Source organism: Salvelinus namaycush, chromosome 37 (genome assembly GCF_016432855.1).
Source record: "Salvelinus namaycush isolate Seneca chromosome 37, SaNama_1.0, whole genome shotgun sequence".
Lineage (NCBI taxonomy): Eukaryota > Metazoa > Chordata > Actinopteri > Salmoniformes > Salmonidae > Salvelinus > Salvelinus namaycush.
Genome location: NC_052343.1, coordinates 18,105,401 through 18,249,579, shown reverse-complemented (window position 1 = coordinate 18,249,579; position 144,179 = coordinate 18,105,401). Strand labels below are relative to the sequence as shown.

Here is a 144,179-nt window from a genome sequence, read left to right as displayed (position 1 = left end):
TGTGACATGTTTTTCAATTAACTAACCAGTTATTTTCATAAAATCTAAAGAAAGGCAAACAAGAAATAGAGCCTTTTGCAGCCAATTTAAATATGACAAAAGCAATAAGACAGTGATATTCACACTGTTTTGATATATTTTAAAAAGTTTTTAAAAAGTATGTTTTTCCCTACAGAATTTACTCAAGTAAAAGTACAGTACACATTCCTAAAAGAAAACCACTCAAGTACTGTAACATGTTACTTGTAGTGTGGTACTACCCACCTCTGTATTTTCATGAATCCCCAGTACTGTAAAATCCATACCTCTGATTGATCATTTATAGATGGGCAACATAGCCTACAGGCTGAACCTATATCTACACAATGGTCTGGTAAACAGTCCAGGAGACTGTTATTGTATTAAGATAAATACAATTGTTGGTTTCTTAAAACATTCATGATGAAATGCATGATTTGGTCACAGATAGGGACCTGGGTGTAGCCTAAGTAACGTCATGTAACAGAACTGTGTAGGTCAGCTTACCGTGTTTTGATAGTCAGGTTTAAAGTGAAGCATCGCCACTCTCAACAAAGCAACCTATTCAAGGAATCCACCCTCTTAATTGACATGAATTACTATTCATGAGAACACAGACAAGAATTCCAGTGCATGCACTGCAGAACAAGCACTGCCAGCGACCAGAAACTTATTTTCCAGCCCAAAGGTTACTGTCTGAAATTATAATATTGTTTTCTCCTCAGACAGAGGCTTGCTAACTAGATAGTGTAGTATTGGGTGACCCCCTGTCGGCTAGGTAATTATCAAAAGCACTGCTATCGCCTTACCAACGTCAACAATGGGGCTTGGGGCTGAATGGGTCATTGTTATACAGTAGAGTAGAGGCTACAGTTACAGACAGTTAGAGTTACAGACATGTCTCCCCTGGACAGGTATAAAAGAGCCCTGTGGTTCAATTACTTGAGGAAGGGATTGACCAACAGAGAATGGATGGTGTTAAAGAGCAATACACAATACTAGGCCTCGACCTATGTTGTGAAACTCATTGTTAGGCTAGGCCTAGTTCAATCCAACCAAGGAACACAATGACTTCTTAATAAAAGCCATTCACCCGTGTGCATGTTGTACGCATGTTGTACTGAAACTAGAAAGGAATAACACTAATGTAAAGTGGTGAAAAGTGGGGTGAGATGAAAGTGCCAGCAGCTGATGATTAATATGACAGAGTCAATCCTTCAAAAATTAGGGAACCAACGAGTGTGGAGAAATGTTGAGTGACAAAACAATCCACCCAAACTTCAAATTCAAAAGGGCAACTAACATTTGGCTACTGCCTGTCCAAAGAGAACAACATACACCAAGAAACAAACACACCAGCCTATTGAATTGAATTGAATTTATTTTGGGTAACAGACACATACAACAAAATGTACAATTTGTACCCAGAGGATATCACTTGAAAGTTTTAATTAAAACGCTTGTTTCCAAAGTGGTCCTCAAAATTAAATTCCATCAGATTACATGAGATTGGCCGAGGACGATCACAGACGAAGCTGCGCCTCATATGGGGTGAGAGAGCGTTTGATACTTGGAAAATTATTGTGCAGCTTTGCATTTAAAAGCAGTTAGATAATGAATATTTCACTAAGGCATGACTGATTTCTAAAGTGAGACATCTCATTTGGAGAAACTGGGTAATTGGAGTCCCCACTGAAATATGTATGATCTGGTGAGAGCTCAGAGGGATCTAAGAGAAGGCCCCCATAACATCACCATAACAAGCACAACATGTCCCCATAACATTACTATAACATCCATAAAATGTCCCCATAACATCACTATAACATCACAAAATGTCCTCATAACATTTAAAATATCTATATATTTAAATGTAACCTTTATTTAACTAGGCAAGTTAGTTAAGAACAAATTCTTATTTACAATGGCGGCCTACCCCCGCCAAACCCTGACAACACTGGGCCAATTGTGTGCCACCCTATGGGACTCCCAAACACATCTGGATGTGATATAGCCTGGATTCGAACCAGGGACAGTAGTGACACCTCTTGCACTTAGATGCAGTGCCTTAGACAGCTGCGCCACTCGGGAGCATCACCATAATCGCCCCATAACATCACCATAAATTCCATATAACATCATCATAATGTCCCCATAACATCACTAGAACATCTCCAAATGTTCCATAACATCACCATAATGTCCCTACAATGCTCCTATAACATCACCTTAACATCCACCTAATTTTCCTATAACATCACCATAATGTCCCCATAACATCATCATAACATTACTAAAATGTATCCATAATGTCCCCAGAACATCATCATACCGTCCCCATAACATCACCGTTGTTTCCTAATATCCAACACCATATGACCTTTTAACATTTTTAATTAATTTAGCTATTTGATTTGGAATTTTAAGACCCCTTTGATTTGGAATTTTAGGACCCCTTAAAAAATATTTTATGAAACATTGAATTTGGCTTTACTAACATTAGCCTATAGAAATGAATTGAATTACAGATTCATAGATGGGGAAAAAAACTCCCTTTTGCCCCCAGAACAGTCTCAATTCGTCGCGGCATGGACACTACAAGGTGTCGAAAGCATTCCACAGGGATGCTGGCCCATGTTGACTCCAATGCTTCCCACGGTTCTGTCAAATTGGCTGGATGTCCTTTGGGTGGTGGACCATTCTTGATTCACACGGGAAACTGCTGAGCGTGAAAAACCCAGCAGCGTGCAGTTCTTGACACAAACTGGTGCACCTAGCACCTACTACCATACCCCATTCAAAGGCAATTAAATATTTTGTCTGGCCCAACCTTACCAACATAATTAAAGCAGTAAAAATACATGTTTTGTCATACCCGTGGTATACTGTCTCATATACCACAGCTGTCAGCCAATAAGCATTCAGGGCTCGAACCAACCAGTTTATAATGCAAATTATAAAAGTTTGAGTCCTGAATGCTGATTGGCTGAAAGCCATACCACAGGTATGACACAATGTTTTATTTGTACTGTTCAAATTACGTTGGTAACCAATTTATAATAGCAATAAGGCCCGAGCAGCTATAACAAGGGCTGTTCTTACGCACGGCTCAAAGCAGAGTGCCTGAATACAGCCATTGCCATGCTTAAATATGCTTAAATTATTGTGAGCTCTTGAGTCTATATATGCATGATCTTCATTACCAGAAAATGCCATAATCTTATTGGCAGGGTTAAAGAAACAGGACCACAACACGATGCAAGCAAGCTATTGGCTACCTTGCCACCTCCACCAGACAAAAACAAAGATATACAGTACAACTAATAGACATTACAATCACATCTACACAAGCGAAATAGCTGATAATACCATCACCAAACCTGCATTTCCTTTATTGACTCCACGGGGACTGAGGGTTGGGACCTGTTTCTCAAGTTGGACTTCGCAGAACGCGAGCTGAGAGACATGTTGTTTCCACACCACCACGAATATGTCTTTGAAGTGTGAATACAGTATCAGAATTCTGGAAACAGTTGCAAGTTTTCCATGTCACGTGGAATTCTTATATTTTAGTCCTTGGTGTCCTGGGCTGGCTCGTGGGGCTCAAGCTGCGGTTCTCAGATAACACTTTCCCACCAATTAAATTGTGTTAGCGGTTTCCTTGGTTACGTAGGACATGTTTTTTTTGTGCATTTGCTAATCGGGATCATTGGGACGTCCATACCCTACACCGTAACCTTAACCCATACCCTAACATTAACCTTAAGTATAACCCTTGCCTAACCCTAACCCCAACCTTAACATTTACCTTAACCCTTTTCAATGTCAACTTCAATGGGGTATGGACGTCCCAAGGATTCCGGATAGCACGGACCGTTTTTATTTCTGATGGGGGCAGCTACAACTACATCCCTGCAGGCTGCACCATGATGACCATAGAAATAGTTCGGCTAGAGACACCACAAATCTACATGATTTGTCACGGTCCACTCATGGGGCCACAAAGCAACTTCTCATTATCTCGTTGAGAAATGTCTGATACAGATTCATTTTTAATCAATGTAGAAAGATACTTTCTAGGATGGCTTTTTGGCCTACACATGTGGTTGTTGTGTAGGCTGCTAGTCTACAGTTTGTCTTCTTTCTGTATTTGTATATTCGCTTTAATTTGTAACGTTACACTAGAGGGAATGGGTCACACAGTTGGGATGCACAAGTATGGAGAGCATACAGGCAGGCCTATACAAGCCTTTATCTTTCAAACATGCGTCTGTGTAATTAATGATTATTCCCAGGAGAGAGGGCCATGAATTGATACATTGGTGCGTGCAGCTGTTGAGTGTATCACAGGATACAATTATATATATTTTCAAGATGCCTCGATGACACTTTGTAATGTAGGCCCTGAGGAGCAGAGACAATTTATTTCCAAATTCACACTATAATCCTCTTCATTACTTGATATTACTAACGGCTTTGTAAACTGCAGAATTTGTGCATCCCAACATAGGCCAATCGGTTTACCAACACTACGAAGAGTACAAAATGCATGTATAAAGGTGCCGTATACTTTTTAAAACCAGTGGGTGGCAGTGTTTGATTGAAGAATGAACCGTCTGGAGACTTTATAGCGGACGCATATCAATCAGTATTGTAGGTACGTCTATACAATCTCCAATGGAAAATAATAACACCAGGCCAGTCATGATCAGATAAATAGTCGAAATGTCTTGATTATTCCCAGTGAAGGAAGTGCTTTTGTGATAAATAACATTTTATGATAAATAACATCTCATAGCTATGTTTTCCTGTTGGCTACCATAGCCTATGATAGGTATATGTCTATATTCCATCATGTCTGGTGGTTAAGTGTAACCTGGTCCCAGATCTGTTTGTGCTTTTGCCAACTCCATGGTCATTGTCATTGTCAAACAAAACAAAACAAAACATGTTTGACATGATAATTCCGTAAGGAGTTGGCAAGAGAGCAGAAACAGACTGGCACTCAGGCTACACCAAGTGGCCTTTATGATTTGGCTCCCCTTTCATCCCATTTGTGGCGCACATTGCCTCAAAATATCAGAGATATTCCTGCAGGGCCAGAGACCCCATACAAGACCTCCCCTTTATCAACGGACTTCCCCCTCTGCCTCTGTGCTCAGGCTCTGGAGCGCCGCCGATCGGTAATAAGAATTTTCATTCTCGCCAAGATGGAGGTCTCTTGCCTATTGAAGATAGAACAGATTGCCTGCGTGTTACAGTAGAATATAATTTCAATGGTGTTGCATTTCCATTTTCTCGGAAAATCTAGAGGAAGTAAATTCTTTGGAGATTATTTTTCCACATCGGTATTCCAGCCATGAGCTCTGGAGAGGGAATAGATGAGGCTGCTAAGGATGCGGCCGACATAGCGGCGTTTTTCAAGTCCGGTAAGTGAAAGAGGGGCGAGCACCTCCGGTAGTCCACTGTATTGATAATGCCGTCTACATTGTTCCCGTATAGATGGTAAACTGATCAACAAATTCATCCAATGGTGGGTGGATGCGTTAGAGAAATACGATTATTATTCTCCTAAACAGGCTCCCTGTCATCCTCTCTGCTTTTATTCCAATATGATAACAGAGTCAACCTCGGATTATAGTAAATTACGCACACTTCAATGTAAAAAAAGAGGAGAGAAAAGAAAACAGGTGTCGTGGATGGTTTATAATCTAGAAATGAAATGTAAGAAATGTATCTCTATCCCGAGATGTGTGTAGACTACATCTTTCGATTATTCTGTACCCTGCGTAGTGGCCAACGAACCTTTTGCAGTGAGCTGCTTGTTAGTCAGAACCACATCCTGTAGATTGTGATAGCCTATCATGTAAACAAACTGTAGCCTATGATGCCGCCCAGGTGAAGAGGCTGCACAACCTATCTGTAACATAACTGAGTTTTAGGCCAGGCTTACGTAGCCTATGGAAACATCTTCCTCTTTACTCTCATACAATGTGTTATGGAATAACCAAGAATAGACTATCACTTTTTTCTATTGCTGTTTTGTTTATTTAGATACCCATTAGTCCATCAGGGCAATACACGAATCCCTATACAATTAATCTTTACAAAATATTCAGATTATTGTGTTATTAGTGTTATTTATTTTAACTTATCTAATACTATTGAGTTTATCTCTGGTATACATTCTAATTATCTCTCTAGTCAATTTAATGACCTAACACAATATATATATTTTTAAGTGCTTCTACACAACACACTGCCATCATTTCCCCCCACATTAATTGGGGTAAGAATGTAGTTCTGTTGAATTAACATTTTGGAAAGTAAAAAAAAAGTACATATAGGTGCCCTGGGAACATCCTATGACCATGATGAGACCACCTCAGATGATCCACAGTCAGAGCAGCTGTTCGTTTGCGCTCAGCTGTTTCTGTAGCACCTGGTCTGGTGCATCTTGGTCAAGAAGTCTGTTTCCCACCATCCCCATTGATGACACACAGACACACAGACGGACGTTTGAGTGGGACAGTTTGGGTCAAGCTGAAGTGAAGAAGGGACTGAGTCTATTGGAAAGATGAGTGATATAGCCTAATGATTTATATAATACATTCTATTCTATTCTTTAGTGAATGCATGTTACACAGCATTGACTTGAGCTTTTAGGTCACTGGAGTCTGGAGGTAAAGGAAGTTAAGGAAGAGCTGTCTGACAATGTTAGGAAATGTGTTTGGCGAAGGAATGTCCCAACATTAATGGAGACAAGGGACCTTGAACTATAAGCTGATGGTAATCTCTAACAAGGTAGAAATATATGAATCGGCCTATGTTCCTTTCTCCCATAGTTACCACAAATATTTTATCTCAGTGTCTCTTTAAGACAGCTTGGAATGCTATAATGGATTGTATTATATTGTTGCAGTCTACTGTTGGTATGTGGCCAGTGTTTTCTGCTGTAGCTGCTATAGACCATGTCCTGGGAGTTAACAATAACAACATGAACCTGAATGATGTGCATGAACAGCATTTTCCTGTAAATGGTCTCTGTCTAGATGCTTTGAGGTTTGAGTAGCCCATTTCACCTGTTACTATTATTGTTAACTGTAAGGACTCAGCTTAGCTTGCTATATTGGCTAATAAGGTTGTATTTTGTGCAGTGTTCAAGCTAGTAAGTCTTTTGCATGGTGATGCATTTAGACTTTCAAATTTCACGCATATTATGTAGATGCTAAAACTGGGATAGCTAGTTATGACGGTGTAAGAGAGAGGCCAGTGAAACACAACGCAAACAACATGACCCATAACTGTGTCCAAGCAAACGAAAGGAGCAATTGATATGTTGGCTGAGTCCCAAAAGGCACTCTATTCCATATAGTTCACTACTTTTGACCAGAACCCTATGCCTTTGAGGTACTATATAGGGAATAGGGAATATATTCACTATAATAGGATGCCATTTGGGATGCACCCACCCACAACACCATTCATCCTGAAGCCACAGTGAAAGGACAGAAAAGGCCATCCCACTTTCTGTAACCTCTCCAGCAGGCTTCCTAATTGCTGCTGGCTTGTTGAGCGTTGAAATCTTGGCACAAAGTTGCTCTTTCTTGTTGCACTGAAACACATTTCTTTAGTTTGGGGAGCTCTGGGTGCACCCACTGTGATGCCCTAGTTAATCTCGAGTAGGACTTCGGTTGTGCACTACTTTTGACCAGGGTAGGAATAGGGTGCCTTTTTGGACTCGTATGGCTGTACTAGACAGCCTGGCTGAAGTTGTTTTTGTCATTTAATTGGGCTAATTTTAGTATTCACCCTTTGAAGAGTATCTAACGCAGTGATATACTAGACAGTCTGTATTGGAAGTTGATACGCATAACATAAGCCATAGCTCGATGATTTAGGGAAGTCAACTATCAAAACAGTATTCTTTTCAGTTTATGGAGACATATTTCTGTTTGGAGTTGTTGTGGTAGTCATGGAGATGTTGTGCTAGTCATAGTCGTCTATTATTCCTCGTCATTATCTTGTGATGAGGTAGACAGATGGACATTATTATGTCATTCCCACAGACATTGTATAGATCCCACATTGTATACTGAGTCATCCTCTTGTGAGCTAATCAGTGAGGTGGTCATAACTTGTAGTCCACTTGACGATGAGGCTCATTACAGCAGCTCAGTAGCATGCCTATGATGTCAGCCCACACAACGTTTTAGGTCTATGTCCCAAGAATTCAAACTATTGCACTGTAAGCTTATATTCACGTTACACTGAGTGTACAAAACATTAGGAACACCTGCTCATAGACTGACATAGACTGACCAGGTGAATCCAGGTGAAAGCTATGATCCCTTATTGATGTCACTTGTTAAATCCACTTCAATCAGTGTAGATGAAGGGGAGGAGACAGATTGAAGACAGATTTTTAAGCCTTGAGACACTTGAGACATTGATTGGGTATGTGTGCCATTCAGAGGGTGAATGGGCAAGACAAAAGATTGAAGTGCCTTTGAATGGGGTATGGTAGTAGGTGTCAGGTGCACCGGTTTGAGTGTCATGAACTGCAAAGCGGCTGGGTTTTTCACGCTCAACAGTTTCCCGTGTGTATCAAGAATGGTCCACCACCCAAAGGACGTCCAGCCAATTTTACACAACTGTTGTAGTCAACATGAGCCAGCATCCGTGTGGGAACGCTTTCAACACCTTGTAGAGTACTTGCCCTGATGAATTGAGTCTGTTCTGAGGGCAAAAGGGAGGGGTGCAACTCAATATTAAGAAGGTGTTCCTTAAGTTTTGTACACTCAGTGTATAGAAATACTATGTATTTACTATTTACCTCGTTATTACATTGGCACTGAGTGTAGTATACAGAGCTTTGGGAAGGCATAAGGTTGTCTTGGCCTGTTTGATGTTAGTTGACTCTTACAGGGATCATCCTGTCCCTCACTGTACAGTAAGCTGTTGTAATGCAGAGCTGCTCGCTGGCTATTCATAGCGTACTGTGGCATTGCCCATTAGCTTTCAATGACCCAAATCAGGAGGTCATTTTCAGTGGCTTTTTAAGGATAGCAGACTGAATGAATTGTGTAATTGAATTATGCTTATTTTTCTTGCTTTTTAAGAACAAGACGAAAAATTTATTACTAACTTTAATGACACAGCATCATGCCATGCTTTCAAATGAGTACGCTGTAGCTCAATCAGGCAGCTCTGATTTACACATTTTTTTATTTAACTAGGCAAGTCAGTTTAGAAACATTCTTATTTACAATGACGGCCTAGGAACTGCCCTGTTCAGGGGTAGAACGACACATTTTTACCTTGTCAGCTCAGGGATTTGATCTAGCAACCTTTCAGTTACTGGCCTAACGCTCTAAACACTAGGCTACCTGCCGCCCCAAGGTAATAAGATACTAGTCATCCACCATACCACCAGTGGTTTAATGAGACCAATGGTTCCAACAAAGATGTAGTGTTTACTATGTCAACGTGCCTTCTATTTCTGTCCTGTAGTCAGGCGCCATTTTCCACCACATAGCTGCCTCGCTTTGCCCATTTACCATATTACACAGTGGGGTTGTTCTTGTGAGAGGACGGCCGTTACATTGGCAACGGTATAAATCAGGATATTTTCTGTGTACATGATTGTTCCACTATCCAGCTCAAAGCAGGCTGAGGTTTGCCAAGTACTTTCATTTGATTGGTTCTTTGGAAAAGCCCCTTTACTAAATTATTATGTCCCCATTCCATTTAAATATTACTTGCTTTCTAGTGGTGATATTATGCCATAGAAAGGTCACAGTTATCATCTATTTACCATCAACTGTTGGACATGAAAATTCAAAATGTCTTTGTCCATTTAGGAATGAAAAATTAGATTATGGCTAGGCCTAATTAGACTGGCCTGTAATGGCCTGTAATGTGAGCCAAATTGTTGTACTGTCTGTGATCCAGCGTTATCACCCAGTGGGATCATGCTTATCGAAGTGGAACCTAAGTGTTATGTAATAAAATGTCTACTGGCTGCTGCTGAGGAACAGACTTGACCCAACTAAAGTCTTCTTAGCTGTGTCATAATAATGGTGTAGTGTAGTAGGGATCAGATGCTCCAGAATCAACTCACATCATGAGAGATGGAGAGGGGAGAGAGAGAGAGGGGGAGAGAGAAAGAGAGCGAGAGAAAGAGAGCGAGCGAAAGGAAGGACAGAAAAACCACCTCTGCAAATGATAGAGTAGTAAAGGCTAAAGTCAGGGTGGAGTAGACCATCATGGCTTGCTTTTATACATATTCTACAGTCAAAAAGAATCCTCTTGCATTCTATTGCAAAGTAATTGGCAGTTGCTTCTAGTGGAGTAGAGGCAATCAGCCCAGAGTGGCATTGCACCATGAGACGGCCTCAGCCCAGCCGCCATCATGCCATCCTCCTCATAATTGGAAAAAGAAGAGCTTTTGACTGGAGCTGTTCTGTTTTTCCCAGACTCACTTTGATGGTTTGGTTTCCCCCTCCTCTCTTCAGCGAGTCTACTGTATGCTTACAATGGAGAGCAGATGTTTTAGTGCTGCTTGACTGTTATGTTTATTGTAGAGCTGTTTAAAAAGCAGCCTGCTGAATGTCTTTTATGAGATCCATGGCATTTATAGTATAGATTAGTTAGAGATACTAGGCTTTTCACTGACCCACAGAACTATATCAGGCCACATCTCACTCAAAGCAGCAATCTGTGCACAATTCTGTAGTATAGATCATGAACTGTAGGCCTATGTGAGTTCTGTGGAAGAAATCTAAAGAAAACTGTTAAAACTGCATGCATGATCAGAAGAATAGCAAAGTATTTACCGGGAAAGATTCTTAAGCAAACAACCCAAGCATGAATTGGTAGTCAGGTGAACTACTGTTCTGTAGTCTGGGGAAATTCATCAGAAAGTGAGATTAGGAGGCTGCAGATTGCACAGAACTAAGCAGCAAGAATTGTTTTATGGTGGAGATATGATTATTCTCTTGTAGTCATGCACAATGTTCTTGGATGGTCATCAATCAACAAGATCAGAGAAAAACACATGCTTATTTTATTTCACAATGTACACCATTTAAAATGGAATTTCTTTTCACACAATGGTTTCAGTTGGTAAGAGATAGACATTCCTCCATTACAATAAATACATTGTCCCCCATCTAAGTCTTATCTTGGCAGAGAAGAGAAATAGGCAAAATAACATTTCGATTCAGAGTAATAAAGAAATTGAATAATGTATCTGAGCAAACCAGAAACCTTTCAATTGATAAATTCATACAATACTTAGAACCACTTAAATATAATAAATTGCAAGGTTGTGCAGGACTATGGTAGATGAAGGAACCAATCTACCTTTTCAGACTGTTAGATTATTTATCTGGTCAATATGGCAGTGTATTATGTCTGTTGTTTGTAACAGTGTGTTAAGTGTGATTGTATTGTAAATTGTATTTTAATGTTTAAAGACTCTTGGAAGATTAGTCCAAGTGAGGATTAAAAGAGATCCTAATAAAATAAAATAAAACACTAAGTCTAACGCTTACAGGGTAAGGAAACCAATATGTCATTTTGTAATTTGGGTGAACTATCCCTTCAAAAATCTACATTTCCCATTTAAATAGTCCAGATTTGCATACAGATAACCGTCAATGTCAATAAATAGGAATTGAGCATGCAGAGTGAAGTCAATAACTAGCCTAAGGGATGGCTTAATTCAGTCAAGGATATAGAGGTATCAATCACAGCAGCCTCAGCCTGCCACCCACGTTGCCTGGGGGCCAGGAAGGAAGGAAAGAAAAAGGTATTGTGGGCCATGAAGAAGAAGAGTGGCTGTGGGCTGAGCCTGCCTGTGTGTCTCCTTGAAATCCCTCATCTGATAAGAGAGGATTTCCTATCCATCAGTCAACCTCAGCCACCCACACCCTACCAGACACACACACCCAGCAGCCCCCTCCTTCCCAGCACTAAGGAGGCGTCTGGAATCAGGGCATCTCATCTCAGAACCCTGGCCTCCTAGGTGTCTGTCTGCCGGCCTGCCTTCCTGTCTGTTTCCCTCTCAGAGACTAGCTGTTATATCAAACAGAGCAGCAGGGTTTTATGTGTTTCTGAGCTTATGTATTAACACCCCTCTTCTCTCTGATGGTAATAATAAACTCAGACGCACACACATACACACGCGCGCATTTGATCCTGCCCGTCGTTCATACAGGACGGCATATTAAAAATCATATACTGTTAAAAGCCTTTGTTATGTTTTGAGAACATGCCTTTCCTCTTTTTAATGAGGTTGAGGCACACACACACACACACACACACACACACACACACACACACACACACACACACACACACACACACACACACACACACACACACACACACACACACACACACACACACACACACACACACACACACACACACACACACACAGGGCTCGGTTTGGGAATCAAAGCAGCATGGCCCATAGTGGGACTGAGCTAGGGGATGTTTGGTGTGGTGTGGTTGCAGCTGTGTGCCCTCCCTGTGCTTGTCTTCAGTGAACAGCTGTGCACAGCCTGTCAAACAGGAACTCCACACGGAGCGAAACATCCTCTCCCCTTTGAAGACACTAACATGTTTAGATTCTCCTCGTGCTGCACTCTGCCAGTGGTCGCCTGGTTTAAATAGATCACGTGCCGCTGCTCAGATTTGTATAAAAACAAGCAAACTAAACTAAAATCCACATAGACAATATTGTATTATCTCATTCACCCTGTTCAAGTTGGTGTTTGTTTGTATGAGAGATATTTTTGCTTCACTTTTAGATGTCATACCCTGGATAGTTAGACATGTGTAATTGACTGTAACTCATAGCCATTTCCATGTTTGAAAGCCCCTAGGTGAATAGGCAAGAGTAGGATGCCAGTGATACAATGCCAGAGCTACAATGTAGGATGCCAGTTACAAAACCTAAGGCTTTGTCTCACAGCAGAGGACCCTCTAGTCTATATTTACATTCCATTTTTTTATTTTTTTTTATTTTTACATTTCAGTCATTTGGCAGACACTCTTATCCAGAGTGACTTACAGTTAGTGCATTCACCTGATGATAGCTAGGTGAGACAAGCACATTATCACAGTAAGTAAATGTAATAAATAAGTGTTAGTTAAAGAAAGGCACGTTTTTTGGGGGGTGAATGTGGGAGGTTTCTGTCGGATCATCATCATGTGAATTCCCCGTCACATGTCTTCAAGACACTTTAATTGTGAGCTTAATATATTTTAACATCAAATCCACAATGCTGTTAACATCGAATAGCCACTGCAGTTCGCCGCCCATTTAATCCCTAGCAGCAGCATATGCTGGTTTGTCTTTTGAGAAGCAGGCAAAGTGGAGCTAAGCTGTAGCTATCCCGTGCCACTGATAGATGAATGACCCAGAAAGAAAACAGGGCTGTACTGCCTGTACTGCCAACAGCCCACAACACCACAGTACTGCCATAGGCATAGAAGTGAGTCAGTCTCAGTCAAAATGAAGAGAAAGCCTCACTTCACCAACTGTAATATGCTACTGTAAAAATCAGAGCAGACGATGACAGACTGTGTTTAACTTGAATGACTCCAGGTGAATTATCCAGCATTCTGCTTCAAATATATCATTTTTTTCAGGCCTGTGGCGGTAGAAAGATCTACAGATTCCCACTCAGGAGTTCTATATCATGATTCATTCCTGTATCAGTTTGTCAGTGTAACCGATGTGAAATGGCGCTAATAGCGTTTCAATCGGTCACGTCACTCGCTCTGAGACCTTGAAGTAGTTGTTCCCCTTGCTCTGCAAGGGCCGCGGCTTTTGTGGAGCGATGGGTAACGATGCTTCGAGGGTGGCTGTTGTCGATGTGTGCATAGGGTCCCTGGTTCGAGCCCAGGTAGGGGCGAGGAGAGGGATGGAAGCTGAACTGTTACATCAGCTGTAAGTCATTTGGTGGCTTCTTGTTCAATTCTGTTTGCATCCCAAATGGTACAATATTCCCTGTATAAGACATTACTGCTGTATTAGGAATAGGGTGTCATTTGTGACACAGCCCATGTCTCATGCTGTTTCATGTCTTTGACTAGCCAGATACTGGGATCAAAGCAGCTCTTCCTTGTCCTCTCCTCCGCAGGCAATAATCACAGGCTCAAGGTCGGAAGAGATTCTCAAAGCCAGGCCACTGCATTCATTCACTGACCATTCTTTTTCATCTGAATTTTTCTAGATTCTCTCCCTCTTTCAAAATGTGAGCCCAAACTGGACGGACCCAGTCAACAAGCAGGTAATTTATTTACTTCATTATTTTTGCTTTGTCTGTGGAATGTATTGTATAATTGTGCTACGCGTATGACGTGACATCTTGCTTTGGGATACCCTCTCAGATATCTGTTTATGCCTGTTTGTGGTCAGGTTTGGGGAAGAAACAGAAACAAATCCTATCATATCTCGTCATGAGAGAGAGAGAGAGAGATGAAATGACCTCTCATTTGAGCTCCCCTTATCTCTCTGCTTGGGTACATGGGTATACTGTACACAGCTACTATATATCGTATATTACATGGCTGCTGTTGCCAGTGACCTGCTCTTAGTGCACCCCAGCTGATTGAGAGTGAAAGTTAAGTACAGAGGGTTTGGCTTAACTAAAGGTCCTCATCACTGACTCAGTGCCATCAGAGCCTTTCGGTGTAATTTTTTCACCATGGATGCTTTCTTGTGTGTAGTCATTTCCTATTAGGCTCTACATGGAGTCTTGAAAGTTAATGTAGTATAGAGTTTTCACCCGTGACGTTCTTCATGGCTAACTGGTCACTGACCTGCTTATTTCTCAACTAGGTGACACAAGGTGATAGAGGCAGACACACACACACACAGACACGGCTACACTTCACCGCACTTGACTAGTTGGCACGTGGTCAACCGAACTCTCACCTGCTTATTAACTGAGTGCCATCACGGTCTCTGTGTTCTTTATGTTCTTTATGTTCAGAAGGCCTAAGTTTTAAAAACACACTGTCCAAACTTCACACCTAGACGGACTGGTTACTGATCGGTAGCATATTCTGATTTCCACATTCTGTTAGGTGAAGTGAAATATTTAACACATTTGTATCTACTATGATGAACCTGTTAGAGGCTACACATTAATTTGCAGGTGTTTCAGGTGCCAAGTTAATTATATAGGGTTAATAATGAGTTTCAATGAGGATATTTGCTGACTCTGCTCTTACTGAAGATGGACTGTGTTGGCCAGAGGGGAAAGCAGTTATGTGTGAATTATTCAATAAAGTTGACCAAACATTTTTCTATCTGCTGAAAATTCCCTTTGGATATTTTGAATGCTACGTAGGTAGAAGAAGTAGGCTATTTTAGCTTACCTTCTGCTGGTGGCCAAAAATCTACCATGTGCACTAGGTGCCATGTTCTTGTGAACAAATTACATTTCTCTTTCCGTATTGATATGCTTGTATCAGTCTAATATAGAACATCAGTATGTCTTTCAGGCAAGCATTATGATCATTCTTTGCCTGTCTTTCTTACTGATAGCAATGCATTTTTTTCTGGAAGATCTTAGCAGAACAGAAAGTGTAAGATTGTGTGTGATTGAAGTGTATAGGCTACACCTTACTATAATCTCCCAGCAGAACACAGAACTGTCTCTCCCTTAATTGGGGCTTGCTGTGGATCAGGATCAGTAGGAGCAGTTCTGCTCTGTTCTGTGTTCCTGTGGGAGAGACAGAGGCACACACACACAAAAAGATCTGCTCTCCAGAGGAGGGCCTGTCTTTGGCCGCTGCCAAACCTCTGCCTGTGCTGTCAGTAGAGATCAGAACTGCTATGGTGACAGGGCTGGGATGGGAGGTATGGGAGGGCTGGGTTAGGAGGGCTGCGAGGGCTGGGCTAGGAGGGCTGGGCTAGGAGGGCTAGGCTAGGAGGGCTAGGCTAGGAGGGCTGGGATAGGAGGGCTGGGATAGGAGGTCTGGGCTAGGAGGGTTGGGCTAGGAGGGCTGAGCTGGGCTAGGAGGTCTGGGCTAGAAGCGCTGGACTAGGAGGGCTAGGCTAGGCTAGGAGGGCTGGGATAGTAGGGCTGGGCTAGGAGGTCTGGGCTAGGAGGGCTAGGATAGGAGGGCTTGGCTAGGAGGGCTGGGATAGGAGGGCTGGGATAGGAGGGCTGGGCTAGGAGGTCTGGGCTAGGAGGTCTGGGCTAGGAGGTCTGGGCTAGGAGGGGTAGGCTAGGAGGGGTAGGCTAGGAGGGGTAGGCTAGGAGGGCTGGGCTAGGAGGGCTAGGCTAGAAGGACTGGGCGTAGGAGGGCTGTGCTAGGAGGGCTGTGCTAGGAGGGCTGGGCTAGGAGGGCTGGGCTAGGACGACTTTGCTAGGAGGGCTAGGATAGGCCATGCATTAAAACATGAGAGCACTCCTTTCATGTCTGTTGAAAGCAGGAGGAGAGGAGAGGCTCGCTAGCTCTCAGACTGTATTACTGAGATGAATACGATCATACGATCATACAGTAGGAAGTGAGTAGCAACAATAGACATTTACTCTGTGAACCATTTGCCCATGGTCTATTGTCATTAAAGATACAGTTGAAGTCGGAAGTTTACATACACTTAGGTTGGAGTCATTCAATCTCGTGTTTCAACCACTCCACAAATTTCTTGATAAACAAACTATAGTTTTGGCAAGTCGGTTAGGACATCTACTTTGTGCATGACACAAGTCATTTTTCCAAAAATTGTTTACAGACAGATTATTTAACTTATAATTCACAACATAGTGGGTCATTTATAATCACAATTCCAGTGGGTCATAAGTTTATATACACTAAGTTGACTGTGCCTTTAAACAGCTTGGAAAATTCCAGAAAATGATGTCATGGCTTTAGAAGCTTCTGATAGACTAATTGGCATCATTTGAGTCAATTGGAGGTGTACCTGTGGATGTATTTCAAGACCTACCTTCAAACTCAGTGCCTCTTTGCTTGACATCATGGGAAAATCGCAAGAAATCAGCCAAGACCTCAGAAAAACAATTGTAGACCTCCACAAGTGTGGTTCATCCTTGGGAGCAATTTCCAAATGCCTGAAGGTACCACGTTCATCTGAACAAACAATAGTACGCAAGTATGAACACTATGGGACCACACAGCTGTCATACTGCTCAGGAAGGAGATGCGTTCTGTCTCCTAGAGATGAAGGTACTTTGGTGCAAAAAGTGCAAATCAATCCCAGAACAACAGCAAAGGACCTTGTGAAGATGCTGGAGGAAACAGGTACAAAAGTATCTAGATCCACCGTAAAATGAGTCCTATATCGACATAAGCTGAAAGGCCGCTCAGCAAGGAAGAAGCCACTGCTCCAAAACCGCAATAAAAAAGCCAGACTACAGTTTGCAACTGCACATGGGGACAAAGATCATATATTTTGGAGAAATGTCCTCTGGTCTGATAAAAACAAAAATAGAACTGTTTGGCCATAATGACCATCATTATGTTTGGAGGAAAAAGGGGGAGGCTTGCAAGCCGAAGAACACCATCCCAACCGTGAAGCACGGGAGATGGCAGCATCATGTTGTGGGGGTGCTTTGCTGCAGGAGGGACTGATGTACTTCACAAAATAGATGGCATCATGAGGTAGGAAAATTATGTGGATATATTGAAGCAACATCAAGGCATCAGTCAGGAAGTTAAAGTTTGGTCGCAAATGGGTCTTCCAAATGGACAATGACCCCAAGCATACTTCCAAAGTTGTGGCAAGATGGCTTAAGGACAACAAAGTCAAGGTTTTGGAGTGGCCATCACAAAGCGTGTGAAAGGAAGGCCTACAAACCCAACTCAGTTACACCAGCTCTGTCAGGAGGAATGGGCCAAAATTCACTCAACTTATTGTGGGAAGCTTGTGGAAGGCTACCCGAAACGTTTGACCCAAATTAAACAATTTAAAGGCAATGCTACCAAATACTAATTGAGTGTATGTAAACTTCTGACCCACTGGGAACGTGATGAAATAAATAAAAGCTGAAATAAATCATTCTCTCTACTATTATTCTGACATTTCACATTCTTAAAATAAAGTGGTGATCCTAACTGACCTAAGACAGGGAATTGTTACTAGGATTAAATGTCAGGATTTGTGAAAAACTGAGTTTAAATGTATTTGGCTAAGGTGTATGTAAACTTCCGACTTCAACTGTACATACAGCCAAATACATCTCAGATGGCGCAGCAGGACTTTAGGATTCCCTAATGTAAGAACAGAGACACGTCTCTGGCTGCCATCTTTATTCTGAGAGCAATTCCAGGAAATCCCTTTGAGGACCATTAAGTCTCGTGTTTACACACAGAATGAGTCCAGAGTGTGTTCACCGTTCTCTGTTACGCGGCAGGGAGCGATGTACAGCAGGTGGAGAACCCTATTTCCATAAATACCTGATTTTATACAGCAGCAGTACAGCTTGGTTCTCTGTTTGCATCCAGCTAAACGTCCTGGACGACAGTTTGTCAGTGTCACCACACTCAGCAAGACATGCTGCAAAAGCTGCATAGATATTTTGCTTACACTTGCCCACAATACACAGAATATGTCATTTAGAAAATGAAAAGCTTTTGTAATATGGAAAATAGCATCAACAAATAACTGATTATAATGCTATATTACATTATAATGCAGAAGAGTCTTTAAATTATTTTCAGCACAAATCACTGAAGGTTATTTTTTGTTTAACTAGGCAAGTCGGAACAAATTCTTATTTACAATGACAGCCTACCCCGGCCAAACCTGGGCCAATTTTGCGCCGCCCTATGGGACTCCCAATCACGGCCGGATGTGATAGTCTCAGACCGCTGCGCCACTCAGGATGACTCCGGTTGGTCAGTAGCACAATAGAAGACCCTTAACAGATTATCATCCCATCTCAATAGGTACCTTGGTAATGCTTCTTTTATTTTTTTACATTTTATTTCACCTTTATTTAACCAGGTAGGCCAGTTGAGAACAAGTTATCATTTACAACTGCGACCTGACCAAGACAAAGCAAAGCAGTGCGACAAAAACAACAACAGAGTTACACATGGAATAAAGCTACCTGTGGTGAAGACATTAACATGACCAGTGCAATATTGCACTGTATAATAATGATATAAACTCAGCAAAAAAGGAAACATCCCTTGGTCAGGACCCTGACTTTCAAAGATAATTCGTAAAAATCCAAATAACTTCACAGATCTTCATTGTAAAGGGTTTAAACACTGTTTCCCATGCTTGTTCAATGAACCATAAACAATTCATGAACATGCACCTGTGGAACGGTCGTTAAGACACTAACAGCTTACAGACTGTATGCAATTAAGGTCACAGTTAAACTTACGACACTAAAGAGGCCTTTCTACTGACTCTGAAAAACACCCAAAGAAAGATGCCCAGGGTCCCTGCTCATCTGCGTGAACGTACCTTAGGCATGCTGCAAGGAGGCATGAGATCTGCAGATGTGGCCAGGGCAATAAATTGCAATGTCCATACTGTGAGACGCCTAAGACAGTGCTACAGGTAGACAGGACGGACAGCTGATCGTCCTCACAGTTGCAGACCACGTGTAGCAACACCTGCACAGGATCGGTACATCCGAACATCACACCTGCGGGACAGGTATAGGATGTACAGTGGGGCAAAAAAGTATTTAGTCAGCCACCAATTGTGCAAGTTCTCCCACTTAAAAAGATGAGAGAGGCCTGTAATTTTCATCATAGGTACACTTCAACTATGACAGACAAAATGAGAAAAAAAAAATCCAGAAAATCACATTGTAGGATTTTTAATGAATTTATTTATTATTCTCTCTCTCTCTCTCTCTCTCTCTCTCTCTCTCTCTCTCTCTCTCTCTCTCTCTCTCTCTCTCTCTCTCTCTCTCTCTCTCTCTCTCTCACTATATATATATATATATATATATACATCTCCCTGTCTCTCTCTCTATATATATATACATCTCCCTGTCTCTCGCTCTCTCTATATATATATATCCCTGTCTCTCTGTAACGGCTGTCTAATGCGAAGAGGAGGAGTAAGGGTCGGACCAAAATGCAGCGTTGAATGCAGACATAATAGATATTTATTAAAGACAAACGAAACACGAAAACTCTTACACAAACTACAAAACAACAAACGACGTAGACAGACCTGAACTTGAGAACTTACATAAAGACACGAAGAACGCACGAACAGGAAAGACTAGCCAAACGAACGAACAAACGAAACAGTCCTGTGTGGTGCAACAGACACAGACACAGGAACAATCACCCACAAACAAACAGTGAGAACAGCCTACCTTAATATGGTTCTCAATCAGAGGAAACGTCAAACACCTGACTCTAATTGAGAACCATATCAGGCAACACATTCAACCCAACATAAAAACACATAACATAGACTACCCACCCAGCTCACATCCTGACCAACTAAACAAAGTAAAACAAAGGCAAATAAGGTCAGGAACGTGACACTCTCTCTCTCTCTCTCTCTCTCTCTCTCTCTCTCTCTCTCTCTCTCTCTCTCTCTCTCTCTCTCCCTCTCTCTCTCTCTCTCTACAAAGTACTGTGAAAGGTGTGTTATGTTGTAACTTGTAACAACTGCAAACCAGTACATTAACTTCAGCTAGATCCAGCTAGCTGAATATATATATCCCTGTCTCTCTCTCTCTCTCTCTCTCTCTCTCTCTCTCTCTCTCTCTCTCTCTCTCTCTCTCTCTCTCTCTCTCTCACTATATATATATATATATATATATACATCTCCCTGTCTCTCTCTCTCTCTCTATATATATATATATATATAACTCCAGCGGTCTTTTTAAATAGCTATTACAATAAAATGGCATTATTATATATTTTTACATTTCACAGTATAGATATATCTTTCTGTCTCCTCTTTTTTAGTATTTTAACATCCATCTCAGTTTTAATCTCACCGTTGCTGTGAGGATCCAAGCTGTACCATTATAAGTCCAGCACATCCTAATGATCCTGTTAGAGGCTGCTCACTGCTCTCACCTTTACTCTCCCTTACTCACCTGACTACATGACCCAGCACAGCTGTCTCCATGTCATACACCACAGGGTCCAACTGGCCCCTAAGAGTAGGAGGTGTGACAACCTGTATGATGCCTCGACCCTGCTCCCCTGTCCCCCCCTGTCTACCTGTTACCCTGTCCCCCTGTGTCTCCTACCCTCAGCACAACACAACAGACCCAGTCCCACAGCCCACCTAATAGTGCTCTTTACTCCATTACAACCAGTCTTAATGCTAATTGTTAAGTTAACATGCCTCCACTCTCCTCCTCTCCTCTTCTGCTTCCGGGCCGCTGCCTGTGAGCAGTTGCTTGCTTGAGTCTCTCCCTTCCCACTCCTTAATTGCCTCCGTGCATCTTCATATGCAAGGGACATGGAAGTAATTCTTGAGCAGTAATGAAAGCTGACGTGTCACCACCTCCCCCCAACTCCCCACCCCTCCCCTCCACTCCCTTAGTTCCTCCCTACCCTGGCCTCTCTCTGTGGAGCAGAGTATAACAGAATATCAAATGAGCTCCAGAAACCACTTCCTTCTCTGGGAATCAGGATCTGTCAGACTGTTTGACCCTAGCAGCCCTGTCCATGGTTATTATTATTTAACCTTGTTTTTTCTCTCCAATTTCATGGTATCCAATTGGTAGTTACAGTCTTGTCTCATCACTGCAACTCCCATACAGACTCGGGAGAGGCAAATGTCAAGAGCCGTGCATCCTCTGAAACACAACCCAACTTGTCAGAGGAAACACCGTGCACCTGGCAACTGTGTCAGTGTGCACTGCACCTGGCCCACCACAGGAGTCACTAGTGCACGATGAAACAAGGACATCCTTGCCGGCCAAACCCTCCCCTAACCCGGACGAATTGTGTGCCGCCCCATGGGTCTCCCGGTCACGGCCAGATGCGACAGAGCCTGGACTCAAACCAGAATCTCTAGTGGCACAGCTAGCACTGAGATGCAGTGCCTTAGACCGCTACGCCACTCGGGAGGCCATGGTTATTATTATTCAGACAGAGAGATCCAACGGGAGGACGAACCACACTGTGTGGTTCGAACAGGACGAAGGATAGTTCTGAGTTTATTCTGCAGAATTAGAATGTGAATAAAAGCCCATGTGGCAAATGGTCAGCGCCAGCTAGCAGAGCCTGTTACAGCATTTAGCTACAGCTAGCTACAGCAGCGAAACTGCAAATCAAAACTGACAGTGAAAGCACAACCACAACCTTGTCATCGAGCTAATGGATTTAGAAAGCTCACATCCATATTACGGACAGCATTAGGCATCACCTAATGTCATAAAGGAATAGGCAGCCTCGACGCAGCAGTCTATTAACTAACTGACCGCCTGGTGATGTCACCAGGCATGCCATAACTCCAGCGGTCTTTTTAAATAGCTATTACAATAAAATGGCATTATTATATATTTTTACATTTCACAGTATTATTCCAACCTCATAGTGTGGAAATATATATAAAACACAGGAAAATCTAGTTTTTGACTCCACTGAGCCTTATATATAATAATATATAAGTAATCAAATGACTTGCAAGAAACCAACAGTCTTTTCATACAGAGAAAACACAGGCCTTGCTGTGGTTCAAACGTCCATTATTGCTGATTGAGACTGTAGTCCTGGTCTGTTGATGAATTGATGAAGACAAACACTGACTGGTCTCAGATCAGACTCAGAGACTCAGCGTCCTGGCAGGGCAACAGAGAGGCAGCATGGTAGTGATCCAGGTTGCCTATTAATACACCCTGCCGCTGAGCCTCTGCTCATTTTCTCACTTTCTCTGTGTTAGCCTGGTTCAACCAGACTGAACAATGCATTATCCACTGTTTCAGTCTGGTTTCACCAGGCTAACCCTGGGTGTCAGGAAAGGCAACTCATCATCACACCTCGTTCCAGCCACAGCAACCTCAACCTGTGTATTATTAGTTTACCCAAAACACATCCATGTTACTAAGTTACCACTTCCTCTGGATTAGCTTGTTACCTGTGGATTTGACTCTTTAGTGCAATGTGGTCAGTATGAAGGGATTACTGTAGATGAGTTAATGTGGTGCGCTACCAAAAGGAACATTGTTACAGGAAAGCTGGATCTAGCTGAAGTTAATGTACTGGTTTGCAGTTGTTACAAGTTACAACATAACACACCTTTCACAGTACTTGAAAGAGAGAGAGAGAGAGAGAGAGAGAGAGAGAGAGAGAGAGAGAGAGAGAGAGAGAGAGAGAGAGAGAGAGAGAGAGAGAGAGAGAGAGAGAGAGAGAGAGAGAGAGAGAGAGAGAGAGAGAGAGAGAGAGAGAGAGAGAGAGAGAGAGAGAGACAGAGACAGAGACAGAGACAGAGACAGAGACAGAGAGACAGAGAGACAGAGAGAGAGAGACAGAGAGAGAGAGAGACAGAGAGAGAATAAAAATGCCATTTGGGACACACAGTGTCTGGCGGTCATTTCTGGGGTGTTTAAGCCACCTGTCCAGATCTCTGCTGCTGTGCCCATGGCCCCAATGTCCCTCACAGAGTCAGTCAGTTCACAGGCAGCAGCACTCAGCCTAGCCTGCCTAGAGAATGACAAAACACAGCCTGACGGCAGGCAGTGCCCTCAAGGGAGAGACGCACCTCCCCTCACACACACACACACACACCTCAGAGGACGGACTAGGGACGGGACACAACCTCAGAGAGAGCACTGCCGGTTCTGTTGCTAGAGAGCACTGATGCATGTGAGAGCGAGGTTCTAGTTCATCACACTCACATCATCAGCCTCTGGAAGGGCCCTCCTCCCCTTCACCAACCAATAACGAGGCAGAGATAGCTTTAATGGTCCAGAGATTGGGTTGGGTGGTGGTGATTCACTGACTGTAATGTAAAGGGAGCTGGATGGGGCTTGGCTGGTTCTATTCCAAAGCTCTTAGCACAGGGGCCTGTTGACATTCTCATACAGAGCACTGGGGAGAACACAGAAGATAGCAGATAGCAAGCACCATCCTTTCTCACTGATGCCCTCGTCCATGGAGCTAAAGCTATTCTAGTGAGAGCCGTTCCTCTCTGCTGCTACCTGACTTGTTCATGAGCTGAATGGTGTGAGAAGGGAAGAGACATGGCCATGCAGATTCTCTGCACAGGACTCTGTAAGTAGCTACCTTGTGGAATGATATTCTCATCCCTGATGGTTGCATGGCTAGTGAGGCACTCTTCTTTCTTCACCAAACATTGGCCTATTTATGGAGTCAGTCGGTGCTGAATCAGGACATTCTCAAATAGCTATTTATTTCTGATATTGTAATGTATTTGTCTATGATTCATCTGTTTAGTTGTACTTGCTTCCCTTGTACCAGTCGTTTTTACAACTGGCTGATTACGACTGTGCTCATCAGAACGGGGTTAGCTCAGTTATCATGAGGCTAATATGATTGTGTCACTTTCCAGTAGGGAGAACATTTTTCAAAACGGAGCGAAGCAGGGGAACAACTACCTGCACTTATACAATAAGAAACACTTATTTTAAAATTCCATTTCAAAATGTTTTGCTACAGTATGCCCTACTGAACATGACCTATGTCATTTAGTTTGGAACATGGATTGGTCTGGTCAGTCTTCATGTTCTACTTGGGTGTTGGGAGTCTTTCTTTCATCCTGACACTTGATACTGTTTGTCCTCCATTGCTCTCCTCTCCTTTCAGAGATCCCTGTAGATAATGGGTCCTTTCATTTCATCCTCTAGTGGCAAATTAGGTCACCGAGCTGAAAGCAAAGCGGGTGGTCATGTGTTGAATGACTAAGAAACTATTTTCGACTATTTTCGAAACATTTTAAATGAATTGCTGCAGACATGATGAGTGCAATGGTGTTGTTTATTGTCGTAGATGTGTTACTTAGGCTATGTTGTTTTTGGGTGGGGGGGGGGGGGGGGGGGGTTAGAGTTGTTATGCTTTATTTATCTCACAGTGCTGTGAGGATTTGGTGTGATGTGGCTTGTTTGTCCCTCTGGGGGAGCGATAGCTGTAGACTGAGCCTGTCCAAAGGGCAGGACAGCGTAACTGAACAGGAAGAGCTCAGCTCCTCTGAGGAGGTCATAATCTCTGACTGTGTCGCCTTGGACCTGCTCCAGTACCATGCCATCACTATTACCATTATCTTGGCTAAGGTAATCCAAAAGCATCCTGGCTGCTAGCTACGACACAAAGCTCTCATCTGGTGTGGACACCACAACCCATGAAGCAGAACTAGTCTGTATAAAGAGGCTTGGAGGGAGTTTTGATTTTGGCCCAGATAACGTACTCAGACCTTAAACGCCCTTCTGCCTGAATCTGAGGGCGCAGAAGTGGGTGCCTGACTCAACAGATTGTAAGAATATTTACTGCCATGGTTTAATTTGTAGCTGACAGATCTGTAAGATAATTGTAATGACTCTTCCAAACAGGAGATACACACAGGCTTGCACCATTATGTTGTCAATTAGATTTAAAAAAAAATTATAGATTGTTTTAGATCTCTGCCACGTAGCCAGGCATGGGTGAAAAGGAAGGAAGTATGATGGACATTTCTATTGAGAAAAAGTGCACTGGCATTAAAACGTTTAATATTTCAAGAGGCTGTCGTATGTATGTGTCTCTAACACAGTGATGACTACAGAAAAAAGGTTGGTAGGTAGAACTTTGGAATGCTTGGGATGCAAGCTGATCCTAACTGTTATAGGCATATTTCTATTTTTCCCTGTTTATCAAAAGTGTTGGAAAAACTTGTCAATAATCAACTGATTGGCTTTCTTGATGTCTATAGTATTCTCTCTGGTATGCAATCTGGTTTCCGCTCAGGTTATGGATGTGTCACTGCAACCTTAAAGGTCCTAAATGACGTCACCATTGCCCTTGATTCAAAGGAATGTTGTGCTACTATTTTTATTGACGGCCAAAGCTTTTGATAAGGTAGACCATTCCATTCTTGTGAGCCGGCTAAGGATTATTGATGTCTCTGAGGGGTCTTTGGCCTGGGTTGCTAACTACCTCTCTCAAAGAGTGCAGTGTATAAACTCAGAACATCTGCTGTCTCAGCCACTGCCTGTCACCAAGGGAGTACCTCAAGGCTCGATCCTAGGCCCCACGTTCTTCTCAATTTACATCAACAACATAGCTCAGGCAGTAGGAAGCTCTCTCATCCATTTATATGCAGATGATACAGTCTTATACTCATCTGGCCCCTCCCAGGATTTTGTGTTAAATGCTCGACAACAAAGCTTTCTTAGTGTCCAACAAGCTTTCTCTGTCCTTAACCTTGTTCTGAACACCTCCAAAACAAAGGTCATTTGGTTTGGTAAGAAGAATGCCCCTCTCCCGACAGGTGTGATTACTACCTCTGAGGGTTTAGAGCTTGAGGTACCTCATAAAAGTACTTGGGAGTATGGCTAGACAGTACACTGTCCTTCTCTCAGCACATATCAAAGCTGCAGGCTAAGGTTAAATCTAGACTTGGTTTCCTCTATCGTAATCGCTCCTCTTTCACTCCAGATGCCAAACTAACCCTGATTGAGATGACCAACCTACCCATGCTAGATCACGGAGACGTAATTTATAGATCGGCAGGTAAGGGTGCTCTCGAGCGGGAAGATGTTCTTTACTATTCGGCCATCTGATTTGACACCAATGTTCCTTATAGGACACATCACATCACTCTATATTCCTCTGTAAACTGGTAATCTCTGAATACCGTCACTGGTTGATGCTTATTCATAAAACCCTTTTAGGCCTCAATCCCCCCTATCTGAGATACCTACTGCAGCCCTCATCCTCAGTCACATTCTGTTAACGGTCCCCAAAGCACACACATCCCTGGGTTGCTCGTCTTTTCAGTTCGCTGCAGCTAGCGAGTGAAACTTACTGACAGTTGTGGCTGCTTAGCGTGATGTATTGTTGTCTCTACCTTCTTGCCTTTTGTGCTGTTGTCTGTGCCCAATAATATTTGTACCATGTTTTGTGCTGCTACCATGTTGTTGTCGTGTTGTGTTGCTACCATGCTGTGTTGTCATGTGTTGCTGCCATGCTATGTTGTTGTCTTAGGTCTCTCTTTATGTAGTGTTGTGGTGTCTATCTTGTCGTGATGTGTGTTTTGTCCTATATTTTTATTTTTATTCCCAGGCCCGTCCCCGCAGGAGGCCTTTTGCCTTTTGGTAGGCCATCATTGTAAATAAGAATTTGTTCTTAACTGACTTGCCGAGTTAAATAAAAAATATATATTAAAAAATGAATATGCTACTCGGGGTGTTTTCGGCTAGATTCTATGGGCTGGTTTCCTGGACAAGTCAAGTTTCCTTGACTGAAAAGCTCAATGTAGAATCCCCATTGAAATAGTTTTTTTGCCCTATGAATACTTGCTCCTCTACTGTAAACCTTGGATTGGGTCAGCTCTTCGCTAGTCTCTCTAAACAGACAGACTGGCATGTGTGTCCCTTTTCCCTGTCAGTTCCCTCAAGTAGCATTAAGGCCCTAGTAGTGAGGATGTGAGTGTGCCTTTCTGCTGTTGATCGTCTAATCTCTGTTATAAAGAAATGACAGTGTGTGGAAGGTTAGGTGTAGGTCTAATGAATAAACCCCCTTTATTCAATCCATGTGGAGAGCCATGGTGGAGGTTTAAGCCAAGTAAGTAAGGAAGAGAAAACACCAGGATAATGAATATGAATTGGAATTGCAGACCTTTACCGTACCACTGAGTATGTTGTAACATTAGTTCACTCGTTATAATAACATTAAGAATCAACGAAAGGTGACCTATCGTCTAAGCTGTGCCCTATTTTCCTTTCTCCCCCCTGGGGGTAGTGGAGACCGGATGGAGGATTTGGGGCTGGTTCCCTCCCTGCCTGGTGTGCCTGTGCCCTCACTGTGACTGACTGGGCAGTGTGCACTGACACCTGCTGGACTGGGAGGGAGGCACCAGGCGCTGGGCTGCATCTGAAATGGCACCCTATTCACTATATAGTGCACTACTTTTGACCCGGTTTTAACACAGTTATAAAATGGTAATGTGGACAGTATTCTTTCTGTCTCACATAAACACATTATTCACATGACGTGTATCCTTGAGATCTCTTTGCCCTGGTTACCCAGATGTTGGTGACAGGCAGCCATATTGAGGAGGACAGTTTGAATTTGTTAGTAAACGCTGGGGAAAGAAAGGGGCACGATCTGCCCTTACACTGCATTTAGCTTCTTAATTCAATGTTTACATGCTTGGCTGTCTAGCACTGTGACTGAGAAGGAGAGGCTTTTTCCAGGCCATGGTACCGTAGTCTTATTTCCATTCAAAGATGGGGTGGAGTCAGAGTACACATTCAGATGTGGTTATGCGCTATTTGAATGGAAACCTAACTCTAAAAGACCTACAATTAGCCAAATAAGAGCAGCAGAACATCCAAAATTAGGAACTACAGCTTCTTTCCCACTGCATGGCCTGTTTTGCAATGTAAAAGATAGTGGAGAGCTCTCAGCTCGACCAAAATAAACAGCTGGCAGATTAGTCCTTGGGATAGGATCTGCAGCAGAACCGAGAAAGAAAATCCAATTGGCAATGATCTAAATAGCTGTGCAATCTTTTACTAATTTTGTGGTGCTTTAAATATGTCCACACTCTCAGTCAAGAGGAGGCTCACTAGTACATACAGATGGCTAATAGTGTGGCTCTAGCTGGCTGTTTTCCGTATTTGTTGTTATGCTGTGGCCATCTGATATTCCACCAGATAGAGGCTGTTGTTGGAAGGCTACTGTTTACAAAATGAGTGTTTAACTTTCTCTACAACAACAGTGTTGGGACATAGGATGTGCCCCTCCATCCAGAGGAAAACACCTGAGATGTATTCTGGTGTCCAGTCTGTGTATTCAGAGGACTGGCTCTTTTTCTGTCAAGTCTAGTGAAAACCTATTCAGTGGTAGAGCTGGAGAGGGCCCAGGTCTGTCTTTGCACAAGGATGTCATGAGCTCATAAACACTAATGCTGGTCTATGCACCACTGGATGTGCAACACACACGTAGGGACATACAGTGTTTTAACCTTTATTTAACTAGGCAAGTCAGTTAAGAAAAACAACTAATTTACAATAACAGCGGGTTAACTGCCTTGTTCAGGGGCAGAAAGACTGATTTTTACCAGCTTGGGGATTTGATCTAGCAACCTTTCGGTTACTGGTTTCTGGCCCAACACTCTAACCACTAGGCTACCTACCAGGACACATACAGTAACACAAGATGTCATATTCATCACTCTCTCACTGTGCTGACTGGACAAGGATAAACAACAGCACTGATTGTATCTGTGAAAGAAAATGCTTCTATAACATGACTCTTTCTGAATGTACTGGTAAATAACACGATTTGGCAGTAACACGCGTTATTGTTTTATGATAGGAGCTGCGTGTTTGTTTCTGTATGTGTGTGTCAGGGTTTTCGTAAGGAAAATGTGGTGCTGGACATTTGACATTTTAATTTAACTGCTAGACAATGAAAGAAAGTTGATTTGAAAACCAATCGAACATGAGAGAAATAGGCTACTGGTCCCACGGCATAAGTCTTTATAAAATAATTGCCACCACGTTTCTATGGTCGGATCTTACTTTGAAGCAATGTAAGACATGCCTCATAATAGGAAGAAAAACGTTCAGGTTTCAAACATTTAAGTTTATATTTTCAAAATGCACCAGCTACTGCCTCCAGCTCATTGCAAAGTGGTGTGTGATGCACTGAAGCCTGCCAACCATTGCCTATACAGTTGTGGCCAAAAGTTTTGAGAATGACACAAATATTAATTTTCACAAAGTTTTCTGCTTCAGTGTCTTTAGATATTTTTGTCAGCTGTTACTATGGAATACTGAAGTATAATTACAAGCATTTCATAAGTGTCAAAGGGTTTTATTGACAATTACAGGAAGTTGATGCAAAGAGTCAATATTTGCAGTGTTGACCCTTTTTTTTTTTTGACCTCTGCAATCCGCCCTGGCATGCTGTCAATTACCTTCTTGGCCACATCCTGACTGATGGCAGCACATTCTTGCATAATCAATGCTTGGAGTTTGTCAGAATTTGTAGGTTTTTGTTTGTCCACCCGCCTCTTGAGAATTGACCACAAGTTCTCAATGGGATTACGGTCTGGGGAGTTTCCTGGCCATGGACCCAACATATCGATGTTTTGTTCCCCGAGCCACTTAGTTATCACTTTTGCCTTATGGCAAGGTGCTCCATGATGCTGGAAAAGGCATTGTTCGTCACCAAACTGTTCCTGGATGGTTAGGAGAAGTTGCTCTCGGAGGATGTGTTGGTACCATTCTTTATTCATGGCTGTGTTCTTAGGCAAAATTGTCTGAGAAGCAACCCCACACATGAATGGTCTCAGGATGCTTTACTGTTGGCATGACACAGGACTGATGGTAGCGCTCACCTTGTCTTCTCCAGACAAGCTTTTTTCCGGATGCCCCAAACAATTGGAAAGGGGATTCATCAGAGAAAATGACTTTACCCCAGTCCTCAGCACCCTGTACCTCTTTTTAATTTTTGTATCCCTTTTTTGTGGTATCCAATTGTTAGTAGTTACTGTCTTGTCTCATCGCTACATCTCCCATACGGGCTCGGGAGAGACGAAGGTCGAGAGCCATGCGTCCTCCGAAACACAAGCCAAGCCGCACTGCTTCTTAACACAGCACGCATCCAATCCGGAAGCCAGCCGCACCAAAGTGTCAGAGTAAACACTGCGCCCGGCCCGCCACAGGAGTCGCTAGTGCGCGATGAGACAAGGATATCCCTACCGGCCAAACCCTCACGACGCTAGGCCAATTGTGCGTCGCCCCATGGACCTCCCGGTCGCGGCCGGCTGCGACAGAGCCTGGGCTCAAACCCAGATTCTCTGGTGGCACAGCTTTAGACCACTGCCTTAGTCCACTGCGCCACCCGGGAGGCCCAATCACTGTACCTTTTGCAGAATATCTGCCCTTCTTGACACCAGGCCATCCTCCAAAAGTATTCGCCTCACTGCCTGGTGCCATTCCTGAGCAAGCTCTGTACTGGTGGTGCCCCGATCCCGCAGCTGAATCAACTTTAGGAGATGGTCCTGGCGCTTGCTGGACTTTCTTGGGCGCCCTGAAGCCGCCTTCACAACAATTGAACCGCTCTCCTTGAAGTTCTTGATGATCCAATAAATGGTTGATTTAGGTGCAATCTCTGGAGTGATCTCCAGCCTTGACCTCGTCAACACTCACACCTGTGTTAACGAGAGAATCCCTGACATGATGCCAGCTGGTCCTGTTGTGGCAGGGCTGAAATGCAGTGGAAATGTTTTTGGGGGATTCAGTTCATTTGCATGGCAAAGAGGGACTTTGCAATTAATTGCAATTCATCTGATCACTCTTCATAACATTCTGGAGTATATGCAAATTGCTATCATACAAACTGAGGCGGCAGACGTTGTGAAAATTTATATTCGTGTCCTTCTCAAAACTTTTGGCCACGACTGTATGCCCTTGAATGGCGAATGGGAAGTGCGCTTCAATTACCAGTTGAGAAATAAAAATGGTCGCTTTTTTTGTGGCCATCAAAACTGTTATTAACACGCAATCTCACTTAGAATTGTTACGCAATGATTGGGCTTATAAGAGCATGTTTAACTCCAGCAGCAACTAATGAGCTGTTTGAGAAGCTGTAGCAGCAGCTCTCACGCTGTCTGACAGATTTCCGCTCATGTTTGCAAGACAGACATCCCAGCTCATAACGTTATACAAGTAACTCTAAAATGCTACTCACAGCTTGCTGCACTCACACAAAACAAATATTACACAGCAAGGTTCTTGATTCAGGAGGGGATTCTCTGCTGTTACCAAGCGAAACATGATTTTGGAAGAAGCTAACCACTAAATTAGAAAACCAAATGCACAACTGCAGAGCATTTCACACATTTTCAAACAGTTAACTTAATAGTTATAAGATATCTAGCTGGCAAACATTTAGTTGTGAATTCCATACTGTAACTAGATCACCTAGATACCAACAGTCACAAGGCTTCGGGCTCTTGTTATTGTATGCGTGTAAATAAACACTACGTGACTGGGGACTAGTACTGGTAAGCTTCATAAAATGAAAAATTATGTGACAGGTGAAATGAAGAACGCAATCTTCTTTATCTCCTAACTCATTGCACATGTTGACTGCAGGTATTTACTTCAATGAAGCTACAAATATTCCCATTTATAAAAACAAACATCAATGAAATAGTTTCAACGGTATTGACAGTATTCAAAAACCATCCCGTGGCTATTTCTAAATTATGCAAATTAACCTATAGACCGATAAGCATGACCGGTCAAATGTATATACATTGACTGGTATTTCCATCAATGAATAGGCTAAAAAGCATTATTTTACAATGGGTTTTTTTTCCCAACGGGCCGGCGGCAGTTTTATTTATTTGGCTTAAAAAAAACAATACTGGCCAAAAGCCGGCTATTGCCACCTGTGTGTGTGTGTGTGTGTGTGTGTGTGTGTGTGTGTGTGTGTGTGTGTGTGTGTGTGTGTGTGTGTGTGTGTGTGTGTGTGTGTGTGTGTGTATAGACTAGTAGACTATTGAAAGCCCTCCATGGTTGTTCCTGTGGGAGCAAGCTGTGACTCCAAAGCTTGTAAACAGGAACCAGCAGGGTTTTAACAGACTCACAGCCCTGCAGGTGTTTGGATTGAACACACACTCTCCTGCTAGCTAGATGTATTTCCTCTTCTTCATGGTTGCATCCCAAATAGCACCCTATTACCTATATAGTGCACCTCTTTTGACCAGGACCTAATGCACTACATGGGCCCTGGTTAAAAGCAGTGCACTACATAGGGAAAAGGGTACCATTTGGGACACTTTATTTTCATTGCTCGGGCAGGAACTAGCATGGAAGTTGACCCTGTGTATCCCCATACACTTTATCTGACATGGAGTGTCAAGTCAAACGATTCTATTGACTGGAAGAGGCTGACAAAACTGTTATCTGTTGGTTTTCAGAATTCATAATTCCATTGACATTGTACAGCTGTCTTGTTGACTTCTAGAATACAGGAATTCAGGCTGTTCCTCTGGTATGCTAGCTAGCTGCTATCCCAAGTCATCTGCTTGGTTTGCAGCTGGTGAGAGAGACAGGATGCATCCCAAATGGCGCCCTATGCCGCATAGGGCTCTGGTCAAAAGTATAAAGGGAAAACACTTCTATTTGGAATGCATCTGGGGTATTTTTCTTGTGTGTGTGGTGGTCTGTGAATGGCTTGTTAGGTCGACTCAGGCCTGCTCTTTAGCCTAGTGTTCTACCGAGCCTGACATGAGTTTGCCCAAGGGTGAGACCTCACCCTGCTGTAAACATTGTCGGGGACAGGGTTACCTTTAGGTGTCTATTACCTGCTGTATGTCTCAATGGTCTGTCATATATCAACTGTCCCTCTGTAGTAACACCTGCAGAGCTTTCTCAGTCATTCCCCTCAGGTAGTTGGGTCCAAATAGGATTTCATATCAAATAAAATAAAAATGTATTTGTCACATGCGCCAAATACAACATTTCACCTTACTAACCAACAAGGCAGTTTAAAAAATACAAAACATTTAAAATACCTTAAAAAAAAAGAAGAATAAGAAATAAAAGTAACAAATAATTAAAGATGTTTTCTTTCAAATACTTAAGCTGCACTTAATTAAGCTTTTCTGGCTCAATGGAACAAATTAAATAGTCCCAAAAGGGCAAACTGCATCCATCTGGAACCCCAGGCAGACACTCAAAGAGGGATTTGAAAGAAAACAGATACTATTTGAACCCAGCTGGTCTGGTAATAAGGTAGGTGAGGGGGGACTGGCCCCGTGTCATATAATTCAATGAAGACATGAATATGGAAGACGTGTCTGTGGGTGTTTCATAGTGATGAGCAGTGGGGTGCTGGGACCGGTCTTTGATCCTGCATTAGAATTGACATTGCATGCTTCCCAAATGGCATCCTATTGCCTACATAGTGCACTACTATTGACCAGGGCTCTGGGAATAGGGTGCCATTTGAGACCCAGTACTAGTCTCTGATGGGAGTATTGGTAGCAGCTTTGTTACAGAGATACTAAAAGCCTGGCTCACATCCTCTCACACCTTTTTATTTCACTATGTTTAGCTGGTGTCAGTATTTTGCAGATGCAGACTGGTGTTTTTATTGTGAGGACTGGAAGGTTTCTCTGTTAGGCAGATAGTGTTTTAGCCAAGTATCTCTACTGCTGTCAATGTTGTAGTCCTCCTCAGTCACAACATTGGGATTTCTCCTGGTCTGTGTTCACATCAAGGATACATCCCAAATGGAACACTATTCCTTATATAGTGCAATATTTTTGACCAGGGCCCATAGGGCTCTAGTGCACTATATAGGGAAAAGGGGGCCATTTGAGACGTGGCCCATGTTGAGCAGTTTATTTTCATTGCTCGGGCAGGAACTAGCACGGAAGTTGACCCTGTTTAGCTCCATGCTCATTATCTGACATGGATTGTCTCGTCAACAGATCCTTTAGACAGAAAACCCAACAATGCAATAATCAATAACAATGTATTATTTGAAGAAAAAAAACACAATAAGAAATATGAAATACACAATAAAGTAAGTAATTAAGCATAGCATATGCAGGAAAAAGTCGGTTCCAGTACCATATTTACAATGTGCAGGGTCTTGTAATAAGGTGGGTGAGGGGTAACTAGCCCAATGTCACATAATTAAATTGAGGCATGACTATGGAAGATGAGTCTGTGGGTGTTTCATAGTGATGAGCAGTGGAGTGGTGGGACCGGTCTTTGATCCTGCATTAGAATAGACCTTGACTGCAAAAATATTGCACTATATAAGGAATAGTGTTCCATTTGGGATGTATCCTTGATGTGAACACAGACCAGGAGAAATCCCAATGTTGTGACTGAGGAGGATTACAACATTGACAGCAGTAGAGAGTATTTTAGCCAAGTATATCTGCCTAACAGAGAAACCTTCCAGTCCTTTATAAAAATGCCAGTCTGCATCTACAAAAACATAGTGAAATGAAAGGTAGCGTGAGAGGATGTGAGCCAGGCTTTTTAGTATCAATGTAAGAAAGCTGCTGCCAATACTCTGATCAGAGACTAGAAATGCATCCCAAATGGCACCCTGTTCCCTATATAGTGCACCACTTTGACCTGAGCCCTGGTCAAACTGTCATCGCAGTGTGAGTCGCAGTGTGAGGTCATCTGTGTCCAGTGGGAAATCACTCCTCTTACTTCTTCTTCTCCTTTTCCTCCCTCTCCCTCCTCCTCCTTAAGTTCACCTCAGGGAACACCACACAAAACGTTATTGGTTCCTCTCAATGGCTGGTGCCTCAAAAGGCAATAGGATGGCTCACACCAAAAAAATGTAGCGTAGCAGGCATAAAAAGAACAGGGAGCAGATCAGATGCATACACTGCCATGCATAAAGGACCGCGATGAGTGTAGCTCATTAGCTAACTGGCACTGTGCAATGCTGTACCAACAATCAACTCTCCCAGGTCTTCCTGCTGGAGACCGCAACAGAAATGCTGCTGAAGTCAGCTGTTAATGGCCCTACTTGTAGAATGTGGTGAAGAATTTAGGCTGGGTCCATAGCGCGAGCGTGTGTGTATAGTTGTGACTTCTACCATCTTTCCTCCCATCTGTCTCTGGCCTGACAACTGCTCATTCAGCACAGCACAGGCCGGCTCACACATCATTAGAAATTAGATAGGCCACAAGGGCCACAACACAAGCTTCTACAACCCATACTGCCCACTCAGACACGCACTAACAAGGCTAACTATACAATGCGCTAAGGTTATGATGTGACATTACCGTTGTATACAGGTAATATTGCTTACTGCATAACCATTTTTAAAAGCATGCGTTCTCTCCTTTTGTATCTACTACATGGTGCACATTGACTCTTAGAAATAAGCTGTTGAAATAGTCTGTTGTTGTGAATTTGTTAGTGTAATACATCAGGAAAGCACCAATGGCTGACCGTTAAAAAGGCACGTTCTCTATTGACCACTGGAGACATTGCATTTGTCTGGAAACCGTCCACAAAAAAATCTCCTTTCTCTCCCCTGTGCTTGGTTGTCGAGTGTTATTTAATTCCGTTTGGTTTATTGAGTTGCTTTTGTTACGGCTTCACAATCGAAGCTACATTTCATAGAATGTCCTCATGAATAGGCTTCTCAGAGCTCACTGAGTTCTGCATTGTCTGACCTCCATCGTTTGGCCTCAGCTGCTGTGCTGTGCTGCCCAGTTTGCAGCACTGTGACTCTGTGAAGGCCTTATACACTCTCTCTCTATCAGCTTGTGTTTTCTCTCTTTCTCTCCCCCTCTCTTCCCTCTCTCCCTCTCTCTTCCTTCTCCATTTCTCTCCTTTCCTCTCCTTCTCTCTCTCTCCTGGCTCTGTGTTCGGCTCTCTGTTGTGAGGGGAGAGGGGGGCAGTGAGAGGAGCTGGGCATGATCTGGGTTGAAACTGGTTTGATTCGCCTCAGTGGAATAGGGCAGACAGGCTAAATCCCACTGTGGTATAATAGGGGTTATAATTAAACAACAGAGGCTGTTTACACCCTGGTCACCTGAATAACTCGGGATGGCAGGAGCGTCTCTGTGGAAACTGTAGAGGTGTTGGCATGTGGGGGTGGGGGTTGGTGAAATGGGTCGGTGAGTTAAGGGGAGGGGGGGGGTTAAGAACAGGAGGGCACAGCTGCTGCTTCCATGTCTTTGCAGCTGCGGGCACCGACCTCACCGTCCCACCCATCTTCCCGCAACCCATCTTTGTCGTGCCACCTCACACACCCCACCAGTACTGCCAGTATTTCCCCCTACCCCCTCTTTGTCTTTCTTTCTCTCTCCCTCTCTTTCTCTCTCTCTGACAGACAGCTGACTCCCCCTCTTCCAGAGGACTGATAAGCCTCCCCAGTTATTTATTCCTGATGGCTCAGTGAAATATACGTGCCTGACCACAAACCGACCGACAGACCACCATGGACAGGCCTCAGAGAAGAGCCTTGTTGTTCCAATGTCGCCACTGAGGGGACTGGAGTTTACAAACTAGACTGTTATCCACTAAGAGAACTGGATTTTACAAACTAGACTGTTATCCATTAAGAGGACTGGAGTTTACAAACTAGACTCACTGAGACGGCTGGAGTGTCCAGACAACCAGCTACTAGATTTTTACTGGGAGCTAACTTTACTTGCCTGGTTTTAGTCATCTCCAGTTGGTAGAGAGTTCACAGATCTGATCTGGTCATGGAAGGACTCACAGTGCTCTTTCGCTTCCTATACATGGGCTTTCTGAGGGACAGGGGGAGACAGCAGGGGAGCCCGCATAGGAGACTGGCGCTAACGGACCAAAGTCAAACTTCTGAAGAGAATGGTATGTCAAACCTAATACCCTTTGCTTTCATTTGCATTGCTTGCTATTTGGGGTTTTAGGCTGGGCTTCTGTATAAGCACTTTGTGACAACTGCTGATGTAAAAAGGGCTCCCGAGTGGTGCAGCGGTCTAAGGCACTGCAAGTGGTGTCACTACAGTCCCTGGTTCGGATCCAGGCTGAATCACATCTGGCCCTGTTTGGGAGTCCCATAGGGCAGCACACAACTGGCCCAGCATTATCTGGATTTGGCTGGGGTAGGCCGTCATTGTAAATAAGAATTAGTTTTTAACTGACTTGCTTGGGTAAATATAAATACATTTGATTGATTCACCTACACTACCGGTCAAAAGTTTTAGAATACCTACTCATTCAAGGGTTTTTCTTTATTTTTACTATTTTCTACATTGTAGAATAATAGTGAAGACATCAAATATATGAAATAACACATATGGAATCATGTAGTAACCAGAAAAGTGGAATATTTTTGTGTTAAACAGTGTTAAACAGATTCTTCAAATAGCCACCCTTTGCCTTGATGACAGCTTTGCACACTCTTGGCATTCTATCATCCAGCTTCATGAGGTAGTGACCTGGAACGCATTTCAATTAACAAATGTTTGCCTTAAAAGTTAATTGGTGGAATTTCTTTCCTTCTTAATGCATTTGAGCCAATCAGTTGTGTTGTGACAAGGTAGGGGGGTATACAGAAGATAGCCCTATTTGGTAAAAGACCAAGTCTATATTATGGCAAGAACAGCTCAAATAAGCAAAGAGAAACGACAGTCCATCATTACTTTGAAACATGTAGGTCAGTCAATACGGAACATTTCAAGAACTTTGAAAGTTTCTTCAAGAGCAGTCGCAAAAAACATCAAGCGCTATGATGAAACTGGCTCTCATGAGGACTGCCACAGGAATGGAAGACCCAGAGTTACCTCTGCTGCAGAGGATACGTTCATTAGAGTTACCAGCCTCAGAAATTGCAGTCCAAATAAATGCTTCACAGAGTTGCTTCACACAAGTAACAGACACATCTTAACATCAACTGTTTAGAGGAGACTGTGTGAATCAGGCCTTCATGGTCGAATTGCTGCAAAGAAACCACTACTAAAGGACACAAATAATAAGAAGAGACTTGCTTGGGCCAAGAAACACGAGCAATGGACATTCGACCAGTGGAAATTGGTTCTTTGGTCTGGAGATGTTTGGTTCCAACCGCTGTGAGACGTGGTGTGGGTGAACCGAGGATCTTCGCATGTGTATTTCCCACCGTAAAGCATGGAAGAGGAGGTGTTAGGGTATGGGGGTGCTTTGCTGGTGACACTGTCTGCAATTTATTTAGAATTCACACTTCACCAGCATGGCTACCACAGCATTCTGCAGCGATATGCCATCCCATCCGGTTTGGGTTTAGTGGGACTATCATTTGTTTTTCAACAGGACAATGACCCAACACACCTCCAGGCTGCGTAAGGGCTATTTGACCAAGAAGCAGAGTGATTGAGTGCTGCATCAGATGACCTGGCCTCCACAATCACCCGACCTCAACCAAATTGAGATGGTTTGGGATGAGTCGGGCCGCAGAGTGAAGTAAAAGCAGCCAACAAGTGCTCAGCATATGTGGGAACTCCTTCAAGACTGTTGGAAAAGCATTCCAGGTGAAGCTGATTGAGAAAATGTCAATTAGTGTGCAAATCTGTCATCAAGGCAAAGGTTGGCTATTTGAAGAATCTTAAATATTCCATATGTGTTATTTCATGATGTTATTTCTACAATGTAGAAAATAGTAAAAATAAGTGTTTTAAAACTTTTGACCGGTAGTGTATGTTATATGCTTTCTGTGTTAGCGCCACGTTACGTCATCAGGTGTTCTGTCTTTGTGTGCTATTGGCTGTAAGTAAAGACCTTTTACAGATCATTTGCCTTTGTGATCCGAGGCTAAATAAACCACCTCCAAGTTAATTCCTCCCCTATTAATAGAAAAAAACAGTACTTCCCCCTCGACTTTCTGTTGAAAAGCTTTAAATTTAGCTACATGGTAATGTGCCTGCTGGACAGCCTCTCTCTGATTGACTAAAGATACTGGCTATAATAAGGGTATCAATGAGTTCTTGGTTCTGGGCATATATTTGAAAAGCCAGTCAGGTAAAAAGCTTATGTCTTAATTAAAAGGGCAGTGTTGTATTTTGAGACGGGCTTGACTAAGCAAATAAGCCAATAGGCAGAGGGGTAGCCTACGTTGTCTAATTCTCTGTATGGTAATAATAATACTTTGCATATTACATCATACAACACAATACAATGCAATGTCAATGTACTGTCTCCTATTTGGCCCATGGTGTTACAGATCAAGTGAAAAATAATAAATTAATGTCAAGCCCTTTATTTATTTTTTTAAGTCTCATGCAATGTAGGCCAGCATTGAACACCACATATACAGTTGAAGTCGGAAGTTTACATACACTAAGTTGACTGTGCCTTTAAACAGCTTGGAAAAGTCTGGAAAATGATGTCATGGCTTTAGAAGCTTCTGATAGGCTAATTGACATCATTTGAGTCAATTGGAGGTGTACCTGTGGATGTATTTCAAGGCCTACCTTCAAACTCAGTACCTCTTTGCTTGACATCATGGGAAAATCAAAAGAAATCGGCCAAGACCTCAGCAAAACAATTGTAGACTTCCACAAGTTTGATTCATTCTTGGGAGCAATTTCCAAACACCTAAAGGTACCACGTTCATCTGTACAAACAATAGTACGCAAGTATAAACACCATGGGACCATGCAGCCGTCATACCGCTCAGGATGGAGACGCGTTCTGTCTCCTAGAGATGAACGTACTTTGGTGCGAAAAGTGCAAATCAATCCCAGAACAACCGCAAAGGACCTTGTGAAGATGCTGGAGGAAACAGATACAAAAGTATCTATATCTGTCACGCCCTGACCGTAGAGAGCGTTTTATGTCTCTATTTTGGTTTGGTCAGGGTGTGATTTGGGTGGGCAGTGTATGTTCTATGTTCTATGATTTTCTATTTCTATGTGTTTGGCCAGGTGTGGTTCTCAGAGGCAGCTGTCTATCGTTGTCTCTGATTGAGGACCATACTTAAGTAGCCTTTTCCCACCTGTGTTTTGTGGGTAATTATTTTCCGTGTGTGTTTGTGTGCACCTCGGTTGCGTCACGTTCTTTGCTGTTTGTTTTTTGGTTGTTTCGGTTTCACTTTCATTAAAAGATGTGGAACTACATGCACGCTGCGCCTTGGTCGATTTATGACAGGGAGTTTGAGGATAGCGAGCGTGACAATATCCACAGTAAAACGAGTCCTATAACGACATAACCTGAAAGGCCGCTCAGCAAGGAAGAAGCCACTGCTCCAAAACGCCATAAAAAAGCCAGACTACGGTTTGCAACTGCACATGGGGACAAAGATCGTACTTTTTGGACAAATGTCCTCTGGTCTGATGAAACAAAAATAGAACTGTTTGGCCATAATGACCATTGTTATGTTTGGAGGAAAAAGGGGGAGTCTTGCAAGCCGAAGAACACCATCCCAACCGTGAAGCACGGGGGTGGCAGCATCATGTTGTGGGGGTGCTTTGCTGCAAGAGGGACTGGTGCACTTCACAAAATAGATGGCATCATGAGGTAGGAAAATGATGTGGATATATTGAAGCAACATCACAAGACATCAGTCAGGAAGTTAAAACTTGGTCGCAAATGGGTCTTCTAAATGAACAATGACCCCAAGCATACTTCCAAAGTTGTGGTAAGATGGCTGAAGGACAACAAAGTCAAGGTATTGGAGTGGCCATCACAAATCCCTGACCTCAATCCTATAGAAAATGTGTGGGCAAAACTGAAAAAGCGTGTGTGAGCAAGGAGGCCTACAAACCTGACTCAGTTACACCAGCTCTGTCAGGAGGAATGGGCCAAAATTCACCCAACTTATTGTGGGAAGCTTGTGGAAGGCTCCCCGAAACATTTGACCTAAGTTAAACAATTTAAAGGCAATGCTACCAAATGCTAATTGAGTGTATGTAAACTTCTGACCCACTGGGAATGTGATGAAAGAAATAAAAGCTGAAATAAATCATTCTCTCTACTATTATTCTGACATTTCACATTCTTAAAATAAAGTGGTGATCCTAACTGACCTAAGACAGGGAATTTTTACTTGGATTAAATGTCAGGAATTGTGAAAAATTTAGTTTAAATGTATTTGGCTAAGGTGTATGTAAACTTCCGACTTCAACTGTTGGTTCCTGTAGGCTATTTAAAAGAAATCTAAAGCTATTTCCATGTGACAATGTTATGGGATTTGCGCCATTGGTTTTGTTGGTAGGCCTACATTATTCTCAAATGGCCACAATAAAAAGGGCACGGCCTCATTGTTCACTACAAATGTGCGCCGGAAGTTGCACAACATTTTCACAACGTTCAAGTTTCTGCTCACAATACCTCAAATTTGCTCAGTGCCCCCAAAAATATGAGGGAACATTGTTTGTAAGTAGTGCTGGGCTATATGGCCAAAATATCATATGATATTTTTCAAATTTTTGACAGTATGACAGTATTTTATGGTATTTTATGTTTTTTAATAATAAAAGTTCTAAATATGCTTTATGAATAGTTCATGACCCTAGGGTGGAAACACATATTATAAGTGATTGCAATGGGTCTTTCTCCATTCTGAATGTTTTGTACTGTTCAATCCAACTTCAAACAATTTCTGCATTTCCATACTATGCCCCACAGAGCTGCATAATATGGGAAAACATCTTGGCCTAGTTAAATGGTTAACTGTTGGAATCATGGAAATAGAATGATTCATCTAATTATATAGTTGGAATATAGTGGGCAGCACCTTGAATAAATTATTTGATATGACAACACAGGAATAAACCAGGGAGGAATTATCAACAGGGTAGGAACCAAAGTGTTGGTCAGTGTTTCCAGGGGACCCTAATTAGATGTTACATAACGTGTTTTCTTACCTCATGTAGCTTGCTAGCTAACATAGTCATGCTTCGCCTTTTCCTCTCTGATTTGGAAGGTACCGTTGCACAAACAACATGCTTATCTAGGCCTACATCAGCACAAGTTGTATTAGCTGTATTAGCTACCAAAGTTTGCTCTGACTTAGTACATTTATCAAGCTAGGTAGCCAGCTAACTAGCGATTAGCATTAGCAGCTAACACGATTTATTTTAGCTAGAACTTGGCAATAAAATAAATACTAGTAGACAGCATGATACACAAACTAATAGTGTAATTATAGAACGCTTGCAGAAAGCAGCATCATTGTCACCAGAATGAACGGCAAGAAACGGCAAGAAAGTGCTCTCATGAGTGACGGGGCGTGTGGGAAGCAGCATTCAGCAGGAGGAGCGGGAGCGAGAGATGACTCATGTAGCAAACTGAGTAAACCATAAAAAAGGACATTACATGAGTTGCATATCACATTTAACAAAATAAACATTGAATAATGGTTATAGAAGGTAAAGTTAAACCCAAACCGGTTCCCGTATCAATACCGGTATATAGTAAAATAAGGTATATGGATGGATTTTGGATGCATTTTGCTGTGTAGTGGACAGGGGTCCAGTATTTAGAGAGGGGATTAAAATAAATCATAAATAAAGCCTATTCCACCGCAAATCCATGTACGACAACTGTTTGGTCCGGCTTAACTTTTCCATGGAGTCGAGAGTGAGGCAGGCGGCCAGCGAGAACTGCTTAATTCAAAGCAACACTCCTCGTCAGTAAATCTTATTTGGGGGGCAACGGGGGACAAGAAAGAAAAGCTCCAATTGGTCAAAAGACCTGGCATTGCCTTCGTAGTAAAGCTTGGTTCCCGGGAGGCTGAGAGGCAGGTTGTTCGATTTCCTCCTGACGTACGGGGCCTGCCTACCCAGACCTACAGGCACGGTCGGCTGCCCACTTATGATTTCTCTACGACCTAGGATTTCACTAGCTTCCTTTGTTAAACGGAGCAAGGTCAAATCAGGAGTTAAGAGGTACCTGTGATGATGGCGGTGTTGGATAACCACAGCTGGCAGTATGCACAGGCAGGGAGTACCCTCATCCAACTGTCAGGTAACATTACAGTGGTCATCTCAGATACTAGTATTCACCCTGTTGTTGCTCTCTGTGTCTGTCTTGGTGCATGATTAGGGAAGCTAGTTGATTCTCCTGTTTTGGTAAATACAATGTAATTTGTGTGAATGGTTTGTGTTTGTCTATTTCTGTGCATTACTGTATTGCTAAGGTACATTAGTCTCTACTTGTGTGGTTTGCTGTTCAGATTCCCTCTGCAGAATTAGGTGCTATCAGCTTTCAGAGAAGAGGGGAAGAGGGTAGAGTGTCCTTGGCTTATGAAGCTCTGTGGCTCCAGCCACCTAATCTACCAGAGCCCCTATGCTGTAGTTTCCTTATGTATTAGCTATAGGCTATGTCTGTGTACCAAATGGCACCCTATTCCCTATATAGTGAACTACTACCATGCCGGGCTCTGATCAAAACTAGTTCATTATATTGGGAATAGGGTGCCATTTAGGGCTCAATATATCTATCTGAAAACAACGAATTGAACAATGACCATCAAGGCTTCAATGTGGACTGGCTAAGCAAGCCCATGCACTGACTCTCTTTTTGATCACAGAAGACACAGACCGGTGTGAGTTAAAATGGGGGGAATTGCTTGTTTACTCAGAAAAATCCCATTATGGTTTATTGTCCAGCCTAGAGACTGTAACTGCATCCCAAATGGCACCCTATTCCCTACATAGTGCACTACTTTTGACCAGAGCCCTGTAAAGTGTACTGTATAGGAATAGGAGGTGCCATTTGGGATGCACCTGTGACCAGTGGTGAGATAATAAATGCAGAAGAATCTGTGGCGCTCCTGGCTCTGCCCTCCGAGGGGACAGGAGAAAATGAAAGCCATTTGTCATGAAGATAGCTGAGAGAGAGCTACGGAATGAGATCAGGGTCTACTTTAAATCTCCACCATCTCAACCTGTCAGTTCTTCTTCCGGGGGCTTCTCATTAGAGCCCTGGGCTGCTTCCCAAATGGCACCCTATTCCCTATGGGCCCTGGTCAAAAGTAGTGCACTTTATAGGGAATAGGGTGCAATTTGGGACAGTGCCCTGTTCTCCTGTCTGTCTCATATCACCTTGGCATGTCTCTGTCTCATCATAACACTCCTCTCTGAGAGGGCTTGTTGTCTGGTGGAGGTGGGATACTAGAGAAGATGGGTGAACAGATGTAAGGTATAATCTAGTATTGGCCTTGCCCTGTATAGAATGGAGAACGGACACATGAAACATTCTGCGTTCTGTACAGGCCAAGTGTTAGCCTGTAGACTAAATCAAATCAAATCTATATATAAAGCCCTTCTTACATCAGCTGATATCTCAAAGTGCTGTACAGAAACCCAGCCTAAAACCCCAAACAGCAAGCAATGCAGGTGGAGAAGCACGGTGGCTAGGAAAAACTCCCATAGAAAGGCCAGAACCTAGGAAGAAACCTAGGAGGGGTGGCCAGTCCTCTTCTGGCTGTGACTATAGCTTATAGAGACTATAGCTTAGTGTTCACTATTACACATTGTCTTTGGATTGCACTTGTGATTTGTGAACCATGCTCATAGAAGATATATAGAGGGATGGATCAAAGGGTGAACACACAACATAGAGAGGGTTGCCCATGGAGAGGCCAATGGTAAAGTTAACAATGCCCTAGTCGATAGAGGGAGAGGGTGCAGTAAAATAAACGAAGTGAGGACAGTATTGGAAGTGTCTGTGTAAGAGAGGGATCAGTCAACAGATGGCCACAACGCTACCTTTAAAAGCAGGGAGGGAGAAAAGGGTAATTTCACTAGTTTATAGGCTTTTTGGGGTGATGCATGGAAAACTACATTAACATACTCATTTCAATTATATTTTAAATGACAGAGTGGTGTTTTAATAAAAAACGGTAAGAACACAGCTGTGAATATCTCTACGTAGTACAACACAGTATTGAAGAAGCCTAGCCTAGTATTTTTCATTTAGTAACATTGTTTTAAAGAAGCTGCAACAGCACAATGAAAGAGATTGTGAAACTGTTGAACTGGGAAAGGCTGGGTCTCTTCTAACTGACTGTGAAGGTCGTACAGCTCTTTAGTTGTTTGTGGTCTCATCGCTCCCCCTGGTACTAATGGAACATGAGACTGTTGTACTAATGGAACATGAGACTGTTGTTATTATAGTGTAGGTTGTCACACTGGAGAGATGGAAAAACAACATATCAACAGCACCATATAATTGGTCTTTAATCGTCTATGACTGATCCAACAATATTCAGAAAGCACAGCATAGACACCTGGATTTAAGAATTTATCAGTTTATATACATCAGGTTTCACCATAAATGCAAACCCTGCCCAGTGCCCACCCTGCGTGTCTGGCAAGCTCAATCAAGCGCACCTAAAATATAATATAAAATAAAATGTTCAACCCAGGTCTGCTATGTATTAACGGCAGAACCGGATCAGAAAACCGCAGTGACACATTCTGTAGCGCTGAGAGACCTGGTCACTCAGGACTGTGTCCTGTTTCTGTTCTGCCTTCTGCTTATTTAGGGTCTCAAAAACTGGCAAAAGAAAGTGGCACATCGTTACCTCAGAGGAAATGCTATACTTAAACCTCCAGAAAAAGGGTGTCGGTGCTGCGCAGAGCAGAGCCAGGCCAAAGCACACAGCATACAGGCAAAGTTTCCCTCCCCATCTAAATGAGATTAGAGTGTCTGAGGCCTCTGTGACTGGACCTGCAGGGTGAAGAGAAACACCCACACTTCCTCTGGATTTAATGCGCTCCCGAGTCAAGCTGAGCTGAGCGCACGACACAGCTGTGAAGGATAGCTCCCATCACAGCCCCAGCCATGGCTTTCTTTGCATCCCAAATTGCAGCCTATTCCTTATACAGTGCACTCATTTACATGGCTCTGGTCAACAATGTGCACTATGTAGGGAATAGGGTGCCATTTGGGAAACAAACAAGCTCTATATCCTGGTCTTGTGGCTGGGGCCAGCAACACTGGGTCTGATTCGCCCCATCAGAAATCATCCCCATACATTTGTACCAGGGCTTGGATTACTTGTCCTGTGCTTGGCTTTCAAGCTACTTACTTACTTAAAGCCTTTTGCTCCTTGTAGCAGCATAGGTCATCCACAAAGGTCGTCCACAAAGGTCGTCCACAAAAAGTCCTAATCGGGGCAGAGCACTATGATGAACATGTGTGACTGGGGAGGGTGAGGACTTGTGTACTAACACACTGGTGTGGAAGTCCTCTGAGAGGCTAAAAGTCTCTGGCAGAAATGGCACCCTATTCCCTATATAGTGCACTGCATGGGCCCTGGTCAAAGTAGTGCACTATGAAGGAGATAGGTTGCCATTTGGGGACAGACCATGTGAAGCAGCTGGTCTTGCTGTCTGTCTGTGGTCCTTGTCAGTAAAATGCTGTTAAACTGACTGAAGAGGGGATTGACATACTTTCCTTACACCATGCCTGGTGCCTGGTGAGAGAGAGAGGTTACTGTGAGGCTACAGGCTTTAGACTAGAGAGAGCTGCTGGCCTAGCTCTATGTTTGCTTCAGTAGATCAGACCAGGCACAGCACAGGGCAACTTCCCGTTCTGAGGGTCAAAAGTAGTGCATTATGAAGGGAATGGGTTGCCATTTGGGAGGCAGACATGGACAACTTAGTGTAGTAGCATACGCAGTGCTGTGGGTCCAAAACCTCTTTAAATTCATCTTTTATTTATGCATGTTTTCTCAAAGAGCTGGAGTGGTGGAGTTTATTTCCTCTTCAATCTACTGTTGTTCCATTTGTCCATACACCCGGTCATACTGTTGGTGTGAGAGATCTACTTTTTCAATTTCTCCAAGAGCTCCCAAAGTGATATATATCCACATAAAAAATAATAATAGAGGAACTTGTAGACAGGATGCTGAGGTATTGGTGGAGTGTGTCTGTATTCTGCACAATGCTGTTTTCATCAGACTGTGTGGCCATAAGGATTTTTGTTTTATTCATTCAGTAAATCTGTCGGCAGTGGCACTCCTTCTGCTCCCTCATAATTTACATTGTAATTCCATCTACGGGAGGGAGGGAGGGAGCACTGTTTTTTTACATGATAATGTACCCAGAATCCGGTAGCATATTTTTCAGCTTGTGCAATACTTCCACTGCTGCGATGTGGGGGTGGGGGGAATGAACCCTAGCTGAGACAAAGGAAGGAATGTATATCCTTCAAACCATGACTCAAGTCACGATTTACCTGCCTCACATGACGTTTAGTGACTTGAGGACAACACTATTATTACCTACATCAGCCAACTTTACACCATAGCTCAAATGAACATTGTGTGTGCATTGTTGTCACGTTCTGACCTTAGTTCCTTTTTTATGTTTTTGTGTTAGGTTGGTCAGGGCGTGAGTTGGGGTGGGTAGTCTATGTTCTTTTTTCTATGTTATATTTCTATGTGTTTGGCCTAGTATGGTTCTCAATCAGAGGCAGGTGTCGTTCGTTGTCTCTGATTGAGAATCATACTTAGGTAGCCTGTTTTCCCCATTTTGGTTGTGGGTGTTTAATTTCTGTGTAGTGTCTGTTCACCTGGCAGAACTGTTTCGTTTTCTCTTCGTTGTTATTTTGTGTAGTGTTCAGTTTTTCATTAAAATATGACGAACACTTTTACCACGCTGCATTTTGGTCCTCCTCTCCATCCACCAACGAGAATCGTTACAATTGTGAAACATCGTCTATTGTAACACATCGACAGCTTCAAATGCTGCACCGCCTCCCTATCATCACCATCATGGTTCTGTTGAGCCATTCATTTCCTGCCAATGAATGGTTGATGTCAATATGATGCAGCAGCTGTCATCTCCTGAAGTAGATCAGACTCCATGAATAAGTCATATGATTAAGTTGTACTTGTCATTGTTTGAACAGAATATTTCTGATCTGATTGCATCACCGCCTGGTATAGCAACTGCTTGGCATCTGACCGTAAGGCGCTACAGAGGGTAGTGCGAACGGCCCAGTACATCACTGGGGCCAAGCTTCCTGCCATCCAGGACCTATATAATAGGCGGTGTCAGAGGAAAGCCCAAAAAATTGTCAGAGACTCCAGTCACCCAAGTCATAGACTGTTTTCTCTGCTACCGCAGGGCAAGCGGTACCGGAGCGCCAAGTCTGGGACCAAAAGGCCCCTAAACAGCTTCTACCACCAAGCCTTAAGACTACTTATTTTGTACACTGCTGCTACTCGCTGTTTATTATCTATGCATAGTCACTTCACCCCTACCAACATGTACAAAGTACCTCGACTAACCTGTAACCCCCCCGCCCATTTACTCGGTACCAGTACCCCCTGTATATAGCCTCGTTATTGTTATTTGATTGTGTTACTATTTATTATTTTTTACTTTAGTTTAATTTGGTAAATATTTTCTGAACTCTTCTTAAACTGCACTGTTGGTTAAGAACTTGTAAGTAAGCATTTCACGGTAAGGTCTACACTTGTTGTATTCGGCACAAGTGACAAATAAAGTTTGATTTGATAACACAAGCAGTGTTTCCTTCTCTTCTCTCCAGTGAGGCACAGTAGTAGGACTATATTGTAGAAAGCCATTTCTATGCAGTTTGTTTTCAAAGGGCACCCGACAGCACACTGAGTGAGTAGAATGGATTACCCTCATTATTAATGCATTATCAAGGCTGAGTGATTGACAACCTTCATTTCATGCTTGGCAGACTTGTAAATGTTGTTCACCAATTACTGTATGGAGGGATATTGCAGTAAAGGCGCTGGGATATTGGTGTTTGTACTCATGTAAAGCAGGCTGAACATGTAGGCCTAGCAGTGAAAATCCTATATGAGCTTATATGCTTGCATTGCTTGGGCTAATTTGATGATTCTACATGTTCTGGTTCAGAAGTTACTTATTTCACCACACTGTGTGTGTGTGTGTGTGTGTGTGTGTGTGTGTGTGTGTGTGTGTGTGTGTGTGTGTGTGTGTGTGTGTGTGTGTGTGTGTGTGTGTGTGTGTGTGTGTGTGTGTGAACCTGGGGATGCCAGCGAGGTAGGCTATGAGTCTGCGGAGGGACTCTGTTCATATTCACGATTACTTCTGGCCACCTGGATAACACAGGAACCAGCATGAGAAACACACTACAACCACTAACAAGGTGTGTCTGGCCTGTCTTCTAGACAGAGCATTGTCTGAGACTGAAAACATAGTGGAACTCTGCCTCTCCCTGCTGACCCTGATCTGTACTTCTAGCAGTGTGTGTGTGTGTGTGTGTTGTGTGGTGTTGACCCTTCTTGGTGCCTCTAGCAGTGCAGTGGAGATCAGTGTTGGATGTGGGCCATTATCAGACTGTTACATAAAAACACCAAAGAGAGAGAGAGAGAAAGGGGGATGGGGGGTGTGGGCACACTTGACAGGAAACAGAGGAGTTGTGTTTCCAGTGGGGCCCATGCCCTGTGTTACTGTACCACACACACACACATCTACGCTTCCACATGCTGCTGCAGGAATGTTTAGACTGGGCTGACATACGTGTGTCAGATCATGAAAGGGAGTTGGACGAAAGGCGGGGGGAGGGAGGGAGACAGCTGAACAGCTATGGTGGTATTGTTGTCATGCTCACACCTCTCCTCCTTAGTTTGATTCTGAACTTGACTGGAATGAGACATGGGGGTACACACATGCATACAGATACACACAGACATGCAGGCATGCATGCAGGGATTCATGTGCACACACACACACACACACACACACACACACACACACACACACACACACACACACACACACACACACACACACACACACACACACACACACACACACACACACACACACACACAGCCCTGAAGTTCACCCACCTATGGTGTCTGCTCTTTGGATGAGGGTACACACAGACACGCTACTACAATAGAACTATTATAGAAGCATTTTACCTCCCCTGTCCCTCTCAAACCTGTCCCTGTCCCTCTCAAACCTTTCCCTGTCCCTCTCGAACCTGTCCCTGTCCCCCTCGAACCTGTCCCTGTCCCTCTCGAACCTGTCCCTGTCCCTCTCGAACCTGTCCCTGTCCCTCTCGAACCTGTCCCTGTCCCTCTCGAACCTGTCTCTGTCCCTCTCGAACCTGTCCCTGTCCCTCTCGAACCTGTCCCTGTCCCTCTCGAACCTGTCCCTGTCCCTCTCGAACCTGTCCCTGTCCCTCTCGAACCTGTCCCTGTCCCTCTCGAACCTGTCTCTGTCCCAGCTGGTTACCTGAAGCAATAGATGATCCTCTTTAGGGCCCAGCACTGCTCTGCAATCTCCCTTAATGACATAATGTGTTATGATGTCTAGTCAGGCCTGACTAGTGCTGACTGGGTCAGATGTGGGATAGAATCAATATCGAAGTAGCCATGTTGTATCGGTTGGCCTCTCCTTTCCCTGAGCACGACTCACTCAGACTTCCCCGCTCGAAGTTATTGGCATCAGATATTAAAACTGACTGATAGGCTACTCGTTGAATCATCTTATCATCCTATTACCTTGGTCTAATCTACGCAGTTCGTCTGTGACAACCGTTTTTAGCCTCTCCAAATAAAATCATATTTTTATCAGCAGCAACAAACTAGTAGAATCATCATTAACACTTTATTTTACTGATGGGGAAAGCTACAAGCCTACTTTCCTGGTAATCTATTTATGATATTATTATTACTCTGGATACTTTCAGGTACTTACAGTAGACCTGTGTTAGGATGGAGGACCCAGCAGTCTATCTTGTTGCTGTGGCGCAGCAACAGTTACAACAGAGTCAGTAGATCAGGTGTAGTTGGTTGTATACTCTTAATATACTTCTAGATAGCACCTTTTTTCTAAGAGTGTAGCCTACAGTGTAGGTGACAGAGAGGACTGGATCCATTTTTATATTGACAAAATATACAACAGATAGTTGAGGAAAATGGTAACACTGGTTAGGGGAAAATACGTTTTAATACGTAAAATACGCAACATTAATACATAACGTATTTGGCCAATAGCAATAGATTAAATCAACTCAATAGCCCACAAAGGCAAACGAGCCTCAAACACAGGGAAAAATGCCCAGAAACTAACGCATCTGAGTGTAAACTGCAGTTCTCAGTGCTACATGTTACCTCAAGACCAGATCTTACAGAATGATGAGAGCGGCATCCTAAAAGGACCTTGGCCTCACCTGGCATTAACCATTCCCGTTTAAACAGGTACATTTTCTCTCCAGCGAGGCACAGAATAAAATTGTATGAAGCCGTTTCTATGCAGTTTGTTTTCAAAGAGCACACGGCAGCACACTGAGTGATTATTAATACAATATCAAGGCAGAGTGATTCACAACCTTTATTTCACTCTTTTCTGTCCGTCTCTGGCAACTGTTTTAACCTCATCTCAGAATGAACTAATACTTTTAATCGGCAATCACAACTGTTGAGTCGGCCATCTTTTTTTGATAGGATGCTATTAATCATATCATGCAATGCCTTGTGAAAGTCGGATTTTGTGTTACAGTCAAATGAATAATCAATTTTTGATAATTGCAACAACAACAAATCCATTGAGCAGGGACAAAGTGGGTTGGGGACAGGGGACTGCAGTTTGAGACTACGAGGAGTGGTTTGATATGGTAATATGACCATGAATGCATCCAAAATGCGTCCCTATCCCCTATTTATTGCACTACTTTTGACCAGACCCCATGTAGAATAGAGTGCCATTTGGGACACAAACCAGCTCTCCCCATGAGGTGGAACAGTGAGTGGGAAATATATTACGTTGCAGGTTTGCAGGAGATAAAGCCTAGCTACTGCCTATTAGCATGTCCATAAAATATTCAGAGTGAGAGCATTGGCCTCGGAGCTTCCTTTCCCTGCACCACACACACACACAAACACAAACACACACAAACACACACACACACACACACACACACACACACACACACACACACACACAGACACACACACACACACACACATAGACATAGACACACACACACAGTATTAACTCTGAAAGTTGGATAATGAAAACCAGCTTGTTGACTCTCCTCCGTGTCACATTCTATTGGAGTCCAGCATGAACGAGGCAACCCTCCCCAGACTACCACCTGTGTATCGTTGTGTGTTTTCAAATTCGACTCCTCCCCAACTGATTAACTTCTCTGCTTTATTTGAAATAGACCCCTCTCTCTCTCCCTCCCTCTCGCTTTCTCTCTTTCCCTCTCTTGCTCGCTCTCTCTTTCTCTCTCTCTCACTCGCTCTTTCTCTCTCCCTCTCTCTGTCTCTGTTTCTGTTTCCTCTCTCCAGTTTAGTAGTTAAGGAAACTGCAGCTCTACCAGGTCTAACACATTAAGCTGCTGCTCTACCAGGTCTAACACAGTAAACTGCTGCTCTACCAGGTCTAACACAGTAAACTGCTGCTCTACCAGGTGGTCTAACACAGTCAACTGCTGCTCTACCAGGTCTAACACAGTAAGCTGCTGCTCTACCAGGTGGTCTAACACAGTAAGCTGCTGCTCTACCAGGTGGTCTAACACAGTAAACTGCAGCTCTACCAGGTCTAACACAGTAAACTGCTGCTCTACCAGGTCTAACACAGTAAACTGCTACTCTACCAGGTCTAACACAGTAAGCTGCTGCTCTACCAGGTCTAACACAGTAAACTGCTGCTCTACCAGGTCTAACACAGTAAGCTGCTGCTCTACCAGGTCTAACACAGTAAGCTGCTGCTCTACCAGGTCTAACACAGTAAACTGCTGCTCTACCAGGTCTAACAAAGTAAGCTGCTGCTCTACCAGGTCTAACACAGTAAGCTGCTGCTCTACCAGGTCTAACACAGTAAGCTGCTGCTCTACCAGGTCTAACACAGTAAACTGCAGCTCTACCAGGTCTAACACAGTAAACTGCTGCTCTACCAGGTCTAACACAGTAAGCTGCTGCTCTACCAGGTGTAACAAAGTAAGCTGCTGCTCTACCAGGTCTAACACAGTAAGCTGCTGCTCTACCAGGTTTAACACAGTAAGCTGCTGCTCTACCAGGTCTAACACAGTAAGCTGCTGCTCTACCAGGTCTAACACAGTAAACTGCTGCTCTACCAGGTCTAACACAGTAAACTGCTGCTCTACCAGGTCTAACACAGTAAACTGCTGCTCTACCAGGTCTAACAAAGTAAACTGCTGCTCTACCAGGTCTAACACAGTAAACTGCTACTCTACCAGGTCTAACACAGTAAACTGCTGCTCTACCAGGTCTAACAAAGTAAACTGCTGCTCTACCAGGTCTAACAAAGTAAACTGCTGCTCTACCAGGTCTAACACAGTAAACTGCTACTCTACCAGGTCTAACACAGTAAGCTGCTGCTTTACCAGGTCTAACAAAGTAAGCTGCTGCTCTACCAGGTCTAACACAGTAAACTGCTGCTCTACCAGGTCTAACAAAGTAAACTGCTGCTCTACCAGGTCTAACAAATTAAACTGCTGCTCTACCAGGTCTAACAAAGTAAACTGCTGCTCTACCAGGTCTAACACAGTAAACTGCTGCTCTACCAGGTCTAACAAAGTAAACTGCTGCTCTACCAGGTCTAACAAAGTAAACTGCTGCTCTACCAGGTCTAACACAGTAAACTGCTGCTCTACCAGGTCTAACAAAGTAAGCTGCTGCTCTACCAGGTCTAACAAAGTAAACTGCTACTCTACCAGGTCTAACACAGTAAACTGCAGCTCTACCAGGTCTAACAAAGTAAACTGCTGCTCTACCAGGTCTAACACAGTAAACTGCTACTCTACCAGGTCTAACACAGTAAGCTGCAGCTCTAGTCAGTGCAGTAGACATCAACCTACTACTACTACACTGTATGACTACAGGATCTACTCAGGTCTTATCTACAGGCTGTGCTATGATGCTATGACACAATGTAAAGGTGTGTGTGTGTGTGTGGTCGTACATACACATGTGTGTGTGTGGGGGGGGGGGGGGGGGGGGGTTGCTCTCTATATTGAGTGTAAGCCATCTGGTGAGTAGGTGAGGATATGAATTAAGACCAGAGTACGGCGCTATAGCTATGATGCTATCTATCTAGTCACTACTGTGTCTCTTTGACTGCTTGGTTGTACAATAAGGATTTAACCTCTCTGTTCACGATAATACTCATAACTTCTATGGTCTATTTTTGTTCTTCTTAGTGGTTGTCACCATCCTGAACTCTTATTAGGCCTTCTCAAGAGTTCAACCTGTCATAGGGTTGTAATGACAAAGAGATGGCTGATTTAATCTCATGTCAGGGTTCTGCTTCTGGAACTGGGTCAACTTCAGAGACTGATTTTCAACAGACTGGTGCCCTCTGTGGCTCTGAACTTTTTCAGTCCTAACCCAAAGCAGGTTGTGTATTAGTGGTAATGAGAACATGACTGATTGACTGACATCATGTTATCAAGTCAACTTCAATACAGAACTGAACCTTGATGGTCTGATTTGCTGTTCTGACTGACTGCATTTCCCTGTTGATTTCAGGGTTTCATCGAAATGAGGAGATGAAGGCCGTAGACGTTCTGCCCATCCTTAAAGAAAAGGTTGCCTTCATATCAGGTGAGAAACACAATATCTCTGATCCATGGTGTTTACCATTCTATATGGTCTGTATAATGTCATGGGAATACACACACACACACACACACACACACACACACACACACACACACACACACACACACACACACACACACACACACAAACAGCCTCACATGATTCACTGCAGCTCTACATTTACAGCAGAGCACTGGGAATAGGCAGCACATTATGGTGGGAACAACAGCCTACAACACAACACAGGGAAACATCAGGCAGGCAAGGCTTCCTCTGCAGGGAGATGTAGCTTCAGCTAAGCTGTGAGTGGAGCTGTCTGTGTGAACCGTGCCATGACCCTGACCTGCTGTGACTTACTGCTGACATGAGTTAGTCATGTCAAGACTCATGACTTAGTCTTGCCACTAACTATAAGCTATAAAGTATTTTATTTTTATTTATTTTTTATTTCACCTTAATTTAAATAGGCCATAGTGACGAAATAATTACAATTTAGCAATTAAACACTGGAGGGATATACAGTATGTGCAGAAGATGAATGTGCAAGTAGAGATACTGAGGTGCAAAGGAGCAAAACAAAGACTAAAAGCTGGTGCTTAAAGTTAGTGAGGGAGATATGAGTCTCCAGCTTCAGTGATTTTTGCAATATGTATGCTGTAAACAGCTATAAATATGATGAGTGATTTTACCTCAAAGTACTCCTATTATTGTAAAATAGTAATGCATTCTTCAGTTGCCGGTATTACGATAAGAGTCCACAAGGTGAGGACAACTAGCAGGATTTGTAAATCCCTATTTAGTGGTTGTCGTGTGTTTCTCATCGTCCTGGTTCATGTGTTTCCCAGGTGGCCGAGATAAACGTGGGGGTCCTGTCCTTACCTTCCCAGCCAGGAGTAACCATGACAGAATACGAACAGAGGACCTCCGCAGACTCATAGCCTACCTCGCTGGTATTCCCAGGTACTGTTTCTTATATATAAATGATAACTGAACACACTTTTGAACCCAGCCCGGCCTCCTTTCCCTACACTACACACACACACACACACACACACACACACACACACACACACACACACACACACACACACACACACACACACACACACACACACACACACACACACATAGACATAGACACACACACACAGTATTAACTCTGAAAGTTGGATAATGAAAACCAGCTTGTTGACTCTCCTCCGTGTCACATTCTATTGGAGTCCAGCATGAACGAGGCAACCCTCCCCAGACTACCACCTGTGTATCGTTGTGTGTTTTCAAATTCAACTACTCCCCAACTGTGATTTCCCTCTCTGCTTTATTTGAAATAGACTCTTCCTTTTTATACTCCAGCCCTCAGCCCGGTGCAGTACTGTTACTACTGACTGTTGATATAGTTTACTCAGTATACATTATGTGTGCGCATGTGTGTCTGTATGCGTTTGCATGTGTCTGTCTGTATGCGTGTGTGTGTGTGTGTGTGTGCGCGTGCGTGCGTGCGTGTTTGTAGTGTAGTGTAGTGCAGTGCAGTGCAGTCCAGGGCTGTATGTAGGTTAGACTCCCCCTGGGCCTCTCTCTGTAGGGGCTGATGACGCCAGGCAGGCAGGCAGAGCAGAGCAGAGGAGAGGAGAGCACAGCAGAGTGGGTCACTTACTAATAACTAACTGCAGATAGATATTCTCAGGCCAGATCTCCTTTTCGCTCTCTCTCTGTGCTGTTTAGCTGCAGGCAAGCTTTTCCTCTTCTCTGTCTGTTTTCAGTGTTATTGGATACTAGCCTAGAGGCTGACTAGTGGTTAGGAAAACAGTGTAGGGGATCTGGTGCGGGCTGCATCCGGAGGGAAGGGGCGTCGGTCTGGACTAGGACGTGGGAGGCGTGGGCGGTTGGCTAGCAGAGTTGCTAGTGGAACGTTACCTCGGAAAGACTGTCTGTGCTGTCCACTCAGCGGGAGGGAAGTTTTACTCTCTCTTTTATACACACAAACAAACTCTCGCTCTCACTTTATCTCTCTCCCACTTTGTATTTGTCTCTCTCTGCGGTTCACTCGTTCTCTCCCACTGGTTTCTTATTGTTTCTCTCTGGGAGACGGCTGAGCTGGTCTTTTCAGAGAGTGAAGTCATAGTGATTTAGTTCAGAGCACAGGGCCTCCTGCGCAGTGAGACACTCAGGTTAAGCCTTAAACACTGGGGATATCCTTTTATGGTGCTTTTGCAGCGGGACACTTTTGGTAAGCGAGTCATTGAACATCTCAACGGTTACATTTTATAAAAAAAATTCTGAGGCACCTGGTGAAAGAAATTTTCACCACCCATTTCATTTTCATTTGAATATTAACAGTAGTTTTTTGTCATGGAAGTAAACAAAATATTTGAGTGGTGATTTGTGAATTTCATGGCTACTTGTGGTTGTTGTCTTGGTTTGTCTCAGTGAGGAGGTGAGCAGACATGGCTTCACGGTCATCGTTGACATGCGAGGCTCTAAGTGGGACAGCATCAAGCCTCTGCTGAAGATCCTGCAGGAGTCCTTCCCTTCCTGCATCCACGTCGCCCTCATCATCAAACCAGACAACTTCTGGCAGAAACAGAGGACCAATTTTGGGAGCTCCAAGTTTGAATTTGAGGTAGGTCCACCCTGCATAGTCTCTTGTGATGACATTCATACAGAATAATTTGAGCAAGCAAGCTACCTAGCTCGAGATTGCCTTATGGGTTCTGAGAATGGTACTATAGCAATATGACTCAACCGCTTTGAATCGATCCTCAGATGTGGATCTTTTCCCAAAAGTGTCTGAGGAGATTGTATGTCTTAATCATCTGTAGGCTATACTGAGAATATGTTTGTAGTCTCTGGAGTTGTAAGACATGAGGAAATTAGTTTGCAATGTAAATGTTTTTCTTCAAATGAATTGTTTGACTTCAAATTAAATTAAAGTTGTGTATAAGTGTTCCAAGATGTCGTTATGAGCCCTAGGAAGTGTTGTGTGGAATTGGAAAGTGATATTAAAGCTGTGACAGCGAGAGTCCCGTGTGGGTAGGAAGCTGGAGCTGTTAAATTTAGTTCTGACCTATTTAGTGTGGAACAAGGATATATGGGCCTCAGAGAGAGCAGAGTCTCAATAAAGAGGGCAGTCTGATTAGGGACATCCAGATTGGCGTTAACCTGAGCCCACTGCTAAAGAATACACAACATACACATGAATGGGCTTTAAAGAGCTGTGGATACTGCATGTGTTGATGTTATCTCATAGGGATTTTATGTGTTATGACTGGTAACATGGCTGCAGCTACAATTCCTGGAATGTTTTTGCCCACCTTTTCAAGTGAACATTGGACGTAATAGATCTGTTGTTGATCACTCCTCATAATCCATGTTTAATTATGTTGGTTATAGAATTTTGACATAATCTATTTAGTTGGTTTATTAACATGATAGTCATTAATAATGATATCTGAATCTCGGGCGTCTCATGCATCAGGGTGTAATTTCATTGGGCCTTTCCCATAGAATAAGAATGACGTCTAAGTGTCATAAGATGACATTCTACTTCTCGGATCTCCTTCCATATACCTTCCTCACAGACTGCTGTTTATATTAGTGTCTGAACCCCCCCTCTTCCTCACAGACCTCTGTTTATATTAGTGTCTGAACCCCCCCTCTTCCTCACAGACTGCTGTTTATATTAGTGTCTGAACCCCCCCCTCTTCCTCACAGACTGCTGTTTATATTAGTGTCTGAACCCCCCCTCTTCCTCACAGACTGCTGTTTATATTAGTGTCTGAACCCTCCCTCTTCCTCACAGACTGCTGTTTATATTAGTGTCTGAACCCTCCCTCTTCCTCACAGACTGCTGTTTATATTAGTGTCTGAACCCTCCCTCTTCCTCACAGACTGCGGTTTATATTAGTGTCTGAACCCCCCCTCTTCCTCACAGACTGCGGTTTATATTAGTGTCTGAACCCTCCCTCTTCCTCACAGACTGCGGTTTATATTAGTGTCTGAATCCTCCCTCTTCCTCACAGACTGCTGTTTATATTAGTGTCTGAATCCTCCCTCTTCCTCACCGACTGCTGTTTATATTAGTGTCTGAACCCTCCCTCTTCCTCACAGACTGCTGTTTATATTAGTGTCTGAACCCTCCCTCTTCCTCACAGACTGCTGTTTATATTAGTGTCTGAACCCTCCCTCTTCCTCACAGACTGCTGTTTATATTCGTGTCTGAACCCTTCCTCTTCCTCACAGACTGCGGTTTATATTAGTGTCTGAACCATCCCTCTTCCTCACAGACTGCTGTTTATATTAGTGTCTGGATCCTCCCCCCCCTTCCTCAAAGACTGCATTTATATTAGTGTCTGAATCATCCCCCCCTCTTCCTCACAGACTGCGGTTTATATTAGTGTCTGAATCCTCCCCCCCCTCTTCCTCACAGACTGCAGTTTAAATTAGTGTCTGAACCCTCCCACGTCCGCACAGACTGCTGTTTATATTAGTGTCTGAATCCTCCCCCCCTCTTCCTCACAGACTGCAGTTTATATTAGTGTCTGAATCCTCCCCCCCTCTTCCTCACAGACTGCGGTTTATATTAGTGTCTGAATCATCCCCCCCTCTTCCTCACAGACTGCGGTTTATATTAGTGTCTGAATCCTCCCCTCCCTCTTCCTCACAGACTGCAGTTTATATTAGTGTCTGAATCCTCCCCCCCTCTTCCTCACAGACTGCTGTTTATATTAGTGTCTGAACCCTTCCTCTTCCTCACAGACTGCTGTTTATATTTGTGTCTGAACCCTCCCTCTTCCTCACAGACTGCTGTTTATATTAGTGTCTGAACCCTCCCTCTTCCTCACAGACTGCTGTTTATATTAGTGTCTGAACCCTTCCTCTTCCTCACAGACTGCGGTTTATATTAGTGTCTGAACCCTCCCTCTTCCTCACAGACTGCGGTTTATATTAGTGTCTGAACCCTCCCTCTTCCTCACAGACTGCGGTTTATATTAGTGTCTGAATCCTCCCTCTTCCTCACAGACTGCTGTTTATATTAGTGTCTGAATCCTCCCTCTTCCTCACAGACTGCTGTTTATATTAATGTCTGAACCATCCCTCTTCCTCACCGACTGCTGTTTATATTAGTGTCTGAACCCTCCCTCTTCCTCACAGACTGCTGTTTATATTAGTGTCTGAACCCTCCCTCTTCCTCACAGACTGCTGTTTATATTCGTGTCTGAACCCTTCCTCTTCCTCACAGACTGCGGTTTATATTAGTGTCTGGACCATCCCTCTTCCTCACAGACTGCTGTTTATATTAGTGTCTGGATCCTCCCCCCCCTTCCTCAAAGACTGCATTTATATTAGTGTCTGAATCATCCCCCCCTCTTCCTCACAGACTGCGGTTTATATTAGTGTCTGAATCCTCCCCCCCTCTTCCTCACAGACTGCAGTTTAAATTAGTGTCTGAACCCTCCCACGTCCGCACAGACTGCTGTTTATATTAGTGTCTGAATCCTCCCCCCCTCTTCCTCACAGACTGCAGTTTATATTAGTGTCTGAATCCTCCCCCCCTCTTCCTCACAGACTGCGGTTTATATTAGTGTCTGAATCATCCCCCCCTCTTCCTCACAGACTGCGGTTTATATTAGTGTCTGAATCCTCCCCTCCCTCTTCCTCACAGACTGCAGTTTATATTAGTGTCTGAATCCTCCCCCCCTCTTCCTCACAGACTGCTGTTTATATTAGTGTCTGAACCCTTCCTCTTCCTCACAGACTGCTGTTTATATTTGTGTCTGAACCCTCCCTCTTCCTCACAGACTGCGGTTTATATTAGTGTCTGAACCCTCCCTCTTCCTCACAGACTGCGGTTTATATTAGTGTCTGAACCCCCCCTCTTCCTCACAGACTGCGGTTTATATTAGTGTCTGAACCCTCCCTCTTCCTCACAGACTGCTGTTTATATTAGTGTCTGAGTCCTCCCTCTTCCTCACAGACTGCTGTTTATATTAATGTCTGAACCCTCCCTCTTCCTCACAGACTGCTGTTTATATTAGTGTCTGAACCCTCCCTCTTCCTCACCGACTGCTGTTTATATTAGTGTCTGAACCCTCCCTCTTCCTCACCGACTGCTGTTTATATTAGTGTCTGGATCCTCCCTCTTCCTCACAGACTGCTGTTTATATTAGTGTCTGAACCCTCCCTCTTCCTCACAGACTGCTGTTTATATTCGTGTCTGAACCCTTCCTCTTCCTCACAGACTGCGGTTTATATTAGTGTCTGAACCCTCCCTCTTCCTCACAGACTGCTGTTTATATTCGTGTCTGAACCCTTCCTCTTCCTCACAGACTGCGGTTTATATTAGTGTCTGAACCCTCCCTCTTCCTCACAGACTGCTGTTTATATTAGTGTCTGGATCCTCCCCCCCCCTTCCTCAAAGACTGCATTTATATTAGTGTCTGAATCATCCCCCCCTCTTCCTCACAGACTGCGGTTTATATTCGTGTCTGAATCCTCCCCCCCATCTTCCTCACAGACTGCTGTTTATATTAGTGTCTGAGTCCTCCCTCTTCCTCACAGACTGCTGTTTATATTAATGTCTGAACCCTCCCTCTTCCTCACCGACTGCTGTTTATATTAGTGTCTGACCCCTCCCTCTTCCTCACAGACTGCTGTTTATATTAGTGTCTGAACCCTCCCTCTTCCTCACAGACTGCTGTTTATATTCGTGTCTGAACCCTTCCTCTTCCTCACAGACTGCGGTTTATATTAGTGTCTGAACCATCCCTCTTCCTCACAGACTGCATTTATATTCGTGTCTGAACCCTCCCTCTTCCTCACAGACTGCTGTTTATATTAGTGTCTGAACCATCCCTCTTTCTCACAGACTGCTGTTTATATTAGTGTCTGGATCCTCCCCCCCCTTCCTCAAAGACTGCATTTATATTAGTGTCTGAATCATCCCCCCCTCTTCCTCACAGACTGCGGTTTATATTCGTGTCTGAATCCCCCCCCCCCTCTTCCTCACAGACTGCAGTTTAAATTAGTGTCTGAACCCTCCCACTTCCGCACAGACTGCTGTTTATATTAGTGTCTGAATCCTCCCCCCCTTTTCCTCACAGACTGCAGTTTATATTAGTGTCTGAACCCTTCCTCTTCCTCACAGACTGCGGTTTATATTAGTGTCTGAACCATCCCTCTTCCTCACAGACTGCTGTTTATATTAGTGTCTGAACCCTCCCTCTTCCTCACAGACTGCTGTTTATATTAGTGTCTGAACCCTCCCTCTTCCTCACAGACTGCTGTTTATATTAGTGTCTGAACCCCCCCTCTTCCTCACAGACTGCTGTTTATATTAGTGTCTGAACCCTCCCTCTTCCTCACAGACTGCTGTTTATATTAGTGTCTGGATCCTCCCCCCCTCTTCCTCAAAGACTGCATTTATATTAGTGTCTGAATCCCCCCCCCTCTCTTCCTCACAGACTGCTGTTTATATTAGTGTCTGGATCCTCCCCCCCTCTTCCTCACAGACTGCATTTATATTAGTGTCTGAATCCTCCCCCTCTCTTCCTCAAAGACTGCATTTATATTAGTGTCTGAATCCTCCCCCTCTCTTCCTCACAGACTGCTGTTTATATTAGTGTCTGAATCATCCCCCCCTCTTCCTCACAGACTGCGGTTTATATTAGTGTCTGAATCCTCCCCTCCCTCTTCCTCACAGACTGCAGTTTATATTAGTGTCTGAATCCTACCCCCCTCTTCCTCACAGACTGCGGTTTATATTAGTGTCTGAATCCTCCTCCCCTCTTCCTCACAGACTGCTGTTTATATTAGTGTCTTAACCCTTCCTCTTCCTCACAGACTGCGGTTTATATTAGTGTCTGAACCATCCCTCTTCCTCACAGACTGCTGTTTATATTAGTGTCTGAACCCTCCCTCTGCCTCACAGACTGCTGTTTATATTAGTGTCTGAATCCTCCCCCCCTCTTCCTCACAGACTGCAGTTTAAATTAGTGTCTGAACCCTCCCACTTCCGCACAGACTGCTGTTTATATTAGTGTCTGAATCATCCCCCCCTCTTCCTCACAGACTGCGGTTTATATTAGTGTCTGAATCCTCCCCTCCCTCTTCCTCACAGACTGCAGTTTATATTAGTGTCTGAGTCCTCCCTCTTCCTCACAGACTGCTGTTTATATTAATGTCTGAACCCTCCCTCTTCCTCACCGACTGCTGTTTATATTAGTGTCTGAGTCCTCCCTCTTCCTCACAGACTGCTGTTTATATTAGTGTCTGAATCCTCCCTCTTCCTCACAGACTGCTGTTTATATTAGTGTCTGAGTCCTCCCTCTTCCTCACAGACTGCTGTTTATATTAATGTCTGAACCCTCCCTCTTCCTCACCGACTGCTGTTTATATTAGTGTCTGAACCCTCCCTCTTCCTCACAGACTGCTGTTTATATTAGTGTCTGAACCCTCCCTCTTCCTCACAGACTGCTGTTTATATTCGTGTCTGAACCCTTCCTCTTCCTCACAGACTGCGGTTTATATTAGTGTCTGAACCCTCCCTCTTCCTCACAGACTGCTGTTTATATTCGTGTCTGAACCCTTCCTCTTCCTCACAGACTGCGGTTTATATTAGTGTCTGAACCCTCCCTCTTCCTCACAGACTGCTGTTTATATTAGTGTCTGGATCCCCCCCCCCCTTCCTCAAAGACTGCATTTATATTAGTGTCTGAATCATCCCCCCCTCTTCCTCACAGACTGCGGTTTATATTCGTGTCTGAATCCTCCCCCCCATCTTCCTCACAGACTGCTGTTTATATTAGTGTCTGAACCCTCCCTCTTCCTCACAGACTGCTGTTTATATTCGTGTCTGAACCCTTCCTCTTCCTCACAGACTGCGGTTTATATTAGTGTCTGAACCATCCCTCTTCCTCACAGACTGCTGTTTATATTAGTGTCTGAACCCTCCCTCTTCCTCACAGACTGCTGTTTATATTAGTGTCTGAACCATCCCTCTTTCTCACAGACTGCTGTTTATATTAGTGTCTGGATCCTCCCCCCCCTTCCTCAAAGACTGCATTTATATTAGTGTCTGAATCATCCCCCCCTCTTCCTCACAGACTGCGGTTTATATTCGTGTCTGAATCCCCCCCCCCTCTTCCTCACAGACTGCAGTTTAAATTAGTGTCTGAACCCTCCCACTTCCGCACAGACTGCTGTTCATATTAGTGTCTGAATCCTCCCCCCCTTTTCCTCACAGACTGCAGTTTATATTAGTATCTGAACCCTCCCTCTTCCTCACAGACTGCTGTTTATATTAGTGTCTGAACCCTCCCTCTTCCTCACAGACTGCTGTTTATATTAGTGTCTGAACCCTCCCTCTTCCTCACAGACTGCTGTTTATATTAGTGTCTGAACCCTCCCTCTTCCTCACAGACTGCTGTTTATATTTGTGTCTGAACCCTCCCTCTTCCTCACAGACTGCTGTTTATATTAGTGTCTGAACACTCCCTCTTCCTCACAGACTGCTGTTTATATTAGTGTCTGAACCCTTCCTCTTCCTCACAGACTTCGGTTTATATTAGTGTCTGAACCATCCCTCTTCCTCACAGACTGCTGTTTATATTAGTGTCTGAACCCTCCCTCTTCCTCACAGACTGCTGTTTATATTAGTGTCTGAACCCTCCCTCTTCCTCACAGACTGCTGTTTATATTAGTGTCTGAACCCCCCCTCTTCCTCACAGACTGCTGTTTATATTAGTGTCTGAACCCTCCCTCTTCCTCACAGACTGCTGTTTATATTAGTGTCTGGATCCTCCCCCCCTCTTCCTCAAAGACTGCATTTATATTAGTGTCTGAATCCCCCCCCCTCTCTTCCTCACAGACTGCTGTTTATATTAGTGTCTGAATCCTCCCCCCCTCTTCCTCACAGACTGCTGTTTATATTAGTGTCTGGATCCTCCCCCCCTCTTCCTCACAGACTGCTGTTTATATTAGTGTCTGGATCCTCCCCCCCTCTTCCGCACAGACTGCTGTTTATATTAGTGTCTGGATCCTCCCCCCCTCTTCCTCACAGACTGCTGTTTATATTAGTGTCTGGATCCTCCCCCTCTCTTCCGCACAGACTGCTGTTTATATTAGTGTCTGAATCCTCCCCCCCTCTTCCTCACAGACTGCTGTTTATATTAGTGTCTGGATCCTCCCCCCCTCTTCCTCACAGACTGCATTTATATTAGTTTCTGAATCCTCCCCCTCTCTTCCTCAAAGACTGCATTTATATTAGTGTCTGAATCCTCCCCCTCTCTTCCTCACAGACTGCTGTTTATATTAGTGTCTGAATCATCCCCCCCTCTTCCTCACAGACTGCGGTTTATATTAGTGTCTGAATCCTCCCCCCCTCTTCCTCACAGACTGCTGTTTATATTAGTGTCTGAACCCCCCCTCTTCCCCACAGACTGCTGTTTATATTAGTGTCTGAACCCCCCCTCTTCCTCACAGACTGCGGTTTATATTAGTGTCTGAACCCTCCCTCTTCCTCACAGACTGCTGTTTATATTAGTGTCTGAACCCTCCCTTTTCCTCACAGACTGCTGTTTATATTTGTGTCTGAACCCTTCCTCTTCCTCACAGACTGCTGTTTATATTAGTGTCTGAACCCTCCCTCTTCCTCACAGACTGCTGTTTATATTAGTGTCTGAACCCTCCCTTTTCCTCACAGACTGCTGTTTATATTCGTGTCTGAACCCTTCCTCTTCCTCACAGACTGCTGTTTATATTAGTGTCTGAACCCTCCCTCTTCCTCACAGACTGCTGTTTATATTAGTGTCTGAACCCTACCTCTTCCTCACAGACTGCTGTTTATATTAGTGTCTGAACCCTTCCTCTTCCTCACAGACTGCTGTTTATATTAGTGTCTGAATCCTCCCCCCCTCTTCCTCACAGACTGCTGTTTATATTAGTGTCTGAACCCTCCCTCTTCCTCACAGACTGCTGTTTATATTAGTGTCTGAACCCTCCCTCTTCCTCACAGACTGCTGTTTATATTAGTGTCTGAACCCTTCCTCTTCCTCACAGACTGCATTTATATTAGTTTCTGAATCCTCCCCCTCTCTTCCTCAAAGACTGCATTTATATTAGTGTCTGAATCCTCCCCCTCTCTTCCTCACAGACTGCTGTTTATATTAGTGTCTGAATCATCCCCCCCTCTTCCTCACAGACTGCGGTTTATATTAGTGTCTGAATCCTCCCCTCCCTCTTCCTCACAGACTGCAGTTTATATTAGTGTCTGAATCCTCCCCCCCTCTTCCTCACAGACTGCTGTTTATATTAGTGTCTGAACCCCCCCTCTTCCCCACAGACTGCTGTTTATATTAGTGTCTGAACCCCCCCTCTTCCTCACAGACTGCGGTTTATATTAGTGTCTGAACCCTCCCTCTTCCTCACAGACTGCTGTTTATATTAGTGTCTGAACCCTCCCTTTTCCTCACAGACTGCTGTTTATATTCGTGTCTGAACCCTTCCTCTTCCTCACAGACTGCTGTTTATATTAGTGTCTGAACCCTCCCTCTTCCTCACAGACTGCTGTTTATATTAGTGTCTGAACCCTACCTCTTCCTCACAGACTGCTGTTTATATTAGTGTCTGAACCCTTCCTCTTCCTCACAGACTGCTGTTTATATTAGTGTCTGAATCCTCCCCCCCTCTTCCTCACAGACTGCTGTTTATATTAGTGTCTGAACCCTCCCTCTTCCTCACAGACTGCTGTTTATATTAGTGTCTGAACCCTCCCTCTTCCTCACAGACTGCTGTTTATATTAGTGTCTGAACCCTTCCTCTTCCTCACAGACTGCGGTTTATATTAGTGTCTGAACCATCCCTCTTCCTCACAGACTGCTGTTTATATTAGTGTCTGGATCCTCCCTCTTCCTCACAGACTGCTGTTTATATTAGTGTCTGAACCCTCCCTCTTCCTCACAGACTGCTGTTTATATTAGTGTCTGAACCATCCCTCTTCCTCACAGACTGCTGTTTATATTAGTGTCTGAACCCCCCCTCTTCCCCACAGACTGCTGTTTATATTAGTGTCTGAACCCCCCCTCTTCCTCACAGACTGCGGTTTATATTAGTGTCTGAACCCTCCCTCTTCCTCACAGACTGCTGTTTATATTAGTGTCTGAACCCTCCCTCTTCCTCACAGACTGCTGTTTATATTAGTGTCTGAACCCTTCCTCTTCCTCACAGACTGCTGTTTATATTAGTGTCTGAACCCTTCCTCTTCCTCACAGACTGCTGTTTATATTTGTGTCTGAACCCTCCCTCTTCCTCACAGACTGCTGTTTATATTAGTGTTTCTGAACCCTCCCTCTTCCTCACAGACTGCTGTTTATATTAGTGTCTGAACCCTTCCTCTTCCTCACAGACTGCTGTTTATATTAGTGTCTGAATCCTCCCCCCCTCTTCCTCACAGACTGCTGTTTATATTAGTGTCTGAACCCTCCCTCTTCCTCACAGACTGCTGTTTATATTAGTGTCTGAACCCTCCCTCTTCCTCACAGACTGCTGTTTATATTAGTGTCTGAACCCTCCCTCTTCCTCACAGACTGCTGTTTATATTAGTGTCTGAACCCTCCCTCTTCCTCACAGACTGCTGTTTATATTAGTGTCTGAACCCTTCCTCTTCCTCACAGACTGCGGTTTATATTAGTGTCTGAACCATCCCTCTTCCTCACAGACTGCTGTTTATATTAGTGTCTGAACCCTCCCTCTTCCTCACAGACTGCTGTTTATATTAGTGTCTGAACCCTCCCTCTTCCTCACAGACTGCTGTTTATATTTGTGTCTGAACCCTCCCTCTTCCTCACAGACTGCTGTTTATATTAGTGTCTGAACCCTTCCTCTTCCTCACAGACTGCGGTTTATATTAGTGTCTGAACCATCCCTCTTCCTCACAGACTGCTGTTTATATTAGTGTCTGAACCATCCCTCTTCCTCACAGACTGCTGTTTATATTAGTGTCTGAACCATCCCTCTTCCTCACAGACTGCTGTTTATATTAGTGTCTGGATCCTCCCTCTTCCTCACAGACTGCTGTTTATATTAGTGTCTGAACCCTCCCTCTTCCTCACAGACTGCTGTTTATATTAGTGTCTGAACCCTCCCTCTTCCTCACAGACTGCTGTTTATATTAGTGTCTGAACCATCCCTCTTCCTCACAGACTGCTGTTTATATTAGTGTCTGGATCTTCCCCCCCTCATCCTCAAAGACTGCATTTATATTAGTGTCTGAATCATCCCCCCCTCTTCCTCACAGACTGTGATTTATATTAGTGTCTGAATCCTCCCCCCCTCTTCCTCACAGACTGCAGTTTAAATTAGTGTCTGAACCCTCCCACTTCCGCACAGACTGCTGTTTATATTAGTGTCTGAATCATCCCCCCCTCTTCCTCACAGACTGCGGTTTATATTAGTGTCTGAATCCTCCCCTCCCTCTTCGTCACAGACTGCAGTTTATATTAGTGTCTGAATCCTCCCCCCCTCTTCCTCACAGACTGCTGTTTATATTAGTGTCTGAACCCCCCCTCTTCCCCACAGACTGCTGTTTATATTAGTGTCTGAACCCCCCCTCTTCCTCACAGACTGCAGTTTATATTAGTGTCTGAACCCTCCCTCTTCCTCACAGACTGCTGTTTATATTTGTGTCTGAACCCTCCCTCTTCCTCACAGACTGCTGTTTATATTAGTGTCTGAACCCTCCCTCTTCCTCACAGACTGCTGTTTATATTAGTGTCTGAACCCTTCCTCTTCCTCACAGACTGCTGTTTATATTAGTGTCTGAATCCTCCCCCCCTCTTCCTCACAGACTGCGGTTTATATTAGTGTCTGAATCCTCCCCACCTCTTCCTCACAGACTGCGGTTGATATTAATGTCTGAATTTTCCCCCCTCTTCCTCCAGACGGTCATGGTGTCTCTCGAGGGCCTGACCAAGGTGGTGGACCCTTCCCAGCTGACGTCAGACTTCGAGGGCAGCCTGGAGTACGACCACGACGAGTGGATCGATGTGCGCGTGGCCTTCGAGGACTTCGCCGGCGATGCCGCCCGGGCTTTGGCACGGCTGGAGGAGCTGCAGGAGACCCTGGCGCAGCGTGACCTTCCGCGCGACCTGGAGGGAGCACGACGCCTTATGGAGGAACACGCCTCGCTCAAGAAGAGGGCCACCAAGGCCTCGGTGGAGGAGTTGGACACACAGGGACGCAGGCTGCTTCAGAGGCTGCAGCAGGGCAGTGTCACCCCTGGAGGCTACACTAACCGTGGCGGTGGGGGAACGGATGCTAACGATGGGCTCACAGGCCACCCAGATGCCCACAACCTGGTGCCCAAAGTGAGTGCTCTGCTGGACAAGTTGCATGGCACACGCCAGCACCTGCAGCAGCTGTGGCACATGCGCAAGCTGAAACTGGACCAGTGCTTCCAGCTGCGGCTGTTTGAGCAGGATGCAGAGAAGGTATGTTATGAACTAACTACACACTACTTTCACTTTTGTGTTTATAGAACAAGGCTTGTTTCTATTCAAAGGAATCACATTCTAGTCCATATCTCTCATCCTAGCATTAATAACTAGAAAAAAAGCATCCCGAGCTCACCAGTGAAGTCTGGATTTGCACTGAGAATATTACTTCATAACAAACAGAATGGGATAAGTAGCTGCAGGAGTAATGGTGCTTGTTTGCAGTATACTGTAATGGCCCATAGCCTGTCAGTGTGCATAGATCCAGCTACAGTTATATGGATGTCATGCAGCTATCAGCCAGATGGTGATGTGATGCCTCCCTGCTGTGGAAACAGACGTGTTTGTCAGTTAGTCAGAGCAAAGCATTAATTACATCTCCCCACCACCTCATCCTCTTCCTCTTCCTCCCCAGGCATGTCATTATTGTCCCCGGTTATTAAAGCATGTCTCAGAGGTCAAGTTGAAATGGTAGCTGTCACGCTGAGGTTTCTTGTCATGCTAGCTAGAGGTCAATCCAGGGTGATACGAACCTCGACCAGCTGTCTGGCGTTCCCAGTGGCAACATCACGAGTCTAGGCAGTATGACAACATGACACTAGGGTCAGGCTGACACACAGTTCAATACAGTGGATTGGAGTCATTCCATCTGCCTTCCTGAGAGTCCAAACATCCATGTCATCAGCCTTTAGCCCAGCCCAGCCCCACCCACCCACCCACCTCTCTCTCTCTCTCTCTCTCTCTCTCTCTCTCTCTCTCTCTCTCTCTCTCTCTCTCTCTCTCTCTCTCTCTCTCTCTCTCTCTCTCTCTCTCTCTCTCTCTCTCTCTCTCGCTCTCTCTCTCTCTCTCTCTCTCTCTCTCTCTCTCGCTCTCTCTCTCTCTCTCTCTCTCTCTCTCTCTCTCTCTCTCTCCCTCTCTCTCTCTCTCTCTCTCTCTCTCTCTCTCTCACTCTCTCTCTCTCACTCTCTCTCACTCTCTCTCACTCTCTCTCGCTCTCTCTCTCTCCCTCTCGCTCTCTCGCTCTCTCTCTCTCTCTCTCCCCCCCCCCCCCCCCCAGAGCTGTAAGATACCGTACCTGCTAATAGAGATCTTCTTCTGCCTGCCTGCGTGTTTGTGTGCCTGCCTGCGTGTTTGTGTGCCTGCCTGCCTGCCTGCCTGCCTGCCTGCCTGCCTGCCTGCCTGCCTGCCTGCCTGCCTGCCTGCGTGTTTGTGTGCCTGCCTGTCTGCCTGCCAGCCTGCCTGCGTGTTTGTGTGCTCATGGCTGTGTGTGTGTCGCACCGTCCACAGATGTTTGACTGGATCGTGCACAACAAGGGCCTGTTCCTGACCAGCTACACAGAGATAGGAGGGAACCACCAGCATGCCGGGGAGCTGCAGACCCAGCACAACCACTTTGCCATGAACTGTATGGTAAGAATACACTCTTCTACTTTACTGATTGACTCAATGGTGTAACACAATGACCATAAACTACTGTACCCCTCAGCTTTGTGTTAAAATACATTGAACCTTATTGATAGTCATCTATAGCGTATTTATAGTCAACTATACCTTATTTATAGTCATCTATAGCTTAATTATAGTCACCCCCCCTTAAAAGGGCCACATAATGATGGGTTAAACTTAACAGTCCGCCCAGTACCTACCACATGCAGTGTGAGGTTGAGACAAGCCGTCCATCTCCTGCCTGGGTGTGTTTGTGTGTTTGTGTTTGTCTGTCTGTGTGTGTCTGTCTGTATGTGTGTGTCTGTCTGTGTGTGTCTGTCTGTATGTGTGTGCGTGTGTGTCTGTGTGTGTCTGTCTGTATGTGTGTGTGTGTGTGTGTGTGTGTGTGTGTGTGTGTGTGTGTGTGTGTGTGTGTGTGTGTGTGTGTGTGTGTGTGTGTGTGTGTGTGTGTGTGTGTGTGTGTGTGTGTGTGTGTGTGTGTGTGTGCTAACTGTCCTGACCCTCCCTGGCTGCCTGCAGGGTTAAAGGCCCTAGCTGTGTTCTGTAGGGGAAGATGATAAATCACTTGGTCTCTCTGCCCTCTCTCTCTCCCTCCCTCCCTCCCTCCCTCCCTCCCTCCCTCCCTCCCTCCCCTCTCTCCCTCCCTCCCTCCACTCGTCCTTGCCCTCTCCAGCCCTGCCCTTTGCCTTGCCCTGGCTGTCAGTAGTCAAGTACAGGCCCCTAATCCGGCCCCCATCTACTCTCTGCTGCTCATGGGGCTAACCAGGGAAATGAGGGCATGAATTGAAGCCCTGACTTTTTGTTGTACTGTATTTTTGGGATTCTCTAGATTTTCTTGAGCGGATGGTCTTGGGGCCGGAACATAAATACAAATAATTTCTAGACTACAAATTGACCGCAAGAAGCCCAAACAGATATCATTTTTGACGAAAACATAAACATTTCAAACCTTGCTTACATTTGTATATGATCACATCTCTCTATTATGCATGGAAATACTTGGGAACCGATTTCCTAAATTACATTCACTTGGAACAAATTTCCTGGTGTTTTTACAGTTTTTTATGTCTAACAATGAATTCAGGTTGCAGGGCGCCAGTTGGAGAACCTAGCTCTAGATTGTATGGTGGTCTAATACTGTAAAGTACACTTACACTAAGTACACTTACACTAAGTACACTTACACTCTATGACATTGTTTCCTTGGACATATTCCTCTATACCACCCCCCCATCCAACATTGGGGAACATCCTGTACCGACCCCCTGTGCGCGCACCACATCTATTTCTATGCTGGAGGGAATTTTGCAGTTTTAAAGCAAATTTTCTTGCAATTCTATACATTTTGCCATGTCTAATGTGTATTCATGTGATATTTGAGTGACAAAAAAATTACAACAATATCTATGGGTTAAAAAAACGAAATTCTAAAAACGTTGTCATGGGCTAGTTGATCTGGACATTTCTGACAAGTTATAAATAGCTCTAAGCTATGCACTGACTGACAAGACAAGAGGAACTGATGATGCACTACCCAATTTCCAAATTGCACCTTTTGCATTCTACTATTACAACTTTCAAGTGTAATTTTAAATCCGGACTGAGTTCCTCAAAAAAATATTTGTATTTATTTTTTCTGCTGACCCCTCGCCCAACAGTTTGGGAACCACTGCTCTATACAATTAAATGATCCTCTTATCATTTAGTATGATCTTGCTTGTAGAGGTTTATCGAGTTATTTTGTGCTGAGCCAGCCTAGCTTGTTTTGAGAAGCTGACAGACAGCCCCATTGAGGCAGGGGGATCACCCAGACCTAGACCCAGCCCTGGTCACAGTCACACAGGCATTATTCTGCATGACTTGGCCATCAGTGTGCAATGTCAACAACAGGCAGGGGGACTCTGGAACAGAGGGACTGACGCCTCCTTTTCCCCAGGATGCCATGCTTCCTGTTGACTAGAAAGACTGTGTGACTGCCAGGATCATATTTGGGAGGTAGAGCTAGTTGCTGATGATGATACTGTGAGGGTAAATATGTGCGTGTGTTTGAAAGGGAAGATTATCACAATGAAAGCATAATGGCCAGCAGCAGTAGTAATCACAATGTGTTAATGTGTTCACTGTTGTGATAAATCTGCTTTTTGCCACCTTGAGTAAATATCCCAATATCCCCGATTCCCCAGCTAGACGAGAGTTCAGCCATTTAGGCTGGGGCTGATGATCATCTATGATTATGTCATTTGTAATATGCAAATGAAAAGTATGGAGATGTGATGGTAGTCTGCCCCCTATGGTGTTGTTGTAACATTACACTCTAGGGTTCCACTTTGGGGAGGAACGTGCCCTTGACTATTGACAGAAATTCAAAACCAGTTCAATAGAAAAGCAGATGGCCATCCGATAGCGACAGAATGGAAGCCTGTTTGAAACACATAATGGAAGTGGTAATGCTAGAATGGACATGTGATGTCATTGTGGCCTAGTTTCCTAGTGTCTCCTCTCTGTGTGGATATTAGAACAAGGTAAATATTAAATAAAAATAGACTTTCTGTCGTGTTCCTTATTTTGGAGAATGCTAGCCAGTAACCCCAGGTGCTTCCTGTTCAAGACATTCTCCCCCCTCCCCCCTCTCCCTCTCAGAGTCTATGAGCCTATGTCTGTATCCCAAATGGCACCATATTCCCTACATAGTGCACCACTTTTGACTAGAGCCATATGGACCCAGGTCAAAAGTAGTGCACTAAGGGGCCTCCCGGGTGGCGCAGTGGTCTAGGGCACTGCATCGCAGTGCTAACTGCGCCACCAGAGTCTCTGGGTTCGCGCCCAGGCTCTGTCGCAGCCGGCCGCGACCGGGAGGTCCGTGGGGCGACGCACAATTGGGCTAGCGTCGTCCGGGTTAGGGTGGGTTTGGCCGGTAGGGATATCCTTGTCTCATCGCGCTCCAGCGACTCCTGTGGCGGGCCGGGCGCAGTGCGCGCTAACCAAGGGGGCCAGGTGCACGGTGTTTCCTCCGACACATTGGTGCGGCTGGCTTCCGGGTTGGAGGCGCGCTGTGTTAAAGAAGCAGTGCGGCTTGGTTGGGTTGTGCTTCGGAGGACGCATGGCTTTCGACCTTCGTCTCTCCCGAGCCCGTACGGGAGTTGTAGCGATGAGACAAGATAGTAATTACTAGCGATTGGATACCACGAAAATTGGGGAGAAAAGGGGATAAAATTTAATAAAAAAAAAAAAAAAAAAAAAAAAAAAGTAGTGCACTATATAGGGAATAGGGTGCCATTTGGGACTTAGACTTGGGTTATTGGCATATGCCAAGTCCTCCATTACTGTGTCAGTCTCATTGATTAGTTCTTCCTGTTCCATCCTGATCCTATCTCCTATCTGTAATGTTGCCTGTTTGTTTACACCAAAAACAAAATGGAAACACTATCATTATCATGTTCACGTGTCGGACCAGTCCCTTTGGCGTAGACAAATAACTCTTGATTGCATTTGTTTTGAATTCCCCAAGTCTGGGATGTGGAGATGGAAATGGGCCACACTTCATATCTTTGCCATGCAAAAATGGGCTTTGTGTCAGTATTTTCCTCTGTGGAGTGGACCCTCCCTGCTCTAAGTGCTCAGTATGTGTGATGCTTGATAGACAGAGGAAGGTTCTGTGGTATGCTGCTGTGTGGGTAAGCCTTGGTGGTGTATGTAATGTGATCAGTCAATGGATACTATGCAGAGGCCTAACCCAGTGTTTACTTTCCTTTTAACCCGGGTCCTCCAGGAGTTTTGCATTAGGCCTGCCCTCTGTCTAGCTCCCCCTGGCTAAGATACCATGCTGCTTGTCGTTTACATCCAGGAACGAAGACGTGTAGTGAAGAGAGGCTGTTATTTAGCCTCACATTTTAATGCTTCACAGATGTCGTCGGAGTCAAAGGCGTTTGTCGTTTTTCAGGAGGGCAGATGACTTTATCTAGCCCAGCCCTGTGTGTGTCCGTTCTGTCTGTCCGTATGTCTGTCTGTTTGTCCGCGTGTGGTGTTCTCAACTCTCATCAGTTTAAAAAGTGTTTGCAGACAGACAGAGATGTTGAACATTGGTCCATTGATGTTCCCCTGCTATGGATTAGTATAATGAGGATTCACCCACCTCTGTTTCAGAGCACACTGCGTGCGGTGTTGTGTGGTTCATTAAAGCCTCTCATTTACATAAAAGGGGTCATTGAATGCTAACAGTCCTGCATGTAAAACTGAATAATTAATTTTAGTTTGCTGATCTATGTCTATCTTGTCACAACAGCTTTTACAGGGACATCGTGTTGTTTTTTTGTTGTTTTGGTTTTAGTGTGTGAGTGGTAGGATAACGCTGACAGCGTCAGGGAGGGTATCGATCCCTAACCGACAGATGCTAATTACCCAGCATGCCGTAGATCTCTACAGCAGGCAGCGAGAGCTCATCAACTGTGTGTGTGTGTCTACAGCTGGCAGCAAGAGCTCGTCTCCCATAAACACCTCATTAAACCATTGGGATAACGTTGTAGCTCTGACCACATGAAAGAGGAAGCCTACTAAAAGGGCTTCTCAAACAGGGGAAGCTTGGCCATTGTTGAGCTGTACTTGATCCAATAGGACTCGAAAGTAATGACCACTGTTTTAGTACAACACAGCCTGTGTGTGACTGTACCATTAACTAGATCCCCCTATTCACTTTTCTTTGGATTGGAAGTTGTATTACTACAATCAAACCCATCCAAAGTGTAACGTTTTGAGCAGCAGGCAGTGAGCGGTGTAGCGTTAAGCCCTGTGATATGGGTGATAAAGGAGAGGGAGAAACTCATGACCCGTGACTGAACCTCTTTCTGTCTGGGTGGATCTCCTGCTATGCCCTCCCTTATCCGCACCTTCCATCCCCTTCTCTGTCCCCATCCAGCCACACACAGTGCTGGGGGCGTCCGTCGGGGCTGGCTGGGGCTGGCTGAGTGGAAGCATGTGGACATGTGGTCAGACTAGAGGGACTTCCTCCTCTCCCACGGGTGTAGCCCCTCCACTCGGCTCGCTACGCTTCACAGGATAACTAACATCAGCTGCCTGCTGCACACTCACCGTCACTTCCTTAATCTTTTGATTGGCTGCGTTTGTTGGTTCAGCAGTTGGGTGACCATTTTGAAATGTTGTAACATGTAATTTACCATGAATCTCAAGTGTTTTTTTACTTCACTGAAAATGCTCAATATTCTTTTATTTTGACTTCACTGATATTCTCAATTCTGGACACATTTTTGGCGTGACCATTCTATGTATTTTCTCGACAGGATGCAGCTTTATTTGGTTTCACAATACAGGCACTTAGCACTGTGGTAGTAGTCCCCTTATTGGCTGTTTCCAGTTGACAGTTTACCTCCCCTCTGTTCACTGTAACATAAGAGAATAGAGGCCAAGGCTAGCTGGTGTTTTTGTTTGGGCTGGAGTGGTTCTGTTCTCTTCTCAGTGAGTAATAGTCTCTCTGGGTTTTTGTGTTTGATTTGGACTTGGTTGAGTGTGTGTGTGTGTGTGTGTGTGTGTGTGTGTGTGTGTGTGTGTGTGTGTGTGTGTGTGTGTGTGTGTACAGTAGGTTGTGTTGTGTGTGTTCTGTGTTAACTTCTCACGGGCCTCCCAAGCCCTTACTATTGATGTAGGCCCTCCTGTGGCCGGGTCTGTAGCCATGGCCCACCCTGTGCTGATCTATGTCTTTCTAACCCTCCCTCTCTGTCTGTCTCCCTCCATTTAGGTCTACCGGTCTCCTTCTCTCCCTGTCTCTGTCTGTCTTTATGCTTGTCCGTCTCCACCCCTCTCTGTCTCCCTCCTCCCTTCCTGTCTGTGACTCCCTCCCTGTCGCCCTCCCTTTCTGTCTGTCTGTGTAACGGTTTTCTTCCAGGGGTGAAGGAGAGGACCAAAGTGCAGCGCGGCTAGTGTTAAACATGTTTAATAAAGAACAAGTGAAACACTACAAACAACAATACAAAATAACAAATGTGCAAAAACCGACACAGACCTATCTGGTGCAGACAATCACAGAGACAGGAAACAAACACCCACAAAATCCCAACACAAAACAAGCCTCCTATATATGATTCTCAATCAGGGACAACGATTACCATCTGCCTCTGATTGAGAACCATATTAGGCTGGACATAGAAACAGACAAACTAGACACACAACATAGAATTCCCACCCAGCTCACGTCCTGACCAACTAAACACATACAAAACAACAGAAAACAGGTCAGGAACGTGACAGTCTGTCACCCTGTTTGTCTGTCTCCCTCCCTCTCAGTCTCCTTCCCGCTCTATCTCTGTCTATATAATTATTGGTAACACTTTACTCCCCTCTCCTCACAGAATATCTGTCATGTCCCCTCCCTCTCCTTACAGAATATCTATGTAACTATTAACCTTGCCATGTCTTCTCCCCTCTTACAGAATATCTAATATGTCTCCTCCACTCCCCTTCCAGAATGTCTATGTAAATATCAACCGCATCATGTCTGTGGGGAACCGGCTGTTGGAGTCTGGTCACTACGCGTCGCAGCAGATCCAGCAGATCTCAGGTCAGTTGGAGCAGGAGTGGAAGGCCTTCGCTGCTGCCCTGGACGAACGCTCCACCCTACTGGAGATGTCTGCTGCCTTCCACTTGAAGGTTGACCAGGTGAGGAGGAAGCACACACACACACACACACACACACACATACAACAACAACAACACTCGCACACACACATTTTCCAGATTGAACAGAAAAGGACCAAAACACTCTACTACCTGTTCCAGCGCTGTGCTCCTACAGAGACCCACACTCTTGTTATTTTCCTCTCTCTTTACCTCTCTCTGCCTCGTTTTACTCCCCCTCCTCTCTCTGTCTTTTCTTCCTGTCTGTCTGTCTGTCTTTCTCCTCCTCCCTCTCTCCGTAACCTCTCTGCCTTCTTCTCTCTTCACCTCTATTGTAGTGCATGAGGTCAGGTTGAAACCAGATGTCCAGAGTAGCAGGGTGGGCGGTATTGTTATAGACTACAGGTTTGTGTACCCTACTATCCCCAAGGATTTGAAGCTACTCCATGGATTGAATCTTACCCTGCTTTGGTAGAGGCCCATGTTATATATGGACTTAGTTGTTGTCATATGTTTTCCAACAAACTGATTCAAGTGGAGGTGTCGTCTCTACTGTTTGGTTGTTTGCGGTTGGCATGTGAAGCTAAGTTTCAGTGCTGTGTGTGTCTGTGTTTGTTTACCATGGTTCTAGTGAAGCTGTGGTAAACTGAAACCTCTCTGTCAGTCTGGAGACAAAAGGGGGATGATTGAGGAGAAACACAAAGAGAGAGAGACGCACTGAAAAAATGAAATGAGATGATGCCTTTGACTTTTATCTCCGCTCTCTTCATCCCTCCATTTCTAGAATAATCACTTGTTTTGTATCATTATTCTCCTGAAGTGCCTCTACTTTCTGTTCTACTTTCCTCTCCTCCTCTCCCTGGCCAGCTCCCACAGGAACAGATGAAAATAGTCCCTATCTCTTAATGGCATTGTAGTATGCTGCTGGGATAATGCAGAGCTAATAATAATGCTAGCTCGGGCTGCCTGCAAGGCAATGTGTTGCTTTCATCCCCTGCCATGAATGTGTAATTTACTGATTTACTAAACAGACAGACAGGCAGACAGAAAGGGAGGCAGACAGACGGAGACAGAGAGGGAGGGTTAGAAAGACAGAGACAGACACGAGGACAAGTATAAGTATTTTTCATTGCCTGTTTTTGATCTGTACACGTTTGAGTATTTTAGAACAAGAGTGTTTTTGTGTGCACTAGTTACCGTGGTTGGATGATTGCACATACAAATGCTGTGGTACATTTAGGTAGTCATGACGTTATTTAACCCTTCTAAAATAGAAAAGTGTTCAAGTAGTGGAACTAATGGGCCTGTTTAGAATTAGCATAATATACCTTTAACCTCCTATTGGTTTTGATCTCTTTACTTTCTGTACCACACACCACCATGCACACACCCCCTTCTCATTACCATTATAATGTGTGATCATGTGTGTGTGTGTGTCTCCTCCAGTACATGGGTAATGTGGAGCCGTGGTGTAAGGCGTGTGGAGAAGGAGACCTGCCCTCTGAGCTACAGGACTTGGAGGACACCATCCACCATCACACAGGACTCTATGAGCACATCACCACTGCCTACTCTGAGGTACTATGGGGCCTGCAGTCACTACACATTCTGGTGCCCAGTGCTCATGTACTGAAGGGATTAGTCGGTGATTAGCACTTTTTGTGTCGTCATGCTTTAAAGTAAAATAAATAGCATCTGCAACATGCACTAAAGAAATCCTGCATAAATCCGATTCAGTTGTGTTTTCAAAGTTCATTGTCAACCTTTTCTCCACCTCACCTGGGATCTCTCCTATCTTCTCCTTTCCTCGCCAGGTGAGCCAAGACGGGAAGTCCCTATTGGACAAGCTGCAGCGGCCCCTGACCCCGGGCAGTGCTGATTCGCTGACGGCCTCGGCCAACTACTCCAAGGCGGTGCACCACGTACTAGACATCATCCACGAGGTGCTGCACCACCAGAGACAACTGGAAAACATCTGGCAACACCGCAAGGTCCGGCTGCACCAGCGCCTGCAGCTCTGTGTCTTCCAACAGGACGTCCAGCAGGTACACACACTTAAGGAAGACGCAGGCACACACACAACGACACACACACACACTCACACCTCACACACACAATGACACAAACACACACTCAAACACATAAACACAAACAAACACACAGAATACATAATACACAGATACTTTACCATCATTGTCAGAGACCACTATACTTATTGTACAGTGTTTTATTCATCTAAAACCTGATTTTCATGCATGTTCAATACCAAAGAGAACTGTGTTGTAATTTTGCGGGGTACATATATCCATCTCCACTTTCTTCAAAGCGTTTTCAGTGGCTCCTGGGGTTTCTGAGTGAAAACGTATCTGTGTGAGTGGCTGACAGACCCTTGTGATTAGGACTGAGCTGGTTTCTACTTCTCTGTGCCCTGTGGACATGCTCGCTATTCTCTGTATCTCTCTCTGTATCTCTCGCTCTCTCTCCTGCTCTCTCTCTCTCTGTTTCTCTCTCTCTTTCCTGATACGTACTAGTTGCCATGGTAATCCAATTTACTGCCACGTAATGTGTTGCGTGTTCCATATGTCCCATAGAATGATGCGCTCGAAGAGGAGAGACCTTGAAAAACCCACTATCAAAATCCTGTTTATTCTTCTGTTCAGCAATAATAGTGAGATGAAGCAACCATCCACCCATCTGTTCAATAAATAATAAGGCCGTTATTAACTGAGATATATTATCACAGTCCATAGAAAGGCTTAAACGTTGGTCTGTAGTGGATTATGGATTTCTTCATCCATGTTTCCTTATTAAAAGTGCCAGGCGGTGTCCCAAATGACACCCTATTCCGTATATAGTGCACTACTTTTGACCAAAAGTTATGGACTAGGAATAGGGGACCGTTTGAGACGCAGGCCCAGACTTGGCACAGTGATGCAGAGCAGAGGGTAGAGGGTGGGTCTGAACTGGGAAGGCATTATGTTATGGCAGTAGCCTTAGACAGAACAGGGCCATCTATAGAGCTGTCCCAGACACAGTGTGTCAAGCTAAAAGTCCCAAAGCTCCCCCTTGTGGCGCAGCACATCAGATCAGCGCATACAGTACATACCAATAATATCCCTGTTCATAGGCTAGTAGTCACCACACCTGGGTTCAACTAGTATCTGTTTTCTTGCAAATGCTTCACGCATTTAATTGAGCCTGCATGGAGTGCTGGGTTTGTACTTTTGGGACCTGCCTATTTAATTGGTTCCAATCTAGCCCGGCAGGCTCAATCAAACGCTCAACATATCTGATTCCAAGTAGCGACTATCCAAAGGCATATCACTGTACACAGGTGTTGTCATCGAGCATGTGTTACATCACTCTAGTGTCCTTATAACAGCCTTTATTAGACAGGGCTCTGGCAAACCCTCTCTATACCGGTGTATTTCAGTCTCTCACTCTCTCGCCCCTGTGTGTGTGTGTGTGTGTGTGTGTGTGTGTGTGTGTGTGTGTGTGTGTGTGTGTGTGTGTGTGTGTGTGTGTGTGTGTGTGTGTGCAGGTGCTGGACTGGATAGAGAACCATGGTGAAGCCTTCCTCAGTAAGCATACCGGAGTGGGGAAGTCCCTACACAGAGCTCGGGCCCTGCAGAAGAGACACGAGGACTTTGAGGAGGTGGCCCAGGTGAGCTGGGACACACACACACACAGAGAAAAATAGTATTATATTTTGTGAACTTCATATATTCATTTATATGTCATTAGCCCATATGCTCACATCATAATTACTTGTAATGTGGCAGTCCGCATAATGTCTCTTCTAATGTCCCCCTGTCCAGAACACCTATACTAACGCTGACAAGCTGCTGGAGGCAGCAGAGCAGCTGGCCCAGACAGGAGAATGTGATCCAGAGGAGATCTACCAGGCAGCCCACCAGCTAGAGGACCGCATCCAGGACTTTGTACGTCGCGTGGAGCAACGTAAGGTCCTCCTGGACATGTCTGTGGCCTTCCATACTCACGTCAAAGAGGTACGAGCCTTGGTCCCCTTATAGGCTTATACAGTAGATCTGTACCTGTTGAAAAACTGTACTAATGAAAGTTATTGTTGTATTCGATCTACAGTATGTCTCTAGTCAGGGCTATAGCTCAGTCTACTAAATTGCATGAATCTGAGTGTGAAATGACTTTAAACCCTTTTAACTATTAAAGAAAGTTGTGTGTATTGAGACCTGCCAGCTAGCTGCTGTAATATTGATACCCCTCTAGAGGTGGTAATGACATCTGGTGTAGATGTTCTCATGGTAGGGCTGTGAGAGGGTTCTCCACTGCTCACCCTGAGGAAAGTTTAAGTTCAACCTTTAAAGGAGTTCAACCTCGTCCCTCGTCCCTCGTCCCTCGTCCCAGCCCAGTTAGTGTTGTGAAAGAGATGACAGCCAGCCAAGGTAATAAGAGGTTTGATACAGGAGTTTAGTGGCATGAAGAATGTATAATATTAGTACTGCCACACAACACACCGCCCACACACTGAAGAGTGGAAGTGTGAGTGTGTGTGCGTGCGTGCATTATGTTGTATTTATACAACGGTTGGGTCTAATCCTGAATGCTGATTGGTTAAAACCGCATTCCAACCTGTGTCTATTCCATAAATTAGCACCGGCTAAATCTATGACGTTAAAATGCATATTTACTCTGTTCCATCTGCATGCACAACACTGTCTCATCAGCCCAGCCCAGCTATTTATAAAAAGCATCTAGACATTTTCTCACATTTCTTTTAGACTAGCATTTCGTTTTCAACAGAGGAGATTTGTATAAACCTTTCTGTAAAGGAACTCTAAGGTCAGGGCGTGACAGCAACATTGTTTCAATATTCAAATTCAATCTCCAGCTCTCACATAGTAATGAATGGGTAGGGAGTCGAGAGTCGGGATGAGACAGACAGGCAGGCAGCTTTTTCAGCCAGTCGAAATCAAGAATCAGCATACATTTTATGGATATATACAAAGAAATTTCAATAGAAACCAGGTCAAACAAAATGAAGTGCAGCTGGTTTTCAGTCTTTCCAGCTTCAGTTTGAAGTGATTGTGTTAGCTGTGTTGTTGGCTAGCTCCTCTGAACAACAGTGTCCTGACGAGAGAGCACATTTTCTATGCCAGGTGAAATCGCGCATCATTAGCTCATTGTTATGGATGTCTCCAAATAAATGTCACTAGAAAACAGCTTAAACAAATGCAAATCCAGCTACTTTGTTGTTATTCTGGCTGCACTGTTTGATGTGACTGTAAAGTAGCCGTTATTGGCTAGCTAGCAAGCAAGGCATAAGAATGTTTTCAGCCAGTATGGCAATGGAACATTTAGAACAAACAACTGGGTCGCGTCCATGGATACAGAACAAAAAGACTTAATGACTGGGTCGCGTCTCTGCCATCCGAACCAATAGAACAAACGACCAGCAAGCTTGGGTAGCAACCCTAGATTTGTGTCGGGACTATATCTTGTGGAAGGATGAAATAGTATGAATAAATTCATCAAAATAACATTTTTAATTAAAATATGTAAATCATTATTTGAATATGTTGGTAAACCGTAATATAAAAGTGATAATGCCCCCGAAGCCGGTGGTTGGAGGATATATTGGCACGGTTTGCCGGCACTCTAACAACACCCCTGCCAATATATCCTCCAAACACCGGCTTCTCTGTCATCATCATCACAATGATGTGTGTGTCCTGTGACAGTGGATGGGCTGCCCAAAGTGACACGGACACATAGCCGTATTTTCCTGAGCGTAACACACATCTCCAACAGCCTAAACACAGTGCCTCCCTCCCCCTCTACTACTCTCATCTACTAGACTGGAGCCTAGAGCTATTGCCACAATTTAAGAAGCTGTTCTGTTTCTGAAATGCCTTCTATTCAAAGCTGTAATTTGTCATGCCTTTATTTGTGGTGAAGATTACGTGTGTGTTGTGTTTGAAAGGTTTCCCTTGTAAGAAGGCAGACCCTTGGAATGAGTGTTTCTCAGTTTTACCTATAGAGGTGGTGCTTAACTATAGTCTCCTAAAAACAACATGAAGCTTTTATGAGAAAGTTAACTTGCAGTATGTGTTGTTTCAATCAATGTCATTGGTTTAGGCATTAACGAACAGCATTAACCTTTCTGTAAAGGTTCTGTGCCAGTGCGCTGTACTTTACTCTGTGAGATGACATTGATATCATCTTTACAGTACATGACTCACACAGTGGTTGGTGGTGGCCTGATATTCATATTAATTCATCATTTATTTTATACGTCCATATGGTGTAATAATACCCATCTGTTGTATAGAGGTGGTTGGATTAGGTCCAGTTCCAACTTTCCTCCTCTGTTCTTAGCCTGTGTTGTGTTGCCTGTCTTTGTGTGTTAATATGGAAAAATAGAGCTGTATGAACTGGAACAAAACACATTTTGGGTCTCAAGTGACATACTATTCCCTACATAGCACACTTTGAATTTTGAAAAGGGCCCTACAGGAGCTGGTCAAAAGTAATGCACTATATAGGGAATAGGGTGCCATTTGGGATGCATCGGAAAAAAGCAGTGGGTGGTAGATTGGGCAGGGAGGGTCCTACCTGCTGTTTCGGGTGCTTTAGTTTGGCCCACCCTGCCAATATAACCAGATGGTTAATCCTGCCACAATGACTCAATGCAGCTCCCTCCTTCACTCCTCTTTCTCTCCCTCTCTCCTCTGCTTTGTCCTTCTTTACCTGCCTCTCTGTGTGATAGCAGTCAGCTCCTTTACCTTTCTAGTGTGTTTGTAGCGTAACAAGTTACTCTCGTGTGATTGGCCGGCCGACCTCTTACTGTATTTCTGATTGGCCGCCTGGGCTGTCTGTCACTGTGTGCCAATGCAGCTGTGGACGTGGTTGGAGGAGCTGCAGAAGGAGCTGCTGGACGATGTGTATGCTGAGTCTGTGGAGGCGGTGCAGGACCTGATCAAACGCTTCGGCCAGCAGCAACAGACCACCCTGCAGGCCACTGTCAACGTCATCAAGGAGGGAGAGGACCTCATCCAGCAGCTCAGGTAGGTCACAGCGCACTCATCCTCCATCCTAAATCAATCCCTTCTAGCCCCTACCCGCCATAGAAATATGCTACCCCCTCTACTTTTGTAGATCTGAGCTAATTTACCAAGTAATAAAGGTAGTTTTGTGTTTATTTAGAACTGTTCAGCATTGTAGAGCAGTATCACTGTCCCCCTAGGCTGTATTTACCTTACCATAAAGAGGCAACAGAGGTGCATTTGAAGCTTCTAAGAGCATGCCGTCTAACACATAATTCAACTCTGCTAGCTGTTCCACCACCTACAGTGTTACATGTCATTCATGATATTGAAACGAGTGTATTTAATGTGTTTGTTGACCTATCTAACCTCTGACTCTGGCCTCCACACAGGGACTCTGCTATCTCCAGTAACAAGACTCCCCACAACAGCTCCATGGCCCACATCCAGAGTGTCCTACAGCAGCTGGACGAGGCCCAGGCTCAGATGGAAGACCTGTTTCAGGAGAGGAAGATCAAACTGGAACTCTTCCTGCAGCTACGCATCTTCGAGAGGGACGCCATCGACGTAAGTGGCCCCCATGTCCATAAAGTTCAGATCGATCAATCTATCATGTCCTCTATTGCCCGTATCTGACCGGTGTCTTCTCCAGAGATTGAATGTTTCACAGTCAGTGTTTCTGTAGTAGTTTTATCTGATAGTGTAAGGCCTTCAGTCCCTGCTGAGAGACTCAAACTAGTATTTCTGCTGCTGCTGTTATTCTAATCTCTCTCTTTCCTGTTACACCATCAAAGGACTGAAGCAGTACAGTAGTTGATTAATGAACCTAGGTATTTGGTTGGATGACACGTTGTCTTTTAAAGTTCATGTGGATAATCTTGTGACAAAGCTTAAATTGAAATTGGGTTTTTATTTTCGTAATAAGACTTGCTTCCCGCTTATGGCTAGAAAGAAGCTTGTTCAGGCCACTTTTCTCTCGGTCATTGATTATGGTGACTTTGTTGTATATGCATGCAGCCTCCTCCGTCTTACAGAGACTGGACTCTGTTAATCATGCATCCATGCGCTTTATTACAAATGCCAAGTCACTCACCCATCATTGCACATTGTACCAAATGGTAGGTTGGACCTCCCTTTATATGCGCAGAAAGATACATTTGTATGTGTTCATCTACAAAGCCCTTTTGGGTAAACTCCCTCTTTACCTCTGTAGTCTGGTCTCCTTCACCACCAGCAGTTACCATACCTGGTCTGCTAGGTGGTTGCTACTTGAAGTCCCCAGGACATTCACAGTATTAGGCAAGACTGCCTTTTCTTCTTGTGCACCAGACGCATGGAATAATCTACAATCCATGCTTCATCTAGATATGTTAGTGCCACTGAATTAATTTAAAATATTGATGGGAGACTGTTACAGAGGACTGTAAATGCTTGTTTTAGGCTGGATCATGTTGTTGTATTGCATTGTTGTATGTTTTAATTCTGTAATGTATTGATTGTTGCTGCCTTCTTGGCCAGGTCTCCCTTGAAAAAGAGACTCTAGGCCTCAATGGGCTTTTCCTGGTTAAAAAAAGGTTAAATAAAACAAAATAATTAATTAATTAATTAAGCATTAGCTACAGCAGCCTTTGACTTTATAAAGCCTGGACCACTGATATTCATGAAGTAATCATTCCCCTTTCTGGAAAGTTATTGTACTGAGGTGATGACTCATTTAAGGCTGTGTGTGTGTGTGTGTGTGTGTGTGTGTGTGTGTGTGTGTGTGTGTGTGTGTGTGTGTGTGTGTGTGTGTGTGTGTGTGTGTGTGTGTGTGTGTGTGTGTGTGTGTGTGTGTGTGTGTGTGTGTGTGTGTGTGTGTGACTGCTGCACTACTATTGTGACATTACACCTCAGTGTGAGATGGGCTGCATGTGCAGACTGGCAAGAGGCAGTGTGTGCCAAGCACGGCTCAATATTTTACTGACTGTAGGTTTCCACTTGGGAGAGACGTGAGACATCTTTATGAGAAAATGAATAGGAATATGAATGCATTGTCATGTGATTTGTTGTAATGTCAAACTGCACTGTAGTCTACTTAATGTGCCGAAAACGAAACGTCCTCCTTCTCTATCCAATGACCCTGTTATTGCAACACAACACCAACACTTCAGGTATGTGCGTGGCTTGTTTCCCCTCTCACACACACACACACACACACACACACACACACACACACACACACACACACACACACACACACACACACACACACACACACACACACACACACACACACACATACCTGAATTGTTGGTGTTGTGTTGCAATAACAGGTCATTGGATAGAGGAGGAGGACGTTTCGTTTTCGGCACATTCTATTCATTTTCTCATAAAGATGTCTCACATCTCTCCCAAGTGGAAACCTACAGTCAGTAAAATATTGAGCCGTGCTTGGCACACACTGCCCCTTACCTGTCTGCACATGCAGCCCATCTCACACTGAGGTGTAATGTCACAATAGTAGTGCAGCAGTCACACTAGTCTGTGTGGTAAGAGACCACAGCCAGACTGGTACAGTATTTTCACCTCAGAGGTGCAGTACAGTAAAGCCTTCACATTAGCTGTGATCTGTGGGAGGGACAGAGCGGTATGTCAGTCAGTCAGTCAATATGACACAGGAGAGAGGGAGGGAGAGGTTGTTTTCCCTCCACTCCTCCTCTTCACATCCCCGGGACGCTGTTCCTTCTTGGCTCCCAATGAGGGGTTAGGCAGCAACATGCTGGTTCAGGTTCAGGTTTGAGGTGAGGCAGAGGCATGGCACGCAGTGTCCTAGTCAGTCCCAGAGCAGGATTCCTGTCCTCACGGAGCCAGTCTCCTCTCCATGAGCCAGGAGGAGGGAAAGATGGTGTGTGTACTTAGACTCAGAGAGGGGTTTCCACTCTGCTTTGTGAGAGCAGCCCGGCCCGGTAAGTGGCTCCTGGCGCCTGTGAAGGAGGGAACGTTAGAGAAGAGGAGAGTGGCAGGTGAAGAAAAGATGTTAGAAGAACTAAAGGCTTGTGATATTTATGGGAGCTTTGCCTCGCTGTCATTCAGCCTTCTGTAATGTGCTTATGAGTTAAGTGAATATGACTCCTACAGAACAGTCAGAAAGACATTTTCAAGAGAGATTAGTGAGTTTGGGATTTTTGGAGTTGTAGCACTTTGGACTGGATCGTAATGTTTTGAGAAGGGTTTTTGATAGGGCTAGGAATTGCTAGGGAACTCAAGACACAATATTATCACAATACATATTATCACGATACTTAGGTGCCGATACGATATGTGTTGCGATTCTCACGATTCTATATGTATTGAGATTCGCTACTGTGATTTTATTGCGATTTGATGTTCCAAACATATTGCTCACCATATGTCTGCTGCAGAGGGACAAGAGAGAGCCATGAGAAAACAAGTTTTGATCAGTTATGGAAATAAAGGTGCTGAAAAGAAATTGGCTTCCAATTTAAAAAGAAGATGGAGAACACGCTATGGAGGAAAAATACTGGAGTTTTGGTGCAGGTACAGACAACTAGCACAAAAATAATATTGTCAAAACGACACGATACAATATATTGTCAAAAATAATAAACCGATATATAACTGTATCGAATTTCCCCATCACTAGTTTTTGAGCAGAAATAATGTTGGAAGCATAGATGTCTTTTGATGTTGTATGTACTTGTGTTTATATGGTTGTTAGTGCATGCTTGCTGAATACTTTGTGTCCACAGAGCAACTAGTACCTGTACATTACAATGCTGACATTACCTTTTGTTAGACTTCTTTCTCAAATCTTAAAGCAGTGTTTTCCTGGGGTTTCCTCAGACCTTTCTGTTATGACAGTTGTTGGCTGTTTGCCTTGTGCAAAGAATGGGCCGTTCTCAACCTCAGAAGTGCTGTATAATTAATGGGGTTTGTACCTGTCTGTGGTAGCAGCCATGACTCTCTCTCATATTGTAAAAGCAAAAGAAGAACTGTTCTGTTATTGACTGAGGTGGTGTAGATCTCAGTATACAGCTTCTTGGATTATGAATTTACAAAGATATGTGTTTGATCGACAAGAATGACCGTTCAGGTCATTTACTATAGAGCTCTGTCGCATGTTTCAGTCATAAACCATCTCAAAGATAGAGAGAAAATACTTCTGCCAAGGAACTACTATTACATGATGATAATCATGAGAAGCCAACAATCCACATCCTATATCTTCATAGGTCTATGTTTTGTTTATGTTAAAAACTGTTATCATACTATGTTGATCCAGTCATCAATTTGCTTGGGCTAGATGATAAAGGCTTGGTTTGCTGTTACATTATCTCCAGGTTAAGATATTAAACAGTGAAGAGCGATGGATTAGCATACGGATCATAGCTGAAGGGAGTTTGTGGTTAATTACTACCGCGTTATAGTCTCTGACTTGTACATAAACAGTGAGAGTGTACACTACTAAGCCCCCTGTAGCCTGGCCCTTCCATGAAGCAGCCATACGCTCAGTGAGTTAGAGCTAGCCCTATAGCCCTTACCACATGGAACCCTCCCCTCCACCTTCTCACTCACATGTTCTCCCCCAGAGGACAGTACAGTACTAGATAATACCGTACAGTACTAGATAATACAGTACAGTACTAGATAATACGGTACAGTACTAGATAATACAGTACAGTACTAGATAATACAGTACAGTACTAGATAATACGGTACAGTACAGTACTAGATAATACAGTACAGTACTAGATAATACAGTACAGTACTAGATAATACGGTACAGTACTATATAATACAGTACAGTACAGTACTAGATAATACAGTACAGAACTAGATAATACAGTTCAGTACAGTACAGTACAGTACTAGATAATACAGTACAGTAAAGTACAGTACAGTACTAGATAATACAGTACAGTACAATACTAGATAATACAGTACAGTACAGTACAGTACAGTACAGTACTAGATAATACAGTACAGTACTAGATAATACACTACAGTACAGCTGGAACCTGAGGAGCAGAACAGAGGGTGCAGAGTGCCATCCAGAGGAAATGAAATGGCACAGTGGAGAGAATCAATAATTATTCAATTCGCAGTACTGCGGTTTGGAATTGAGCATTTTCCCATTCCTGACTCAGAACCCTCTCATTCTCCCATTCCTGCCTCGGAATCCTCTCATTCTCCCATTCCTTTTCTGACTCCTTTTCTCTTCATTGTCAGATGCCTTGAGATTTGATTTCACTGCTCATGTGAATGGATGCAGGCAGCTGTATGAGACTCTCAATTTCCTCCCAGTCATTTCTTTTTTACTACGTCTGCTGGATAGCCAGCCACCGCTTTAGTTCATGACCCGTATTACTTTTCCATAGTTTCCCCACGACGACTATCACTCTGGACGCCTTGAATTTTCCTAGGACACATTCTTTACATTTAGCCCTTCAGTATGTGGCTGAGCAGCAGCTGAATGGGATTGTGATCCATGTGTGGAATGGAGACTAGTGCCAGCCTGTCTCTCTCTGAAGCATCAGGAAAGCGATTTTGTAAAACATACAATGGATTTGTATTATATAAAGACAAATTGAAATGGTAAGCTAGTCATTGTGAGCAGCCATGATATTTCGGATAGGTTTGGCAACAAAAATAATCACCACCCGGTATCCACCCTCTTGGTCCTTGGTCACTACATTGATTGATTGATTTTGACTTAATTCCAATGAATATGGAGGGCAACCGTGAAGCAGTGCTGTGGTTTAGGTAAGGTAAGGTAAGCCCAGTCAGGCCCAGCCCACACTGGCATCACAGAGAAAAGACTGACGGAGTACCCATCAGTGTGCCAAGATGGATGGGCATCATGATTCACCCTCCTTCAGCAAGTGTGCGTGGGTGGGTCCTAAACAAGTGCTAACATCACAGGCAGACCATCTACAGTGTTGCCTACAGTCATGCCAGCTACATTTTTTACATTTTTACATTTTAGTCATTTAGCAGACGCTCTTATCCAGAGCGACTTACAGTAGAGTGCATACATTTTATTACATTTTACATATTACATATTACATTTTACATACTGAGACAAGGATATCCCTACCGGCCAAACCCTCCCTAACCCGGACGACGCTATCCCAATTGTGCGTCGCCCCACGGACCTCCCGGTTGCGGCCGGCTGCGACAGAGCCTGGGCACGAACCCAGCCCAGCCTGGGCGCGAACCCAGAGACTCTGGTGGCGCAGCTAGCACTGCGATGCAGTGCCCTAGACCACTGCGCCACCCGGGAGGTACGGGTGGCGCAGCTAGTCTGGGTAGTCCCAGCTAGTCTGGGTAGTCCCTCTATAACCAAGGGAGAAGTGTATCGTTCTAGGAAACACTAAACACTTAGCTACTGTCTCTAAGATCAGTTTGGCTGGCGTTTTGATATCATTACAAATCCTTTCATTCTGACGCCAATTTAGTTTACACCCCTCTCAGGTCATATTCCACCTAGAGGGTTGGAATGATCATCTGTGTGTGTTTGTACATATGTTTGTCCTGTACATGTTATGTCACTAGCAGTGACCTTTATTTCAAACTAACTTAGTGATCCCTGTGATCATTGTGTTTCTATGTCTATTTCTACCCTTCCATTGCAGTAGATAGTTTGTTGTTCAAATCAAATCAAATGTTATTGGTCTCATACACATGGTTAGCAGATGTTATTGCGAGTGTAGTGAAATGCTTGTGCTTCTAGTTCCGACAGTGCAGCAATATCTAACAAGTAATATCTAAAAATACCACAACAAATACCAACAAATACCTAATGCAGTTGATAGTTTGTTGCTGCAGTTGATAGTTTGTTGTTGCAGTTGATAGTTTGTTGTTGCAGTTGATAGTTTGTTGTTGCAGTTGATAGTTTGTTGCTGCAGTTGATAGTTTGTTGTTGCAGTTGATAGTTTGTTGCTGCAGTTGATAGTTTGTTGCTGCAGTTGATAGTTTGTTGTTGCAGTTGATAGTTTGTTGTTGCAGTTGATAGTTTGTTGCTGCAGTTGATAGTTTGTTGCTGCAGTTGATAGTTTGTTGTTGATAGTTTGTTGCTGCAGTTGATAGTTTGTTGTTGCAGTTGATAGTTTGTTGTTGCAGTTGATAGTTTGTTGTTGCAGTTGATAGTTTGTTGTTGCAGTTGATAGTTTGTTGTTGCAGTTGATAGTTTGAGTATCTATAGATCCTCTATAGGGGACTATCCAAATGAAGTGTTACCCATTGTCCTTCCCTCACACACTCCCAGATCATCTCAGACCTGGAGTCGTGGAATGAGGAGCTGTCCCAGCAGATGGGTGAGTTTGATACAGAGGACCTGACGTTGGCAGAGCAGAGGCTCCAGCACCATGCTGACAAGGCCCTCACCATGAACAACCTGACCTTCGACGTCATCCATCAGGGACAGGAGCTGCTGCAGTACGTTACAGAGGTCCAGGCCAGCGGTGAGTAGTGGAGAAACACACACAGACGGATGTACACACACATGCACCTTTTCTGTCGTACACTCACACACCGACACATAAGATGGGCCAAAGCGCTGCTGCTGCTGCCAGGGCAGATGAGCTGTAAGCCAGGACGGGTCAGCTCAGCATTGTGGGTGAGAAGATAGGGAGAGGGGAGGAATGGGGAGGGACGTTTAACCCAGCTATCGGGCACTGGAGAGCTCAGCACAGTAGCGGCAGTAGGCCAAGGCCAGATGAGCAGATTTCACTGTAATCCTATGAACTCATGTCGCTGAGTAAAACCACTAGGCAGTGCTGCAGGACGACAGGCTGCATTGGCACACACACACACGTCAATGACGACATACACAGAGGAGATTTTGCATAATCGGAATGCATCCCAGAGTAGTTCTCTCCTGGACACCAAAGAGACAGACACACAGCGCTTCTATGACAGACATGCTCTGTACTCCAGCAGCCCAATGCAGGTCTGGAACACAGGAGTGAAATGTAAGTAATATAATGTTAATGGCAGGTTCGTTCCTGTGTGTCTGACTGTCTGGCCATATGGAGCTACTGATGTATGTCTGTATGCTTACCTAACTGTCACACTTTTACATGTAGTCGAGACTGATTGTTTTGTATGAGGAGAGAGAGAGAGAGATCTTGCTTCTCTCTTTTAATATTTTTATTAGGTTTGGGTTGCATAATGGCTCTTGTTCTTTGTGTTGTTTTCAGGATTTGCTACAGTAGCTGATGAGCTCTCTCTCTCTCCTTCCTTCTCGCTCTCCTTCTCTCTGTGTCCCTCTCTGTTTCTCTCTCGCTCTCCTTCTCTCTGTCTCCCTCTCTGTTTCCCCCCTCTCTCTCTGTCTAGGTGTGGAGTTGCTGTGTGACAGGGATGTGGACATGGCTACTCGTGTTCAGGACCTGCTGGAGTTCCTCCATGAGAAGCAGCAGGAGCTGGACGTGGCGGCCGAGCAGCACAGGAGGCAACTGGAACAGTGTGTCCAGCTACGCCACCTTCAGGCTGAGGTCAAACAGGTAAATACGTCTTTCTCTCTCTCTGTCTCTCTCTCCTACTTTTGTTCTCTCTCTCTCTCTCTCTCTCTCTCTCTCTCTCTCTCTCTCTCTCTCTCTCTCTCTCTCTCTCTCTCTCTCTCTCTCTCACACTCTCACTCTCTCTCACTCTCACTCTCACTCACTCTCTCACTCTCTCCTAAGACTGAAACACTGCAATGCGTGCTGGGAAAGTAGAGCAGTCCTTTAGAGATGACCAACGGCCCAAAAATGAGGAAAAAGAGAAACTAGGCCAGCAGGCGCATCATCTGTTAATCTTATTCTGTTTATTCATTTATTTCATTTTCCTCATTCGGTCATCGTTGTAGAGCGAGAGATTACCCGTGTCCTGGAAGGGAAGAGAGGCCTATGTGTGTTTTTGTGGCCATAAGCTGAGAGAGCAGGCCAGGCAGAATACAGCAGTAGTTGTTCTGTCTGTCTGTTACTCACTGAGCAGCGTTTAGCCTCTTCCCTCACACAGCCGCTATGCTGAGCTAGGAGTTTGGCAGCAGTGATAGCACAGAGCATGTGTCAGATACACAGCAGGTGTGCAGTGCTGACTCAGAGTGGAGCCCGGAGAAGGAGACGGTGTGGACGCTCTGGCAGGCCGTCCCTGTGTGGACAAAGAGGAGGGTGGGAGGGGGAGAGGTGGGGAGGCGAAAGGGTCGGGGTTGACGTGTCACAGCTGACTTGAACTTGCCCTGACGCTTGATGTATTCCCTTGTGTGTGTGTGTGTCAGGGTGGTGACAACATGGTGGGTTAGGCCTGTATACTGGAGGATGTGCTTATCTGTGATGATGAGTCTTTATTACCATGTCCATTATCAACGTGTCTGCGGTTAATGTAGGTGCTGTGTGTGTGACTGTTTATCTTAGTCTGACACATTACTGATTCTCTCTTCGTGTGTGTGTGTCTGTGTGTGTTTCAGGTGCTGGGTTGGATCCGTAATGGAGAGTCCATGCTGAATGCAGGTCTGATCACAGCCAGCTCTCTACAGGAGGCAGAACAGCTACAGAAGGAACACGAGCAATTCCAACATGCCATAGAGGTAACTCTCTGTTCCATCTCTCTCATGTATTCCTCTTCTTCTCCATCCCTCTCCACTCCTTCTCTTCCTCCTCCTCTTTTCCTCCTCTCCGTGACCCTACCCGTGACCCCACTTTCCGAGGATGTCTCAGGGAGAGTGGGATATGTAAAAAACACACTTCCGATTCACACATGCATATTACCACACCCTCGTACATGTGTGAAATAGGACAAATATAAGCACCCAGCAAATTCTTATTATTTTCCTCATCTCCATCCCCCTCCTACTCCTCTCCTCTCCTCCTTCTCTCATTATCCTCCTCCTCTTCTCCTTCCTTCTACCCTCCTCCTGCACACCTCAGTAAAAACCAGAACCTCCCCCACTCCTCTTTTCATCCTGTATTCATCATAAATCATCCCCCTCTCTGTCTTTCACCAGAAACAGGGCCCTGTTTTCACCCCAAAACATGTTTCCGTTGAACTCTTCTGAGCAGGGCTCATTTTAAATGCAGCCGTACTGCATAAAGGACTACATTCTGCAGGGCTGAGATTATGCAGGCAGGTTTCTGGAGTCATCTACTCACTGTGGAAGGAGAGGAAAAAACCCTGTTGGAGATTATTAGTCCCAGTTACTCGATGGATTTGATTATGGGATTGTAATGATATTGTCTAATGCTGTGGTGTGTTAACAGTCATGGTAGCAGAAGCCAGGTAGAAGACTCACATGGTGAATAACACAGACTCCTTTCCTGTAGCCTCCAATCACATTCCTCCGTGTTCTTGTGAACATTTGAAGATGTTAATGTGAACAATATTTATGAAGTGGAAACACTTTTATTAATCACCTCTCTCCCTCTCTCTCTCCCTCTCTCTCTCCCTCTCCTCAGAAAACCCACCAGAGTGCATTGCAGGTGCAGCAGAAGGCTGAGGCCCTACTCCAAGCCAACCACTACGACATGGACATGATCCGGGACTGTGCAGAGAAGGTGGCCGACCATTGGCAGCAGCTCATGCTCAAAATGGAGGACCGGCTCAAACTGGTCAACGCCTCTGTAGCCTTCTACAAGACTTCTGAGCAGGTGGGTAGGACATTTCTAACTGTTTCCATGGCAACCCGCCAGAGGAGGCCCATTGGCCCCTAGCCCAGTAACATGGCCCAGATTAGGGTATATTAACCACTCTAGATAAGGTGGTATTATATGGTATTACACTGCAGTTTGCCATGTATTTGCGTTCATGTACTTAGCGTGGTCTCTGTGGTGCATTGTGTGTAGTGTAGTTTTGACCTGTGCTGTGTGCTGCTCTGTAGGTGTGCAGTGTGCTGGAGAGCCTGGAGCAGGAGTATAAGCGTGAGGAGGACTGGTGTGGGGGAGCTGATAAACTGGGCCCGAACAGTGAGTCAGACCATGTCACACCCATGATCAGCAAACACCTGGAGCAGAAGGAGGCCTTCCTCAAGGCTTGTACACTAGCAAGGCGGAACGCTGACGTCTTCCTGAAGTACCTGCACAGAAACAGTGTCAACATGCCAGGGATGCTGTCTCACGTCAAGGCTCCTGAAACACAGGTCAAAAGTAAGTGGCTCTTTTTTTCCTTCCCAATCAAATACACCTTAGATCGTTCTTTACTGTGGTGTTCCTTTCAGCTGCCCTCTTCTTTTAGACAGATGGGATGTGTCCCAAATAGCCCCCTATTCCCTATATAGTGCACTACTTAAGTGCTTTAGTAGTAGACTGTAGGACTAGCTTGCCTTTTGTGACATAGCCATGGTTTAAATGATAACGTGTCTGTTGTGGTTTTGTCAGACATCTTGAATGAGCTGCTCCAGAGAGAGAACCGGGTGCTGCACTTCTGGACAATGAGGAAGAGGAGACTGGACCAGTGTCAGCAGTATGTGGTGTTTGAACGCAGCGCCAAGCAGGTCAGTGCTGCTCCTCAAGGAGAACTATACCAGAACGGTAACATTCATGACTACAATGACACGGTCACATAGACAGAGTCAACACAAGCTATAAAAGTAGACAGTAACATATAACAATATGTCCGGTCATACTATACCATACAACCATTTAGAACCCTGTGCAAACTGCTCAACTAAGCACCGGTTGGACTAATGTCTTGACCAGGGGCTGACCAAACCAAATCCTCCAAATCTGGTTTCATTCCCATTCAGTGATGTTTTTGGAGAGGAATTGGAAATGAGGTAGACTGGTAACAGCACAACGGTAGTGCTACCACAGCTATAATTACATGTCCTACATTTTAACACTGGCTTATTGTAGTGCAGTGTCTTTCCTCTCCTCATTCTCTCCAAACCTTCTCCTCTCATTTAGTCAGTGCTGATTGACGGACCGAATGTGTGCAGCAGAGCAGACTGAAGTATATCTCAATTGGAGACTGTTTGCTCCCCCATGTGGGCTGGTGTTAGCATTACACTGGTCTGGAGAGGCAGCAGTGAGGAGTGCATCTTCCTATCCCCGCCTAGATGTCAAATGTATAGAATGGTGTAAGGAGCCCACAAACAACTTACTTGTAAACAAACACTGTATAGCCTCAAAACATGGTTAAAACCATACGTTTGATATCATGGATGGTCAGTCCTTGCATCCATAGCTCTGTCTATTAATTTGAGAGTGGTTACATTTCTCTAGCCCCATCCCTCAGTTGGTTAGCAAAACAGGGGCAGGGAGTCCGCTTTGATATTGTTTCAATTAAGGATTCTAGCTTTATGTCCATGACGGGGCGTGAACAAGTGCACACTTCCTCAAAGGGTGAAGGCTAGGGAATAGGAATTAAACATTAGTGTGATGACAGATAAATGATCTGGACCTCGTCTCGTTGTGATTGGTCCACAGGCTCTGGAGTGGATCCACGACACGGGAGAGTTCTACCTGTCGACCCACACCTCCACCGGATCCAGTATCCACCACACACAGGAGCTGCTGAAGGAGCACGAGGACTTCCAGATCACAGCCAAGGTGAAGGTCCCCTCCAGCAGTGTCCAACACTATCAAACACCACCTCACTCAATCAAATGGCATCTCCTGGATGTAATCTATGTATTGTCTATAACAGACACTGACCTTTGTAGTTCTGAATCAGACTGTATGGGTTGTTTAGACTGTGACGCCTGTAAGAACCTTAGCCAGTGTGTTGAGATGTAAAGGGACTAGTGTCAGTCAACCTGTCCCATACATACACCGCGTAGGGCTGTCTAGGATCTGTTTAGGTTGTGCAGGGTACTGGCCATCTGCGTGGACGCGTCCCAAATGGCACCCTCTTCCCTACGTACTACATTTGATCAGAGCCCCATGGACCCTAGTCAAAAGTAGTGCACTATATTAGGGAGTAGGGTGCCATTTGGGACCCTGCCGGGTAGTGTGTTTTGCTGCCCTGCCCTGTTTGTGGCCCTGTGCTAGGTATTATGATGCTGTAGCTATGAGGCCCAGTCACAGGGCAGCCTATTGTCCCTGATGTTCTGGCCTCCTGAGTTATTGTGTGGCAGAAAACTCTATTGTAGTCATGAACCCCTGGCACAGTGGGATTTGGCTCCCGTGGTTGACACGCACACAAACACAGGCACACGCACACACACACAAACACTCCGCGGCCCCCGTTTGTTCTCTTTTTCACTCTCTCTCTCTTTCTTTGTATTGACAGCAAACCAAAGAGAGGGTGAAACTGTTGATCCAGCTGGCGGATGGCTTTTGTGACAAAGGGCACGCCCATGCGCTGGAGATAAAGAAATGGGTCACCTCTGTGGACAAGCGCTACAGAGACTTCTCCCTCCGCATGGACAAATACCGGTCCTGTCTGGAGAAAGCACTGGGCATCGTATCCTCTGACTCCAACAAGGCCGTGAGTACTGGAGGACAGGGTGGAGGAATGTTGGAGTGGAGGGTTGAGATGAAAAATGGTGTATGTGTGGGAGGGGGGAGGTTGTGTGTGTGTGTGTGTGTGTGTGTGTGTGTGTGTGTGTGTGTGTGTGTGTGTGTGTGTGTGTGTGTGTGTGTGTGTGTGTGTGTGTGTGAAACAGATGAAAGGTGGGATTTGAAAAGTGTGTGTGTGTGTGTGTGTATTTGCATGTGTATTTGCGTGCTCACGCTCATGTGTGAGAGTGTGTGTCTCTGTGTCTGTGTCTGTGCGTGAGTCTGTATCTGTGTGTGTCTGTGCCCGTGTTCCCTCGGCGGTGCCTCGTAAAGTCCCCTGTCTGTCCTACAGAGTAAAGGGCTGCAGCTGGACATCATCCCCGCCAGCGTCCCAGGGTCAGAGGTCAAGCTGAGGGATGCTGCCCACGAACTCAATGAGGAGAAGAGGAAGTCTGCCAGGAGGAAAGAGTAAGCATTCACATACACAGTGGTTACACAGTTTGGTGGAGAAGCATCATTGTTATTAAAAGCAGTGGCAGTTGGGAATACCAGACAGGAAAGTTTGCACCGGATAACAGAAATATTTAACGTATTCATACTGCAGTAATTAACATTAGTATGGTCTAACACTTACCATTTATTTAATTTAAGATATTTTCATGATATCTTATAAATAATATTCAGATTCTTTTTTAAGTATCACATACTGTATTTAACTTCAAAGTCAGAGCCACAGGAAGGTTATTGAAATAATGAGGCGGTCGAAAAAGTGAGCTACTTGTAATTTAGTTGCCCTTTCCTTTTGGGACTTTGATGTTTGATGTTGCATTTAGGCCATGCAAAATTTTTATTTAAATAAACAACACATTTCACTGCACCTATCTGGTGTATTTGACAATAAAACAATATTTTTCTGGGGTTTTACTGTACTGTATGTGAGCATCCCAAATGGCTCCTGGTTCACTAAATAGTGCACATCTTTTGACCAGAGCCTTAGTCAAAGGTAGTGCACTATATAGGAAATAGGTTGCCATTTGGGACGTAGAATATATCAGTAGTTCCCAACCTTTTCCTTTCCTCCGAAAGCGGGAACCACAAAAGACATACTCTCTCTCTCTTTCTCTCTGCTGTAGTTCCCACAAGTTGAATGTTTTTTTTCCAGGTTCATAATGGCAGAGCTCATTCAGACAGAGAAGGCCTACGTCAGAGACCTGCGGGAGTGTACAGATGTAAGTACTGAGAAACCGCCACTCCATTCAACCTGTGACACATTCACACTCGTTTACTGACGGACTAGACAGTGGCCCCTAAAGGGGTTGTTTTTTGAAAGGAAAACATTATGTAAGCCAAGGCCCAAGGGCAATGTAAAAGGTGTGCTTGATTGATCTGGTTTAGTTTTAGTTGGTGGTTTTCTGGTTGTAGAAATGTCAGATGTCAGGATTACAACCAGGTAAAGACATTGTGTTGTTCTCTGTGTGGTTTCTAGACCTACTTGTGGGAGATGACCAGCGGTGTTGAGGAGATCCCTCCAGGCATCGTCAACAAAGAGCACATCATCTTTGGCAACATGCTGGACCTCTACGAGTTCCACCACAAGTTAGTGTTCTGTACTGGAGTTACCCAAACCGGACTCCCATTGCCTTCTAGATGCACTGGAGTGGCTCAATCAACCTAAGACCGGTCTATAGTAACTCAACCTGGGTCCTATTTATTAGTACACACCATAAATAATAATGAAAACAAGCGTTTCTTATTGGACAAGTTCAGGTAGTCCCTCCTCGTGTTGCTCCGTTTAGTTCTGTTCGGTTCGTAGTGAATACGATCCTGATTTTAGATTTCCTCAGAAACTCTCTCTTTCTGTACAGCATCTTCCTGAAGGAGTTGGAGAAATACGAACAGCTACCTGAGGACGTGGGTCATTGCTTTGTCACCTGGGTGAGTGTCTCACTGTCTGGACAAGCCAGCTTACAACACTGACATAGGTTGACATGGCTGAGATGTTGCTGGAATATTGTGTCTCTTAACATTTGTGTGTCCATTTTGCAGGCAGATAAGTTCCAGATGTATGTGAACTACTGCAAGAACAAACCAGACTCTACCCAGCTCATTCTGGAGCATGCAGGGCCCTATTTTGATGTACGTGTAGATGAGTACCAACTTAGGCATGCTATAATACTTAATACGTCAAATGTTGAACCACTAATCAAATTCTGCGAGGTCTTATTATGTGGTCTTTTGAATCATATCCTTTGAAGTACTGTTTATGCTAATAGTTTTTTAATAAATACAAGGAAGCAATATTATGCTGGTATATCAGTTATGACGGTAGCCTCCAAATCTGGCTTATCTGGGTGATTTCTGGGTGTTTGGCAGTGAGGCTGATCTTAACAGGAGTTGTAGTGGTAGTAGAGGAGGGAGGAAGAGGCCTACTCACAGAAGCCTACTCACAGAAGATTGACCTTAGGTTGCTGTCAGTGACCTCCAGTTCTGAGGAGAGAGGTATCTCCATTCTCCATCAGTGCTGTCTGTCTAGGTCTAGGAGCAGGATTACACTGGCGACTGCTGCTTCGGCGTCTCTGTGCCCTTTAAGACGTCGCTGTCTTTTGGTTTCCAGGAAATTCAACAGAGGCACCGGCTGGCCAACTCCATATCCTCATACCTCATCAAGCCTGTCCAGAGAATAACCAAGTATCAGCTGCTTCTCAAGGTACTGTACACTGGCCAAATAGAAACAGTCGCTAGACGACTCTCTGTAATAATTATGTAGCATACAGCACAGGAGGTTCTGGTGCGCCCTCTGTTCTCTCACCCTCTGTAGTCTAGCTTGTACAATGATCGTGTTTATTGTACATCACATTGCTAGTTGTCAACAAAGCTACAGTGTTGGAAGCTAACTGCATCTTGCATGGAACACAATCCATTACAGCCTTTATCTTTTGTTGGACTTTGAGGTTTGTGAAATGCAACTGAAGATTTGTGTTTGTTTCTCTGTGTGTGTGTGTGTGTTTGCGTTTCCTCTTCAGGAGCTGCTGACCTGCTGTGAGGAGGGGAAGGGGGAGATCAAGGATGGTCTGGAGGTGATGCTCAGTGTCCCCAAGAGAGCCAACGACGCCATGCACCTCAGCATGATGGACGGTAGGAGTAAATATACATAGAACTAACTAAGGGTTTCCCCTTTTATCTGTGGTAGGAGGACTAGGCCTTGACTTACTGGACATTCCTTTTAGCTCCTAGTGGAGCAGGGCTGGACTAACTCACAGGAAGCTTTCATGGAATATACAGTTGAAGTTGGAAGTTTACATAAACCTTAGCCAAATACATTTAAACTCAGTTTTTCATAATTCCTGACATTTAATCCTAGTAATAATTCCCTGTCTTAGGTCAGTTAGGATCACCACTTTATTTTAAGAATGTGAAATGTCAGAATAATAGTAGAGAGAATGATTTATTTCAGCTTTTATTTCTTTCATCACATTCCCAGTGGGTCAGAAGTTTACATACACTTAATTAGTATTTGGTAGCATTGCCTTTAAATTGTTTAATTGGGTCAAACGTTTCAGGTAGCCTTCCACAAGCTTCCCACAATAAGTTGGGTGAATTTTGGCCCATTTCTCCTGACAGAGCTGGTGTAACTGAGTCAGGTTTGTAGGCCTTCTTGCTCGCACAGGCTTTTTCAGTTCTGCCCACAAATATTCTATGGAATTGAGGTCAGGGCTTTGTGATGGCCACTCCAATACCTTGACTTTGTTGTCCTTAAGCCATTTTGCCACAACTTTGGAAGTATGCTTGGGGTCATTGTCCATTTGGAAGACCCATTTGCGACCAAGCTTTAACTTCCTGACTGATGTCTTGTGATGTTGCTTTAATATATCCACATAATTTTCTTTCCTCATGATGCCATCTATTTTGTGAAGTGCACCAGTCCCTCCTGCAGCAAAGCACTCCCACAACATGATGCTGCCACTCCCGTGCTTCAAGGTTGGGATGGTGTTCTTCGGCTTGCAAGCCTCCCCCTTTTTCCTCCAAACATAATGATGGTCATTATGGCCAAACAGTTTTATTTTTGTTTCACCAGACCAGAGGACATTTCTCCAGAAAGTACGATCTTTTTCCCCATGTGCAGTTGCAAACCGTAGTCTGGCTTTTTTATTGCGGTTTTGGAGCAGTGGCTTCTTCCTTGCTGAGCGGCCTTTCAGGTTATGTCGATATGGGACTATTTTACTGTGTATATAGATACTTTTGTACCTGTTCCCTCCAGCATCTTCACAAGGTCCTTTGCTGTTGTTCTAGGATTGATTTGCACTTTTCGCACCAAAGTACGTTCATCTCTAGGAGACAGAACGCATCTCCTTCCTGAGCGGTATGACGGCTGCGTGGTCCCATGGTGTTTATACTTGCGTACTATTGTTTGTACAGATGAACGTGGTACCTTCAGGCGTTTGTAAATTGCTCCCAAGGATGAACCAGACTTGTGGAGGTCTACAATTTTTTTTCTGATGTCTTGGCTGATTTATTTTGTCAAGCAAAGAGGCACTGAGTTTGAAGGTAGAACTTGAAATACATCCAGAGGTACACCTCAATTAGCCTATCAGAAGCTTCTAAAGCCATGACATCATTTTCTGGAATTTTCCAAGCTGTTTAAAGGCACAGTCAACTTAGTGTATGTAAACCTCTGACCCACTGGAATTGTGATACAGTGAATTATAAGTGAAATAATCTGTCTAAACAATTGTTGGAAAAAATACTTGTGTCTTGCACAAAGTAGATGTCCTAACCGACTTGCCAAAACTATAGTTTGTTAACAAGAAATTTGTGGAGTGGTTGAAAAACTAGTTTTAATGACTCCAACCTAATGTAAACTTCCGACTTCAAATGTAGGTTTAGAAATTATTATTTGAATCAAGTGACTTGACAGTCCCCTCTCTTCCTCCTCCTCTTCCCCCCTCCAGGGTTCGATGGGAATATTGACTCACAAGGAGAGCTGATCCTGCAGGAGTCCTTCCAGGTGTGGGATCCCAAGACTCTGATCCGTAAGGGGCGTGAGCGCCACCTCTTCCTATTTGAGATGTCCCTGGTCTTCAGCAAGGAGGTCAAGGACTCTAACGGACGCAACAAGTACCTCTACAAGAGCAAGCTCTTTGTAAGCACAACCTGTCCACTCTCTCATGACAATGGCTAGAACTCAGACTTGAGATCAGCATGCTTAACTTAAATTAAAGTCTCCCATTCACATCAATGAATGATTTACGGAAAATAGTTGCCTGCGCGGATCTCAAGTCAATACTTTTTTATCAACCCTATATTTACTCTCTTTCTCTCCTGTTCTTTCTCTAACTCTGTTTTTGTGTTGTCTCTGCTCCAAGACTTCAGAGCTGGGTGTCACAGAACACGTGGAGGGGGATCCGTGTAAGTTTGCTCTCTGGGTTGGGAGGACCCCCAGCTCAGACAACAAGATGGTGCTCAAGGTAACTGGTACATTATGACTTAACAGTAACCCAGCAAACAATCAAGCGCAATGAATATGTATATATTTACTCCCACTTTTGCCCAAAACTTATTTCCTTAAGTGGGTGTTACTGTGAGTTTTAAAGATTTAAGTTCAACCCACCACAATTCCGCCCAAAACGTATTTCTTTGAGTGTGCTTTACCAGGCCTACAGTATGTGTTCGAGTTTGAAGATTTGCATAACAGTTCATGCACTTAGAGACATATCTGTGTGTTGATGCGTTGTGAGTCATGGCACACACACACACACACACACACACACACACATGCTATGTACACTACCGTTCAAAAGTTTGGGGTCACTTAGAAATGTCCTTGTTTTTTAAAGAAAAGCACATTTTTTGCCCATTAAAATAACATCAAATTGATCAGAAATACAGTGTAGACATTGTTAATGATGTAAATGACTATTGTAGCTGGAAACGGCTGATTTTTAATGGAATATCTACATAGGCGTACAGATTCCCATTATCAGAAACCATCATTAATGTATTCCAATGGCATGTTGTGTTAGCTAATCCATTTTTATAATTTTAAAAGGCTAATTGATCATTAGAAAATCCTTTTGCAATTTTGTTACCACAGCTGAAAACTGTTGTCCTGATTAAAGAAGCAATAAAACTGGCCTTATTTCGAATAGTTGAGTATCTGGAGCATCAGCATTTGTGGGTTTGATTACAGGCTCAAAATGTCAGGAAACAAAGAACTTTCTTCTGAAAGGCCCCGGTGCACAACTGAGCAAGAGGACAAGTACATTAGAGTGTCTAGTTTGAGAAACAGACGCCTCACAAGTCCTCAACTGGCAGCTTCATTAAATAGTACCCACAAAACACCAGTCTTAATGTCAACAGTGACGAGGCGACTCCGGGATGGTGGCCTTCTAGGGAGTTGCCGGAGTTGCCTCTTCACTGTTGATGTTGAAACTGGTGTTTTGCGGGTACTATTTTTTTTATTATTATTATTTTTTTTAAATAATTTTTATCCCATTTTCTGTGGTATCCAATCGCTAGTAATTACTATCTTGTCTCATCGCTACAACTCCCGTACGGGCTCGGGAGAGACGAAGGTCGAAAGCCATGCGTCCTCCGAAGCACAACCCAACCAAGCCGCACTGCTTCTTAACACAGCGCGCCTCCAACCCGGAAGCCAGCCGCACCAATGTGTCGGAGGAAACACCGTGCACCTGGCCCCCTTGGTTAGCGCACACTGCGTCCGGCCCGCCACAGGAGTCGCTGGAGCGCGATGAGACAAGGATATCCCTACCGGCCAAACCCTCCCTAACCCGGACGACGCTATGCCAATTGTGCGTCGCCCCACGGACCTCCCGGTCGCGGCCGGCTGCGACAGAGCCTGGGCGCGAACCCAGAGACTCTGGTGGCGCAGTTAGCACTGCGATGCAGTGCCCTAGACCACTGCGCCACCCGGGAGGCCCTTGCGGGTACTATTTAATGAAGCTGCCAGTTGAGGAGTTGTGAGGCATGAGTTTCTCATTCTAGACACTCTAATGTACTGTCCTCTTGCTCAGTTGTGCACCGGGGCCTCCCACTCCTCTTTCTATTCTTGTTAGAGCCAGTTTGCGTTGTTCTGTGAAGGGAGTAGTACACAGCATTGTACGAGATCTTCAGTTTCTTGGCAATTTCTCGCATGGAATAGCCTTCCTTTCTCAGAACAAGAATAGACCCACGAGTTTCCAGCTACAATAGTCATTTACAACATTAACAATGTCTACACTGTATTTCTGATGAATTTTATGTTATTTTAATGGGCCCCAAAATTATTTTCTTTCAAAATCAAGGAAATTTCTACGTGACCCCAAACCTTTGAACGGTAGTGTAAGTATTTTACACATTATATAATGGCAGACTGACCATCTTAATCTGTCCGTTATATAACAGCAGCACACTCTTGATTATTGTTGCATAGTTCCAATGAAGACATGAGTGAGTCATATGCTAATTATGTGTCCACGCATTCACAACATTCACACAGCACTGAAGGGCCCTTTAAATGGCTCCTCGGAAATGACTGAAGTTAAGATGCCAGCATGAGAATTCCTCAATTGTGAAACATACTGTAATCGATTGAAAGGGTCTTACTGAATGAAAGGAACATGACGGAATGTCCTTTGTGTGTTCTGTCCATGTACTCTGGTAAAAATAGTAAGCATTTGGATAATTTCTATCAATGAAGGCATCAGGGTTGACTGTATTAACACAGCTCAGAGCGTACAGTTAGTGTTGCATCATAGATAGTGTCAAAATATTGGGAATGTGTGGACTGAGATCTTTCTTGACTGTCCGTCCGTCTGTCCCCTCAGGCGTCCAGCATAGAGAACAAGCAGGACTGGATCAAACACATCCGGGAGGTGATCCAGGAGCGTACCATCCACCTGAGAGGAGCCCTGAAGGAGCCTATTCACATCCCCAAGGCCACCACAGTCAAACACAAGGGCAGAAGGTACAGTACAGCGCTCCACCTTGTATCAACCTCAGCACTTCTCACAGCCTTTCTTACAGACCATACAAGACCGACTGCATTGGACATTGGTTTTATACATTACAGTTATTGCTCTGTCAATTCCGCAGCACAACCTAACATTAAAGTGCCCCAACAGTATATGATTGTGAGAGCTGCCCCGCGCTATCTTGATTGACGTCTTCTTCCTCTGTAGTCATGGAGAGGACCTGGACAGCCAGGGTGATGCCAGCAGTCAGCCAGACACCCTCTCTATCGCCTCCCGTACCTCTCAGAACACACTGGACAGCGACAAGGTGAGTCATCATATGCTGCGCATTGCCTTCCTACAGCTACGCCATTCAAATACAGCACGTTGCCAACTCCGGAGTCTTCACTTCAGTCTTCTGTCTGATGTAAGACAATGGTCTGCTTCTACAATCCCTGCAGTTTAGGGCTCTGTTGTGGAACAGCGGAGGTCTTCACAGTATCATTTGACACGTTAGACTCTAGAGCGGTCTTTTCAACAGCATTTCAAACTGTAGCCTCTAAATCCGGTAATTTTTAGGAGAGACTGCAACCAGACAAGTCAATTAGAATTTAATATTTCAAAGCATCATTTTAATTTGGACTGGCTTCCTGTGAACCTGTTGACTGATAAGGGACTGTCTGAAAACCAAACTTTCGTTAGACTTGTCCTTTCCATCTCAGAGATGAACATGAGAAACATGGCTCTTCTTCAGGAAGGAACAGTGTGATTTTATCAGGCAATAACAGCACAGAAGGATACCACTCCTACTCACAGTCAGAGCTATATTCTCTCACACAAACACTCCGCCTCTTTAGGGACCATGTTTCCCTGCCAAAGCTGGACTTGCAGTTATTCTGCTCTATGCAGCTATGCTCCTAAATCAAGGAATTAGGTTCAAATTGACTTAGCCACAGTGGGTTCAGTCCCAAATGCTACCCTATTCCCTTTATAGGGAACTACTGGACAAAAATAATGCACAGCTAAATGAATATGGTGACATTTGGAAGACATGCGTAGTATGTCCCTTTCTGTATGTGTCCTTCCTGACACAGTGTAGCTCTGGTTCTGTCAGGGTACAGAAAACAACACAGAGAGGGTCAGTCAAGGTCACGGAGAGGTGAGGAGGGAGATTCCATGTGTCTTCTCATGTACACTAATGGGCCGTGGTTCCTTTAATGCAGGGAACAATCACTCACAGTCAACTCTCTCTTTCTCGCTCTCTTTTTTTACTTTCTCTCCCTCTCTTTCTCTGCCTCTCTCTCTGTCTTTCTTTCTCTCGCTCTCTGCCTCTTCGCCTGGTGTTGTGAGATCTGTGAGAGGCAATGACAGAGCGGAGTTGTGTGTCGGCGACGCGTCAACGAGTGTGTCAGCCTCCCACTAGCTGTACCACTCTCTGTGTCAGTGTCATATCTCCAGCCTCTCCTTGGAGAAGGCACAGCTGGTACAGTAGACAAGGAAGGGAGTGCTTTGGCTCTGGTATATAGTACCTAGATACCATCGTAGGGCCATTGGGCGGGGGGATATGAGAGTATGTGGGCCTGCGTGTTACCTCAGGTCAGTGTGGTTCAGTGTTAAATTAACCTTGTGTCGCGTCAAAGGATTAGATTCAGCATCAGGAGCATCATAGAATGAAGGAGAAGAGGACAGAGGACAGAATCATGGAGAACAATAAAAACTCAGGTCCGGTGGCTCAGCTGTTGAACTCGCTGGCTTTGCCTCACTACCAATGGGTATGTATGGATCTCTAGCAGTTACTAACTAGACATGTCGGTTGGATATTGGTTGGAGTCTGTAATTGGTTTGATTTGATAGTCATTTGAAGAATGTGTTGTCAGTGTGGAACTGCCGAGGGTGATCGTCATTCTCCTGTAACTGATTTCCCTGTTTGAAACGTCCCTGATGTGCCCATCATCATCAATATATATTTTAATGGCATATATGGCAGTTTAATGGACATGTTTTTCCCCTGTATCTACTGCTTTAGAATGCCAGAGCGTTTCTTGAGTCATGTTGAGGCATCTGAATGTGAGTCTAGTGACTCACCAGAACGACATGTTTTCAGTACAACCCAGTACAGTTGAGCTACAGTAGCTACAGTATGTGGTTGGTTTGGAGCCTGCACTGTGCTGAGCGACTGCTCTAATGGCCATCAGAATAAGCTCTTACTCTAGCCTTGTGACTGAGACTGGTTCTGGGGAAACGGAATGACTGACAAGTGGTAAATCAGCAGTTCTCAGGGGGACTTGGGGACCTCCAAACCCATATAAGAACTCAGTTGTTGACATGCTAATAATAGACTTGCTATTGCTGATTAGTACATCCTGAGAATCTCACCATTTAATGACATGTAGTTATATTTCACACCCTCATTATGATACTGCTCCTAAACATCAATACATTCAGGCTGTTTCTTCATAACCTCAAACTATTCCTTTATGTCATGTAATGTTTATAGTAAATCTGACATACTCTCTCTCCCTCGCTCCCTCTCTCTCTCTCTCTCATCCTTCCCTCTCCCTCTCCATCCCTCCCTCTCTCTCACCCTCCATCCCTCCCTCTCTCTCTCCCTCTCCATCCCTCCCTCTCTCTCTCCCTCCATCCCTCCCTCTCTCTCTCCCTCTCTATCCCTCCCTCTCTCTCTCCCTCTCCATCCCTCCCTCTCTTCAGCTCTCTGGTGGCTGTGAGCTGACTGTGGTCATCCATGACTTTGTGGCTAGTAATGGCAGCAGCTCTGAGCTGACTGTACGGAGGGGTCAGACGGTAGAGGTGCTGGAGAGGCTCCATGACAAGCCAGACTGGTGCCTGGTGAGGACCACGGACCGCTCCCCTGCCCAGGAGGGCATAGTACCCTGTGCCATGCTCTGCATCGCTCACTCACGCTCCAGTATGGAGATGGAAGGACTCTTCAACCACCACCACAAAGGTAGGCCTTGATGTTGGGACTGAGAAGGCTGGAACACACACAGACACAGATACACAGACACACTGTCAGCCTTGCTGTTGTGAGGCACCTGGAATGCAGTAAAGGAAAAGATGACATGCACACATCATATGGATCATATGGAGATCAAATGATATGTTCAGCAAAAGTAAAAAAGAATGTCTGAGGCCTCCCGGATGGCACAGTGCTCTAAGGCACTGCATCGCAGTGCTAGCTGTGCCACCAGAGATGCTGGGTTCAAGCCCAGGCTCTGCCCCAGCCGGCCGCGACCAGGAAGCTCATGGGGCGGCGCACAACAGCGCGTCCGGTTTAGGGAGGGTTTGGCCGGCAGGGATATCCTTGTCTCATCGCGCACTAGTGACTCCTGTGGCGGGCCGGGTGCAGTTCACGCTGACCAGGTCGCTAGGTGTACGGTGTTTCCTCCGACACATTGGTGCGGCTGGCTTCCGGGTTGGATGTGCGTTGTGCCAAGAAGCAGTGCGGCTTAGTTGGGTTGTGTTTCGGAGGACCATGCGACCTTCGCCTCTCCCGAGTCCGTACGGGAGTTGCAGTGATGAGACAAGACAGAAACTACTACCAATTGAATACCACGAAATTGGGGAGAAAAAGGGGGTAAAAAAAAGAAAAAAAAGAATGTCTGGCGTCAATCTACCGTTAAGGTCTGGAAAACACACATATACACACACGTATACATACACACACACACACACAGGCACCGTCTGCACCTTGGTCCCAGGGGGTTTCTATTGGGCGAGTGTGTACTTGCAACCAGTGAAGGATTCCAGGTGCTCCCTGGTTTACAGTCTGTAGAGAGCTGTTGATGACTCACGTGCTGCTGTGGAAAACATATTGATTACCATCTACATTATTCTGTGGGAATTCATATAGACATGACTAACTCTGGGAATTCATACATGCATACATGGCCTGTCTCTCATGGTTCATATTTGTCAGGCATCAAACGGAAGAAAACTGACTGAAACAGGTAGAGACTACCTATATAAAACACATGCATTTTTGTTCATTTTTTTCATTTCTGTTACAAAACGTTTTGCTACCGTGTGGTTTTTCTTTCTTCAAAGGAGAAGTAGTTTTTGAGCTCCATGACCTGACCCCATTCCAGACCCCAGGGGATGAGATCAAAGAAACCTGGGTGGCACTTGGAGCTTCTGTTCTGTCTTGACTGAGTCACTCAGTAAAGCTTTGTTCCTGTCAGACGGCCCGCCCTCCTCCTGTCCTGTCTGTAATAAGATAGAGGTGATGTTTGTGTACTGTATACTGGTGGTTTTCATGGTGCGGCACAAGGCTACCTGGGGTGGCAGGTAGCCTAGTGGTTAGAGTGTTGGGCCTGTAACTAAAAGGTTGCTGGATCGAATCTCCTCGCTGACAAAGTCAAAATCTGTCGTTCTGCGCCTGAACAAGGCAGTTAACCCACTGTTCTCCGGTAGGCCGTCATTATAAATAAGAATTTCTTCTTAACTGACTTGCCTAGTTAAATGTTAAAAATCCATGCCGATAGGTTTCCTTAACATTAGGCTCTCATCATTTTATAGGGGAGTGGGGAATCCTGTATTTATATTGGCTTAAACCAGGTAGTGTTTGATGCATGTTACACACTTGGATGGTTTTCTCTAACTAATAACAAACTTAAGGATTTCCCATCCAGTTCTTTACTATTCTGCTACCTTCAAGTTTCATGTGTGCTTTTTTCCCATGTTTTTCCTGAGCGCCTTTCGGAGAATCAGAACTTCTTAGATGGTCCGTTCTTATACCCACGCAGTGCCACAGTTTTTCTATGCCCTGTAGTGGCCAGTGATTTGTTATGCAGACTGATAAAACTACAAACTGCTAAAGACTCCCCTCAGCAGGGTTCCTTTAGAACTAGGAGGATGAACCTGTCCTTGGTGCTCCCCTTGTCTTTGTGGTGCTTTGTCCTTGAAGCAGAGCATGTAGGCCTAGGCCTTTTTCTCAGGGCAGTGGACGGGTTAGGGGTTTGGGTGAAGATCTGGGAACTCTCCTCTTCCTACTCCTGACTGGTGCTGTCACCCAGATGCATGGCTGGGCCAGAATGAGTGCAGGCTGTGAGCAGGAGGTTTGTCCTGGTAAATGTCTGGGAGGTATAGAAGGGGATGGATGGATGTGTCTCACTAACTCACAGGAAGACTATTCATTCCTTGTTTTTCCTCATTGCATTCCCCATCCCTTGGACTTAGAACAAAGCCATTGCTGGCTGGTTGCCTGTGGTGAGTTAGTAGATGTCATAGCTTGTGTAAACCCTACAAGTTCTCAGAAAATGCTGTTGATGTGACTCCTGTGATGTTCTTGCAATTAAGTGTGTAAACTGAATTAGACTAAGTTACTGCTTTTTGGCTATTTTTGTATTTTCCAACTTTAGGACCATGGACTAGGACAGAGTTCCCCAACTGTCTGCCCGCGGATGGTTTTATTTGGCCCCCCAAGTTTTCTGAGTAAAAAAAAGCGATATGTATATTTATATACATATAATTATCATTGTTGGACATAAAAGACTGTAAAAACACCCGAAAATCAGCTCCAAGATTTTGGAAATCTGTTCCCAAGTATTCCCATGCATAATAGAGAGATTTTGTGATCGTATACAAATAATAATAAGGTTGGGAATTTAGCCATGAAACACGGTCAGGACACCTTTTTAACATCCCATCTGAAAGACGGCACCCTACGCAGGACAATGTTCCCAAATGTAATCCAGGTTTGAAATTATGTTTAGTATTTTTGTCAAATATTATTTCTGTTTAGGCTTCTTGCAAATATATATATGTTTTATTACGCTCCGGCCCCCCGACCATCCGCCCAAGAAAACATTGGCACGCGGCTGAATGTAGTTGAGGATCCCTGGACTAGGAAATGCCACTATGACTATCCCCAGCTAGATCAGTGTGGACCGAAGTGTACAGTAGGGGGACTGCTACCCCTACTGTACCATCAATAAGTTCAGCATATTTCTGAAATGTGCTTAAGAGACAGTAGCAACACCTCCCTTCAGTTGCTGATTCAGCTTAAAACGGTTACCTTCTCAAAGGTACCAGGGAGGCCTTAGCTTTTTTGGTGTGTGTGTGTGTGTTCCACGTGCTTATGTTGTGCATGTTGCACACATGTATGTGTGTGTGTTTGGTTCTTACAGGAAACAGGCTCTGTGGTTAGTGCCCAGAGATCCTGATGAGAAAACATACAGTTGAACAGGGAGAGCTTTGTGTGGGCTGCCTGTTTTACTCCTCCAGCCCTGTATGCACTGCAGGGTAGATTAAGATCTGACTGTACAAATGTGTGAGAGGCACCTTAGCAGCTACAATCAGTCACACTGCTGAAAGTTCTCTTTGTGCATTGTTTTTGTCAGCAATAAAACTAATGTAAGTGTATTGAGCTTAGCTTAAATAAGGACATTGCAACTGTGCTGAAAAGTAAAACTGCTACTAAAGATGCTACATTTCTACAGTACATAATGCTTGTGGAAGCTGAGCCCATGCTGTTTGAGGGTCTGGAGCTTCTACTAGGGGTTTTACGGTAAAGTGTGCCATCTGATTCTAAATGTTCCTTTGGGACAGAGGAGGCTTGCCCTCATAGCACAACAGCCCACTCTCTGGGAGAGTAGAGAAGAGAGCAGATCCAATCCCACAAACACAGCAGACTGATCTCATCTGAGCTAGAGGATACAGCTGCTTCCTATAGCTTTTTCTTAAACTACATGATTCTTTATCTGTTTTATATAATTATTTTGAGGAATTGGATTTTAAACGGTGTGAGAACTTGAATAGTACCAGGGCAGGTTGCCATGGCAAATGGAATACGGTCTATTTTTGCTGTTAGTCCTCTGTACCATATGAGTTCTCAAGCGGGACCCTCGGAAAACTGCAAATTCTGGCTGCTGGATTTGGGTACGTAACGATACTGTATAGGGCCTATATAGAACCCGTCCTTTAAGTGTTCCAGTCCATTAACGGTGTAGAACAGGCTCCAACTTTGTTATGGATTGTTATTGTTGTGATCATTGGTATAATCAAGTAATACATTTAATTATTGTTTACATTATTTTGCAGCATACCTTTTTTCACAGCCTACTGTAGAGCACATATCAATAATAACGTCTGTATTGTATGTGAGAGCCTGGGGGATAAGTACAGTAGGCTATTATATTGATTGAATGGGTGTTATGTCGTGGATTATATGGGTGCATAAAAATGATTGAAATACCGTATTAAAGCTGGCACGCTTTGGACTAGATTAAGAGCTTCTGAGTCACATGTGGGACAGACACAGACAACCAGACAGACAGAGAAACAGACCGGCAGGAAGGCATGCAGGCTGGCTGGCTGGCTGACTGATTGACTGACTGAATCAGCCATGTTACTACCTGTTGACGGAGCGAACAGTCTATAAAGCTGTAGTAACTGTGTTTGTTCCTGGCGCATCCCGCCCACCCCAGTGCTGTCCAAACCCTATCCTCCTCCTCACCCATTCACCAGGATCAAATAGTTAGCCAGCTTACTTTCCTGAATCATCTTTAAAAACTCCATAGTTCGTATAGCTCATAGAGAAAGATTGACTTGAAATTGAAATGGTATGAATAACTTGACATGATCAATAACCCATAGCTTTCTGATCAACAGTTACATTTGAATGTGTATTCATGTTAGCCGGCTGATTGATCCTTGCTTTGTGATGATCCACCCCTCTGGTGATATTCTTGTTATTGTAGACATGAGGAGAATAGACAGACACACACAGTATCACCCACTGCATATCACAGTCCATCACACAGCTGGCTTGGCCTGTGTGCCCTCCTGTCCTATGTCCGATGAGCCTTGGTAGGTTTCCCAGGAGGTGGGCCAGACATCTTAATCCATTTGTGACAGAGGACAGTGAGCCACCACTCTCTGATTGGCTTGGACTGTGCCACACGTCTCCTCACTAGGGCTGGCACAATTATCGTATAACCATGTAATCAACAGTTATGGATGAAGACCGTCGTGAGAATAAAATATTGGTCTTAACTGTTTAAAAAGAATCAGTTTTTTGGTTTTGTGGAACGAACACAGGAGAGAGATGGGACTGCCAGGCATTCTTGTGGTTGAGTCCGTTTCCGCGATAACATGGACAATTAACATGATGAAACTTTGCTGCTTCTTGCAGTAAATGTAGAAATAGCTAACGTAGAAATAGATTGAATAAAACGTGCTTGGAACTGCTAACCCTGGCAAACTCATGGGTACACTCGCAATGGCTGCCTGGTATTGTGGTTAGGGCTGTTATGGTGACCATATTACCGCCACACCAACGGTCACGAATCATGAAGGCAGTCAAATTCCACGTACCTTTTTATTCACGGTAAATAGACTTCTCCAAGCTCTAATCACTCTGAACTCAATGCAAATTTTATCGAAAATCTAATCAAACACTTAATGAAAGCCCATGAGCTCATGTTGCGCAACATTTCTATAGGCTATGCAATTGCCTGAGAAAACAGAGTGATGGGCTCTATTAAAAAGAGGAGGATCCCATCAGCATTCTATAGGCTAGGCCTAGTATATATTTACTTCTCAACTGTCCTAATATTAAGCACAATGCTTCTCTTAACAACAGGAACCACGGGGAAAAAGTCCTCCATTTGCTATTTAAGTGCATAGATGACATGTATTTTTTTCCTGACCCCGTTTCGAGACAGGTGCATGATAATGGTGCATTCTAAATCAAAACAAATTTCACACATATTACTTAGTATATGTAAAGACAAGACTAAATCAAGAACAGCCTGATGGGTGACAATATGAGCCTATCACTTGTGAATTAAATATTATCACTTGTGAATGATGCCCAGCGTAAGGCAAGAAACAATGCATACCTTTTTTTTGCGACTTTTTCAAATCATAGTCCCACACCTTATGTGGCCTATCCCATAGCCTATCCAGCAACCTTTTGGGTACTTGCCCAACGCTCTAACCACTAGGCTACCTGCCGCCCCAAAAATAGAATAGGTCAACTTTTGTACTATGGGGGATAGTAGATTGACATAGGCCAGTGCTTTTTCTGTCTGTTAGGCCTAATCATCTTGTTGGCTGACAAAGTAAATGTGGACAGTTCTTCCAATATCTTCAATATGCGCCTCGGAATTGGATAAGGATGCGTGCAGTTGTGTAAAAGACCCGATAAGGTGAAGGAGAGCAATGTGAGTGAGAGGTGCTTCAGAGCACGCAGCACGCAGGGAGAAGGGAATCACAATTATTATATTCAGCCCAATGGCACAACGGCCACTGGCCACAAAAGGCATGTATTTTCTTAGGGGGCATTACGGCCACACAAAGGGGATGCTGCCGGGAAATTTGAGTCATTATCAAGTGCTTGTCAAATTGTGAAGGAGAGACTGATGAAGTGTGTACAGCCTGCACAAAAAACAAAGCAGAGCTCATGCCTTTTAATGCAACTTTTTTCAAATCATCATTAGATTAGCGTTATATAGCCTAAGAATGTATTAAAAATCAAATATCACAACTAAAGTTACATAATAAACTCTAAATTAAACATATAGGAGTACCTGTTTCTTTGTTAATCGCTCAACACTGAATAGCCACATATGCACACTCCCTCAAATAGTTTGGAGAAAATATCCTTTCTATTTTATTCAGCTTTATTCAATTGTATTCTTCATACTATAAAATACTGCCACGGAAATCTAAGCAAATCTTGTCTGCTAAATAAACTAATGTAGCCCACAACCATATGGCATAGCCAGATCAGGACCTAACATAAGGACAACTCAGAGTATGCTATTCTGTTCCTCTGAAATGTACTTTTCTTCACATCATGTTTCTTTAGACCTGTCTAAAATAAATAATTTTTGTGTAAGCTGTATTACATGGATTTATTAAATGTAGATGTTCCAAAAGTCTGCATCAGTGGCTTGTAGGCTATGTGTGGAAGCCAGGAAATGCTAAATGTGTTTAGGTTAATTAACGGTCAATTACCGTGGGACCAGCAGTTATTTGCTTGACAATCAGCGGCTGACGGAATTTCGTGACCGCCACAGTCCTAATTGTGATGCAATAATTTCCATGGTAATGTAGAATATTCATTCATGATGTGGCTCATGCAATGGAATGTATTTTTTGTAATGTCAGTTGAGTTGAATCAACAAATCACAGTACATATTAATGGGACACTTCCTGCTTTTACTTCCTGTACATTTGCAATGGCTGCCAGTCCAGCCATTATGCCATCATTGACTTGATTGGGGACGCCTGTTCTATTTATACGGCAGCACATGCAGCCAGGAGCGGGGGAGAGGATACTATTTTAGTTGTTAAAAAATAAATAATAATATATATTTTTATTTATTTTTTGCTATTGGAACGGTTATTATGGTGACCGCGGGCATTTGTCTGGCCAATAACCATCATCCAAAATGACATGACAGCCCTACTCCTCACCACCATTCTGTCTCATACTCTACTGCTGATTGTGACCTGAAATGTACTAGGCAGACAGGGATACCATATTTACATGTGTTTGAACGTACTGTATGTGTCATGCCAGAACCTATTGTGTCTCCTAATCCCTAGGCTTTAGCTCAGCGGGCTCACATAGTCACAGCAGACCCGGGTTTGGGACAGATGGCAGTAGTGAGCGCAGTGACTGAGGTGACTGATGAAAGACCCCCTGGCAGGAGAACAGAGGTCACCGCAGTGCTTATTTTCCTACCCACTACCCAGAGACAGAATGCATCCCAAATGGCACTCTATCCCCTATATAGTGCACTACCTGGTCAAAAGAAGTTCACTAAATAGGGAAAAAGGTGCCATTTGGGACACGGAGACAGTGTCCCACAGGGGGCATGTCTGTGATGTCTGGGGTTATTTTACAGCCTGCTGAATAAACAATGGACAAGAATGTGTCAAGGCTGGTGACCCTCCTTCTGTTAAATCACTGTCTATGTCTACGAGGACACGCAAACCTCTCAAACCAATATTATATCAAACCAATATGATATCTCTCCCCAGGAGACACTTCAAAGTTAGCTAGTGATGCTGCTTTGTAGCTGTGACAGGACTGTAAGATCAGATAATCATTATTGTCCCTGAGGGGAAATTGGTCTTGGACATCTTTGTCTCAACCACACAAAAATACATGAGTACAAATACAATATTAAAAGAGAAGTTATGTTGTGTTCACTGAAAATACTTTTGGTGTCCCAGTTTTTTTCCTTCATACAGTATATGATACCCCGTAGCCCACTTTCTGAGGTGATTGATGGGCTGCCCGCAGCCTGTGAGAGCTCTTCAGACCTACTCTCAAATAGCGCTGTTACACCAGGGGTCAGGCCCCTTGCATGTCTCTGTCCTGTTTGCTCAATATGTGGAGTGGATACACACTCATGTGTAGAACTGTGCACCAGACTGAGTTTTCCCCCCTGCCACTAACCCACTGGCTGACAGGGCTTTTTAATGGAAGAGTTCAAAAGCAGTTGATGGAAATGTGAGAGATATACTATAACTGTACCCTTTTAGCCAGCTAGACGAGACAATATGGACACCGAGTAAGTTGTTTGTGTGTCTCCTTCAATGTAATCACACTGATACACTGTGCGACAGCTCTGTACAGTATTAGAGGGAAGGAAAGTTTTACTGGGCACTGTGGCATGAGTGTACTTCCCTCAAGTAAGTAGAGGGAAGGTGGGCCTGTGGGGAGGGACACACTGAGCCCTGTCTCTGTGGTGTACTAGAAGGCTAGGTTTGTTCAGTTGGAGATCTGATGCCTGTTTCCTTCCTCCTCTCAGAATGGAGGATGGGGCTGGGTACGGCTGGGCTGGCCTGGAGGTGTCTGCCTAGTGGGTCTGGCATAGTCTGCTGTACACATCCAGTGTTACTGTAACACATGGTCCTGCTGGCTTTCTACTGCTCCACTTGGTCGATAGGACCCTGAAGCATGACTGAAACAGCCCCTAATGGCACCTTCCTTTGTGTCAGTAATATTGTGACACATTTGATAAATGGAGTCAGGTGTTCATGGTATGCTGCTATGAGTTATTTACAAGTCTCTTGAAAGCCCTCGGTTCTCCCCTGCAGACACAGAACACAATTTTAGAAAAGTACAGGGCTGTGTGAACACCTCATCTTCTCAGGCTCTCTCGCTCGGACTCCCACAGCTGGGTTAGACCCAGAGTAGAGTGAACACATGCTTTATATCAGCAGGATATTACACTACAATATATAGGTCTCCTGAAGCCATTTTAACTAAGGACTGTGATCCCCCTCAACCCCCCCATCCACCCCACTCTGTGACACACATGTTCACTGTCATGAAAGACCCACATGTGAAGTGTCTGTCAGAATATACTGTAAATACATACAATGCTATTCTCCACAGAGTGAAAAGAGGAGAGGAAGTTGTTTTTCAATTTCACATCTTTTATCTTCAAATCAGTTGAATGTATTTTTAAAGAAATGCACAGTGTCCATAAACAGGTCTTGATGTATTGAGACATTAGTTGGAGTTGTCAGAGCAGTCAGAGGAGCGCAGGGCATCCCTTTTGCTCTTGTCACCAGCAGCCTCCTGCTTGCCGTACATTGTCTTCTCCATGGTCCTCTTCTTCCCCATGCAGCTAAGGAAGGCACAAGACGAAACGTACCAATCAGTGTGGTCTATTAATACATGTTGCTATGAGATTAATATTTTAACCTTCAATTTCATCTTATATGGCAGTGAGTTCTGGCCCTTATCTATAGTTGACATGATCTATTTTTGGTTCCAAACACCCTATCATTTAGTTACGCATGAGGCTAAGAGTTGAGACTGACCTGATGAAGTCCTCCATGGCGTCGAGGCGCTGCTCCATGCCCTCCATCCTCAGCAGAACCTTCTCCTGAAGCTCCATCATCAGCAAAGCCTTGTTGCTGTCCCCTTTAGCCTGGCACTGGAGCAGACCTCCTTTCCCTTGGCCTTGCCTTGTCCACTTCCGCCTGCTGAGCCACAGGCGAACCAAGCAGATGACCAGAAAGGCCCCCCCGAGGACCAGCATGGTGCAGTCCACGTCAGGCATGGTTATGGAGTCCAGGATGGATGTGTTGTACTCCTCCTTTCTCTCCACCACATGTCTCAACTCGTCTGGTGTAATATCCATGCCAACTCTGGACCAGGTTGGGAGTTTGCAGTGCTGCACGCCAATGTCAATGCACACCATCTTGAGAAGAAGTAAGGCTGAACGCGAGGATGAAGTAGCCCCAAAAGGCTCCTGGGCTCTTTGTAGGTTTAGAGATGTGTCAGTCTGATCCAACCGTGTCTGAGGAACAAATGAAGGCCTGGGAAAGTGTCAGCCTCAGATCACCCTCAGCAGTCCCATTGTGACATCATTTGAGTGCCATTTGACATCATTAGACTGTCATGATGTCACAATCCAATTCTGTCTGAGTATCAGAGCCTGAGCCAATGAAATGCAGCCCCAGACCATCTCAGCAGACCTATTGTGACATCATAAGGCAGTCAAATGACACCTTGAATCATTTTGTGAAAATGGCACTCTTGCATGCACATCAAAACGATTGTAGCAAACATAGTGCCATCTGGAATGATGAATTAAAACTGTCTATTCAAACACGTCTTAAAACAACATAGTCCAACATAGTATCAAATACATCTGGAACTGAAGGGAAGATTATTAACTCTATTCATACACTGTCTCTCATCTGGCGCACCATTCAGCCTGACTTGTTTGCGCAACATTTTGAAACAGTATGGAAGTAATTTACTGTGCTGTAGCTTTAGGAAAACAGCTGTAGAAACTTCATGAAATCATCCATGGCCTGGCTTGAGAACATCTCCTGAGATTGCTCTTGGCTGCTAAGAGAACCCCTTTCGACATGGCCATGGGTGAATCCTCCTTTTGGCCTGAGTCTCACTGTACAAATGAAAAAGAAAAGTCACACACTCCTCTCTCCTTGCTGAGACTCACTCTACCATATACGATGCACTAGTGCAGCAGCACCCTGTTCAGTCTTTGTATCAGCAAGATAATGCGTGAGTGATCAGTCAATGCCAAAGGCCCGATCAGTACATGATAATCATGGGGTCAATTCAGAGCCATCACCTTCTATCCCACTCAGATTTGTATAGGATTGATATAGATTTCTCAGCTCATATGTTGTTGTTTTGAATTGATTCGTTTCTCAGTGTTAGAAGTTCTAAGATTCTTTAAAAGGCCTGTTGTCTTTTCTCATGGCAGCAGACTGTAGGTACATGTTATTTTTACTGAGCGAGTGATGCACTGTTGGGGAACCCCTGACCCTGCCGTGTCAGAAGCTGCTGTTGTGGTTAGATCAGATCAGTAGGAGGATCTGGTCACACAGAGTTCAGTTCACTGAGATACAGAGCCAACCGCTGAGAACACAGAGGTCACCTCACTGGACATTTTACTCTACTGCTGAACCCGGCCACACAGAGACAAAAGAAACACATGGGAGAATGCACTACGTATCCGTCTATTCATCAGAAGTTCAGTTCGGTCATCTCCGTCAACATATGAGGCGAGCCCCTATAGACAAACCTTTGGCTCAACCTGTTTTTGAAGGATACAACATTTCTGTGAAGCCGGGACCTGGGCAATCTATCCACCCTGAGTAGCATCCCTCAGTTTACATCAGCAGAAGCACCCCACACTCCACCACATTTAAACCCACAGCCTCAGCCAAGTCCTCTCCCACACCTCTCAGGGGAGATAGAACCACAGAAGAGGGAGGTGGTGGGCATTCAGCCTAAAGTAGATGCACACGCACACACACACACACACACACACACACACACACACACACACACACACACACACACACACACACACACACACACACACACACACACACACACACACACACACAGAGAATAGCTTATGCAACTTTTATATAATGTTGTGTATATCACGGTTTTTAAAATGAGGATCATCCAGTTCACTTTCAGAGGAGGAACATCTATCGATAGATGCTTCAATGCAGAGGGTGGACACGCAATGTTAGGATGCGATGCTCCACTCTAACCATCATGTACTAAAATGGAATGTCTGAGTATAGATACATAAAGAATTATGCCTCCTATGTAATGAAGTACCTTGCAAAAGTGCATCTAATCTCATTGGTACCCTCATAGCTGAATTCAGACCCATTCCCAAGATACTGTGCACTGTGACTGACCTCTCTCTCTCTCTCTCTCTCTCTCTCTCTCTCTCTCTCTCTCTCTCTCTCTCTCTCTCTCTCTCTCTCTCTCTCTCCTTCTCTCTCTCTTTCTCTCTCCTTCTCTTTCTCTCTCTCTCCATGTCTCTCCCCCTGCAGACACCCTGTCTGTGTCCAGTAACGATGCTATCCAGCCTGGCGCCAGCCACACCCTGGGCTTCCACAGCTCCCCGGGGCCCAAGCGACCGGGCAACACGCTGAGGAAGTGGCTGACCAGCCCAGTGAGGCGCCTGAGCAGCGGCAAGGCCGACGGACACGTCAAGAAGCTGTCCCACAAGCACAAGAAGAACCGCGACGGACGCAGCAAGAACGCAGACTCCGCCGGCTCCCAGAAAGACTCGGACGACAACGCCGCCACGCCACAGGACGAGACCATCGAGGAGGTCCGTTCGATTGGTCACCCCTATCACTCATATATCACTTATTTTCTTTCTCTTTTACATGATCTATTCAACATTAAATATCTCCCTAATTTCCTTCTCTCCTTTATTTTGAGCCGATTGTGTTCTATTTAGTTGTAAACTCTGTTGTCGTTGTCCCTCTACAGAGGATGAGGAACGAGGGGCTGAGCAGTGGGACTCTGTCCAAGTCCTCCTCCTCTGGGATGCAGAGCTGTGGGGAGGAGGAGGGAGAGGAGGGGGCTGATGCTGTACCCCTGCCTCCCCCCATGGCCATCCAACAACACAGCCTGCTGCAGGCTGACTCTCAGGACGACAAGGTGAGACACACACTTAACAGGCCTCCATTAGGTTTAGTTAGAGTATATCAAAGAGGGGACAATCGTCTTTCCTGTAAGATATTTTGGAAAATAAAAAGAGACATTGGTAAATCAATGAATGTATTTACTTTAGACTAGGTTGTCTGAAAAGGTAGATATTTTATACCTATGCAGTTTAGCTTCATTCACTCATCATCACAGAACAGTTATTGTAACTAGAGCGATGGGCGTTTCTTTGACACTAATATCACTGTTTTCTCTTCTTTCTTAACTTTGCTGTAACTTTACCATAGCTTTATGTTGATTTGTGTCCTGCCTCTGTTTTGTCTCAGTTCCCGTACCTTTCCATGTAACTGCCTATGCTCTAGTCACACTCCCCCAACCAACCAACCAGCCCAGTCTTTATTTTACTTCCCAGCCATCCATCCTGTCATGCTATCTCCTCACCCTCGCTGCCCTATGTTTTTCTAGGACTATTGTTGTGGAGGTGTTTGCTGTAGTTAGTGAAGTTTGACTAGAACTGACTGACTACCCCTTTAAAAACCTGGCCTTGTTTAGCCTGTTGCTATTGTTTAGCCAGACTAGCTGTGCTTGTGACTGGCCTGTTGCCCGGGTTACCCCTGTTGTAATGGAGTATTTAAAAGCACATGTACATTGTTCAGTCATATGCTCCACTGTGGTGCCAGTGCTCAGAACCTTGCTCCAACCAACCCCAACCCCCACCTCGTCCCCTGTATCCTCCATGCTAGCCTGGCCCCCATTAGACCCCTATTTGGCCCCGATTAGGGAGACCATACCCATTCCTTATGGGGACATTTGGAATGTCGGGCGGTGTCAAAACACGTCAATGGTGAGCTTCTCTCAGAAATGAATGTATGATGTGGTGATGTCATCATGTGCTGTAATATGTAGAAAAAGATTTAATACAGTGACAAATACTTTACACAAAATATGAATCAAATGTAGATTGTAAACATCACTGTAAAGAGTAAGATGGTAAGACCCAGCCATCCATATTTTTATTTTTTATTTTTTACTTATACATTTTTTACTTCAAACTGTATTTTTGGTTAAGGGCTTGTAAGTAAGCATGGTCTACACCTGTTGTATTTGGCGCATGTGACAAATAACATTTGATTTGATTTTAATATTAAACCACACACACCTCTCTCTCTTTCTGTCTCTCTTTCTCGCTCTCACACTTTCTATACTTTCTCTGGTTCTTTCTCTCACGTTCTCTCTCTCGCTCTCACGCTCTCTCTACTTTCTCTGTCTCTCTCACGCTCTCTTTCCTTTCTATGTTGCTGTCTGTCTCTCTCTCTCTCTCTCTCTCTCTCTCTGTCTGTGTCTCTCTCTGTCTCTGTCCCTCTGTCTCTCTCCCTCCCTTCCAGGCGGCCTCTCGTCTATCGGGCCGACCCAGTAGTTCAGAGACACCCAGTGCGGCTGAACTGGTCAGTGCCATCGAGGAGCTGGTCAAGAGTAAGATGGTAAGACCAAGCCATCCATCTGTCTACCACACCGCTGTCAGTTACGCACACACACGCACAGACACGCACTGCCAGCTCAGCTCAGGCCAGTCTGGTGCCAGGGTGGATGTGTGACGGTGCCATGGCCCACCAGTCATCTGTGAACCATTTGAGTCACCACACCAACTGACTGCTTCTAGACACAAGACCTGGCACAGCACGTTAATGCTGCTATACTTTGTCACACCCTCATAGCAACAACACCACTGCTCTCTCTGCTAGCACAGTGATTGTATGGAGAAGCTCAGCTTACTCACTGCATGTGCACAATGAATATACAGTAAGTGCTCTCTCTCTCTCTCTCTCTCTCTCTCTCTCTCTCTCTCTCTCTCTCTCTCTCTCTCTCTCTCAGTCCCTGGAGGACCGGCCTAGCTCTCTCTCTGTGGAACAAGGGGACAGCAGCAGCCCCTCCCTCAACCCCTCCGACAACTCCCTCCTGTCCTCCTCCTCCCCCATCGATGAGATGGACGAACGCAAGTCGGGTTTCCTCAAGAGACGCCAGTGAGTTCAGTTTCACTCCGTAACGTCTCATACGTAGAAATAGAATGACTAGAAGGGTCCCCCTCATTCAAGCCAATGAGGCCGTAATGGGTGGACCGGTGAAGGGCCCTTTCTAGTCATTCTATTTCTATGGTCTCACAGCCTACAATATGCCCTGAGCCATCAGATAAAACTGGCCTGTGGTGGTCTAGCTAAACAATCCTCTCATTGTTTACTTCACCTCTCTCCCCTACAGCTATGTGTTACTGGAGCTGGTGGAGACAGAGAGGGACTATGTGAGAGACCTGGGTTCAGTGGTGGAGGTGAGAACACATTCTTTCTTACTTTACTGTAGGCCCATAATCAATGACTCACTCCTCTCCATCACACTCTGTTCACGTTCTAGACTTGGTCAAAGTGCTAGGTCCCGTCCACAAAACAATCCCCAATCCTTACGACCCCTAGGCTCTCCATATGAATCTAAATGAGCTGAAGAGGTACAAGCAATATGGTAACAGCTCCACCTTGCCCTCTAAACATAGTGCATATACCTATCAGATCAGATAGGACTTAAAGCCCCCACAAGTGCCCTAAGGGTCAGAGGTTGTTTGTGGACAGGGTGTAACGGATGTGAAATGGCTAGCTAGTTAGCGGGTACGCGCTAGTAGCATTTCAATCAGTTACGTCACTTGCTCGGAAACCTAGAAGTAGGGTTGCACCTTGCTCTGCAAGGGCCGTGGCCTTTGTGGAGCGATGGGTAACGATGCTTCGTGGGCGACCGTTGTTGATGTGTGCAGAGGGTCCCTGGTTCGCGCCCGAGGTCGGGGCGAGGGGACGGTTTAAAGTTATACTGTTACATTGGTGCCGTGACCCGGATCACTGGTTGCTGCGGAAAAGGAGGAGGTTGAAAGGGGGGTGAGTGTAACGGATGTGAAATGGCTAGCTAGTTAGCGGGTACGCGCTAGTAGCGTTTCAATCAGTTACGTCACTTACTCTGAAACCTATTAGTAGTGTTGCCCCTTGCTCTGCAAGGGCCGCGGCTTTTGTGGAGCGATGGGTAACGACGCTTCGTGGGTGTCAGTTGTTGATGTGTGCAGAGGGTCCCTGGTTCGCGCCCGTGTCGGGGCGAGGGGACGTACTAAAGTTATACTGTTACATTGATGCTGTTGACCCGGATCACTGGTTGCTGCGGAAAAGGAGGAGGTTGAAAGGGGGGTGAGTGTAACGGATGTGAAATGGCTAGCTAGTTAGCGGGTACGCGCTAGTAGCATTTCAATCAGTTACGTCACTTGCTCGGAAACCTAGAAGTAGGGTTGCACCTTGCTCTGCAAGGGCCGTGGCCTTTGTGGAGCGATGGGTAACGATGCTTCGTGGGCGACCGTTGTTGATGTGTGCAGAGGGTCCCTGGTTCGCGCCCGAGGTCGGGGCGAGGGGACGGTTTAAAGTTATACTGTTACATTGGTGCCGTGACCCGGATCACTGGTTGCTGCGGAAAAGGAGGAGGTTGAAAGGGGGGTGAGTGTAACGGATGTGAAATGGCTAGCTAGTTAGCGGGTACGCGCTAGTAGCGTTTCAATCAGTTACGTCACTTACTCTGAAACCTATTAGTAGTGTTGCCCCTTGCTCTGCAAGGGCCGCGGCTTTTGTGGAGCGATGGGTAACGACGCTTCGTGGGTGTCAGTTGTTGATGTGTGCAGAGGGTCCCTGGTTCGCGCCCGTGTCGGGGCGAGGGGACGTACTAAAGTTATACTGTTACATTGATGCTGTTGACCCGGATCACTGGTTGCTGCGGAAAAGGAGGAGGTTGAAAGGGGGGTGAGTGTAACGGATGTGAAATGGCTAGCTAGTTAGCGGGTACGCGCTAGTAGCATTTCAATCAGTTACGTCACTTGCTCGGAAACCTAGAAGTAGGGTTGCACCTTGCTCTGCAAGGGCCGTGGCCTTTGTGGAGCGATGGGTAACGATGCTTCGTGGGCGACCGTTGTTGATGTGTGCAGAGGGTCCCTGGTTCGCGCCCGAGGTCGGGGCGAGGGGACGGTTTAACTCCATATGAATCTAAATGAGCTGAAGAGGTACAAGCAATATGGTAACAGCTCCACCTTGCCCTCTAAACATAGTGCATATACCTATCAGATCAGATAGGACTTAAAGCCCCCACAAGTGCCCTAAGGGTCAGAGGTTGTTTGTGGACAGGGCATTGGAATAGTATTGGCTGAATTTGGCGCTGTGTATAGTCCTGTGGTCACCTGAATGTCTTATCTCCCCTTCAGGGCTACATCAGCAAAATGAAGGAGGACGGCGTACCAGACGACATGAGGGGAAAAGACAAGATAGTGTTTGGGAATATCCACCAGATCTACGACTGGCATAGAGAGTAAGACGAGAATAGTACCTACCTACAGTAGTAGCGTTATTATTAGATTGACTTTTATATTAGTATATTTCTCACAATACTATTCTCTGATTGGCCACAGCTTCTTCCTGGGAGAGTTAGAGAAGTGCCTGGAGGACCCTGATAGGCTGGCTGCCCTGTTCGTCAAACAAGTAAGAGAGATTTTATGATTTTCATTGGCCAAAATATACCATGAGTAGTGGATGTCACTGTGCTGTGAATCATAACAAGGTTAGTGCTAAACCATAACCTTAATCCCTAACCTTAACCATAACACCTAATTTAAATTTGAAATGAAATGGGGTAGGGACATCCCAAGGATTCCAGATAGCAAGGACCATAATACCACTTCCTCACCATTTAACTTGTTTTGTTTCCTTGTTTTCCTGCTAGGAGCGACGGTTACACATGTACATTGTGTACTGTCAGAACAAGCCCAAATCAGAGCACATCGTGTCTGAGTACATAGACACTTACTTTGAGGTAAGAATACACACACTCCCTCCACCCCACACATACCCCGCAAGTGGGTTTATTCCAGTCTCTCGAACGGAGCACATATTTCATCATAAGAGCCTCATTGTTTCCTGTTCTCATACCTTGTGTTATATTTTTATGCAGTCCTTTGTTTTTACTGTGTGCAAATAAATCTAATGGCTCCCTGTATATTTTAGGAGCTCAAGCAGCGTCTGGGCCACAGACTCCAGATCACTGATCTTCTCATTAAGCCTGTGCAGCGCATCATGAAGTACCAGCTCCTACTGAAGGATTTACTTAAGTTCTCCAAAAAGGCTGCAGTAGATACTACGGAGCTGGAGGTAAGAACTACAATCTGGGTTTGATTTGATAGCCTTCCACCCCTAATAACATGGACAAGCATTAATATTGCTATGATTTTGTTTTTATCTAAAAGTTATACTTGTTATAAAGCTGCAATTATGTTTTCTTTCCCTCTAAAATTGTGTTTTCTATCTTCTCTGTTTCTTCCAGAAAGCGGTGGAGGTCATGTGTGTTGTGCCCAAAAGATGCAATGACATGATGAACGTTGGGCGTCTCCAAGGCTTCGACGTAAGACTCACAGGCTCTGTCTTCTTCAGGGAATAGAGAATGTAGTCTTTCAGTTCTATCTGGCTCAGTTTAGTAGGTCACAAATTCTCCAAAATAGCTTACTTGAATTTGATTTCAACCGTTAAGTCACATGGATCATATGATGAATGGGAGAAGGGCTTGGGTTTGCTCTCTCTCTCTCTCTGTTTTCACTCATTGTATTATATGATAATAGCATGCATATAATATGCATATTTCATCTGAGTGGCTAAGAATAAGTCTGAGGCTGTCTTCTGTCCTCTCTCCTTTTATTTGTATGTATTTCATTTAAAGGTCCAGTACAGTCAAAATTCTGTTTTGCCTGTTTTTTATATCAAACTGACTGTAAAAGTGTGAACAAATTTGATTAGAGTTATTTCCTGATAGTTGCTGATTCAAAATACAATCTACACAGGACCTTCTAATCAGCAGGTTTGCATGTGTGGGATTTTTGGCTTTCCATGGTGACATCACCATGCGTAAATTGGTTAATAGACCAATAACAAAGAGAGTTCCAAACCTCTCTGCCAATAACAGCTAGTTTTCCCCTCCCCACTTAGATGACTCCTAGACACTCTTAGCTAAATTCTTGCTTGAGAAAAAGTGTTTTGCTAAAAGCTACTTTTGCCCATTTGAATGGAAATCTATTAAAGTATGGTACTTACCCAGAAATAATTTGATATGGATATAAAACAGCTGCATTGGGCCTTAAACCTTTATTTAACCAGCCAGGCAATACATTGCTATTCCCCCATGCAGGGCAAGATTGTGGCCCAAGGCAGACTGCTGCTCCAGGACACCTTCATGGTATCAGATCAGGACGGGGGGCTTCTCACAAGGATGAAGGAGAGGAGGGTCTTCCTCTTCGAACAGATCGTCATCTTCAGCGAGCCCCTGGACAAGAAGAAAGGCTACTCCCAGCCGGGATACCTCTTCAAGAACAGCGTCAAGGTATGGAGTGTCGATCGTGATCATCTCCCCTAATCAATCCACTTAGATCATATTACAGTGGATGTATTTTTGGGGGCTGGACATTGGTAGGATAGTAATTGCCCTAAGGGCCAACGTCGTTTGAATAGTTGTCTGATTCTGAAAACACTCACATCCCCTCCTCTCCCCTGTATCTTGTGTGTGTGTCCAGGTGAGCTGGCTGGGCCTGGAGGAGAGCACAGACGACCCCTGTAAGTTCACCCTGACCTCCCGGTCATCCAGTGGCGGTGTGGAGACCTACGTAATGCACTCAGCCAACCCTGGAGTCAGCCAGATGTGGGTCCACCAGATCACCCAGATCCTGGAGAGCCAACGCAACTTTCTCAATGGTAAAAAAAGACACATCACGGTTCATCTGTGTAGTGATATTATGCTAGCTTCTCCCAGATGATTACGATGTTTCATCTGTCTCCCTGTGTAGTCATCCGCTCCATAGAATGTATCAACATTCTGAGAAATTAAGTGTTTAGAACACACCATAATATGAACTATAGCATGACGTACTGGAATGCAAAATGCAAAGAATCTTTTTATATTTTTGTTTCATAGCTAGACAGTGTGTACTCGTACCACTGAGGTGACTCTTTCTCTCTGTCTCTGTCTCTCTCTCTCTCTCTTTGTGTCCCCCAGCACTGACATCCCCTATCGAGTACCAGAGGAACCACGTGGGGGCAAGTGGACCAGGCCTGGGGGCCCCCAGCAGCAGCAGTGGCATGGCAGGAGGTGGCTGCAGCAGCTCCGCAGTTGGCCCTGGGAGTAACTCTCTGTGTGGCCCCCAGAGTCGCCGGCCCTCGCGCATCCCCCAGCCCTCCTCCCGTATCCCGCAGCCAGTCCACCACCACCACCCTCCGGGCTCTGATGGCCCGGACAGAACAGCAGGTACGTGGTCCAGACAACCCCTCTCCACCTCCCCCTCCTCCCAGACCCCCTGCCCTCCTGACCATGCAGAGGGGGACCTGGGGCCCCAAGATGTCCCCAAGATGCAAGTGCTGGAGGGTCCCCGGCCCCACAGCAGAACCAGCAGCAACAGCAATGGCAAGTCCTTGGGCGTTGCTGAGGGCAGCTTCAAGGAGAGCTACCCTGGGGAGGACCCTCAGACTCCCATCCCACGGCTGGCTGTGGCCCCTCTGAATCTTGCCAAGCCTCGGGTAGGGACAGTCTCTCCACTGACCTGCCCCATAAAGGAGGAATTCATCCCGGGCAGCCCAGCCCAGAAAGGCTCCTTTTTCTGGTCCGCCGCGGTCCCAGCCTCCCCAGCTAGCCGGCCTGGCTCCTTCTCCTACCACAGTGATAGTGGAGACTCGACCCTGGGCCACAGGGAGAGCCACAGCCATCGCCACTCCACCCACAGCAAGGATATAGACCGCATGAGCACATGCTCCTCCACCAGTGAGCAGTCCTTACAGTCCACGCAGAGTAACGGGGTAAGATCCCTACTCAAGTCCCAGGCTTCTGTCCGGCTTAGTCCCTACTAACCTTACTGGCTGACCAGAAGTTCTCCTGAGTCATCTGAACCACAAGTGCATACTAAACTATCTAAGTACACTAACTTGCCTATGGTGTGAGTTTTCATCCTTCCTGCTGTCTTTCAGACTCTACTAACAGTGTGTTTTTGGCTGGTAGAGCAGCTAACTGCTACAGTAACTCAGCTTGCTGTACTGTATGTTGGTGTCCTCTCCTCTCCCTTGGTAAGTGTTTCCAGTATGACTCTCTGCCTCTGCTTCCCTAAATTCACACACCCAGCTCTGTCTTGGCTCTAACATTTTCTAGACATGACCTGAGTTTTTGCTGTCCCTTTGCTTCAGGCTATTGTGGTCTGATCTGAAAAACCATCGAGGCATTTATGGGTTAAATGCAAATGAATGCTGATATAATGGAAGATTGATATTTGACTTCGACTTCACCTGCCTGCAAGAAGAGGAGCTCTGATGTAAAAAGAAACGTTTGCCGTCTCTCCTGTTTTCTCTTAGCTCTTGCTCTGACCATGCTGCTTCCTTTATGTCTTGGTCCTGTGGGACTGATGATACATCCTTGTTCCCGTTCTCCCCTTGCCTTGCTCCTGAATACATTTGACTCACACCAAATGCATTTGGCCTCACTTCAAACTTTATTTCAGGCTCTGTCTCTCCTGAAACTGTTTCCTCTCTACTCTTAATGTCTTTGAGAGACACCCACTCCATGTTAACTCTACTCTGTCTCTCTGACTTCTGGATACCTTGTTTTCGCTTCTACAAATGAGAAGGTCTAGTTATGAGACATGTAGGAACCAGATGTTAGTTGCTACAGTATGACTTTCCTCACTCTACTTTATGAACCTTCTGTAATGAATGCTTTGAAATGAGTCCTTCTTTGTGTATGAGCTCTAGCATATAAACAGCTGAACAACAAATGATGCTCATGTGCAGTCAAATCAGTAACATTTGAATTTGTTATGTATTTTAGAGTCATTATCACAGAATGCTTTGTGTGTGTGTGTGTGTATGTGTGTTTGTGTGTGTGTGCATTTGTCTGTCTGTCTGTCTGTCCGTCTCTCTCTCTCTTTCTCTCTCTCTCTATGCCTCTCTCTTTGTGTAACCCTACCTATAAACCCTTACTGACTCCATTTCCTCCCCTGCCTCCCATCCTCCCCTGCCTCCCCCTCCTCCAGAGTGAAAGCAGTAGCAGCAGCAGCAGCAGCACCATGCTGGTGACCCAGGACTACGTGGCCCTGAAGGAGGATGAGATCAGTGTTTCCCAGGGTGAGGTGGTCCAGATGCTGGCCTCTAATCAGCAGAACATGTTCCTGGTGTTCCGGGCTGCCACCGAGCAGGGCCCTGCCGCAGAGGGCTGGATCCCCGGCTACGTACTGGGTCACACCTCCACCATCATCCCCGACCTCCCCGAAGGAACCATCAAGTAAGAGACAGACACTGCTGCTACTCCATGTACCAACCTGAATGAATGAAAAGCTTTATCATCCCAAAGACAGTTCCATTTTCACATCATGAGCTCTGCCATCATAAAAGTGAAATGGTAGACAAAGATGTAGAAATTACAAGTTAAACTTTTCTCTTCCTTTTTCTTTCTCTCTTTTCCCCTTTCTTTCTCATTCTCTTGTCTGGAGCAGGAAGTCATCCTCGTGGCACACAGCACTCCGCATCAGGAGAAAGTCTGAGAAGAGAGACAAAGAGACCAGGAAGGAAAATAAGATGGAAAACGGCTATCGCAAGTCTCAAGACTGTCTGACTAATAAAGTTTCTGTAAAGGTAGAGTTGATTTGATAATCACCTGTATGGATGTAAGACTTAAAGTCCCTCTGCATTAACCTTAGTATGGCTGTAAGACTTAAAGCCCTTCTACATTAACCTCAGTATGGCTGTAAGACTTAAAGCCCCTCTGCATTAACCTTAGTATGGCTGTAAGACTTAAAGCCCCTCTACATTAACCTCAGTATGGCTGTAAGACTTAAAGGCCCTCTGCATTAACCTTAGTATGGCTGTAAGACTTAAAGCCCCTCTGCATTAACCTCAGTATGGCAATAAGACTTAAAGCCCCTCTACATTAACCTCAGTATGGCTGTAAGACTTAAAGCCCCTCTACATTAACCTCAGTATGGCTGTAAGACTTAAAGCCCCTCTACATTAACCTAATTTAATGGATTCATGTTGTAATTATTTAATGTGTGGTATGTGTGGTCAAACTAATTTGGAGAAAAAACTTATTTGTGTTCATGTCTTTCTTTCAGCTTCTAAACCCCAACTACATCTATGATGGTATGTATATATTTAAATGTTTTTGCTTGGGCTTTACTATACAGTAAATTTATGACATCTATATTTTCACATAGTAGGGGTTCAATAAGACAAGTTTTTATTGTCTTGTATTGTACTGCATACTTTCTATTGTCTATTGGGTAGCTCAGATGTGGGATTGTGTAGTTTGCATGTAAGTATCCTCCTCCGAGCCAGAGCAGTGTGTAGGGCAGGAGCCTGTCTCCTGTTTCTGTAGCGTGAGGCAGCTTGAAAAAGAAAGTACACCCCATGGACAGGACGCTAGTATATCGCAAGGCTAGTTACAGTTGAAGTAGGAAGTTTACATACACTTCGGTTGGAGTCATTAAAACTCGTTTTTCAACCACTCCACAAATTTATTGTTAACAAACTAGTTTTGGCAAGTCGGTTAGGACATCTACTTTGTGCATGACACAAGTCATTTTTCAACAATTGTTTACAGACAGATTATTTCACTTATAATTCACTGTATCACAATTCTAGTGGCTCAGAAGTTCACATACACTAAGTTGACTGTGCCTTTAAACAGCTCAGAAAATTCCAGAAAATTATGTCATGGCTTTAGAAGCTTCTGATAGGCTAATTGACATCATTTGAGTCAGTTGGAGGTGTACCTGTGGATGTATTTCAAGGCCTACCTTCAAACTCAGTGCCTCTTTGCTTGACATCATGGGAAAATCAAAAGAAATCAGCCAAGACCTCAGAAAAAAAATTGTAGACCTCCACAAGTCTGGTTCATCCTTGGGAGCAATTTCCAAACGCCTGAATGTACCACATTAATCTGTACAAACAATAGTACGCAAGTATAAACACCATGGGACCACGCAGCCGTCATACCGCTCAGGAAGGAGACGCGTTCTGTCTCCTAGAGATGAACGTACTTTGGTGCGAAAAGTGCAAATCAATCCCAGAACAGCAAAGGACCTTGTGAAGATGCTGGAGGAAACAGGTACAAAAGTATCTATATACACAGTAAAACGAGTCCTATATCGACATAACCTGAAAGGCCACTCAGCAAAGAAGAAGCCACTGCTCCAAAACCGCCATAAAAAAAGCTAGTCTATGGTTTGCAACTGCACATGGGGACGAAGATCGTACTTTTTGGCGAAATATCCTCTGGTCTGATGAAACAAAAATAGAACTGTTTGGCCATGATGACCATTGTTATGTTTGGAGGAGAAAGGGGGAGGCTTGCAAGACGAAGAACACCATCCCAACCGTGAAGCACGGGGGTGGCAGCATCATGTTGTTCGAAACGTTAAATGACGAGACAGAGACATTCATGCGAGTAACCAGCCTTGTTCTGTACATCATGACACTCCCGGGTGTCTCAAGCACCCCGGTATAAATACATGAGTTGCAGTAATGAACATTTACCAACAGATGGCATCACTGTGCCATCTTACACCCATAACATCTTCCCATTAATAAAATAGGACAGGAGGTGTCAATTCATTAACAAAACAAACCTAGTAATAATTTCCACCATGAACAGTTTAGTATATATATATATATATATATATATATATATATATTTTTTTTTTTTTTTTTTTCTCAGCTAACAACTTAACACATCTTGATAGTCTCTTTACTTTTTTTTTTTTCTTCTGTCTGCCAACCCTGATGGGAAACCTACAGATTAAGTATTTTTGGTGGCTGAGACAAACGCCCGTAGCGTGAAAAGACAGGGGGCTTGTCTGCGAGGACTGCGGGTTCCCGCACAGGCGTGTCACCTGACTGTCCAAGGGGAGTATTGATGGGCGAGGGAGCAGCCGACCTGTGATCACCTGGCTCTTCGCCCAGTGCCTCAGGCCCCATTGCTGGAGTTCCATCTTCTGTCATGCGACCCCTTTGACCATCAGGGCCCTGAGTAGGTGCTGGCTCAGCAATCCGAAGGTCAACCCTGTTGCGACGGTACAGTGATCCATTCACTTCGACCAAGTAGGAGCGTGGTGCCACTTTCTGTACACAGGATCCGAGTCTCCAGAGGCCCGTCCGGTCCCCTGGTAGTGGCTTCATTCGCACCGTTTCACCCACCCTGAGCTCAGGTAAGTCTTTTGCTGATTTGTCGTAGATGAACTTGGAGACCTGTCTTCTGTGACGTAGCTTCACCAGCACGTCAGTCACCACACATGGCTCCAGGAGAGTGCTGGCTACTGGCAGAGCTGTTTTTAAGCGCCGTGCCATGAGGCGCTGGGCCGGGCTGCTATCCATGCCTTCTGTCGGGGTATTGCGCCACTGCAGGATTGCTTTCCAGGCATCTTTGCCTTCTCGCAGAGCCTTTTTGCAGAGGTTCTTTGCGATTTTTACTGCGGACTCCGCCTTCCCATTAGCTTTTGGGTATCGTGGTGATGAAGTGACGTGCTCGAATTCCCATCCTGCAGCAAATTTTCGGAACTCAACTCCAGAGAATTGGGGTCCATTGTCTGAAATTACCCTATCTGGCTGGCCATAGCGGGCAAACTGAGCCTTGCAGCGTTTGATCGTTGTCTCTGCTGAGAGGTCGGGGAGGAGGTCAATCTCCCAAAAGTCTGAGTAATGATCGACTACTAGCAGAAAGTCTTTGCCACTGTGCTGGAAGAGATCTAGGCTTACTATCTGCCAGGGGCGCATCGGTAGCTCGTGGGACATCATCGTCTCTCTCTGTTGCTCAATGGCATATTCATTGCAGATTGTGCATTTACTGACATAGTCTTTGATTTCACTCTGCATTCCTGGCCAATACAGTGTGTCACGTGCTTGTCTGTAACAGGCCTCACCTCCTATGTGACTTGAGTGCACACGCGCCAACATCTCATGGCGCAGAGACCGGGGAATAACGACTCTCTGACACATGAATATTACTCCGTTTTGAACACTGAGCTCCTCTTTGACTGGCCAATATTCTCTGACGGCTAAAGCAGTTTCTTCCTTGCAGTCGGGCCAGCCCATCATAATCACAGACCTCAATGCCTGGAGTTGTCCGTCCCTGTCTGTGTGCTGTCTGATTTGTATAAGGCGCTGGTCCGTAACATTGAGGTAGTCAGCCTGGTTGATGTATTCAACATCCACTTGCTCTGTTTGTAAGCTGCACACTGCGTGTTGTTCATGCATGGAGCGTGTGTGAATGCCTGCTGCAGTAGCCCTGCTGAGCGTGTCACTCACATACATCTCTGGCCCTGGCTTATACACCACCTTGAGATTGTAGTTTTGTAGGGCCAGTAGCATGCTCTGCAGTCGTTTTGGGGCATTCAGAAGAGGCTTGCTGAATATAGCAATAAGGGGCTTGTGATCTGTCTCTGCGGTAATATTGTCGCGCCCGTACAGGTAGTGGTGGAAGCGTTGGCATGCAAACACAATGCTGAGGCACTCCTTCTCTATCTGGGCATAGTTCTGCTCTGTTAGGGTGAGTGCCCTAGAGGCGAATGCCACAGGCTGGCTCTCCTGCATGAGGCAACAGCCAAGTCCATACTGGCTTGAGTCACTCTGAATCATGACAGGTTTTGACACATTGTAGTAACGCAGTACAGGTGTCTGGGTGACCAGTTCTTTTATTTCCCTCACCGCTGCGTCATGTTTTGGGAGCCAATGCCAGATGGCGTCCTTGTCCATGAGCCTCCTTAGTGGCTCACACACTTCAGAGAGCCGCGGTAGGAATTTGGCCAGGTAAGTGACGAATCCGACGAAGCGCTGCACTCCCTTCACGTCAGATGGGTGGGGCATTTCCAAGACAGCCTTCACTTTTTCAGGATCCGCCTTCAATCCGGTGGAGGACAAGATGTGCCCATGAAAGCGGACCTCTGGCACTTTAAACTGAAGCTTTTTTATGCTTAGCCTTAGCTTGACCTGTCTGCATCTGACCATCAGGGCCAGCAGCTTGGCGTCATGGTCGCATTCTGCCTCCTCATCACTGTCCCCACAGCCCACTACGAGGATGTCATCTGCTATAGGTTCCACGCCACTGAGTCCCATCAACAGCTCGTGCTGTTTCCGCTGATACACCTCTGGAGCCACGGAGACACCAAACGGAAGCTTCAACCACCTCTTCCTGCCCCAGGGTGTCCAAAAGGTGGTCATATAGCTGCTGGGCTTGTCGAGCTTGCACTGCAGGAAGGCATCTCTGGCATCCACGAGCGTGAAGACTCTGGCCTTTGGGAGCTTGTAAAGAACATCCTCCAACGTGGGCATAATGTAATGTGAACGTCGCAGAGCCCGGTTGAGGTGTTTAGGATGAACACATATCCGTAGCTTGTCTGGTTTCTTGATGATAACCATATTACTTATCCAGTCTGTAGGCTCAGTGACGGATATCATGTGGCCATCTGCTTCGTATTTGTCAAGCTGAGCCTTCGTAGCTGCTTTCATGGCCACTGGTACATTGCGGGGTGCACACTGGACAGGCTGGATTGCTGCGTCCAACTCAAAGTGGACTTCCCCGGGAACTGACTCGACCGGTGCGTTGAAGACATCATGGTACTTGCTTAGGAGTGTCTCCTTGCTCAGGGGCCCAGCCTGGACTTTGTCTATAATGTTAAGATCAGCTGGGATGGTAAAGTTAATAAGCCCAAGGCGCTCGCATGTAGAACCTGACAGTAATGGCTGTTGACTAGCCTCAACTATTTCAAACTCAAGGGTGTGTTTCTGGCCACGTAAAACACACTCTGTCACAAACAGGCCTAAAGAGGTCATGAACTGGCCTGAATACAGTTTCAGCTTGGTCCTACTCTGTGTGAGATTGTCTCTGGGAGCGAGCCTCCTTTTATCTTTAAGGCTCATAACGTTGCATGTGGCCCCTGAATCTATCTGGCATTGCTGTGGTTTATTATTAAGTAGCAGAGTGACAAACCACTTTTTTCCTTTTGCCTTCACTGCCCCTATGCACTCGCTAGCATATACATCCTCTGTGCTGTTGTTCCCTTCATCTGGGTTTGTTTCAATGGAGTGCACCTTACCCTCCTTTCTCTTGCTTTTCATGCAGACCCTTGCAAAATGATTAGCTGTACCACAGGATTTGCATATTTTTCCATAGGCTGGGCAGTGTTCTTTTCCTCGTCCATGAAAAATGCCACAATATCGGCATGTATTGGGGTTGTCTACTGCCGAGTTGGCTGTAGTATTAGCATTAGCTGTAGCAAAGGGGAATTTCTTTACTGGCTGTCTTAATGTAGCATTGACATTGTCCATATGTTGCCTTTCTAGCTCCATGGACCTTATCCGTATATCAGTAAGCTCTGCTGCACGGCATGTCTCCACTGCCAAGACCAGCGTCAGGTCACGTTCTCTCAGCAAACGTCTGCGGGTGCCCTCATCAGTTATGCCAAGCACAATCTTATCTCTGATCAGTTCATCTCTTAAAGCACCATAGTCACATGTAGCTGCCTTTTCCCTTAACCTAGTGACAAAGCTGTCAATGGACTCCCCGTCCTCCTGTTTGCAACAACCGAAAACATAACGCTCGTAGATGACGTTCTTTGCTGGCTTAAAGTAATGTTCAAGAGCATCAAGAATAGTTATAGCGTTACCTTGCTGAGCTGCTGTTAGGTTCAGGTTGTGTTTGTATACGTGTCGGCATTCAGTTCCCATTATAGTCCTCAAAGTGGCAGCCACTACTTCATCGTCCTTTTCCAGAAGTCCCGTTGCTAGCGCATAGTCCTCCCATTCACCTCTAAACGTATCCCAGTTCGTGCTCCAATCCCCGCTGAGCTTCATAACGGCGGGAGGGGGAATGTTCGCTGCCATGTCTAACCGGTGCTAACAACACTGAAGCTAACTAGCAAACTCACTCTAGCTAAAGCCAATTTCGGCTAAATTTTACTCAAATAAACAATTGTTTGGTAAACCAGTACAGGTTACTCTAATTTGAGGAACGCATGGTCCAGTCCCTCTTCTGACACCATGTTCGAAACGTTAAATGACGAGACAGAGACATTCATGCGAGTAACCAGCCTTGTTCTGTACATCATGACACTCCCGGGTGTCTCAAGCACCCCGGTATAAATACATGAGTTGCAGTAATGAACATTTACCAACAGATGGCATCACTGTGCCATCTTACACCCATAACAGGGGTGCTTTGCTGCAGGAGGGACTGGTGCACTTCACAAAATAGATGGCATCATGAGGAAAGAAAATGATGTGGATATTTTGAAGCAACATCTCAAGACATCAGTCAGGAAGTTAAAGCTTGGTCGCAAATGGGTCTTCCAAATGGACAGTGACCCCAAGCATACTTCCAAAGTTGTGGCAAAATGGCTTAAGGACAACAAAGTCAAGGTATTGGAGTGGCCATCACAAAGCCCTGACCTCAATCCTATAAAAAAATTGTGAGCAGAACTGAAAAGGCGTGTGCGAGCAAGGAGGCCTACAAACCTGACTCAGTTACACCAGCTCTGTCAGGAGGAATGGGCCAAAATTAACCCAACTTATTGTGGGAAGCTTGTGGAAGGCTACCCGAAACGTTTGACCCAAGTTCAACAATTTAAAGGCAATGCTACCAAATACTAATTGAGTGTATGTAAACTTCTGACCCACTGGGAACGTGATGAAAGAAATAAAAGCTGAAATAAATCATTCTCTCTACTATTATTCTGACATTTCACATTCTTAAAATAAAGTGGTGATCCTAACTGACCTAAGACAGGGAAATATTACTCGGATTAAATGTCAGGAATTGTGAAAAATTGAGTTTAAATGTATTTGGCTAAGGTGTATGTAAACTTCAGATGTATGTAAACTGTAGCATGTGACACAGTCAAACTCACGTGTCCTCTGTCTGTCTGTCACCTCTGTAGTACCCCCAGAGTTCCTGCTGCCCCTGAGTGATGTGACCTGTGACCTGGGGGAGAGTGTCACTCTGAGGAGTAAGGTCTATGGAAGACCCAAAGCCTCGGTCACCTGGAGAGGACCTGACCACAGCACTCTGAGCAACGACGGACACTACAGCATCACCTACAGGTACACATCGGCAGTGATGACATTCTACATTACATTTTAGTAATTTAGCAGATACTCTTCTCCAGAGTGTCTTACAGGGATCATTGCAACACGTTAGAATGACTTAGCTGTTGGAAGACAATGTTCTGTTGTAGGTGAATTAAAGTAAATGTTCCTATTGTTGAAACGTACCTTGTGACTTCCCTTCTCTCTCTGTAGTGACACGGGCGAGGCAACTCTCCTCATCATGGATGTGTCTGTGGAGGATGACGGGGTGTACACCTGTGTTGCCACCAACGTAGTGGGCAGCATGTCATCCTCCGCCAGCCTCAGAGTCTCAGGTTAGTCACTGTTGAGTTGAGTTGTAGACTCCTGTGGAGATACAGTATATCCTCTATATTCACACTACTTACACACAGTATATGAATTTTTCAGTACTTTTGCATTTTAACATTCAATGTTTCTATTTTCCCAGAGGCCTCCGACGATGGGAGTGAAGTGATCTGGAAGAACAACTTTGAGTCCTTCTACACAGAGGTCACAGAACTGGGCAGGGGAAGGTTCTCAGTGGCTAAGCGCTGTGACCAGCGTGGGAGCAAGCGTGCCGTGGCAGCCAAACATGTAAACAAGCGGTTGATGCGGCGTGAGCGGGTGCTCCAGGAACTGAGGATACTACAGTGTCTGGAACACCCACACCTTGTCGGCCTGCTGGACACCTTCGAAACAGCCACCAGCTACGTGCTAGTGCTGGAGATGTACGTTAGAAAAACTGTGGATGGGCCCCAAATGGCACCCTATTCCCTATAACTGATCAAAAGTAGTACCCTACAGAGGGATAGATAGCATTTGGGACACACACACTGTGTGTGTGTGTGTGTATTATGATTATTTGGGAAAATTATAATTCCTGAATTGAAATAGAATTGATTACCGTTTTGAACAATATATTACTGTATATATTTATTCACTGTGTTGTGCTTTTGAATCATGTTCAAGCAGGCCTCTTGTACATCTACCATATCGGTGAGCTAATGTCTCTTTCTCGTGCTCTGGTGCTTTGTGTCTGCAGGGCTGATCAAGGCCGTCTCCTGGACTACATAGTCAGCTGGGGTAACCTTACTGAAGAGAAGGTGGCCTTGTACCTTAGGGACATTCTAGAAGCTTTACACTACCTGCATAGCTGGAAGATAGCTCACTTGGACTTGAAGGTGAGTCACAAAGGCTGTGACATGTAGAGTAGGAGTTAAATGTGATTGTGTACTGTATGAAACAGTATGATGTCTAACTGATTGTTCTTAAGCAAAGCTAATACTCCCATCATGGGTAAATTCTTAATCATATCTTTCTTTGCGTGTATCTGCGTGGGTATCGGTGTGTATCCCTTTAGCCTGAGAACGTGTTAGTGGAGCAAAACTCTGCCCAGCCCGTGGTCAAGCTGACAGACTTCGGAGACGCCGTCCAGCTGAACAGTGGCCACTACATCCACCCTCTACTGGGCAGCCCAGAGTTCTCAGCCCCGGAGCTGGTGCTGGGCCAGCCCGTATCCTTAACCTCTGACCTCTGGAGCCTGGGGGTTGTGACATACGTGGTACTGAGCGGGGCATCTCCCTTCCTGGACGAGAGCGCTGAGGAGACATGCCTGAATATCTGTCGTCTGGACTTCAGCTTCCCCCATGACTACTTCCAGGGTGTGAGCCAGGCGGCCAGGGACTTTGTGTGTCTCCTCCTACAGGGCGAGCCGGACCGGAGACCTTCAGCCGCCGCATGCCTTCAGGAGCCCTGGCTGCAGCCGTGGGACTCCCACCAGCAACAAAACCAGCACCCAGGGTGCATCGACACCTCCAGACTCATCTCCTTCATCGAGCGGCGGAAACACCAGAACGACGTTAGGCCCGTGGGCAGCATAAAGACCTTCCTTCACAGCAGACTCCTCAACCAGATATGAGCAGGTTAGAGAACTACAGTACCCAGAAACCACTGAGTCACAATGATGATCTCATCCTCTCTCAGCCAACTACGCCACTTCCTTAGAACTATGTTACCCAGCATCCTGCTGCTGCTGTCTGCTGACTGCTTAGAATATTTTTGACTGAGATTTCTCCCCCCCAAGAGATTTAGCTACTTCCCTTCCACCCCCACATTTGTATGGATGATGGCTATATGCCTGCACAAAAGTATGAACTATTTGAAAGTATTTCAAACTTGACTAACAGGGAGAACAAAGCTTTCTCAAGAGCCAGTGAGAGCAAGCCTTGTGTTTGGATAGTATTACAAACCGATACTGTAATATCGGGTTGCTTTTGGTTGAATATAAGAAAATTGATTTTGTAATGAGAGATTACTTTTTGTAAAGGAAATGTATAGTGAAGAAACAAAGAAATGTCTTTATTCATATACCTTTTCAAAAACAAAGGTTATTAAAAAGAATGAAAACAAAATGAATGTGACATATGAACAAAGCACCACCGACCCACCACAGGGTCGTTGCTTCAGAACACTACTTCTAGATGTGACATATGAACAAAGCACCACCGACCCACCACAGGGTCGTTGCTTCAGAACACTACTTCTAGATGTGACATATGAACAAAGCACCACCGACCCACCACAGGGTCGTTGCTTCAGAACACTACTTCTAGAACCAGTTGGAGACCAAACTCATTGTAGTTGTGGTTGATTAACTTACAATAAATCAGCAAATGGTTTGTTCTGGCCTTGCTATTGTATGGACCTGTAACAGTTAGTACAATTATGCTATTTTAGTCAGACCTCAGCAGAGAAATAAATAAACAAGCAAACAAACAAACAACAAAAAGCTATAACACTATTGGAAAAGCTCTTTAGATTTCTGATACATCCGCCTTACTTTGTAAATAATGTGTTCCTGCCTTCATTCTCATGTTGAAGAATTTGTCTCAAACGCTGTTTCATTAGCTGAGTAGTAAGTCCTGCCAATGGAAGAGAGGTTTGAGGGAGACTAGCTCCTCCTCATGCCAATCAAATTACTTAAACCCTCACTACCAGAAATACTTCTATAAATGCACTCGTATTTTGTGTTCATTTCTCATGTGCAATGTTGCAGCTTTAACATGTATGCAACTATTTATGAAGATGTGTGTTGTACCCGTATTCTAAAAAGGCATGTACGTACCTGGTACTGCAGTAGATGTGTGTATTGTGTTGCTCTTTTTCGTATTAAGTTCAGTATTAATATCTTGGAAACCTAAAATGCAGGTTTTGCAAATAATGTAAAATAAGAAAAAAGATTTGAATCGATATTGGCACTTATGCTTTCAGTTTGTCATTGTTTTGTTTTTGTTTTCTGTAACTATACCAAAGTTAACTGTACTTTACCCTCTTTAAATGTCTTATATAATGTACCATGTTAAGTTATGAAAACCATGCTGAACCTAGAGATAGATGTTTACATTGGTTCACAGTGGCTTTATTTATTAGCGTTGTAAGAACGTTGTATAGTGGTTGGTTGTTACTGCATACCTAATTAACATTTCAAACACTTCTCTTCTCAAGCTGTGCACAAAGTGGTGATTGCTGTGTAAGTTTGTTAGACTTTTTAAGTTATGTATTTCGCTAGACATTGTGTTGCAATGATCAACATCTTGGTTTAACTGAAACTTGGGATAGCATTCTTTGCCGAGCCTTTGGTTTGAAGGGGGAAACAACTGCCCACAACATTGTACCAACGTTACGATAATTGTGCATGGACGTTGTGGCGCTATTACCCTAACCTTTATCTAAGAGTAACCATGACCTAGCTGTTTTCAGTGAATTAATCATTGTATGAGTTCAAACTGATTTTAAAGTGCCAGTCAATTGATCTGGGGAGGCGGACGAAACAGCTGTATTTCCTTTTAAGCTTGAAAAGGTTATCAAAGTTTCATGTCTATGTCAAGGCAGTAGTCACAGTGATACAATGAATGTGTTTGTTAACCTGTACAGTCCCATTTTGTGTCCTCTTATTTATTCATGTGTAAAGCTGTACAGACATGGACGACGAACATGGGAACCTGGATGTAACCTCATCATATTTGATACATACTACGTTATTTTGAATGTTAAATGACTTATTTTTACTTTTGCATGTATATTTCTTTGTACAGAAATTATGTTTACACATTACTTGCTGTAAATATTTTATTTAGTCCTCTGTTATTTTGCCATTAAACGTATGGAACATACCCTTGGAAGTTTTTTAAATATTTATGTATGTACAGTGCCTTCAGAAAGTATTCATACCCCATGACTTATTCATGTTGTTGTGTTGCAGCCTGAATTCAAAAATTGATTAAATATATTTTTTCTCACCCATTTACACACACTACCCCATAATTAGAACATGTTTTTTGAAATTTTTGCAAATGTATTGAAAATTAAATACAGAAATATCTCATTTACATAAGTATTCACACCCCTGAGTCAATACATGTTAGAATCACATTTGGCAGCGATTACAGCTGTGACTCTTTCTGGGTACGTCTCTAAGAGCTTTGCACACCTGGATTGTACAATATTTGCCTATGACCAGCATACTGATAACATGATGCAGCCACCAACATGCTTGAAAATATGAAGCGTGGTACTCAGTGATGTGTTGTGTTGGATTTGCCCCAAACATAACACTTCAGGACATGAAGTGAATTTCTTTGCCACATTTTTTGCAGTTTTAATGAAGTACCTTATTGCAAACATAATGCATGTTTTGGAGTAATTTTTATTCTATACAGGCTTCTATCTTTTCATTTAGGTTAGTATTGTGGAGTAACCATCCTCAGTTTTTCCTTATCACAGCCATTAAACTCTAACTGTTTTAAAGTCACCATTGGCCTCATTGTGAAATTCCTGAGCGGTTTCCTTCCTCTCTGGCAACTGAGTTAGGAAGGACACTTGTATCTTTGTCGTGACTGGGTGTATTGATACAGTATCCAAAGTGTCAT

At 44.6% G+C, this 144,179-nt stretch overlaps 1 protein-coding gene across 2 annotated transcripts; it reads left to right on the top strand.

The window, feature by feature from the left end:
* Nucleotides 1-55,107: 55,107 nt before the first annotated feature.
* Nucleotides 55,108-142,897, top strand: triob (trio Rho guanine nucleotide exchange factor b). 2 transcript variants are annotated; one of them, XM_038976594.1, is made up of 54 exons: nucleotides 55,108-55,180; nucleotides 56,023-56,137; nucleotides 57,605-57,797; nucleotides 69,112-69,660; nucleotides 70,951-71,073; nucleotides 77,584-77,775; nucleotides 79,180-79,311; nucleotides 79,548-79,778; nucleotides 81,275-81,397; nucleotides 81,552-81,743; nucleotides 84,610-84,779; nucleotides 85,151-85,325; nucleotides 92,026-92,221; nucleotides 93,096-93,262; nucleotides 94,207-94,326; nucleotides 95,192-95,383; nucleotides 95,614-95,878; nucleotides 96,110-96,225; nucleotides 97,160-97,282; nucleotides 97,965-98,162; nucleotides 98,526-98,641; nucleotides 99,336-99,402; nucleotides 99,660-99,769; nucleotides 100,039-100,108; nucleotides 100,220-100,309; nucleotides 100,788-100,880; nucleotides 101,197-101,308; nucleotides 103,123-103,313; nucleotides 103,537-103,638; nucleotides 105,997-106,136; nucleotides 106,351-106,450; nucleotides 108,832-109,087; nucleotides 121,450-121,733; nucleotides 121,898-122,068; nucleotides 123,460-123,555; nucleotides 123,947-124,095; nucleotides 124,331-124,397; nucleotides 126,345-126,448; nucleotides 126,549-126,618; nucleotides 126,860-126,949; nucleotides 127,141-127,284; nucleotides 127,457-127,534; nucleotides 128,312-128,503; nucleotides 128,694-128,871; nucleotides 129,173-129,528; nucleotides 129,613-129,966; nucleotides 131,190-131,437; nucleotides 131,646-131,787; nucleotides 132,267-132,294; nucleotides 139,083-139,245; nucleotides 139,444-139,565; nucleotides 139,700-139,979; nucleotides 140,294-140,432; nucleotides 140,612-142,897. In XM_038976594.1, exons 1-54 carry the CDS (start codon nucleotides 55,126-55,128, stop codon nucleotides 141,167-141,169), a joined length of 9,087 nt encoding a protein of 3,028 aa, XP_038832522.1. In that variant the 5' UTR covers nucleotides 55,108-55,125; the 3' UTR covers nucleotides 141,170-142,897. The 2 variants fall into 2 exon arrangements, with proteins under 2 accessions (XP_038832522.1, XP_038832521.1); XM_038976593.1 differs by having other exon boundaries at nucleotides 129,173-129,966; nucleotides 131,649-131,787.
* The last annotated feature ends 1,282 nt before the right edge of the window (nucleotides 142,898-144,179 follow it).

What these genes read in the sequence shown, in the direction of transcription:
- triob (XM_038976593.1), top strand. Translation starts at nt 55,126, where the DNA reads ATGAAGGCCGTAGACGTTCTGCCCATCCTTAAAGAAAAGGTTGCCTTC. An exon ending in ACTTTGCCATGAACTGTATG is followed by an intron (nt 71,074 to 77,583) that starts GTAAGAATACAC and finishes CTCCCCTTCCAG; the next exon opens with AATGTCTATGTAAATATCAA. An exon ending in AATTCCAACATGCCATAGAG is followed by an intron (nt 94,327 to 95,191) that starts GTAACTCTCTGT and finishes CCCTCTCCTCAG; the next exon opens with AAAACCCACCAGAGTGCATT.